General features: G+C 39.8%; 2 protein-coding genes, 1 long non-coding RNA gene and 1 pseudogene across 4 annotated transcripts; 3 read left to right on the forward strand and 1 right to left on the reverse strand.

Annotated features, from left to right (window-relative positions):
• The first annotated feature begins 239 nt into the window (after nucleotides 1-239).
• Nucleotides 240-26,845, forward strand: LOC138445023 (uncharacterized). The gene is made up of 3 exons (XR_011258709.1): nucleotides 240-508; nucleotides 19,892-19,994; nucleotides 26,499-26,845. It is a non-coding gene; the product is annotated as an uncharacterized lncRNA (long non-coding RNA).
• DBT (dihydrolipoamide branched chain transacylase E2) lies at nucleotides 9,525-51,456 on the reverse strand. Of its 2 annotated transcripts, XM_069598776.1 has the most exons (11): nucleotides 51,322-51,456; nucleotides 44,726-44,849; nucleotides 40,522-40,597; nucleotides 38,972-39,153; nucleotides 28,343-28,464; nucleotides 25,931-26,147; nucleotides 21,046-21,212; nucleotides 17,151-17,228; nucleotides 15,467-15,658; nucleotides 15,256-15,327; nucleotides 9,525-11,052 (listed from the first exon to the last, which is right to left on the reverse strand). In XM_069598776.1, the coding sequence occupies exons 1-11, from the start codon at nucleotides 51,370-51,372 to the stop codon at nucleotides 10,885-10,887; spliced, it is 1,449 nt and encodes a 482-aa protein (XP_069454877.1). In that variant the 5' UTR covers nucleotides 51,373-51,456; the 3' UTR covers nucleotides 9,525-10,884. The 2 variants fall into 2 exon arrangements, with proteins under 2 accessions (XP_069454877.1, XP_069454888.1); XM_069598787.1 differs by lacking the exon at nucleotides 38,972-39,153 and having other exon boundaries at nucleotides 51,322-51,389.
• Nucleotides 51,457-56,063: 4,607 nt separating this feature from the next.
• On the forward strand, nucleotides 56,064-86,163 carry RTCA (RNA 3'-terminal phosphate cyclase). The gene is made up of 11 exons (XM_069598806.1): nucleotides 56,064-56,366; nucleotides 56,462-56,562; nucleotides 58,285-58,428; nucleotides 63,030-63,153; nucleotides 66,132-66,190; nucleotides 68,874-69,015; nucleotides 69,372-69,496; nucleotides 70,423-70,481; nucleotides 79,981-80,075; nucleotides 82,332-82,436; nucleotides 85,790-86,163. Exons 1-11 carry the CDS (start codon nucleotides 56,322-56,324, stop codon nucleotides 85,889-85,891), a joined length of 1,101 nt encoding a protein of 366 aa, XP_069454907.1. The 5' UTR covers nucleotides 56,064-56,321; the 3' UTR covers nucleotides 85,892-86,163.
• Nucleotides 86,164-104,407: 18,244 nt separating this feature from the next.
• On the forward strand, nucleotides 104,408-105,088 carry LOC138445035 (high mobility group protein B1 pseudogene; annotated as a pseudogene).
• Nucleotides 105,089-105,655: the final 567 nt, after the last annotated feature.

A 105,655-nucleotide genomic window follows, 5' to 3' on the forward strand; every position in this document is an offset into this window, starting at 1 on the left:
GTCTGAACGCTGGCTGCATTTTTCAAGGAAATTAAATTGCTAGGTTGTTCCAGATAATTACACTTCTGTGCTGGCTTATAACTTTTGTTTTTTACTTTCCATTCTTACCATGGTTTTAGAACTATCTACATATTCTGGGCTTCCTTTGTGGCTCAGCTGGTAAAGAATCCGCCTGCAATGCAATTTGATCCCAGGGTTGGGAGGATCCCCTGGAGAAGGGAAAGGTTACCCACTCCAGTATTCTAGCCTAGAGAATTCTATGGACTGTATGGATTCGCAGAGTCGGACATGACAGAGCAACTGTCTAGCCAATGGGGTCAGAAGGAGTTGTACATGATTGAGCAGCTTCCACTTGGCACCACATATTTAGAAGCTTCTTGCAGCCAACTTCAAGTTACACAGTTAACTGCAAGTTTAACCCTGTCAGATGGCTCCCCGGGAATGTGGGTAGGCAGGAGCCCTGTGCTACCTGTTGGGGGAGGTTGCCCCCTCCTCAGCTGAGATGAAGGTAAGCCTATCTTTAACCGCCCTGACTTTCCCCCTAACTCAAACTTAATTCTTGATCTCCCACCTGTTCTCATTTCTTCTGCCATCTGTTGTTAGGATCCACAGCAGCTGTCCCCCATGCTTTGCCTTGTAACATTCCACATGGTACTCAGTAAAAGCCTGATATAGATGGCCTCTTTCTAATAGGACTGCAATTATTCTTGTCATGCTTTGGCTGTTTCTGAGGCTCTCCTCTGGACTGTCTCCAAATTCTTCTGCTCAGTTTTAGCAAGCTGTCAGAGAGTTCTCTCACAGGACTCTGACTTGAATACAAATTAGCTCGTGGTTAGAGCCCTTCTGCTCAGTACTGGGACTGCCTCCTAATGAATTTATTTTTCTTTAATTCTGAGTTTGAGCACAAAGATTCATGTTACCTTCAATATTTGCCTACATAGGAATGCCTTCTGTCACATGAAAAAGCCTGTGGTTATTTTGATGGGACAACAATGGTAACATGACTGATCTCAGGTTCGGCATAAATAGTTCAGAGGTGACCTGGTCTGTCTGGTGAGATGTTGCTGAAACGTGTGGTGACCTTGAGTTGCTAAAGAGTGAAAACGAGCTTAGGAGAAAGGTGGATCCAGAGAGAACTATTTAGTAGACACTGGGGAGAGAGATGTGGCTGGACCTCTTGCCAAGCACACCATGATTACAGGCAAGTAGTGGGGAAGAAAGTCAGACTGCAAGGAGTTCAAGTTCACTGGTTCATCCTAATTAATTGAACTCAAGTGAGGCAAAGGCAGGAAGGAGCAGGACGGGAAGCTTGTCCCTGCAATGGCAGGTAGAGGTAACCATGCAAGAAAGAAGTGTTTCAAGTCTACTTTTTCTGGGATTTTAGTTCCCCAACCAGGGATTAAACCCAGACCCTTGGCAATAAGAGTCACAGCCCTAACCATAGGGATCACTAGGGAATTCCCTGAGTCTTCTTTTAGACAGAGGGAAAATTAGCTATTCAAGAGGTAGAGAGGTTTTCTGTTTGTTTTTGTTTTGGTTGGGAGGGGAGTTTATTTTAAAATAAAGTTTTCTCGATAAGTTTGCTTTATTAATTACAGCAGCCCTACCCAACAGAATTTTCTGTGATGATGGACATATTCTGTACCTACAATGTCCAATATGGTAGCCACTAGCCACAGGTGGCTCTTTAAATTTATTAAAAGTCAAATAAAATTAAAATCAGCTTCTCAGTTATACTCAGTTCAGTTCAGTTCAGTAGACACTGGGGAGAGCCCAGTCATGTCCGACTCTTTGTGACCCCATGAATCGCAGCACGCCAGGCCTCCCTGTCCATCACCAACTCCCGGAGTTCATTCAGACTCACGTCCATCGAGTCAGTGATGCCATCCAGCCATCTCATCCTCTGTCATCCCCTTCTCCTCCTGCCCCCAATTCCTCCCAGCATCAAAGTTTTTTCCAATGAGTCAACTCTTCACATGAGGTGGCCAAAGTACTGGAGATTCAGCTTTAGCATCATTCCTTCCAAAGAAGTCCCAGGGCTGATCTCCTTCAAAATGGACTGGTTGGATCTCCTTGCAGTCCAAGGGACTCTCAAGAGTCTTCTCCAACACCACAGTTCAAAAGCATCAATTCTTCACCACTCAGCTTTCTTCACAGTCCAACTCTCACATCCATACATGACTACTGGAAAAACCATAGCCTTGACTAGATGGACCTTAATTGGCAAAGTAACGTCTCTGCTTTTGAATATGCTATCTAGGTTGGTCATAACTTTTCTTCCAAGGAGTAAGCATCTTTTAATTTCATGGCTGCAGTCACCATCTGCGGTGAATTTGGAGCCCCCAAAATGAAGTCCGATACTAGTTACATCTCAATTGCACAATAGCCATAATAATTAAAACTTAAATTTAAATAGTCATATTTGGCTGGTGGGTATTGCACTGGACAGCTTAGAGTATTGTTTTGAGATTAGTCTCAAAATAAGGGTCTTCAAACAATACGAGTTTATTTTCAACCAGTCCATCCTAAAGGAAATCAGTCTAGAATATTCATTGGAAGGACTAATGTTGGGGCTGAAGCTCCAATACTTTGGCCACCTGACGTGAAGAGCTGATTCATTTGAAAAGACCCTGAGGCAGGCAAAGATTGAAGGCAGGAGAAAAAGGGGACAACAGAGGACAAGATGGTTGGATGGCATCAAGGGCCCAATGGACTTGAGTTTGAGCAAGCTCCGGGAATTGGTAATGGACAGGGAAAACTGGTGTGCTGCAGTCCATGGGGTCACAAAGAGTCAGACACAACTGAGCAACTGAACTGAACATGTAAACCAAAAGCCAGCCTATGGGGTGATGGGGGTTTCTCCACCTGTTCTGTGCTTAGTCATGTTACCCTGTGAACTGTAGGCTATCAGACTCCTCTGTCCATGGGGATTCTCCAGGCAAGAATCCTGAAGTGGGTTGTCATGCCCTCCTCCAGGGGATCTTCCCAACCCCAGGATCGAACCCAGGTCTCCTACATTACAGGCAGATATTTTACCATCTTGAGCCACCAGGGAAGCTCAAGAATACTAAGTGGGTGGCCTATCCTTTCTCCAGGGGATCTTCCTGACCCAGGAATTGAGCTGGGATCTCCTGCATTGCAGGCAGATTCTTTACCAGCTGAGCTACAAGGGAAGCCCTTGCTCCACCTAGTCATTTGGAAATATTGGTGCTTCCCACCTTGTATGTCTGTCATTTCCAACATGCAGGCTTCAGGGCTGTAGAGAGGAAGGAAAGAGAGTATGGAGGAGCTCTTGGGAGGTTTAATGGGCCACATTTGGAAATGGTCTACATCATCTCTACCCATATTCTAATGGCTAGAAATAATCACATGGCCCTATCTGTCTGCACGCTAAGCTGTAAATATATAACTGTGTGCCCAGAAGGAAAAGGAAATGGTTCTATGGACATTCAACACTGAACTTCCACATTCATCAACAATACAATTTTTTTAAATTTAGAGAGTTCTGAGTCTCCAATAATTTCACCACGAAGAACTGGAAATTAATCTTAACTAGTGTGCCAAAGGATGGTAAAGCGTCTGCCTGTGATGCAGGAGACCCGGGTTCAATCCCTGGGTTGGGAAGATCCCCTGGAGAAGGAAATGGCAACCCACTCCAGTACTGTTGCCTGGAAAATCCCATGGATGAAGGAGCCTGGTAGACTAGAGTCCATGGGGTCGCAAAGAGTCAGACATGACAACAACTTCACTTCAGTGTGCCAAGGGAATGTTAACTAGTTCTGGATACAAGGGAGACACTGATTGATCAAAATGGAATTAAGTGTGGAGCAAAGGTCAGGAGAAAGAGCATTTCATCTGATAATGTTTCAACCCACCTGTTAATCTCTGTTGTTGATTAACCTAAGCCACAGCACTTGTGCTGTTTAAGAGAATACAAAGCAGCAGCAAACAGACTTACCTGGGTTGAGCACCAGCTTGCACTTTAGTGGCTATATGACATCACTTTAAGATTTGTAGTTTTCTCTAACCTGAAATGAAGAAAATATCTATGACACAATCTGGCAACTGTCCCCTAATATCCATTTTCTTCACCTGTAGTAACATAGTACTTAGCTAAGCATAAAGCCACTTATTTCCCAGCCTCCCTTGCAGCTAGGTGTGGCCCTATGACTAAAGTTGATAGTCAGTGGGATGTAAGGGTGGTGTCCAGAGCTGTTTCTAGGAATCTTCCCTAAGAGATAACTTTTCTTTTTCCTCCGTCCTGCTGTGTGGAATGTAGATGTGATGGCCGGAGGACTGTTCTGGATAGTTGAAGACCAGTATGACAAAGGAATGGCAGGCCAGAAAACTGGAAGAAGTCTGCATCTGTAAGGACTTAATAGTGAAGAGACACCATTCCAGCTAAGGGCCTTAGAGAGAGAGAATAATTTTCCTGTTGCTTAAGCCATCATTTCTGGGGTCCCTCTTAAGTACAGCCAAACCAACTTCTGATATACTTTCTGTGAAGTGCTATTATGAAGACTGAGACACAGACAGAGTTGAGCATGGCTCCTGGTGCATAGGAAACATTACGTGGGTCTCCTCCCTCCCCTTTTTCTATCTGAAGAGGAAACATGGCTGAGTGACTAACATACACTCTGGAGACCGAAACCTATTCTGGTGTCAGATTTGCTCTATACCATCAATGTTAAAGTAAAATTACAGGAAATATTTTTTTTTCTAGGATAATTGAGACCCGTAGATTTTCTTCCATTTTCCCTTGTCCTGGGCAGCTCAGAAAACAGCCAGTTTAATGGAATGACTTTGCTTAAATACAAATTTAGGGAACTGGGAGAGTATACTCCATAGCATTAATCATACTGGGTTGGGCAGAAGTATGATGAAGTACTTAAGAGACTGACTTTGCTTTATGAAATGGTGGATGCTCACTAAACTTACTGTGGTAATCATTTCATGGTGTATGTAAGTCCAATCATAAAATAAAACTGGAAAAAAAAAAAGAGGTTGATTTTGAAGACAGGTTTGCTTGTGTTCCCCCTCTCCGCCACTTAGTATTGGGACATGGGCAAGTTATCCTTTCTGAGACTTTGCTTCCTTATCATTAAAGTGAAAGGATGACATTATGTAAGGTTGTTGTTAGGAATAAATAAAATAATGTATTAAGATGCTTAATTTAAAATGTTTCATAAAGGTAGCTATAAATGACAATACCACAATGACAATCATAGTATTCTCAAATGTGGTGATTATGACTATGGACACAGTTATTTTCTTCAATTTTTTTCTGAAAGTGGCAGGGCATAAATCAGTAAATCAGTAATTCCCATATAAATAATATTGGGAAACTTGGCTATATTATTTCCTGCTTGACATTAGATAAATCATTGCTTTGTGATTTATCTAATGTCAAGCAGGAAATAACACAGCCAAGTTTCCCAACATTATTTATATGGGAAAATATTACCTACACTATAGATGCATTTACTATGTCAAAAAGGAGAAACTGCCTAGTTTATTGACTTACTGATTTACTGATTTAATCACATAGTATAGTGACATACAGGCTTCCTTTTGTAGCTCAGCTGGTAAAGAATCTGCCTCCAATGTGGGAGACCTGGGTTAATTCCCTGGGTTGGGAAGATCCCCTGGAGAAGGGAAAGGCTACACACTCCAGTATTCTAACTTGGAGAATTCCAAGGACTGTATAGTCCATAGGATTGCAAAGAGTTGGACATGACTGAGCAACTTTCACTTCACTTCATAGTGGCATACATGAATTACTTGTAAAAAGGCATTTTAAATAGCAAAATGCTGATCCGAGTTTTATAAAATTTAAAATGAGCTTGAAATCACTAAACTTCCTGATTAAATGAGGAATTGCAATGAACTATGAAATAAACATACAACACAAAAATTTTAAACAAATGCCTCCGTACCAATTATAAGATTGGAACAGATTCATTTTCCTCTAGATACTTCTCCTTGTAGCAAGACATTCAGAGCCATTCCATAGATACAAGAGTCACTTTGTAGCCATGGTTGCTTCACATTATACTTTTCTGGGTCATTGGTGATCTTTATGCTACATTAGGACTTCATAAAGAAACAAAATCTCATCCAGGACACAGATTTCTTTTTAAGTCAACCAGCATATACTGAGCCATTGAGAGGGTTCACAGTTCAGCAGTGAAGACAGACAAACTCATCCAGCCATGTCACTGAATGAGTCCTGCTGGAGTTGTGAGGAGAGAGAGAAGAAAAGAGATATCGATTCAGACCTAGGGAGGCACAATCAAAGGAGGTCTAAAAGAGGAAGTCACTTTTGTTCTGGATTTTCTTTTTGTGGAGAAATAAGCTGAGCCAAGGCATGGAAAATAAACTGTATGTTGTTTTCAGGGAACAGGACTTATTCATTGTGATGGGAGCTTAAGACCATAAAAGGCCAAAGTGTGTGTGCTCAGTTGCTCAGTCATATCCGGCTCTTTGCAACCCCATGGGCTGTAGCCCTGCCAGGCCCCTCTAATAAACTACTGCTACAGAGAATTCCTAATGCCCCAAACCCCTTCCTTTCAGTACCAGAAGCACATAAGGCCTTTGGGCAGCATTTCAAACTACTAAGACCCCTAAGACAAACTTTCTTCCTTTTAGCCCAATAATACCAATTGCTCAGTGAAGTGAAGTTGCTCAGTTGTGTCCAACTCTTTGCGACCCCATGGACTGTAGCCCAACAGGCTTCTCTGTCCATGGGATTTTCCAGGCAAGAGTACTGGAGGCAGCTGCCATTTCCTTCTCCAGGGGATCTTCCCGACCCAGGGATCAAACTGGGGTCTCCCGCATTGCAGGCAGACGCTTTACTCTCTCAGCCACCAGGGAAGCCTACAAGTGCTCAAACAGCATAAAAGCATGGACCGTCCTGGCATTTGGAACATGAAGTGGCATATACTCATTAGCTTGTTACACTTTTAGAGTATGTTAATCCACGCACATCTAAGTACTAAAACTCTGTTTCCTCATCTTTCAAACAGGGGAAATTATTGTACTTACCTGATGCTTCCCTAGTGGCTCAGTGGTAAAGAATCTGCCTGCAGTGCAGGGGCCACAGGAAACTTGGGTTTAATCCTTAGATCAGGAAGATCCCCTGGAGGAGGGCATGGCAACACACTCCAGTATTCTCTCCTGGAGAATCCTATGGACAGAGAAGCCTGGGGCTAAGGTCTGTAGGGTCACAAAGAGTCAGACATGACTGAAGTGACTTAGCACGCACATAGTATTGCTGGAGGGATGAAATTAATTAATATATACAAAGCATTGATGATGTCTGACACTATCATAATTATTGTCTTGAATTTTACTCAATTTTCCCCTCTCTATCAATATGAGGTGAGTACAGAGGCTAGATGACTCACTAATGGTACTTTAATGAGAAGCTATTTTATGTGTTCTGAAAATACAATGCTCAGATGGTACAACTCACATACTGCTCCTAAATGAATGTCTAGGGTCATGTAGTTGTCCCCTATGCTGCTTGCCTCATGAAAAGCAACCTTTGAAAAAAAAATTATTTATTTGGCTGCACTGGGTCTTAGTGGCAGCACACAGGATCCTTAGTTGTGGAATGAAAATTATTCATTGTGGCCTGTGAGCTCTAGTTCCTGGACCAGGGATTGAACCCTGTCCCCTGCATCAGGGAGATTGGAGTCTTAGCCACTGGACCACCAGGGAAGTCCCCCAAACTATAACTTTCTGAAGAGCATGAATGGCCTGTGTGGCCTAAGGATAGAGTCACTACCTTACAGTTATGTTGTATGGTTTGTGAGGCAGAACTGATGAGGCATGGCTACTGTGTTAAGGAGACACAATGATCCAATCTTGGTGAGAAAAGTTTATAGGGAAGGAACAGAACCACCACTAAGAACTGACCAAAAATACAACTCAACTCTGGAAACACTGCTCTTCTCCGTGTTACTGGCACAGACCCGCTTCTGGTGGACATTAATCGCCAGCCAGAGCTCTCGCTGTGAGGGGAGAAACATCATCTATCTTCTCCATCTTTATCCATGTCTATCCCAGGGCCTGGAACTGAATACATATTCAGTAATCAATGTGTGCAAAGTAGTTAATCAATTACAGGATGAATGTTAAAGAATTCTGAAGACTTCAAGGGAAGGTTTTATACGTTTAGTGCTGCAGGATAGCGCTAAGCGAGGTGCCATCATATTTCTTAGACTGTAGTCTACTTAGAAATCAGCAAAGAAACCCATCAAGTGATCTTTGGGACCCGCTTTGACTGGAAGCCACAAGAAATGCCGAAAAAGGCCTTTGGGCTCTCCTCTTCTTACATAACCACTTCTTGGAATGTTTCAGGATTTGGTACATTTTGATCTCTAAAATGAAAATTAATACCACTTGAGCTTCTGTCCTGCAAACTTCCTTCCTTATTGTGCTTCTTTTTCAGAATCAGTGCAACGCGCTACATAATGAATGGAACCTTGATTTTCTTGTTGGGCACTCCCAACAATAATTTGGGGCCAATAACTTTGGCTTCTCCCCCATGGACATCTTGTACCTCCCAACCACCCAACATGCTAGTAAAGAACTTGAATCTCCTGAATTCTCCCCTTACATTTCAACCTTTAGGAAAACGGTCAAGGCCCTGTTCTACCTAACTCCCACCCTATGATGGGTGGGGCCCTGTGGATCAGCACTGCTGCTAGGACTGTGCCCCTGGCCCCTCCTCCCTTCCCGGGGATCCTCTTATCTTAAAGGTCACACACACAATGGGAAGCCAATCCTTGACCGAATTCTCAGAGGATGAGACAAGAGAGAAGGTGGTAATGGCAGGGATTTATGATACAATAGGTAGCTCAAATATTTATTCTGAGCCAATGATGCTGGACTGTTAGGGGAACATATTACATACTCAGGCTTCCCTGATGGCTCAGTGGTAAAGAATCCACTTGCAGTGTAGGAGACATAGGTTTGATCTCTAGGTTGAGAAGGTCCCATCAAGAAGGGAATGGCTACCCACTCCAGCATTCTTGCCCAGAGAATCCCATGGACTGAGGAGCCTGGCAGGCTACAGTCCATGGGTCACAAAGAGTCGGACACCGCTGAAGTGACTGAGCACGCGTTACATATTCACTTCAAGACTCCTGTTCTCCTAGTTTCCACATTTCCTAAGTGAAGAAGAAATTTTTACTGATCATGCCTTTCTTCACTTAGTTCTGTAAATGCCATCAATACAAAACTGGTTAACTTATGGTACACCCCCTCCTGAGTTTCCCAGATGAGATCAATAACCTCTACCAGATGCTCTCACAGCACTCTGTTTTCTCTTCCTTAGAGGTTAATTATATCCTGATTTTTATGATTTTTAAGTATCTGTCTCCCCCCTAGACTGTAAGCCCAGTGAAGGCAAGAACCATGAGGATAGGCATTGTATAACCACTGCTTAGCACCACACTTAGTATACAGCTAACATTTAGATGTATAGCAAATGTAAATAATAGAATACTATGCAGCCATTTAAAAGGATTATAATATGGAATCATTTATTGACTGATAATATAATGTTAAATTAAAAATCAAATTATAAAATAATAGATCCAGCACAATCTCATTTTCACAAAAAGAACAGCTATGTATACAGATACCTTGATCTAACTGTTAATAGTAGTAGGATTATGGATGATTTTATTTTCTTTGCAACTCTTCATATTATCTGAATTTTAAAAAGAATAACATTCATTAGATCCATCATTTTCTAACTTACACATGATTTCCATTTTGAAAAAAATCAAAAAGACATTAAAACAACTTTTCTGTCACAAAACTTCACTTGAACAACAGGATTCACTTAGACAATATCAGAAACAACCTGACTCTCTGAGTCAAGTGGGCTTCTAAAAAAATGATCATGAGGGTACCTTTATTTCTGTGCAAAATTTATTGTTTCATTTTAATGTCCATAATTACCCATTAATCTTCTCTCTCCCCTGATTCAAATTCCTTCTCAGGATATGGAGAACAGAACAGACTGTAATTTCTTAGTCTATCCTTTTTAGCTGAAGACCAAGAAAGTATAAAAATAAAATTAAAAGGCAATGGATTTCTGAATGTAAGACAATGTCAGTGACTGGTACATTTCAAGTACCTTCCTCACATTGAAGCAAGGTTGTAAGAGTGACATTTCTCCCAATAAAACACTAAAACATTACCAAAATTCTAAAAGTTTATCCACTTTAAACAAAAACTTTCAATGGCCTTATAGGTTACAAAACTATAATTGGACATTTTAAGATTAGCTTATAATTTTCACTTTTAAAAGACGTTACTTTATACAAATAAGACATTTACAGATGATAATAGCTACAGAACAACAGACTCCTGGATATCTTAAAAGGTAAATATAATTGCACTTACTTTATAAAATAATTTGCTTTATTGTGGGGAAATAGAAAATATATTTGCACATAAATTCCTTTCCCAAGTATAATGACACTCTCTAGTTTCATTAAGAGTCAGTTTAAAATAAAATTTTAAAAAAGAGAGAGAAAAAACAGGGCAAATACTGTATATGGCTGTCTCAGTAATATTCACTGTGTGGTTCCTGCCAGTTTCCATCCATGGACACAAAGGCCTCAGCACCATATTAAGAAGTCATACTGTGACCTATAAAATGTGACAGTCCTGGGAGAACTAGTATGCCATTGCTCCTTTTCAGTAAAAGCCTAACAGAATAGTTGATCCCCTTTGTGCCTCGGAACCATAATCATACGTTACAAGTCATTTACAATACAAACTGCAGTGAGGAGCGTGCGCTGCACAGCTGGGCTCTACGCGTTCTTCGGAAGCTCAGAAAGTTCAAGGATGTCTGACCAATCTTCATTTCAGATCTAGCACCATAAAAGCTGGGTTTTCTAAGTAGGATTTCCACAAATTAGAGAAGCGTGACACTGTAGCACCATCGATAATTCTGTGATCAGCTGACCAGCTCACGTTCATTATCTGGGCCTTACAGACTTCCCCTTTCTCGTTAAATCGGGGAAGGGCCTATAAATAAGGAAAATAACAAAGAGTCAGCCTTCACTTGCACAAAGTAAGCTCTAGCAATTGCAATGCTGAAAGATTAGGCAAATCTCCCTCCCTATAACAGAGAAGAAGTGGGCATCCCAAGTAACTTTTGAAAATGCTGACTCCTACCTTTCCCATCTTTGTGAGTGTGTGCTTCAAGCTTTCAGTTTCTCCAAGGTATTTCCTGTCCCCCGTATAATTTCTACATGTACAGTAAATTTCATTTCAGATTTCTCAATTATTTAACAGCTAGTTACCGAGTACCTACTATGTACCAGGTACTTTCTAGACTCTGGGGGAACAGCAATGAATAAAACAAATAACAATCCTCACCCTCCTGGAGCGAACATTTTATTATATAGTGTTAAACAGCGAAAAGTGCAAAGGAAAGAAGTAAAGCACTTTGGAACAGAGACAGAGATTGTAGGCAGGAGGTGGGAATAGGGCAGAAGGTGCATGGTTTGTTTGTTTTTTTTGACAGGCAGGCAGGGAAAGCTTCACTAGGAAGGTGTCCTCACTGTAGGCAGGGGGGAGCTAGCCATCTCGACACCTGGAAAGACAGAAGGGAAGCTTGGCTGGAGCACTGGAGGACCAGCAGAATCAGCAAGGCAGCTGCAGTGGAAGGGCTGGGTGAGAGAAGGGAGGTGAGGTCACAGAGGGAACAGGCTGAAAGTGGGGCATGTTGTAACGACAAGAGTGATGGTTCCCAGTCTGTCTTTGATTTTTTAAAAAACAGATTAAAAAAAACCCTAATTCATTGTAAGTATTTTGAAATATATATATACTAAAATGAATTACTAAACTAAATATAAAGGTATACAAAATACAAGACCCACTTTTTATTGATAGGTTCATTAGACATAAAACCACTCTGTCGAAAGGCAGTGATTTTTTTTTAAATGCTAGGCTATCTACCAGCTAATACAGACTCCTGTGATGGCTGCATACCTCACGGAATATTTAAAATTAAATATTAAAGCTGGAATGTTTAAAAGCTTTCCATCTTTGTCCCATTTTAACATTACCTAATGAGCAGACAACTTTCTGAAAAAACTGGAGATCATTATTTCCTGGTCAGTTATTCTTGGCTGTAGTGATGATTAATCCCTTGAAATCTCACCCATTCCCAAATCACAATTAAAGAAGTGATCTGTTTTTGTAAGTAGCTTGTTATTCTCGATAATGTAAGTCTCCACACCTTATTGTTGAAACTGGCATGCTCCATAGAAATAAACCTAAAAAGATGCCTCTGTCACATTTGATGGACCTGAGTATTTAAGACCCACACTGGTGACTTCCTTGGTGGTCCAGCGGTTAAGACTCTGAGCTTCCAATGCAGGGAGTGCAGGTTTGATCTGGTCAGGGAACTAAGATCTCATATGCTGCATACCACAGCCAAAAAAAGAAAGACCCACATTGGAAGAATTCTCCAAAAATAAGCCTATCTTTCCATTGTGATTTGTCAGTGTAACTCTAACATTCCTGAGAAAAATATATAAGAATCTCATGGGCAGAAATACTGTCCATTTATATATTCATGCCTATCATCTGAATTTACTAAAAATGAATCCAATTAATTTATAACCATTCTGCCTTTTCTACCTAAGCTAATAAACTTCTTACTGTGTTTTATTCGGGAAGAAAGGGGAGAGCTGGCAATGAAAATTTCTAAGCCCTACCCTCTTTCTGTAATTAGTGGTGGTTTAGTCGCCAAGTCATACCTGACTCTTGCCACCCCATGGACTGCAGCCTGCCAGGCTCCTCTGTCCATGGGATTCTCCAGGCAGGAACACTGGAGTGGGTTGCCATTCCTTTCTCCAGGGCATTTTCCTGACCCAGGAATTGAACCCGGGTCTCCTGCATTGCATGCAGATTCTTTGCCTACCATCTTTCTGTAATTATCTCTTCATAGCCTGGATATGACAGTCACGGCCTGACATGGGTCCCCCTCACACGGAGTGGCACCAGCCTAGGGCCATGCAGGCCACTGCAGCTACTTTCCCTTCACTTTGGAGTGAGGCGAGAAGCCTTTGGAAGTTTCTGAGCACAAGGGCCAGTCACTGAAAGGGGACGACTTCAGGAGGAGCATGTGTGAGGATGGGTGGTAAGGGAAGAAGCAGGAAACTGGAGATGCTTTACTAGACTTCGAAGCAGGAAAGATGAGTTTGGCATTCAAAGGGGAGATCTGGTCTGGAGACCTAAACTTGGAAGCCATCAGCATCTAAATGGTATTTAAAGCCACTGAGACTGGATCAGACAAAGAAAAGGGCCGGAACTGAGCCCAGGGGTACTCCAGTGTTTAGAAATTGGGAGATGAGGAGGTATGGGCAAAGGAGACTCAGAGAGAACAGGCACTAGACAGGGAGAAAACAGACCGGCAAGGTTTTCCTCATGTCACAATGAAAAAGGTTTTCCAAGGAGGTGGCATTGATCAACTTAAGTGTAGCTAATAGGTCAAGAAAGATAAGGACTGGGAACTGAGAAATGTGGAGGGTTTCACATTTTAAGACTATTTAGTGACAGTTTAAAACTTACAATGAAAACAGAAAATAGCAAAGGAGAGATGACACAAAGGGAGAAAAAAATGAAATATTATTTGTCCCTACCTAACAAAGATTAGCAGCTCTATTAAGTCGCTATGAAGATTTATCCTCTAGGAGATAGATAAACTTCATAGCCTGAGAAAACCTTGGGTAAGATGATTCTGAAAAAAATACATCTCACACAGATCACTGTACACCAATGTTCATAGCTGCATTATTCACAATTGCTGAAAAAATGGAAACAGCCCAAATATTCACCAGAGATGAACAGATTAACAAAATGTAGTATATGCATACAGAATTTCAGCTTGGGATGATAAAACTTAGCTTATGTGAATGTGAATGTAACTACTGCTGCGACCATATACTTAAAAATGATTAAAATGGTAAACTTTGTTATGTATAGCTTACCACAAGAATATATCTATGTGTATAGTTCAGAAGAAAACAAATCACTTTCAGAGGAGATAGGAAAACAAAACTTTGTCAAATAGGTATGATGGCTTGTTTATAAACTGAAAAAGGTTAGAAATTAGTGAGAAACAAATGCTGAATTCTTGCTGGAGGAAGAATGAGTGACTGAAGTTATCCCTTAGAGAAACTCCTGATTTGGATGGAACAGCGTCATGCGTGTGTTCTTATTTTTTTCTCCCCATCTCCTCTGTGTGCCAGAGGGGAGAACAGAGCTAGAAGAGGGAGCAACTTAGCAGCCAAAGTACCACCTGCTAGAAAACAAATCAAAGGCTGAGCGCAAGTTTCTGCAAATGTTTTGGATGCCGACATGAAAGTAATAAACTCATGAAAAACAAGTCTAAGAGATGCTCCATGTGGAAGCATTACAAATACAGAGAAGAAAGGTTCCTCTAAAAACATGGAGATCAAAATCAAGGTTAATGTAGTGACAATGTCATGTAATAATGGAGGTATTGAAATGGTATCTATGAGCTTCTTTCTTTAACTCTGGTGGTTCTCAACCCTGAGTTAATGGGGATGCCCAAGCCCGAGGCCCCCAAATTCTGGTGCAGTTGGTACAGGGTAAGCTTGGGCATTTTTTTCACGCCCTCCAGATGATTCTAATGTGCAACCAGGGTTAAGAATCACTGCAATTCTTACTCTAAGTCAGTCTCCTATAACAGGGCCATAGTTCACTCATGCTGGAACCACCTCTGTTCTTGTTTAATATGTAAGTTTTGGAGGCTCTGTCCCCAAGGCCAAGAAATCTGCATTCTTAACTAGCATGCCCAGTGATTCTTGAACAGAGCAAAGTTTGAGAAAATTGTTCTCAGTGGTGTCTCACCATTATAAATAATAATTTGGATTGGCTTACTGTTATTCTTTGGCATTCTGAAATTAAGATATTTTGATAGACTCAGACTGGCTACATTTGTGATTACTCATAAACACACACATCTGTGCCTGGCATAATCCACAATGGTTGATCCATACAGAAATGATCCAGATCACGAGTACTCTACAGAGTAGTGTAGGCCTAGTTCTTCTGAAGAAATAACTGGCTTATTAAGCCCAATGCCATACTTGAACCTACAAAGTGAGGGGGGAAAGCCTCAGAAATAGTTACTCTTTGTTTTCACTCTCTCAATTTGCTTAAACTCTTTTGTCAACTATTTAATAAACATACCTTAATTGTTCCCAGGGCCCCAATTGCCACTTCAGGTGGAAGTATCACTGGTTTGGCATAGGTACCACCAATCTAAAAAAAGAGAAAAAGTAAGATAGAGAAATTAAGCTTTTGAGGAACAAACGGCAAATGAAAGTTTCTATTTTTAACTGAGCATATGATCAAAATTCTTAAGTTATGGTTTATGTACTGGAACACTGCTGTTACTCACTGATCCAATGTTGGAAAGAGTGAATGTTCCTCCAATAAGGTCATTGGTGCTGAGCTGACCCGCAGAGCCCAATTTCTGGAGGCGGTTCAATTCAGTGGCGATCTCAAATATGGAGCGGATCTGAACATTTTTCACATTAGGTACAATCAAGCCCTGCTCTGTATCCATTGCTATTCCAATGTTATGAGAAGCCTAAAAACAAGCAAACAATTATATAGTAGCCCTTTCACAGGCGCACAGAAAAGAAAGGCTCAACCCTCACTGCCTTATGGCCTTAACTATCAAAACCTATTTTCACTAGATTGATGGTAATTTTTTAAAACTTTTCATTTATTTTTATTTATTCATTTTTGGCTCTGTTAGGTCTTCACTGGTACACGCAGGCTTTCTCTAGTTGCAGTGAGCATGGGAGCTACTCTCTAGTAGTGGTAAATGGGTTTCTCATTGTGGTGGCTTCTCTTGTTGAGCCCACAGGCTCTACAGCACGTGGGCTTCAGCAGTTGTTGCTAGTAGGCTCTGGAACGTGAGCTCGAGAGTTGTGATGCACGGGCTTGAATTGCCCCGTGGCATGTGGAATCAGGGATCGAACCCATGTCCCCTGCATTGGTTCATTGATTTTCAAAACTAAATGAAAAGCTTTTAAAAATTACCATCAATCTAGTTTTTAGGTGGATTCTTATCCATTGGACCACCAGGGAAGTCCAGTAACAGCTTAAAAGGAATGATTTTAAAAGGTTTTTTTGAAAAAGATAACCTAGGGCAACAGATTATTTTCATACATTGTTAGTGGAAGTGTAAGCTGGCATAGACTTCCGGGAGAACATTTAACATTAGGTACCAACATTTACAAAACTGTGTGCTAAGGGGATAAATGCAGAAGTATGTAGAGATGCACAGAGATGTTGAGTCAGATTATTTCTAAGACGGAGAAACTGCACATGATCAAAATGTTTGTCAGTAAGTCACTGGCTAAACAGATGATAAAGCTGTATTTACTGACATACAATGATGTCTAAAACACATTATATGGAAAAGAAAATAGTTAAAATTTTAGCTAAAAAACTATAATATTACATATATATTATATATAGAATTCCATATATTTTTTAACTGTATAAAAATAAAATCCTAGACAGACATACATCTCAGCATAAACAGTTATCTTAGGGTCACGAGACTGAAGGTGAATATCAATATTTTCTGGTTTGAATTATTTGCAACAAGTATATACTTAATGAGAAAACTGTATTAATCATATGGAAAGATTTTAGATTCAACCCCCCTCCTCCAGAATATAAACCTCACTTCTTGGTTGTATATTTCTAACAAGAATAATAAGTAAGAGCCAGCATCCTCAAAACAGTTCTCAGTCTTCATAAACTTTGACTCCAAACAGAAGAGTTCACTCAATGGAATTTAAACTTTCATTAATTTGCTCATTTAAATTGGTCTTGCTTTTTAAAACTGCAGGAATTCCACTTCAAGCTCTCTTCTGTTTGAGGGGAGTGTGTGTAGTGTGAAAAATGTAACCCACTGCCTCACAGCTGTGTATTTCCAATATTCTAACCAGAAAACCAAAAGGGGTTAAGGAAATCTGTATATCTGAAGAGTGTTGTTAATTATTAACCTACAAGCACATTTGCACTTTTATTTAAACAAAATATTTTCACAACACATAGCCAACCTTGTATGTTATGTTCTGGCAGTTTTCATCCACAGAAGCATTAAGAATAGGAAACTGTAGTAATCCCAAAGAAGCAGCCTGTTTAAGAGGGAGAAAATGCAACATTAACACTTTTAACTCTGAAAGGATAGGTAGGAGATTTGAAGTGTTAAGAGGTGAAGGATGGAGGGAGAGAACTCTTCTGTAAATTGAGTTTAATCTCAAGTCTACAGGTACCAGGCATATTACTCCTAACTTATCGTCCAGAAATGTGGAATTAGGTTACCCTTATCAATTAAGAATAAAAGATAAAGTAGTCAAGGTAGCTTGTACACGCTAAGGAGATTTTCAAAATAACTATGAAGATTGACCAAAACACTAAAAGAAAAGTCTAAGTTCTCGTGTTTTCCTCATTTACATGTAGAGTGTTAAGATTTCCATGAGAAGAAAACCTCCAGTTCAAAGAAACATTTTGAATTAAAACCCGAAAAAGCAATTAATTATTTCCCTGTGTAGAAAGAACAAGTGACAAGGATTTGAGAAGCTAGTATTGTAGCTGGTGTCCCTGGCCAAGAGAAGGGCTGATGCAAACACTGACTTTAGAGCTCATCTCCCCAAACTGATGGCATTTCTGTCTTCCCACTCTGTCTTCCCCTGCTTTAATCTCTCTCCTTTTTTCTCTTCTGTCCATATTCAGATTTCCCTGTCTCCAAAATGTTCTCTATAGCTGTTTCTCTGCCCATTCGGGATATAATCAAAGTCAGACATCGCATTTGGTTGTCATGCCTTGCAATCAGTTTAAAAACTAAAAAAATAAAAATGCTTAAAATTGACGGTAGAAAGAATTCTTTCCCCCACTACCTTCATCTTGTCCAATTAACGGTCTGTTATATGCATTGTGTTGTGTTATTTTTGTGGGTGGGTGGTCTTGACCGAAAAAAAGAAATCATATCCCTGAACTGGAAAGTTAAGGAGTTTTATAAAGCATTTGATTTGATAACTATAACTTTAATCTTCTTTATCTAAAACAATCCATTCAGTTCAGTCACTCAGTCATGTCCAACTCTTTGTGACCCCATGGACTGCAACATGCTAGGCTTCCCTGTCCATCACCAACTCCCGGAGCTTGCTCAAACTCATGTCCATCGCCTTGGTGATGCCATCTAACCATCTTATCCTCTGTTGTCCCCTTCTCTTCCTGCCTTCAATCTTTGCCAGCATCAGGGTCTTTTCCAATGAGTTGGTTCTTTGCATCAGGTGGCCAAAGTACTGGAGTTTCAGCTTCAGCATCAGTCTTTTCAATGAATATTCCGGACTGATTTCCTTTAGGATGGACTGGTTGGATCTCTTTCCAGTCCAAGGGACTCTCAAGAGTCTTTTCCAACATCACAGTTCAAAATAGTCCAACTCTCACAATCATACATGACCACTGGAAAAACCGTAGCTTTGACTAGACAGACCTTTGTTGGTAATGTCTCTGATTTTTAATATGTTGTCTAGGTTGGTCATAACTTTTCTTCCAAGGAGCAAATGTCTTTTAATTTCATGGCTGCAGTCACCATCTGCAGTGATTTTGGAGCCCCCCAAAATAGAATCTGTCAGTTTTCTTTGTTTCCTCATCTACTTGCCATGAAGTGATGGAACCAGATGCCATGATCTTAGTTTTCTTAATGTTGAGTTTTAAACTAACTTTTCACTCTCCTCTTTCACTTTCATCAAGAGGCTCTTTAGTTCTTCTTCACTTATACATTACAAACAGTATTTTGAGTACAATCCAAATTTTGTAAAAGGAAAAACAAGGTATGTGTCCACAGATATGAGGTCATTTTCCCCCTGAACAATACTTTAATCGTCATTTGTATCCATGCCCTGTCTGCCTTAACATATTTTTTCAGGTTCTCCTCTTCCTCAATTTCTTTCATTCCCCAAACCCAACTAACAGCAACCAAACTTCAACCTCAGCAATACTTTATTTAGTAAGTTCTGGTTGACCTTTTCTTCTCTCTTGGTGTGGGAGGCTGAATCAAAAGCCCCAATCTTGTGCGCCTCCGTATACAAATCCTTTGGCCGTGCTCTTGCAAGCTGATTCTGAGCTAAGTTATATGACTCGCTTTGGTCAGTGAATTAAAAACAAACTAGGCGCAGTGCAGCTTGTGGAAAGTGCTTACATTTTGCTTCCTCTCTTCATCTGTCAGTACTGAGCCCATGTGTAGGCTGATATACTGGGCAGATAGGAGAGACATGGGAAGAAAAATGAGTGAAGCTCCCTGAGGTCATCCTACAGCAGCTGGCCCCTTAGGCAACCTACTAGCGTCTGTAGACATATCAGTGGGCTCTGCCAAGATCAGCAGACTGGCTGTGCTCATGAGAAATAATAAGTGAAGATTGTAGACTACAGAGAAATAGACTATAGATCCATGAGAAATAATAAATGGCTAACTGTTTCAAACCATCAAATCTGGGGGTGGCTTGTCATTCAGCAATAGACACACTTGGCTTTTAAGTGACTTCTCGGTTCTGCTATCATCAAACCACTGACCCCACTCACCATCTGCCACTGCCTAGGCAACTCAACTTCTATCTACCCCTTAAACACTGATGGAAAACCCTGAGCCTTCTTTTCTTCTCCTTTGCACATAATTTGAGGATCTCATCCACGAGTTTCAACGGCTGTGCCTCCTCAGAGCTGTAATACAGCCTAGATCCCTCATTATTGGCACCTACTACATCTCATGTTTATAGAGCATCTCTTTCCTCATTAGGGTGGTCGTTAAAAAGATGGAGATACAGGAGAACAGCTTATGTCTTACAAGACTCAGCGTCAGTGAAGAGACAGCGGAGGATAAATACTTTCAATACACTGAGGTAAGCTGCAATGAGAAACAAAAGGCTTGTTTAACTCAGACTACGGTAACCACCAGCTTTTGTAGGAGGCTACACTGCAACAAAATTTGGTGTTTAGGATGTATGCACATTTGATTAAGGGAGGAGGCAGTACTTCAGGTAGAGTTGTATATTCCAGGAGCTACACATAGCTTAATCTGACTATAGCGGGTGGGGGGTGACTGAGAGAGAAGACATGAAAAGTGGGCAGCAAAGGCTCATAGAAATATTCTATTATGCCATAATAAGGCATTTACAAACCATCCTGAAAGGGAACCACTGAAAAGAACCAGGGGCTAATACAGTAATTTGATTTATAGGGGAACAGTCTTGGTGCAGTGCGCAAAGCGCTTGTGGGAAGCTGCACTGGAGTTAGAGACAACAGTACACACTCTTTTTAGAAAAATGGACCAGAATGAAAACTTAGCTTCTCCACTTGTTAGAAATCAGTCCTTGACAAGTTTGTCAACTTCTCTGAGTGACAATTTCCTTAAATGGAAAGAGGGAATAGCAATTATTTACACATTAGCATTATTCTGATGGTTAAAAGAGATCATATATACAGCATGCTTCGTACAGAATTGGGCAGAAGGCAGCTGCTTCCTAAATAGTGGTTAGTGAGCTGTGCAAGCTCAGCTGATGGTCTTTTTCTTTTTATACTGGTCCCAAGTACCTAGAAATGATTCCTAAAAGCCTCATATGTTCATTGAAAAGTAAAAAATCAATCCTGAATCTCACTTTTCTTCAAATCAGGATTTTGCTGGCATGATCCTTTTTGAATTAAAGGCTTTACCTACCTGGCAGGACAATCCCGACCTAGTTCAAAGAGATAAGTAGATAAAAATCTGACACAAAAAATTTCAATTTTATAAACTTCTGTGAAACAAAGAGAGTATATCTGTACATTTTTATAACTATGTTATATCATGAGAATATTACTTTTATTCAAACCCATAGTTAACACACTGCATTATTTGCAAAACAAAACTTATATATCTAACTCAAGCCTTGTTAGAAATGAATGAAATCTTACTTTTAAGAAGAAGGGCATAAAGGAAAGTTTAATTCCACGAGCAAAAGCAATGGGTTTTAATTCTTCTCGTAGCTTCACCAGTTCAGTAAGGTCAACCTCATCACAATACCCAAGATGAGGTATCTTCAGGGCTGCAGACATGGTCTTGACCATTGCTTTGTGAAAGCCTAGAAAACACACATAGTTGTTTTTGTTTTTAAAACCTTTGATCCCTTCAACAACTATAATAGAAGGTTCTCAAATGTCACTTCAGTTCAGTCAGTTCAGTTCAGTCACTCAATCGTGTCCAACTCTTTGCGACCCCATGAATTCCAGCATGCCAGGCCTCCCTGTCCATCACCATCTCCCGGAGTTCACTCAAACTCACATCCATCGAGTCAGTGATGCCATCCAGCCATCTCATCCTCTGTCGTCCCCTTCTCTCCTGCCCCAATCCCTCCCAGCATCAGGGTCTTTTCCAATGAGTCATCTCTTCCCATGAGGTGGCCAAAGTACTGGAGTTTCAGCTTTAGCATCAGTCCTTCCAAAGAACACCCAGGGCTGATCTCCTTTAGAATGGACTGGTTGGATCTCCTTGCAGTCCAAGGGACTCTCAAGAGTCTTCTCCAACACCACAGTTCAAAAGCATCAATTCTTTGATGCTCAGCCTTCTTCACAGTCCAACTCTCACATCCATACGTGACCACTGGAAAAACCATAGCCTTGACTAGACGGACCTTTGTTGACAAAGCAATGTCTCTGCTTTTGAATATGCTGTCTAGGTTGGTCACAGAGAAGGCAATGGGACCCCACTCCAGCACTCTTGACTGGAAAATCCCATGGATGGAGGAGCCTGGAAGGCTACAGTCCATGGGGTGGCTGAGGGTCGGACATGACTGAGAGACTTCACTTTCACTTTTCACTTTCCTGCACTGGAGAAGGAAATGGTAACCCACTCCAGTGTTCTTGCCTGGAGAATCCCAGGGATGGAGGAGCCTGGTGGGCTGCCATCTATGGGGTCGCACAGAGTCAGACACAACTGAAGCAACTTAGCAGCAGCAGCAACAGCAGGCTGGTCATAACTTTCCTGCCAAGGAGTAAGCATCTTTTAATTTCATGGCTGCAGTCACCATCTGCAGTGATTTTAGAGCCCCCCCAAAATAGTCTGACACTATTTCCCCATCTATTTCCCATGAAGTGATGGGACCAGATGCCATGATCTTCGTTTTCTGAATGTTGACCTTTAAGCCAACTTTTTCACTCTCCTTTTCCACTTTCATCAAGAGGCTTTTTAGTTCCTCTTCACTTTCTGTAGTAAGGGTGGTGTCATCTGCATATCTGAGGTTATTGATATTTCTCCTGGCAATCTTGATTCCAGCTTGTGCTTCTTCCAGCCCAGCGTTTCTCATGATGTACTCTGTATATAACTTAAATAAGCAGAATGACAATATACAGCCTTGATGTACTTCTTTTCCTATTTGGAACCAGTTTGTTGTTCCAGGTCCAGTTCTAACTGTTGCTTCCTGACCTGCATACAGATTTCTCAAGAGGCAGGTCAGGTGGTCTGGTATTCCCATCTCTCTCAGAATTTTCCACAGTTTATTGTGATCCACACAGTCAAAGGCTTTGGCATAGTCAATAAAGCAGAAATAGATGTTTTTCTGGAACTCTCTTGCTTTTTCCATGATCCAGCGGATGTTGGCAATTTGATCTCTGGTTCCTCTGCCTTTTCTGAAACCAGCTTGAACATCTGGAAGTTCACAGTTCACGTATTGGTAAAGCCTGACTTGCAGAATTTTGAGCATTACTTTACTAGCATGTGAGATGAGTGCAATTGTGCAGTAGTTTGAGCATTCTTTGGCATTGCCTTTCTTAGGAATTGGAATGAAAACGGACCTTTTCCAGTCCTGTGACCACTGCTGAGTTTTCCGTTTGCTGGCATACTGAGTGCAGCACTTTCACAGCATCATCTTTCAGGATTTGAAATAGCTCCACTGGAATTCCATCACCTCCACTAGCTTTGTTCACAGTGATGCTTTCTAAGGCCCACTTGACTCACATTCCAGGGTGTCTGGCTCTACGTGAGTGATCACACCATCGTGATTATCCGGGTCATGAAGATCTTTTTTGTACAGTTCTTCTATGTATTCTGCCACCTCTTCTTAATATCTTCTGCTTCTGTTAGGTCCATACCATTTTTGTCCTTTATCAAGCCCATCTTTGCATGAAATGTTCCCTTGGTATCTCTAATTTTCTTGAAGAGATCTCTAGTCTTTCCCATTCTGTTCTTTTCCTCTATTTCTTTGCACTGATCACTGAGGAAGGCTTTCTTATCTCTTCTTGCTATTCTTTGGAGTTCTGCATCCAGATACTTATATCTTTCCTTTCTCCTTTGCTTTTCACTTCTCTTCTTTTCACAGCTATTTGTAAGGCCTCCCCAAACAGCCATTTTGCTTTTTTGCATTTCTTTTCCATGGGGATGGACTTAATCCCTGTCTCCTGTACAATGTCACAAACCTCCATCCATAGTTCATCAGGCACTCTGTCTATCAGATCTAGTCCCTTAAATCTATTTCTCACTTTCACTGTATAATCATAAGGGATTTGATTTAAGTCATACCTGAATGGTCCAGTGGTTTTCTGTACTTTCTTCAATTTAAGTCTGAATTTGGCAATAAGGAATTCATGATCTGAGCCACAGTCAGCTCCCAGTCTTGTTTTTGCTGACTGTATAGAGCTTCTCCATCTTTGGCTGCAAAGAATATAATCAATCTGATTTCGGTGTTGACCATCTGGTGATGTCCATGTATAGAGTCTTCTCTTGTGTTGTTGGAAGAGGGTGTTTGCTATGACTAGTGTGTTCTCTTGCCCAAACTCTATTAGTCTTTGCCCTGCTTCATTCTGTATTCCAAGGCCAAATTTGCCTGTTACTGCAGGTGTTTCTTGACTTCCTACTTTTGCATTCCAGTCTCCTATAATCTTTTTTGGGTGTTAGTTCTAAAAGGTCTTGTAGGTCTTCATAAAACCATTCAACTTCAGCTTCTTCAGCATTATGATTGGGGCATAGGTTAGGATTACCGTGATATGGAATGGTTTGCCTTGGAGACGAACAGAGATCATTCTGTCGTTTTTGAGATTGCATCCAAGCACTGCATTTTGGACTCTTTTGTTGACCATGATGGCTACTCCATTTCTTCTCAGGGATTCCTGCCCACAGTAGTAGATGTAATGGTCATCTGAGTTAAATTCCCCCATTCCAGTCCATTTCAGTTTGCTGATTCCTAGAATGTTGATGTTCACTCTTGCCATCTCCTGTTTGACCACTTCCAATTTGCCTTGATTCATGGACCTGACATTCCAGGTTCCTATGCAATACTGCTCTTTACAGCATCAGACCTTGCTTCTATCACCAGTCACATCCACAATTGGGTATTGTTTTTGCTTTGGCTCCATCCTTTCATTCTTTCTGGAGTTATTTCTCCACTGATCTCCAGTAGCATATTGGGCACTTACCGACCTGGGGAGTTCCTCTTTCAGTATCCTATCATTTTGCTTTTTCATACCATTCATGGGATACTCTCAATTAAACTCTTTCTCTTGGGCCTACCATCTTTATTACATATATTACATAGCTTGAAAGCCACTAATTTCAATGCTGAAGCATCGACTGTAGCACAGCACCAGTGTCAAGTGTAATATGTAACAGGTGAGTGTTGCTAAGTCACTTCAGTCACGTCTGACTCTTTGCAACTCTATGGACTGTAGACTGCCAGGATCCTCTGTTCATGGGATTCTCCAGGTAAGAATGCTGGAGTGTGTTGCCATTCCCTCCTCCAGGGGATCTTCTCTACCCAGGGATTCAACCTGTGTCTCTTATGTCTCCTGCACTGGCAGATTCTTTGCCAATAGCACCACCCGGAAAGCCCAATAGCATAGGTAACTGCTTTCCCAGCTGTAGTGTATAAAAAATTCAAAAGGATGCAAGCCACGTATTTACACAACGGCTTTCTTGCAAAGTCACTTCTGGAAGGTAATCATCCTAAGAATTTGTACATAAATCAGAAGTACTTGTTTTGAAATCTAACAAAAAATAATAAATATTTAAAATATCCTGAACAAGTCTTCAAACAGAAAAATTATCTCCAAAATCATTGCAGATGGTGACTGCAGCCATGAAATTAAAAGAAGCTTGCTCCTTGAAAGAAAAGCTATGACCAACCTAGACAGCATATTAAAAAGCAGAGACATTACTTTGCCAACAAAGGTCTGCGTCGTCAAAGCTATGGTGTTTCCAGTGGTCATGTATGGATGTGACAGTTGGACTATAAAGAAAGCTGAGCGCCGAAGAACTGATGCTTTTGAACTGTGGTGTTGGAGAAGACTCTTGAGAGTCCTTTGGACTGCAAGGAGATCCAACCAATCATTCCTAAAGGAAATCAGTCCTGAATATTCATTGGAAGGACTGATACTGAAGCTCAACACATGGGTCACCTGATGTGAAGAACTGACTCATTGGAAAAGACCCTGATGCTGGGAAAGATTAAAGGCAGGAGGAGAAGAGGAGGACAGAGGATGAGATGGTTGGATGGCACCACCAATTCCAAGGACATGAGTTTGAGCAAGCTCCAGGAGTTGGTAATGGATCGGGAAGCCTGGCACATGCTGCAGTCCATGGGGTCGCAAAGAGTCGGACACAACTGTGCGACTGAACTGAACTGAGCAAGTCTTAAAACAGAGAAATTATCTGTAGGCAAGTTTATATGCTAAGAAACCTGCCAACATATTACTCCTCAAAAATTATCAGTATATATTAAAGCTTTTCCTAGAAAAATTATAATTTCATAATGCTGAAGCAACTTCCCCCCAAATAAATGGCACTATTCCTTTACATTACTGTTATTATTACCTTTCATGGGTTCGGTTCTGTCTTTGCCTGTGAACACTGGAGGCTTTGATATTGGAATAGGAATAGTTCTGTCTTTTGGTTTTGGTGGAGGTGGCATAATTTCAGCTTTTGGTGAAGGAGGTAGTATAGCTCCTGTTTGCTTTTCCAGATAGTTGAGAATATCTTCTTTAAGTATTCTGCCATCTTTTCCTGAGCCAATAACTTCACTCAGCTTAATCTAAAAAAAGGGACACCTTTTTAATGCTAAAAATAAAACTACCTAAAAATAAATAAATCCATCATATGGTCTCTAAGTGGAATTAAATGAGCTGAAGGTAAAGTATCTCTGACCAATAAATTAGTATAAGGAAATAACATTTTCTTTATTCTAACAGAACAGTATAAACTATAACATTTTCATCATCTCAATAGAATACTATAAAGTACAGTTACATACTGTTCATTTACCCATGTAGTAACAATGTAATATCTACATTGTATATAGCTACTTTTGAAAATATATTTTTAAACAACTATTTCTAAATGTCTTGCATAATTCTTATTGGATTTTTTTTGCCTTTTCCTGAAGACTACAAAGGAAGAACTGAGCATTTAAAGAAGAGTTAAACACTGTAACAAATGCAGACCAATGTTTCTGACCCTGGCTACCAGTATACACACAATGACTAAAATAATCAACAAAAGCTCTCTGTAACAGCTACACTCTGCTACATTTAAAATGGACAATCAACAAAGACCTAATACACAGCTCAGAGAACTCTGCTCAATGATATGTGGAAGCCTGGATGGGAAGGGTTTGGGGGAGAATGAATACAGGTATATGTGCGGCTGACTCCCTTTGCTGTCCACCTGTATCTACCACAACATCGTTAATTGGCCATACTCCAATATAAAATAAAACGTTTAAAACAAAAACTCTGTCAATTAGTTTTTTCCTGATGGTTGTTTTAGAAAGATCAGTACAAAACACTGAAATGACACAGGAAAGCTACATCATACATTTCTGTGGGTAGTCCTTCTATATGATTTTTTTTAAATGGTAAAATGTTTACAGCTTTCAAAGCAATATAAAAGATCATTATTTCATCTAATACCTTAACAATCAAGTATTCCATAATACCATTTCTATTTCTCTATTTCAACAAATCATCTTCATATCTGAACACATTTAATGGCTAACAAATCTTCATTAAAGGTACAGAACATAATTTTCCTAAGCATTTCCCTGATTTTGACCACATATGTGCCTTCTAGTTTCTGACTACATAAAACGCTGGGAAGAATATATCCTAGATGACCTTCCCCAGTGGTAGGATAACTAGCTGAAGAGATATGAACATTTTAATGACTCTTACTATATATTCCCAAAATGTAAACATTTTTTCCCACTGTAACTAAACTACTTCTCTCAAAAAGAGACAAACAAAAACCCTGCACTGTGGGGCATAGTGGAAAGAACTCAGGCTTTGGAACCAGAAAGATCTGTGCTCACATCCCCAGTTGAGCTACTTATTTGATTGTAGGCAACCCAATCAATTTCTCTTTCCTTTCTCATCTCATCAGAAAGCGGATAATCCAAACCAGCTTGCAGGGTTACCGTGAGGATTAGCTGTAATGTTATGTATGGCATCTGGCTCAGAAGTGCTCAAACGATGGAGGCAACAATTGTTGAGGCAGTATTAATCATTGAGAGCACTGGTTTTAGAGTCATGGAGATTCACTTTGGAATCCCAGTTCTATTATTGTGTTAGCTATGTGACCTTGCACCAGTTATTTGACTTCTCCAAGTCTTACAAAAGTCTGTTATTTCACAGAGTTGTGAAGATTAAAAATAAGATGACATATAAATTATTAGCACAATGCCCAGGACCCATCTTGCTTTGAAGATTAAGCATCCATGACGGGCAAGTAAGAGGGAACACAAAAGACCAGCCTCTATGACTGAAGTCAATACTATGGTGTTTTCCATCTCCCTGGGATCCAGCAGATCCTTGAGACCATATCCATGCCTGGACCATTTCCCATCCCTTCCCTGCACTGCTTCCATTCTTCCTAGTAAAGATGATCACTCTTTCAATTAATTAATCACATGTTCCCAAACACCTGTCTCAAGCTATGCTTCTAGGGTACCTGATCTAAGACTCTAGAATTTACAAGTATTCAATAATCAGTAGCCCTGACTTTCATTAGGCTCTCAGAAAAAAAAAAACAACAACCCACACTTTTCATTAATATGAATAAGTTCACAATTTTCTTCTCATTTCTCATAAGGACTAACCTTTTAGTAACTTGAGCTGTGTTTCCTTTAATCCCAACTTGAGCCAACTCATTATGGAATATCTGGGCAATTCTTCATAGATACACATGGAGACCTTCTATGTGATCTCACACTTAAATATTAAGAAAACTTACATTGTTTTCCATTGCAAGGCGACGAACTGCAGGAGTTGCCAGTGTTTTCTGGCCCTTTATCTCTTGGTGTGTGTGTTCATCATGGGACACAGCAGGGGTTTCAACAACATCTTCTTCTGAATCTGGAAACAGGATATTATTACTGTTTAGTAGAAAATATCAAAACAAGCTTGTTGTTCAGTCCTTAAGTTGTGTCCGACCCTTTGCAGCCCCATGGACTGCAGCACGCCAGCCTGTCCTTCACTGTCTCCCTGAGTTTGCTCAAACTCATGTCTATCAAATCAGTGATGCCATTCAACATCTCATCCTCTGTTGCCCCCTTTTCCTCTTGTCCTCAATCTTTCCCAGCATCTGGGTCTTTTCCAATGAATCAGTTCTTCACATCAGGTAGCCAAAGTATTAGAGCTTCAGCTTCAGCATCAGTCCTTCCAATGAATATTCAGGATTGATTTCCTTTAGGATTGACTGGTTGGATCTCCCTGCAGTCCAACGGACCCTCAAGAGTCTTCTCCAACACCACAGTTTAAAGCGTCAATTCTTGAGCAATCAATCAGCCTTATGGTCCATCTCTCACATCCATACATGACTACTGGAAAAACCATGGCTTTGACTAGACAGACCTTTGTTGGCAAAGCGACATCTCTGCTTTTTAATACACTGTCTAGGTTTGTCATTTTAGTTGCTCAGTCGTGCCTGACTCTTTGTGACCCCGTGGACTGCAGCCTACCAGGCTCCTCTGTCCATGAGATTTTCCAGGCAAGGATACTGGTGTGGGTTGCCATTTCCTTCTCCAGGGGATCTTCCCAACCCAGAGATCGAACCCAGGTCTCCTGCACTGCAGGCAGATTCTTTACCAACTGAGCTACAAGGGAAGCCCAGGTTTGTCATACCTTTTCTTATAAAGAGCAAGTGTCTTTTAATTTCATGGTTGCAGTTACCACCTGCAGTGATTTTGGAGCATAGTGCCTCACAACATATAAATAAATTCCATTTAAAGTATATAGGCAAAACCCATGATAGATGAGCTACTTCAGAATGGAAAAACACAACTTTAAAATAGAAAAACAAACAAGGGAACTGGAGTAAGTGAGAGGGGTGTACTAGTACAGGTACTGTTTAATGACTATGATTATCTTCTATTCACATCACTTCTGTTAAAATTATGTAGCAGCTACAAGTTTAAAAATGAGTTTCTTTCATAAATTTTAAAACACATGTAAACATTTTCTTAATAAATTTCTCATATTCGTATATAGGTACACTATATATACATTTGTATACACACATACATATGTATATATGGCATGAATTAATAATCAAATGTGAGGTAAATTACATGAATCATGTAAAGTCTGAGAATCTTAAATGCTTTTCTAAGATAATTTAGCATTTAAATTTTTTTCTCTGCTTTGAATGTAACGAAGAATGCTGTGGAAGTTTTCATGGCTAGTACTAATTTGGTAGTTTTGTTCTCTGCTAATACTAATTTGGTAGTTTGGAAAACTCAGCAGCGGCCACAGGACTGGAAAAAGTCAGTTTTCATTCCAATCCCAAAGAAAGGCAATGCAAAAGAATGCTCAAACTACCGCACAATTGCACTCATCTCACATGCTAGTAAAGTAATGCTCAAAATTCTCCAAGCCAGGCTTCAGCAGTATGTGAGCCATGAACTCCCTGATGTTCAAGCTGGTTATAGAAAAGGCGGAGGAACCAGAGATCAAATTGCCAACATCTGCTGGATCATGGAAAAAGCAAGAGAGTTCCAGAAAAACATCTATTTCTGCTTTATTGACTATGCCAAAGCCTTTGACTGTGTGGATCACAATAAACTGTGGAAAATTCTGAAAAAGATGGGAATACCAGACCACCTAACCTGCCTCTTGAGAAATCTGTATGCAGGTCAGGAAGCAACAGTTAGAACTGGACATGGAACAACAGACTGGTTCCAAATAGGAAAAGGAGTACGTCAAGGCTGTATATTATCACCCTGCTTATTTAACTTATATGCAGAGTATATCATGAGAAACGCTGGACTGGAAGAAACACAAGCTGGAATGAAGATTGCCGGGAGAAATATCAATAACCTCAGATATGCAGATGACACCATCCTTATGGCAGAAAGTGAAGAGGAGCTAAAAAGCCTCTTGATGAAAGTGAAAGAGGAGAGTGAAAAAGCTGGCTTAAAGCTCAACATTCAGAAAACGAAGATCATGACATCTGGTCCCATCACTTCATGGGAAATAGATGGGGAAACAGTAGAAACAGTGTCAGACTTTGTTTTCTGGGGCTCCAAAATCACTGCAGATGGTGATTGCAGCCATGAAATTAAAAGATGCTTACTCCTTGGAAGAAAAGTTATGACCAACCTAGATAGCATATTCAAAAGCAGAGACATTACTTTGCCGACTAAGGTCCGTCTAGTCAAGGCTATGGTTTTTCCTGTGGTCATGTATGGATGTGAGAGTTGGACTGTGAAGAAGGCTGAGCACCAAGTAATTGATGCTTTTGAACTGTGGTGTTGGAGAAGACTCTTGAGAGTCCCTTGGACTGCAAGGAGATCTAACCAGTCCATTCTGAAGGAGATCAACCCTGGGATTTCTTTGGAAGGAATGATGCTAAAGCTGAAACTCCAGTACTTTGGCCACCTCATGCGAAGAGTTGACTCACTGGAAAAGACTCTGATGCTGAGAGGGATTGGGGGCAGGAGGAGAAGGGGACGACTGAGGATGAGATGGCTGGATGGCATCACAGACTCGATGGATGTGAGTCTGAGTGAACTCCGGGAGATGGTGATGGACAGGGAGGCCTGGCGTGCTGCGATTCGTGGGGTCGCAAAGAGTCGGACTCGACTGAGTGACTGAGCGACTTAACTGAACTGAACTGATTCTCTAACTCTAGAGTAGTGATATAAGAGAAATAATCTTGGGCTATTAGCATGCAGTTTTGCAATCAAAAAAGGTTTTGAGAACATTTAATTGTCAAGGTTGGATGCTAGAAAGTCAATACTGAGTACAGCAGAATCTCTGTGGGAATAAGGAAATTAGAGACAGCCTCTGAACACCAGCAGGCAACTGAGTTATCTTTGACATTCAATTCTAAGCAAATAAATTTCCACTGCTGCAACTGTGGAAAGACATTCTATTTATTCACCCCCCTCACTAATCTATGAACTGGCCCACTGGAGCTCTCAGAGTTCCCCATACGGGAAAGGAAGAGAAAAAAGAAACAAACAAAAGCTTTGTACTGAACATGAAGGGTAGTAGAAAATGTGACTGCTGGAATTCAGGACATACTGCCCCAAAATATGCCACTCTGGTTGGTTTGAGCTGCATGCAACTGGAAAACATCAAATGCAAGGAGAGGTAAACTCTGAGCTCTCATTTACCTGAAGACGTCCAAAAGGAACTCAGCTGTCATAAGCTCCCTCCCCAGAGGAGAGTCTGACTGCTAGAGAAGATTGACTCTTATCACAGAAGAGACTAGAAATTCGTAACACAGACAGACAAACTTTTGTCACAAACTATCTTCAGTCAGTCAGTTCAATCGCTCAGTTGTGTCCTACTCTTTGCAATCCCATGGACTGCAGCACGCCGGGCTTCCCTGTCCATCACCAACTCCCGGAGTTTACTCAAACTCATGTCCATCGAGTCAGTGATGCCATCCAACCATGATCAAACTATCATGTGAGTGAAAGTGAAGTCACTCAGTCGTGCCCGACTCTTTGCGACCCCATGGACAGTGGCCTGCACCAAGCTCTGCCATCCACGGGATTTTCCAGGCAAGAGTACTGGAGTGGGTTGCCATTTCCTTCTCCAGGGAATCTTCCCGATCCAGGGATCGAACCCAGGTCTCCCGCATTGTAGACAGACGCTTTACTGTCTGAGCCACCATACCTCCTACGTATTCCACGAAGAGCCTGTTTATCTTTCCTAAAAATGGTTTACTCTCCCTTAAAAGGCTTCCTTCCCTCCTACTCTTTTACTTTAACTCTAAAACACTGTATTGTCCTGGCAAACATCTTTAATACTATAAACTCTAAATGACACCTAACTTGTGTTGTTACCTCACAATGTACGAACAGACATGTTAGAATGTAGTGCCAGTATCCCAGGTGCAGAATGGAACTGATATTCCATCTCTGAAAACAATTTTCAGTGTAATAAAGTGGTTTGGAACATGGGTTTTAGAATTAAACAGAGCTGGGGTCAAATCATAGCTCTACCAATTACCAGCCATGGGGCCATGGGCAACTTAAACCTCCATGTGTCTCAATGTTGCATGCATCTGTATGATTTAATGAGTATATATATATATAGCACATAAGCACAGAAAAAGCATTCAATCAATGATAGATGTTCATGTTAAAAGGTGAATGCAGTATAATGGCAGAAGTGAAGAAGTGAACTGAAGTTGCTCAGTTGTGTCCAACTCTTTGTGACCCCATGGACTGTAGCCTACCAGGCTCCTCGGTCCATGGAATTTTCTGGGTAAGAGTACTGGAGTCGGTTGCCATTTCCATCTCCAAATGGCAGAACAGTACCAGTTTAACATAGTATTCTGCTACTTCTTCTGTCCCCCTCTCTCTTCTGCATGGTGGCAAGAAGCCTCAATTAAAGCTTATTAGGTACAGAAACTTGCCAATTGTTTGACGGTCAAGCATTTTGGCAACTTAATCTTGTATATAGAGCTGCAGGAACAGAACACCTGAAATAGCTGCCAAGTAGCCTCAACATAAAACCCATGCACCTGCTTCAGAGAAAAGGCATTTAAACTCTCGGTTGGAGCCTATTTTCTTTTCTTGACATACATGTCTTAACAAATTTGGTTACCTGTGTTCCCAGAAAGTTAGGAAGGATTATAATGGCCTGTCACAATGACAATGCCAAGAGATATGCTGAAAATCAAAAATCAGATGAAGAATTGTGTTTTTGTTTTTCCCAGAACAATGAATGTTTATTGACATATAGCTTTGCATAATAAAAAAAAATGATTTTAGGTTATACTCAATATACTCACTCTGCTGCTGCTGTTAAGTCGCGTCAGTTGTGTCTGACTCTGTGTGATCCCATAGACGGCAGCCCACCAGGCTCCCTGTCCTTGGGATTCTCCAGGCAAGAACACTGGAGTGGGTTGCCATTTCCTTCTCCAATGCAGGAAAGTGAAAAGTGAAAGTGAAGTCGCTCAGTCATGTCCAACTCTTAGCAAACCCATGGACTGCAGCCTACCAGGCTCCTTTGTCCGTGGGATTTTCTAGGCAAGAGTACTGGAGTGGGTTGCCAGTGCTTTAATAAAGAGCAAAATACGTAGGATTTTAAAAACTAAAACTAATGAGTCCCATTAAATGAATTGTTTTGAAAAGTTTGTGTTCAAAAAGTTTTAGTTGTTTAGAGAAATGAGGAGTAATCTTACCTTTTAAAATAGAGGTTAGAGAAAGCCAAGTTAGCTATAAGGAGAACTCACAGCAATAGTCTAAAAATTGAGTTTAAAGTAGATGGCACACTGAGGCATGAATCAGCTTTGATATAATCTTGATAATATTAAGCAACTAAATCATCAATTTGTAATTGTAAAGAGTATATGCTTTTTAAATATCACAGATACAAGTTGGCATAAGTGAGTCTAGTGAGGTCTCTTTAAGTAGACATCTGTCTACAGCCAAAGAACTCATAAATAGGACTTGGAGGTCACAGATATATTTTTCCTGATCAAAATTATCATGATACCCCAATCTTAAAAAGCAGGTTGAAACACCATGTTACAAATGACAGTACCATAGAATATTATTTAAACAAGCATTATGACAGGATTTTGTGTCCAATATTACTACTAAGATTTCTACTCTTGATCCGTTGCACTCTAGATGTAATTATTTTCTACTTGTAAAATGTACAAAATATATCTTATACTCCTAAAAAACTTCTCATTAGGTAATTTTCTTACTCATAGTATAACTGGTTTTCTCGGCACTAAAACAGGGAATAATACAAACAAATTCAGTATTACTATAATTGTTTTTTTGACTGTGCTGGGTTCTAGCTGTGGCATGTGGGATCTAGTTCCCCAAACAGGGAGTAGACTGGACCACCAGGGAATATCTTACTATAAATTCTTGTTTAAGACAAGGTACACGGAATATTTAGAAACCTTTTCCATTTCCAGAATTTAAAAAGAGGCATATATAAATTTATTAAAAAACAATCCACTATTCTATAGGCTTGCTTATTTGATATATAGGATTATGCTTCATAGTTATTCTTACAATAAGAGATTTAATACAAATTATAAAAATATAAATATAAAAGCAAAAAGGTACACACACAAAATAAAACTAGCATGCAAGATAATTATTCAGAATGCACTATGAATAGCAAATGAAATAGTTAGCAATGATCATTTTTCTATGAGGAAAATTACCAGATAATTTTTACTCTCGCAATCTATCCAATCCCGTTGTTTTTACAAATAACACACTGCACATACAAAAAATATAAAATTTGTTGAATGTTGAAATACATATATATCCATAACCATCACTGCAATCAAGACAATGGGTGTATCTATCACCCCTCAGAGTTTCCTTATATTCCTTAATAATTATTCCTTCCCAAACCTTCCCCCCTCCCTACTCTATCAGCAGGCAACCACCAATTGGTTTGCTGTCATTATAGATCAGTCTGGATTTTCTAAAATTTTATTAATCTCCAAAATATATAAGCAACTCATGCAGCTCAATATAAAAAAACAACCCAATCAAGAAATGGGCAGAAGACCTAAACAGATATTTCTCCAGAGACATAGATGGCCAACACACACATGTAAAGATGCTCAATATCACTCATTATTAGAGAAAATACAAATCAAAGCTACAGTGAGATTTCACCTCATACTGGTTAGAATGGCCATCATCAAAAAGATCTATAAACAATAAATGCTGGAGAGGATGTGGAGAAAAGAGAACCCTCTTGCGTTGTTGGTGGGAATGTAAATTGATATAATCATTATGGAGAACAATATGGAGGTTTCTTATTAACTAAAACTAAAACTGCCATATGACCCAGAAATCCCACTACTGGGCATATACCATAATTCAAAAAGATACATGTCTCCCAGCATTCATTGCAACACTATTTACAACAGCCTGGACATGGAAGCAGCCTAAATGTCTCTCAACAGATGAATGGATAAACAAGATATGGTACATGTATACAATGAAATAATATTATTCAGTCATAAAAAGGATCAAGCTTGGGTAATTTATAGTGATGTGGATGAACGTAGAGTTTGTCATATGAAGTGAATAAGTCAGAAAGAGAAAAATAAATACCATATGTTAACGCATATATATGGAATGTAGAAAAATGGTACTGATGAACCTATTTGCAGGGCAGGAATCTAGGTGCAGATGCAGAGAACAGACTTGTGGACACAGAGGAGGAAGGCGAAGGATGGAAGAATTGAGAAGCTATCATTGATATATGTATACACCATCTTGTGTAACACAGCTAGCCAGTGCAAAGCTACTATATAGCACAAGGAACTCAGCTTGGTAATCTCTGATGATGACCTAAAGGGGAAGGATGGGGGTGGAGGGATGGGAGGGAGGGGTATATGTCCACATATAGCTAATTTACTTCATGGTACAGCAGAAACTAACACAACATTGTAAAGCAATTATACTCCAATTGAAAACTAAATTAATGTACATAGAATCCACGTCATACTGGAAATTAATTTCTGTAAAAAAGTTATTTAGAAAAAACATACCCCTTGCCTGAAAAAGTTTTTGATTTTATAATTTGCTATATCAAGACTTACTAAGTTGGATTTCACTGGGGATACCAAAAGAAACTTTAAAAATAAAAGCAAACAATAAAACTCCCCCCTCAAATCCCAACTGCTCACTTGTTCATACACAGTCAGCCCTGGGAATCCACAGGCTCTGGATTCATGGATTCAACCAAATGTTGATTGAAAATACATAGAAAAAAAATTCCAGACAGTTCCAAAGAGCAAATCTGAATTTGCTGAATGCCAGCAACTATTTACATAGTATTTACACTGTATTAGGTATTACAAGTAATCTAGAGATGATTTAAAATATAGGCTATATGCAAATACTACATCATTTCATATAAGGGAGATAGGCATCTGCAGATTTTGGTATCTGTTTGTGTGTGTATGTGTCCTGAACCAATCCTTTGCAAATACCAAGAGACTACTATAATCTGCTTTTGTGGATGGCATAGATAGATACCTAACCTGGTCTACAGCACCTGATTGGTTATTCTAACTTACTGACATCCACAGTAACGTTTAGCATCTTTGCTTGTTTCCGTTTATGTCAAGAATATAATTCTTTACTTTCAAGGTCTTAACTGAATGATTAAAAAAAAAAAACTATATTATCCTGTTGATGCATCAAAATAATTCTGTACTTATTTCAGGTAATTAAAAAAAATTATTTGCTTATTTCTGGCTGTGTTGGGTCTTCGCTGCTATGCAGTTTTCTCTAGTTGCAGCAATCGGGAGCCACTCTCTAGCTGCGGTGTGCAGGTTTCTCAGTGTAGTGGCTTCTCTTGTTGCTGAGCACAGGCTCAACAGTTGTGGTGTATGAGGCTAGTTGCTCCGCAGCATGTGGCATCTTTCCAGATCAGGGATTGAACCCGTGCCTCCTGCATTGGCAGGTGGATTCTTTACCGCTGAGACAACAGGGAAGCCCCTATTTCAGGTAATTTTTAAAGATAAAGTCTTTCTCGTTTTTAATATTCCTAAATCATGCCTTTCAATAGAAATCTGAAATCAAGACAATAGGAAACACCCCTAGTACCCAGATGATGGTCTCTTATTCATTGCACATTAAAAGAACAAGAGCTCCTGAAGGAAGAGATGATTCCGAGTCTAGGCAGGAAAAGTACAAGATGATGCCAAAAGCAAGGAAGTTTTTGAAAATTAACAGGGTCGTGTTAAAAGAACACACAGCAACCACCTTGAAATGGTCATCACTATTAATAATTAGAAATCAAATAAATAATAAGAAAGCTTCAAGAAGTTTTGAAGGTAACATGTTATAGTGGAAAACATTCTGGACAAAAACTCAGGACATCTGAGGTCTAAGTTTGGCTTTATGATTTCCATGGGCAAATCACCCAACGATGAATAAGAATAAATAAAATATTAAGCATGAAACATAAACTGTGAGTGTGCCTGTGACATTAGTTACATTATTATACAGACTGAAGGACTAAGAGTCAGCCAACCACTGTGGTTCAGACTCCTTCTAAACTTTCCAACTTCACTATACTGAAAGGTCTTCATCTCAGCACTTCCAGAGAGATTGCTGGCTTAGGTTTGCCTCACAGAATTATGGTTCCCCCAACCCTCCTCCACGTCAAAGCTTCCTAGATGACATAACCTTGGTATATCACACCAATGCCAAATGGAACTTCTGATGTAAAGGGTCAGCTATTTGCTACCATAGGGACAGCACACGGCTTTAATTTTCCTATAACGTTCTCATAATGAATTCCCTCTTATCAGAACACCTAATGATTATAAGTTCCATGCTGCTGCTGCTTCTGAATGCTAGTTTCTTTGCTTCCCACTCTGGTTTTCCCTCTTTTCTACTTCTCTTTAAAAATTTGGCTTTCATAACCACCACTAATGAGAATGTGTTTTGGTTTTCTTATCAGTGGCAAACAGAGCAATCCCATCATGTGAGATTTAATCTTTGCACATTCCAATTTTTATTAGCGATGAGTGTTCAAAGCTTGAATCTTTCATTCCCAAGACAGTTTGTTGCTTCTTTGAACATAAGGTTTCCAGAAGGCAGGCCTCCAGATAAATAAAGTATTACTATACATGTTTTTATATATAGTAATACTGATGCTTGCTCCTTAAAAGGAAAACTATGACAAATCTAGACAGTGTTTTGAAAAGCAGAGACATTACTTTGCCAACAAAGGTCTGAATAGTCAAAGCTATGGTTTTTCCAGTAGTCATGTATGGATGTGAGTTGGACCATAAAGAAGGCTGAGTGCCAAAGAATTTATGCTTTTGAACTGTGGTGCTGGAGAAGACTCTTGAGAGTCCCCTGCACTGCAAGGAGATCAAACCAGTCAATCCTAAAGGAAATCAACTCTGAATATTCATTGGAAGGACTGATGCTGAAGCTGAAACTCCGAATACTTTGGCCACCTGATGCCAAGAACCAACTCATTTGAAAAGACCCTGATGCTGGGAAAGATTGAAGGCAAAAGGAGAAGGAGGTGGCAGAGGATAAGATGGTTAGATAGCATCACTGACTCAATGGACATGAATCTGAGCAAACTCCAGGAGATGGTGAAAGACAAGGAAGCCAGGCGTGCTGCAGTCCATGGGGCTGCAAAGAGTTGACACAAGTTAGCTACTGAACAACAACAACAAATACATGTTTTTAACATGGTAACTGGTCAAAAGATAATCATGTATCACAGAATACCTTTCTATTTTCCTCATCTCAGTTCTAAACCCGCAAATCAAATCCTGTAAGTTATTCAAAGGAAACATCACTTTCAACTGGTACCCAACGACAAAAGGACACCATTAATCAATTTGGCAAGATAGATGAACATATACATATATATACAGTACCTTTTAAAGCTTCCGTTTCTATGTCTACTAATGGCTTTCCCACATAGGCAGTATCATCTAGATTATAATACAGTTTTTTAATGACTCCATCATAACGACTAGTGATAGTAACAGAAGCTTTATCACTTTGAACTTCACAGATGCTATCAAACTGAGACACTGTATCTCCTTCTTTTACATACCTAAAAGAAAAAGTCATAAGACACTTTTACATGAACCATAGTACAGATCATCTGAAACAATAAAAATGCTACACTGAATTAGATGAGTATCCATGGAGCCCAGTATTGAGGCCCAATATGTTTCAGATGTTTCAGAAGAGACTACAATGGCTTTCAGAGGTTCTTTGATGCTTCTTCAAGGAGTATAAATTTTTAAAAAACAATGAAATATTCATAATTTATAATCCAAAAATTTAATTAATGTATCAAGTTTTTCTGCCTCACCCATTTCTTAGATGAAATATGTAAAATGTATTTTAAAAGTGTTATTTTCTTTTATTGTGTCAGCCTTCATCACATTTTAAGGGATACCTATTATTTCTAGAATTAAATTTTAAAAACTGATGTCTTCAATATACATCTGCTATACTTTTATAAATTGTAGTTTGAGTTCTTTGTCTTTATCTCTAACATGACTAATGAATTTCAGAGTCAGCCTCTTCTGACCTGAGATCCATCACTCTTTCCTTGATCCCACAAAGCCACAGAGACACAATTGCAAGGTACATTTCTGTGATTATGGTTCTCTCCTAACCTACAGAGCAATTATAATGAAAACTACAAGGAAAGAATGTTTAGGTGTCTAAACGAGATTCTTAAAAGGATCTTTAACAGTATAAAATTGTGGGAGAGAATCTATTGACTCACCTTAACTGCTAGTTCTCAAAACCTTTGAAAATTAGTTCAGTACTCGGAGGTGTTTTTGTTTTTCCAGCAAAGGAAAGAAAGAAAAGGGGTAGAAGGATGCCTAAGTAGAGGTCTTTTTAATTTTTGTTTCAAGCCTCTTTCTTTTTCACTTTTTTTTTAAACCTTTGAAACAGTATTATTTGATTCATGTCTTTTGTTTTAATATTTTAACCTGTTCTAAAAATATAGGCAAACTCTCAGGTAATGGTGAGTCAAATGTACTTGCATTCTTGCTGAAATCATTTTTAATAAACACAGCTTAGACTACATAATGATTTTAAAACAGTTTGGAAAGAAGCTCTAAGTTCATTCATTAAAAACTTTTCAAAACACATGGTCATATCAACTTAGCATCTTTTAGAGACTAATTTATCTTTTTTTAGCTGAAGTGAAGACTGGGCAGTGAAAAAAAAATTTAAAAAGAGGAAAAAACAAACCTTAATAAATTACACTGAATAAAATGCCCTGATGTATAATGAACTGTGCCACCAGTATATTGTCAACATAAACTAGATTTACCTTAAAGCTTAAAAAATATATATTTTATGTTATAAAGAAAGGTGCTTCAATTTAAATAGATTCCTATTTATTTGTACTCAAATTACTTTTATACTTACTTAAAAACATTTCAGAATAACTTACCATTCTTTAACAGTTACTTCTCTAATCCCTTCTCCAATGTCTGAGAGTTTGAACTGAACAATCTGTCCCTGGAGAGCTTCAAAAACAAGAAACGATGATCATTAAATACACAATGTATTGCTAATAGATAGATGCTTTAACATCTAAAATTAGAAAATATTCTCAAGCAGAGGCAGAAACTATTCTATTTCATAGATTCAAAACAGCATTTTATAATGTTTAAAAGTATACCCATCAAAGATTTGTATAAATTACTCAGTGACAAAGACCTGTTGATACTGCCACAGAACTATCATTTTCTGATTTCCAAAATAATGTTGTTTTACAAGAGTAGAGAAGGCCCTTCCAACCAATGAGATTTTGCACTAATAGAAATGAATAAAAAATAGAACTGGATGTTGTACAAAGGGAGATTCAGCTGGATCTCCTTGCTTTATGTTACGAAACTATAATAAACATTAATGACCTGCTCTTAAAATCTCTTGTCTTCATATAACTCTTTCACTCCCAGTGCCTAAAGATCAGGCATATCCATATTAGAAGACTTGGAAAATTCTTAATCTGCCCAAATAATGTTCTGCCAGCTTATTAAATTTTAGTTTTCTATGTCATCTTTCCATTTTTTTTAAACTCCTTTTTGAAGTTCTACATCCTTTTTATAACACATAGATGCCAATGATACTTTATGGTAACTATTTCCCAAGACAGACATTATTTCTGGTCAACAGAAAGTATGTATGGATCCTCTCGCTTTTCTAAATTAACGAATAGCTCTGAAGTGAAGAATGCTCCTCTCTCTTTTTCTTTGTTCAGCCGCTCAATCATATCCAACTCTTTGGGACCCCACGGACTGCAGCATGCCAGGTTTCCTTATCCTTCACTATCTTCTGGAATTCACTCAAACTCATGTCTATTGAGTTGGTGATGCCATCCAACCATCTCGTCCTCTTCTCCTCCTGCCCTCAATCTTTCGCAGCATCAGGGTCCTTTCCAATGATTAGAATACAATTAAACAAAATTGCTTATAAAACACATGTTAAGGTAGGAAACTTTTCTGTAAGAAATATGAGATTAGTACTTAAGAAACACAAAATATATTTTGATAAGAATGGCCTTTTGTTTCCACTTCAGTAAGTTGTGTTCTCATAGTCTGCTGCTCATAGTATAAATGCAAACCCTTTTGAAAAACAATTTTGGCACTAAGTATCAAAAACCTTAAGAAAAACCCCCAAAACTCTGTATCTTTGATTCTATAAGTAATTTTACTTTTAAGATTCTTTTCCCCTGAAGAAATACAGAGGTACACAAAGATTTCTGTTCAGGAATAGTTACCATGGAGTTACAATAAAGAACTGGAAACTAACTGAAGTAACCAAAAAATGACAAGTAACTGTACCATGGCACCTCTACAAAAAGCAATATTATGTAAGGAACAGTGTGAGCAAGGGCATGGAAATACGATAATGTACAGCATGGTCAGGGAATGACAAACACTTATGTACAGCTGATGATAGGATATGTGGCAAGAAATCAACCCAGGCTTAAGACTTTGTGTGCCATGAGGAGGTGAGGTGTTTGGAATTTATCCTACAGGTAATCAGGAAAGTGAAAACCCAAGTTACTCAGGCGTGTCCGACTCTTTGCGACTATATAGTGGACTATATAGTCCATGGAATTCTCCAGGCCACAATACTGGAGTAGGTAGCCTTTCCCTTCTTCAGGGGGTCTTTCTAACCCAGGGATTGAACCCAGGTCTCCCGAATTGCAGGCGGATTCTTTACCAGCTGAGCCACAAGCGAAGCCCAAGTAGACTGGAGTGGGTAGCCTACCCCTTCTCCAAAGGATCTTCCCAACCCAGGAATCGAACCAGGGTCTCCTGCGCTGCAGGCAGATTTTTTACCAACTGAGCTATCAGGAAAGCCCAGGTAATCAGGAATCAGTGGTAAATAAATATGGTCTTTAATTCTTTTGAAGCTGTTCCCCAAAATGGTAAAGTTTACTTTATAGTGACTATAGTGAAGTCACTCAGTAGTGTCCGACTCTTTGTGACCCTATGGACTGTAGCCTACCAGGCTCCTTTGTCCATGGGATTTTCCAGGCAATAGTCCTGGAGAGGATTGCCATTTCCTTCTCCAGGGGATCTTCCCAACCCAGGGATCGAACCTGGGTCTCCCGCATTGTAGATAGACGCTTTACCATCTGAGCCACCAGGGAAGAAGTGGTAAAGTAAACTTTAAATCCATGGTGGCCCATGACTTGTTCTGACCAATAGAATATAGCAGAAGTAAAGTGTGAGTTCTGAAATTACAAGCCTCCCTATGACCTCTCAGACTCCCCCTTCTTCCTCCTGGAATTTGTCTTGAAATCCCCATATAAGGAAGCTGTTCTAGGTTACTGGAGGATGAGAGATGCTAAGTGGAGAAGAGAAAAGAGATGCCCCAGCCAAAACACAGCACCAACTGTCAGACATATGAATAAGACCACCTTGGACCTTCTAACCCAGAAGACCTTGTAGCTGAATCTAGTCCCACTAGTGAGCCCAGGTGAAACCAGCAGAGGAACTGCGCACCCAACCAACCCCCAAAGTGCTAAGGAACAATAAATCACTGTTCCTGTAAGCCACTAAGTTGTGGGGAAGGTTATTATTTAGCAATAATTAGCTGACAGGGAGTCCCATCTACAATTTCACATCTGTAACTTTATAATTTCAGAGAAAAATATCTCTGGCAGGGCTGTGATAGAAAAGGTTGGGAAGGAGTGCAGAGAAAACAGGAGGTTATTGTAGATAAGAAATTGAAGTATAGAACTTAACATATTTCTATATTTTCAAAGCTGTCTGAAAAGGAGAAGACAGGTTTGAAAAATATATAAGCTAGAATATTACTAGATCTTGGTAGTCAACTCGATGTGAGACAAGAATCAGGATGACTCCAGGTTTCCAGCTTAACTGTTTACTGAGTTAGGGAATAATAGGAAGAGGATATATCCTAAGTATGTACAGCAATGCCCTTGGCACATAGTAGATGATCAAACAGTTATCTGTGTTGAATGGCTGTACTCTTACAATACAAAGTTGTATAATACTATGATTACTCTGTTTCCAGATGATTAAACAGACAAATTAAGTAACTTGCTTATGGTCACACAGCTAGCACCTGGCAGACCAAAGAATCCAAAGCCTCGGTCCCTTCACTGTTCACCCAAAACTATCACAACATTGTTAATTGGCTATATTCCCCAATACAAAATGTTTTTGGTGTTAAAAATAAATCAAATTAAAAATAAATAAATAAATAAACCCAAAGCTTGTAAGTGTTTAGAGACTAGAGCAAGAAGCTGGAGTTTCTGTTTGAATTGCCTTTATTTTCTCTGACAAGAGAAAAGATCAACTTTTAAAAATAAAAATCTTTTTCTTAATGGTGAAGATATGGTTTACATATTTTCGGGTGTTGTGGATGATGACATACACAAGGAATAGGAGGACTAATTTATCTCAGGGGTCAGGTTCAGCTGAAATCCCCCTTTTTCCCCCCATCACCAGCACAGACTAAGGCACCAAGTTTCTGTCAAAGGCTTAATGATGGAACAAAGGTCTAGGCTCACCAGGGTTCTAAATAGAACCCTGAATAGAATAGCAGGAAAAAAATGTTGGGTTTTTTTCCCCTTTTGCCATATCTAATACTTAAAGTCTCAAGTTCTTTGCAAGAGTAGAAAAAGTTGAGGAAAGGTAATTAAGTGGTGGAAGCCAGAGAACTTTCTCTTGACGAGCACCTCGCATTGCTTTCATCACGCTATCTTAACATGACAGACTGAGTGCCTCATAGAACAAAAGTAATAATACAGCGAGTAGGACACAGTCCACTAAATCAACAACTTAAGTCGTATCAGTGCTGACTACTGCATTTAGGTTAAGTCATATGATAAAGAACAGAGGACCCAAGAGAACACTTGGATGTTAAACACAGAGAACGCATTCACAGCATTATAGAGGCCCAGTATTAAGGGAAAGTATGTGAAAGGGGAACGGGAGGTGGGGGTGCCAAAAAACAATGAGAAAAGAAAATGAGAATTGGATAGATGTGTGGAGAGCAAGGAGGGCCAGGCTAAAAGTAAAAGGTCAACTCTTTTACTGTGGTAAGTCTTCAATCACTCAATAAATATACAAAACATTATTTTGTATAGGCTACTTTGAGATCATACTTACCAGCAGTTGTTTTTAGCCACTGATGTGGATGACTGTACTTGAATGGAGGATAACCAAAGAAACACACATACTTTGGCTTCAAAACACGAACATTACCACATGTTTGAAAGTAGCGGACACAAATCTAGAGATGAGAAAACAAAAAATTAAGAACTTAAAAAAAAAAAAGAGCTTTGAGAAATTATCTTAATGGCTTGTCTCTAAATATAAACTGAATTTCAAGTTTATTCTAAAAGTAGAACAATCATTATCACAGTGCAAACAATATGAAATACTCTAGGCCCAAATCAGAATACTTGGCATCAGTGATGAGTTTAGAAGTATTTCTGGTCAAGAAACCAAAGGAATTCAAACCCTAGCACACAGAATATGTTGTTGCTTGTTTATTTACTAAAATTATATCCTTAGAGTCTGATTTGCCCATATGCTTATTATCCTTGACTAAAATTCCCTATGAAAGTAAAAAAAATTTAAGTGTATTCTATATAAACACATCAGTGTAAGTATACTTGAGTCATTAAAGACTTCCTGAAAGAAAAAGTGACTGCTACTATTTACAACAGCCAAGACATGGAAGCAACCTAAATGTCCATCAACACATCAATGGATAAAGATGTGGTACATATATGTAATGGAATATTACTCAGCCATTAAAAAGAAGGAAATAATGCCACCTGCAGCAACAAGGGTGGGCCTACAGGCTGTCATAATGAGTGAAGTCCGTCAGGCAGAGAACGACAAATATTGTATGATACCACTTATCTGCAGAATCTCAAAAAAAAAAAAAAGATACAAATGTACCTATTTACAGACAGAAACAGATTTCCAGACTTAGAAAATGAACTTATGGTTAACAGGGGGAGGGGTCAGTGGGGATAGGGACAGATGGGTTCTAGGATTGACATGTACACACTGTGAAACTTAAAATTAATAACCAACAAGGACCTACGGTATAGCACAGAAGACTCTGCTCAATATTAATGTAACAACCTAAATGGGAAAAGAATTTGAAAAATATATAACTGATTCACTTCGCCATACACCTAAAACTAATACAACATTGTTAATCAACTATACTCCAACATAAAATAAAAAAGTTAAAAGTGACTGCTAGCATTTAAATACACTGAAAAACATATGTGGTATTGTACCCAAAGGTTTTCTTATTGTAATTCATAGATTAATTATTTTATATAAAATCTTAGTATAATACAATGTTACAGAAAAAAAATTAAAGTAGGGCTGAATGTATTTCATTTGTAAATCATATATATATTTGATATATATACTCTAAGTGTGTAAAAGGTACAATTTTTTTTTCATAGTTAACATTTCAATGATATGAAATGTTATGGCAACATATTACTCCAAGAATATTCCAGTATTCTTGCCCAGGAAATCCCTGATTAACTACATCACACTTTTTATTTATTTATTTATTTATTATATATTTTTTTAATTTTTATTTTTACTTTATTTTACAATACTGTATTGTATACATTGTGTATACAATAAAAAGTGTGTATACATCACACTTTTTAAAATTTTATACAATTTAAAAATATTACGGTCTGTTTAAAATTATTACAAAGTTTTGGCTATATTCCCCATTTTGTACAATACATCCTTGAGCCCATCTTATATCTTCCATACCCCTACCCTACCTTGCCCTCCCTCCCACTGGAAACCACTAGCTTGCTCTCTGTATCTTCAAGTCTGCTTCTTTTTTTGTACTATTCACTAGTTCATTGTATTTCTTAGATTCTACACATCAGTTCAGTTCAGTCACTCAGTCGTGTCTGATTCCTTGCAACCCCATGAATTGCAGCACGCCAGGCCTCCCTGTCCATCACCAACTCCCAGAGTTCAAACTCATGTCCATTGAGTCGGTCATGCCATCCAGCCATCTCATCCTCTGTTGTCCCCTTCTCCTCCTGCCCCTAATCCCTCCCAGCATCAGAGTCTTTTCCAATAAGTCAACTCTTCGCATGAGGTGGCCAAAGTACTGGAGTTTCAGCTTCAGCATCATTCCTTCCAAAGAACACCCAGGATTGATTTCCTTTAGAATGGACTGGTTGGATCTCCTGCATCCAAGGGACTCTCAAGAGTCTTCTCCAACACCACAGTTCAAAAGCATCAATTCTTCATCACTCAGCTTTCTTCACAGTCCAACTCTCACATCCATATATGACCACAGGAAAAACCATAGCCTTGACTAGATGGACCTTTGTTGGCAAAGTAATGTCTCTGCTTTTTAATATGCTGTCTAGGTTGGTTATAACTTTCCTTCCAAGGAGTAAGCGTCTTTTAATTTCATGGCTGCAATCACCATCTGCAGTGATTTTGGAGCCCAAAAAACATACATAAAACCTACACGTAAGAAATATCATATAGACCTTTTTTTCTCTGACTTATTTCACTTAGCATAATGCTTTTCAAGTCCATCCACGTTGTTGCAAATGGCAAAATTTTCCTTCTTTTCTATAGTTGAGTTGTATCTCGTGTCGAACTATTCATCTGTGGACAGACACTTAGGTTGCTTCCATATCTTAGAAATTATAAACAATGTTGCTATGAACATTACAGTATATGTACCTTTTCAAATTAGTGTTTTGTTTTTTCAGATATGTACCCAGGAGTGGCACTGCTGGGTAATATGGTAGTTCTATTGTTAGTTTTTTGCCAAACCTCCCTACACAGTGGCTGCACCAATTTACATTCGCACCAACAGTGTATGAGGGTTCCCTTTTCTCCACATCCTTGCCAACATTTGTTTTTTGTGTTCTTTTTGATGACAGCCATTTTGACAGGTGTGAGGTGATATGATATCCCAATGTGGTTTTACTTTGCATCTCCCTGATGATTAGCAATGTTGAGCGTCTTTTCATGTGCCTGTTGACCATCTGCATTTCTTCTTTGGAAATATGTCTATTCAATTTTGCCCATTTTTTAATGCTGAGTAATATGATATGGCTTGATCAAATTTATCAAAGGCAGCAATGGAAGGATCTCAAGGACCAAATTGTTGATGACTGGAAACGTCGGGTCAAGGAGTTTGAACTCATAAATTATGGGTTATTGTAAGTATGTATGTGTATATGTGTTTGTTAGATTATAACAGTAAAGCCTGGAGGGGCTTCTCCTTTGGCTCAGTGGTACAGAATCCACCTGCCGATGCAGGAAATGTGGGTTTGATCCCTGGGCTGGAAAGATCCTCTGGAGAAGGAAATGGCAACCCACTCCAGTATTCTTGTCTGGGAAATCCCATGGACAGAGGAGCCTTAGCTATAGTCCATGGGGTTGTAAAAGAGTCTTAGTGACTAAACAATACTAACAACAATGCCTGAAGAGAAAGGACAAAGTTAAGAAACTATTATTGTATTTGAGTCATGAAATCACAGGCTCTTGGCTGAGATGATGACTGGAAAAAGAAAGCAAGCAACATAAATGCAAAATGATTACTAGCAATTGGATGTCTATATGCACAGTAGTGAAGCTGCTGACTAAAAGGATAAAAAGGAAGGGAGAAGGAGAAAAAAAATTTTCAAGTAGGAAAGACTTTTTTCTACAAACAACACAGCAAAAAATAAAAAGTAATGAAAAGAGGATTTTTAGCAGACTTTCATAATAAGGAAATAAATTAGTAATAATTTGTCAGGCAGTCATTGAGCACATTGTAAAGACAGGATTATTCTGCACTCATGAATTCAAAGCTAAATAAGAAATAGAATAGTCTCTGAATTCAAATTGTTTACACTTTACTGCAGGAAGACAGACAAAATAGATAAATTCAGGATGATAGGGTAAGTGATCAAGAGTCAAATGCATGATGCCACAGGAAAGTACAAACATAATATAATAAGGCTTTCTTAATAACTTACTGTAGGTGATAAGATCTCTTGCTGTTTATGATTTTTTTAAACAACACATGGAAAAAAACAAGACTTTTTTACTAAGCAGTTCAACAAAGGTTCATTGAGTACATACTATGTGCCAAGCACTTAGGATCAGAGAACAAAATTGCTGTGATTCCTTCCCTTATGGAATGTGTAGCCCATACTGTGAAAGATAATAACAGGACTACTGGTGATTACAATAGTGTCATAATGGGAGAAGGGAAGAAGTAGTGTTAAGAAAACACAAAGGAGAAAACTTACTTGGAGAAAGTGAAGTAAGACCTAAGGGATGAGTAGGAGTCAGCCAAGGGGTAAAATGTGTTGCAGAGAAGGCTATAGGGAAGTAAGGCAAGAGTCTTTGAAACAGAGGAAATACATGTGCAAAGGTCTAGAGGATAGAGAAGAAGGGAGAACAGTGTGCTTAATTAACTGAAATTGTTCAATATTCTTCTAGCATAGCTTAGTGTGAGCTAAGGGTGACGTTTCAAGAGTGGGTTTAGGTGGGTTTTAGTAAGGAATGAAGCCTGGAGAGATTGGAAAGATTCAGATCATAAATAGCTTCACAGTCATTTGAATTCTGAATATTTTGCTGAGAGCACTTTTAAGCAAAGAAATGACACTCTCAAATTTATGTCCTACTTTATAAAATGACTCTGGCCACGCTATGGAGAACAGGTTGGAGAAGTACAACATTAGAGGCAGAAAGTCCAACTGAGGAAGGTCCAGGATACCTGCAGCTGGTGACAGGGTGTAGAACAATGACTAGATATTTGAGAGACTTCTAGGCTAGAAGAAACAGGTTTGAGGGTTTAGTTCTAGAGCCTAGAGTCTGATGTATCTTGGAGGCATTATAGCAATCATTGTGAAACAGCTACAGGTTAGCCCTTCCAAACTCTCTTGGGCTAGCAGTGGCCAAGTTACATCACTAACCAATGAATCTGGCTGGACCACCCCTCCCTCCTTCCTGCCCTGAATACAAAGTTGTAGAGCCCTGATAATGATGAGCCACTTACTCAATCCCAGCTGCCATCTAACTTTCATATGCTTTGTATACACAGATAATTTCCCATTTACTGGTTGGGTTTATTACCTACAGATGAAAAATACCTAAAATATACGAAATTTGGAGATTTTCAGGGCGGTAAGATATATGGGTCTGCAGTAGAGCTGGCTGGAAGACTGGGGAATCATCAGCATATAAATGGCAACTAAAATTCAAAGTGGATGAGGTAACCCAGAAAGTGCAAGAAGTACACAGATGGCCAAAGTCACAATCCTGAGAAACACCAGTGATTAAAAGTTGATCAGGGAAAGCGGAGAAGATTGGGATGAAGTGTTCAGAGATGTAGGAAGAATACTGGGAAGCTGGGGTTACAGAAGCCAAGGATGAAGAACTTTCAAAAGAATATCTAGTGAGGTGCTGCAGAGAACTGATTTCTCCTGGTTACCTCCTTTTTGTGTCTGTGCTCAATCACATCCAGCCCTTTGCAACGACATGGACTGTAGCCCGTCAGGCTCCTCTGTCCCTGGGATTCTCCAGGCAAGAGTACTGGAGTGGGTTGCCATCTCCTCTTCCAGGGGATCTTCACCACCCAGGGATGGAACCTTCAAAGTCTCTTGCATTGGCAGGAGGATTTTTTTTAAACACGGTGCCACCTGGGAAGCCTTATCTCCTAATTAGTTGTCACAAATCTCAAATTATATACTATCCATTGGGAAACTAGTTGACCACCCCCCCAAGACTCCTTCCATGTGTTCCTGTAGTTCTATGTACTTGCGCCATCTTTTCACGTAGCGCTGTAATTGTTTGTCTAATGTCTCTCTCTCTATGCCCCAAAACAAATCTGTAATTAAACTCCGAGAGGGCAGAGATCAGTGTCTTTCTTGTACAGATTTCCATCCCCAAGTCCTGGTACCTGGTATAGAGCAGGCTTTTGAAAGGTTTTTGTAAGATCAGGGATCAAACGCTGTAGGAAAATCCGGAACAGGGGACCCAGGAAGAAAAACAAAAAACAAAAACTCTATGCAAATAGGATGAAACACTAGGATCACTGGGATGTTAACTGTTTGGTGCTAAAAGGGGAGAAATGAAGGGGAAATGTTGGTGGGTCGTAGCTCTGGTGAGTTAAAGTGGATGAGGTAACCCAGGAAGCGCAAGAAGTACACTTGGAAAGATACTGGTGCAAATGTGGGAGACAAGTCTAAGTCCAAAGAAGGAAACGAGCCTCCCAGATGCTCGGAGGCAACGGCCTATGGTGTTACGCTTTTCTTGCCCAGTCTCTCCCTCTAGATTGTAAATTCCTCGAGAGGGGTCAGTTCGGAAACAAAGTGGTGCTCAATAATTGTTTGACGAATACAGTATATTTCAATATCCCCAGTGCCAAACACAATGCCCGGTACCCAGATGGTGCTCAATGAAAGGCTATTGGGCGAAAGACCAGCTGGGCTTTGGGGTACAGATGAAGCGGGAGGGAGAATGAGTCACGATAGATGGGCGCCTTGGTATACAGATCGAGAGAGTGGGTTTCCAGACGGGCTGGTTCGCCACCGTCGCTGCCCTTCGTTTTGCATATATCCCTCCACCTCTCCATCACGCAAGCCCTGCACGCGAGGCACTCGGAGGAAAAACCAAATCATCTCTCCCGGGCAACTCCAAATAAACCGCTCCGTCCCGACCCCAGACGGGCCCAACCTGCTCACCAGCTGCCCCGCAGTCCGGCTCCCGGTCCTCAGCACACGCGCTGCAGCCATCTTACTCCGGAAATGACAACTGCTCCGAGGTTGGAGGAGTTGCCTCCGCCGGGCACAGACTGGAGGCGGGGAGGCGCGCCCCCACCTGACAGCCAACCAGGGAGCGGGGCGAGGCTGAGATAACCCCTAGGGGTGGGTGGAGGGCCCTGCTGAGGGGGAGGGGAGCGAAGTGGGGAGCGGGCCATCCCAGATTTAATTTCAGGGACAAAGTTGGGTGGGGCACTGCTGTGCAAGTACTTATGCGCCAACAACGATCATCTTTTCAGCCCAAGTAATGGGGGAGATAGAGTGTGTTAAGGAAACATAAAGGAGAGGCACTACCTGGAGAAATTTAGGTTGAACTAAGATCGGAAGAGTTAAGTAGGAAACAAACAAACCTTCCTTCAACTCGCATTGAAACCGCTTGATTACACAAAACCGGACATTTCTATACATGCAAGACTGTGGAAGAAAGTGTCAGTCGCTCAGTCGTGCCCGACTCTGCGATCCCATGGACTGCAGCCCACCAGGCTCCTCCATCTATGGGATTTTCCAGGCAAGGACGCTGGAGTGGTTTGCCATTTCCTTTTCCAGGGGATCTTCCCGACCCAGGATAGAATACAGGTCTCCTGCACTGCAGGCAGGCTCTTTACCGACTGAGCTACCGGGGAAGCTAGTTGAATCAAGTCTACACTAGAATACTTCCTAATAACTGGCATTTTTCTTACTGGCCTTGAGCTCTTGGTTACCGAAAGTGGCTTTTTTTTTTTTTTTAATGGAAAATGAACAAGGTTATTATATCGAAGATAAACGTCATCAACATTATCTTTCCTTCTTAGGGAATTTGTCAGATATAGCTGCCCAGCATACGCAATATATGTCACAGGCATACTACCTTGAATTATTTGCCTCTGGTAGAAATGTCAAATTGAACTCAGTGGAAACAGTAAAGACGAGATCAGAGCTTTAATGGTCAATCCTCTTCATAGCAACTAGGAAATCAGTTTCTAGAAATGTCCAGGATGATATTTGTCTTTTCTCCCTCTTACATGGAAAGAAAATCTGCACAGATGTTTACAGCATTACAGAGAAAAAAGCAGCAGAGGAAAAACCACAACAAAGACAAAATCATAAATCTCAACACTGAAGATTAGTGGCTGTAAAACACAATCTCAGGTACTTCACAAATTCCCTGTCTATATTACTCAAACTCACACTTTCAATTTTGCCTTATGTGCCTTTCAGTATAGTTCTTACACACACACAACTGTAAGCAATAAATCTAAATCAAAATCTGGGACAGTCAAAGAACTTTGATTTTTTGTTTTAGCTTTTCCCCTAATAAAACTAAAGAGCCTCTTGATGAAAATGAAAGAGGAGAGCGAAAAAGTTGGCTTAAAACTCAATATTCAGAAAACTAAGATCATGGCATCTGGTCCCATCACTTCATGGCAAATAGATGGGAAAACAATGGAAACAGTGAGAGACTTTATTCTTCAGTTCAGTTCAGTCGCTCAGTCGTGTCCAACTCTTTGGGACCCCAAGGACTGCAGTACCCCAGGGTTCCCTGTCCATCACCAACTCCTGGAGCTTACTCAAACTCATGTCCATCGAGTCAGTGATGCCATCCAACCATACTTCCTATAAGGTGGCCAAAGTACTGGAGTTTCAGCTTTATCATCAGTTCTTCCAATGAATATTCAGGACTTATTTCCTTTAGGATTGACTGGTTGGACCTCCTTGCAGTCCAAGGGACTCTCAAGAGTCTTCTCCAACACCACAGTTCAAAAGCATCAATTCTTCAGTGCTCAGCTTTCTTTATGGTCTAACTCTCACATCCATACATGACCACTGGAAAAACCATACCTTTGACTAGACGGATCTTTGTTGGCAAAATAATGTCTCTGCTTTTAAAAATGCTGTCTAGGTTGGTCATAGCTTTTCTTCCAAGGACCAAGTGACTTTATTGGGGGGGGGGTCCAAAATACTGTCGACTTCACTTTCACTTTTCACTTTCATGCACTGGAGAAGGAAATGGCAACCCACCCCAGTGTTCTTGCCTGGAGAATCCCAGGGATGGGGGAAGCCTGGTGGGCTGCCATCTATGGGGTCACACAGAGTTGGACACGACTGAAGCGACTTAGCAGCAGCAGCAGCAAAATAACTGCAGATGGTGACTGCAGCCATGAAATTAAAAGAGACTTGCTCCTTGGAAGAAAAGTTATGATCAACCTAGACAGCATATTAAAAAGCAGAGACGTTCCTTTGCCAGCAAAGGTCTGTCTAGTCAAAGCTATGACTTTTCCAGTAGTCATGCATGGCTGTGAGAGTTGGACCATAAAGAAAGCTGAGTGCCAAAGAATTGATGCTTTTGAACTGTGATGTTGGAGAAGACTCTTGAGAGTCCCTTGGACTGTAAGGAAGTACAACCAGTCCATCCTAAAGGAAATCAGTCCTGAATATTCATTGGAAGGACTGATGCTGAAGCTGAAGCTCCAATACTCTGGCTATATGATGTGAAGAACTGACTCATTGGAAAAGACCCTGATGATGGGAAAGATTGAAGGCAGGAGAAGGGGATGACAGAGGATGAGATGGTTGGACGTCATCACCAACTCGATGGACGTAAGTTTGAGCAAGCTTCAGGAGTTGGTGATGGACAGAGAAGCCCGGCGTGCTGCAGTCCATGGGATTGCAAAGAGTTAGACATGACTGAGCGACTGCACTGGACTGTCTAACAAAACATTTTATAGACATTAATAATATGTTTCATAATACTCCATGCATGTGTTTGTATAAAAAGATTAAGTAGCTGTGTCTTTGAACTGAATTTTTTTCTTTCTAGAGTCCTTATAGTACCTTTTCCCTCTAACTTTCCCCTTATAGAAACCCTGGGTTTTGAGAGGACAAGTACCCTTCACCTCAGTCTTTTTAAGTTATTCTTGCCCTTTTGTACTTCCATAGAAACTTTAGAATTGGCTTGTCAGGCTCTTTTAAAAAGTCCTGGTGGGCATTTGATGGAATTTTATTGAAACTATATTTTCAGTAGTATAGCTAAAGATTCTTCAGGGTTTTATTTGTAGATAATCGTATCATCTGAGAATAATGATGGTGCTGTTTTTGTCTGTTCAGTCTTGTGTCTTTCATTTCTTTCTTGTAGAATCTGGCTAGACTCCCATCATCTGTTGAAATTATGGTTTAACAAGCCATAATTGTGGACATTCTTATCTTGTTTTAACTTGAATAGGTGTCTTATGTTTTACTGTTATTTACTGTTATTAAGAAAGAAATTTTCTGTAGGGTTTTCCAGATGTCCTTAATCAGGTTAAGGGAGTTTACATTCATTCCTAGTTTTGTTTGATTTTGTTTTATCATAAATAGGTCTTGATTTTTTTCAAATGCTTTTTCTTCGTTTATTAATGTGATCTTAGGTTTTTGATATATTATCATAACATTTTTCTAATGGTAGAATGATAATCTCAATTTGGTCATAATATACAGTATTTTACAAACATCGTTGGATTTGTTAATATTTTGATCAGAATGCATCTAAATTTATAAATGAAATTGACATACTTTTTCTTCTTGCTGTCATCTTTGTCTGGTTTTGGTACCAGAGATTGGGTAAAGCATATGCATTCCCAGAGCTTTCTCTGTTACAACAATGATAGAACATTGGGATTAGGAGACAATGATGTTCACATCAAACCACAGAGGTTCATATCCCAGTATTCCTTAACAATTGTGTAGCCAGCCTTGCAGCAATTTAACACATGCAGCTGTAAATCAGAGTAAAAACAGTAAATATTTTAGCAAGTTGTGCATGCATGCAGTGGCCAAGTGCTCAATTAATGTTGGCTGTTATCTGTATGATTTAGCATATTCTAATTGCTGCTCCCTCTTAACTGTAAGATAGGTACAGTATATTTTTATCATTAAGAAGATTGACATCATAATTGCTTACTTCTCAGTCTGTCCTATATACTTCCAATATCTTCAGACAGAGAATACCTTACTCTCCTTTGCTTACATAGAAAGGCTTGCACATGATTTGGTACTCAATTAATGTAGGAATTGAACCACAAGCGGAATCAAGAAGCTGGTTATCCTTTCTTCCTGGCCTGAGGTGAATTACGTTAGTTGCACTGTTCATTGCCGCGATGAGCTTGTACTTTCTCCGACAAAGAAACTTTGGCTTTTTGAGAATTATACTGCCGATTCTGATTCTGTCCTTTTCCACTCATCCCCAAAGAACTGATGTCTCATAGGAGAAAAAAAAGGATATTTTACACACGCGCGCGCACACAGAAACAGACACCGGTGAAGAAAGGCTCATGGGTATCATCAATGCGCCAGGGAAACACATTTCAAGGGCCAGGCTGCAGAGAAGGCAAACCCAACCAGAGAGAAGGTAGTCAGCGCATCGCAGGGACCTTTCCTACTCTTAGGTTTTAAGAGTTTCCAGTTTGGGTACGGCAGGATCCCCGAGAAAACAGTGATAAACACAGGTATTTGCACAAGCCGGGGAGACAACTGGAAGATACGGCTAGAGATGAAAGGGCAGCTTTCCGCCATCTGCCCGTCTTGCTGTGTTCAGGGTGCAAGTCTACCAGGGACAGATTTCCTAAGATGCTCCAGGGCACCTCCTCGGCCACCACCCCTTCTGCCGGAGAGCTTCCGATTTGTCGGAATTTTCTGGGCTCCGCCTCTTTAAGCGGCGCGGCGCGCGCACGCGCACTGGTTGTGGGCCGGAAGAACCCGGCTTCTGGGGGCTTTGCGTCCGGGTTCGTGTCTGCGGAGTTGGGCGCTCCCCGAGCTGGCGAGTGCCCTGCTTTTCCCCGGAGCCCGGCTCTCCTGAGCGGGGAGCGAGGACTCAGGCTCCGGAGCTGCGGGGCAGGAGTCCGCGTATCCTCTTTCTCCAGTTCCGGCCGAGGCTACGTCGCGGGGGGCCGGGCCCCAGCACGCTCCCCATGGCGGGGCCGCGGGTGGAGGTGGACGGCGGCATCATGGAAGGGGTGAGTGCCGAGCAGGAGGCCTGGCGGGGTGCGGCTGCCGCATGGGCTGCGGCGGAGAGCTTGCGGGTCTAATCTCTCTCTTCTCTCGGCACCAGGGCGGGCAGATCCTGAGGGTGTCTACGGCCCTGAGCTGTCTGCTGGGCCTCCCTTTGCGGGTGCAGAAGATCCGAGCCGGCCGCAGCACGCCGGGCCTCAGGTAAGTCGGGGCGCCGGGGAGTCTGGTCTTGGGACTAGGGGTGGGTGGGTCCCCCGGGCTGGGGACGGGGGGAGAAGAGGGGACAGGCCGTGGGACTGGAGGGTGGAAGGCTGGCGCCTGGCTAGGGACTGAGGGAGAGGAGGGGATAGGCCGAGGGACTGGAGGGTTGAGGGGGTGGTGCGCAGGGCCGCGGACTGGGGGAGAAGAAGGGACAGGCCTTGGGACTGGAGGGTGGCGGGGCGGGGAACAGGCCATTGGTGGGGAACAGGCGGGCAGGACGTGGAGCTCATGGTGAGGCTAAGATCCCCGCCCTAGGATTGAGGGCTCCGCGGCCTGGGGATGGTGCTGTGGCCTCGGTAACCGGGCTTGGGTGCTTTTGAAAGCCTCAAGGAGCCAGTTCAGGAAATAGGTCCATGTTTTCTCTGTTTAGCTAAAGTTGTCTCGTTTCCTGATGAGTTATATTTAAAATGTTTCCCACCTCATCGGTCATTACAAGGACTCGGAAAGCTCGTACCAGCGGGCAAGGTAGATCAGAGCAGAACAGCCTCTGGGGCCAAACAAAAATTCACTGTTTTAAACCGGGCCTTTTTCTGCGTTCACACGTTTTAGTCTCATAAAGAGCCTGAGATGCCGTCATTCCGGCTTTCATTCAGACCTCTAGGAAGCTGTGGATAGGACCAGGATTATCCGTTGTGAAGAGGGGAAAATGTTGACAGTTGACTGTGTTTCATCTGTCATCTGGAAGCTAGGCATACCACTAGTTTAAGTCATGGTGAAGCCAAACTAATTCCTTTGTACTTGTACTTTGTATAGATTTCATTCTAATGGATCAGCTGTCTCTTAGTTTTTTATTCAGACTCCATGTTGAAATTATTAAAAGGCGGTTACTGATATGTGTGAACAGTAGTTCTCTTTGTCATGGCAGTAGTTTGCAGTAACCCATTTCATCAATAGGGAAATTAATTCATTAAGGCTGTGTTAGGTACTTAATTAGTTTCCTAGGGCTGCAATAACAAAATTCCACAGACTGTGTGGCCTGAACAACCAAAAATTGATTTTTGCAGTTTTGGAGGCTGGAAGTCCAAGATGAAGGTGCTGGTAGGGTTGGTTTTCTCTGAGGGGCTTAAGGGAAGATTCTGTTCCAGGCCTCTCTCCTTGACTTGAACATAATCAGCCTCTTGCGGCCTCTTCCCTGTACTCCTGCCTCTGTACATATTCCCTGCTGGTGTGTCTTAATCTTCTCTTTTTGTAAGGACACCAGTGAGAATGGGCTGGGGCTCACTCTGACTGCCTCTTTTAATTCAATCGCCTCTTTAAAGGCCCTATTTCCAAATACAGTCACATTGTGAGGTACTTCAGCATATGAAATTTAGAGGAACACAGTTCAGCCCATAACAGGTACGTAGATTACTCAGTGAAGTGCAAGTGAGACTGATGGCACTTGGGCTGTTTTATTAGTTTTACTCTTTCGCATGCTTCTAATTTGCAACAATATTATCAGCATATGTGTTTATAGTTAAAGTAACATGTGGAAGGAACCCTTTATAAAGATACCTACCGGCAGGCAGTCCAGGTGCCTAAAACACCAGAAGGACACTCTGGCACTTCCTGTGGTTAGACCTTGCTATTCTCTTGCCATTGCAGTTTTATAAATGTGTCATAAAGTGTGGGGATATAGGCAGTCTGAATGCACACGTTTTGATGCAGTATTATGACCTGAAGGCCTCAACATTTATCTGGACTGGAAATGATTCGAGATTTGTGTGATGGGCAACTGGAGGGGGCAGAAATCGGCTCAACAGAAATAACGTTTACACCAGAGAAGATCAAAGGTGGAGTCCACACAGCAGATACCAAGACAGCGGGGTATGTGTCACCTACGTTCCATTTGACTATGTGTTTTTGAATTAGACCTGGATGCAGATATAGGTACTACCACTTCCTGGACAAGTTGCTTAACCTCTTTGAAGCTTGGTTTTCTCACTTTTAAAATGGACATAAAACATTTCAGAGTTACAGATCCTCTGTAAAGTTTTAAATACCTAATGGCTTATTAATTGTAGCTGTTACTATAGTTATTACTGTACCTATCTAGAATTTTCTTTCATGTATCAGTTCAGTCGCTCAGTCGTGTCTGATGCTTTGCAACCCCATGGACTGCAGCACCCCAGGCTTCCCTGTTCATCACCAGTTCCTGGAGTTTACTGAAGCAAATGTCCATCAGGTTGGTGATGCCATCCAACCGTCTCATCCTCTGTCAGCCCCTCCTCCTGCCTTCAGTCTTTTCCAGCATCAGGGCTTTTCCAGTGAGTCAGTTCTTCACATCAAGTGGCCAAAATATTGGAGCTTCAACTTTAGCATTAGTCCTTCCAATGAATATTCAGGACTGATCTCCTTTAGTATTGACTGGTTTGATCTCCTTGCTGTCCAAAGGGATTCTAAAGAGTCTTCTCCAACACCACAGTTCAAAAGTATCAATTCTTCGGCGCCCAGCTTTCCTTGTAGTCCAACTCTCACATCCATACGTGACTACTGGAAAAACCATAGCTTTGACTATACAGACCTTTGTTGGGAAAGTGATGTCTCTGCTTTTTAATATGCTGTCTAGGTTGGTCATAGCTTTTCTTCCAAGGAGCAAGTGACTTTCAGTTTTATGGCTGCAGTCACCATCCACAGTGATTTTAGAGCCCAAGAAAATAAAGTCTGTCACTGACTCCCCATCTATACATCTTCTCTCATGTATAGTATAGCATATTTGCTTCTTTAGTTTTTATTATTTAGAAAATGAATATCTGAAAGCAACTGTAGTTTTGTGCTTTGTAATGATAAGTAGTCTTTGTGGTGTAGTCTGTTTAGTTCTTGGCTTGCAGCTAACTATTAACCATATTTTACTTTTAGTCTAGGTATTTTTGTCCTCTTTTAATAGAGACTTATGCAACTATATGTAGAAATTTTTGTATATGATCTTTTTATCCTCATTGAAAAATGGATATTTAACAATTAAGTTGAGCCTTTATTACTTTCCAAAAATATCTCCTTTTATTGATAAAACATGGAGAGCAGTTTTTGTGTTTTCTATGTTATTGGCTGATGGCTATTGTAAACAGCATCTTTTTACCAAAATCTTATACATTTACTAGGAAATTTGATAAAATAAGTAATAGTGTTGTAAACGTGATGCCAGTTTGTTTCAGAAATGACTGTTTCAATAGATTATGATTTTTTTAGCTTAAGGAAATATTCAGTGACAGTTGAGATTTCAGTTATGATGTGAATAGATTTATGTTGAAAAAGGCCTCTTGTAGGCCTCAGGTGAAGTTTGCCAAATGATAACTTTCTTATGGGGATTGAATCATTTTGAAGTATCTTTATTTTGGGGGAGCTCCAAAATCACTGCAGATGGTGACTGCAGCCATGAAAATTAAAAGACACTTACTCCTTGGCAGGAAAGTTACGACCAAACTAGACAGCATATTAAAAAGCAGAGACATTACTTTGCTAACAAAGGTCCATCTAGTCGAAGCTATGGTTTTTCCGGTGGTCATGTATGGATGTGAGAGTTGGACTATAAAGAAAGCTGAGTACTGAAGAATTGATGCTTTTGAACTGTGGTGTTGGAGAAGACTTGAGAGTCCCTTGGACTGCAAGGAGGTCCAACCAGTCCATCCAAAAGGAAATCAGTCCTGAGTGTTCATTGGAAGGACTGATGTTGAAGCTGAAACTCCAATAGTTTGGCCACCTGATGTGAAGAGCTGACTTATTTGAAAAGACCCTGATGCTGGGAAATATTGAAGGCAAGAAGAGAAGGGGATGACAGAGAATGAAATGGTTAGATGGCATCACCGACTTAATGGACATGAGTTTGGGTAAACTCCGGGAGTTGGTGATGGACAGGGAGGCCTGGCGTGCTGCAGTCCGTGGCGTCACAACCAGTTGGACATGACTGAGTAACTGAACTGAACTGAACTGAAGTATCTTTCTTATTTCAGGCATTCTCTTGTACAAAAAGAGGGGAAAGTTATAGTTAGCGAACTATCTAAAAATTATCGAACACATAATCATAGAATTTTGAATCTGTAGGAAAGAAGATAGAAACCATGTATTCCAACCCTGCCTTTACTTTGTGAATGAGAAAGTGAAGACCCAGAGGTCATAGAGTCAGGGTCAGAACTAGAATTAGAATCTAAATTTTCTGGCTTCTAATCCACTAGAATGTATGAGAAATGAGTTTAAAGTTGAAAATCCAGTTCCATTCAATAGACTAAAACAAGTTTATTCCTAGCAACAAAACACATCTTACTTAAGTGAATTATAGCCTTTTCACCCCTAATTGTGATTATAGTACTCTGTTTTTTCAAATGTCTACCTTTGTCTTTGCAGTTCCTGTGTGTATGTGCTTAGTCACTCAATTGTGTCCAACTCTTTGGGAACCTGTGGACTATATACCACCAGACTCCTCTGTCCATGGGATGCTCCAGGCAAGAGTACTAGAGTGGGTTGCCATTTCCTCCTCCAGGGGATCTTCCCTACTTAGAGATTAAACCTGTGTCTTCTGCATTGGCAGGCGGATTCCTTACCACTGAGCTACCTGGGAATCCCTTGCAATTCCATACTTTTTTAAAATTAAGGTTTTCTTTACTCTTCTTAGACTCTGATTTTATTGGGTGGAAGAGAAACACTTTAACTGTATTGGGTTTCTCAGAGGGTATAAACAGAAGTTCAGCAGTTGTAAACCTATGGTTTATGGTAAACTGAACATTTCCAAGTCTTTTTCACTTGCCCCTAAGCTTAACTGCTAAAAAGAGGGATTATAGTGTATGCAGTTTCTCTTAACAGTGCCTAACATTACACAGTGTTAAGTATTTACTTAATAAAATAGAATGTCAGTGATAGAGACTGTATAATTCAGTACCCATGTATCATTCCCATAGGACAGTTAAATAAAGGCTATCTTTTGGTATGTAGAGGCTGTGTTGGCATTCCCTTTCAAACACAGTCTGTGTATTAATATTATTGTTTTCTCCTGACTTTGAAAAAGGGAGATGACAGCTCTTTTAGGAAATATGACCATTTTATTTCATAAAATGCTACATATTCTGTAATTATTTCTTATGATTTCTCACGTTATTTGACTCTAAGGACCAAACAGTAGCTACCCTGGTGGCTCAGTCGTTAAAGAGTCTGCCTACTATGTGGGAGACTCGGGTTTGATCCTTGGGTTGGGAAGATCCCTTGGAGGAGGAAGTGGCAAACCACTCCAGTATTCTTGCCTGGAGAATTTCAGAAGTGTCTGATGGGCTACAGTCCAAAGAGTTGGACATGATGGAGTGATTTTCACTTCACTTTCTAGAACCAGAGTTGAGTTGTAGCAAGGATAATCTCCTGAGAAGTTTTTTCAGTGTGAAATATTTGGCTATCAGTTCTTGTAAAATACTACTCTGTCTTACCACAAATGCCATGATGGTAGAAACTCTATCTTAGTATATGGAATGATGCCTTGTGCATGGTGGAGACTCAGGTACAGTCATTAGAATATTTGCAGACCTTGACAGTTTTGAATGCAATTTCATAAAGTGTTACTTTTAAGAATCCGTTTATAAAAACATTGTAAAGATGCTGTTATTTTTAATTCTTTTTAATTTCTTTGTAATATAAACAAAAGTATAAGAACTTAACTTATAATCACACAATGGGCTTCCCTGGTGGCTCAGTGGTAAAGAATCCACCTGCAATGCAGGAGCTGCAGATCAGTCCCTGGGAGGGAAAGATCCCTGGGAGAAGGAACTGGCAACCCGCTCCAGTATTCTTGCCTGGGAAATCTCATGGACAGAAGAAGCTGGTGGGCTAACAGTCCATGGAGTTGCAAAAGAGTTGGACATGACTTAGCGACTAAACAACAACAAAGGTCGTATAGCTAATGTATTTAGTATTGGATTCAAACCCAGATTTGCTTATTATTTAAGGCCAGTTCCTTCTATTGTGAAATACCAAGCTTTCTTTAAAATTTAGGATGTTATCATTCAGTCAGTGGGAGTGTTTTTAACTTTAAAGTTGAGGGCATGTCAGTTGTTAAGAAGGCAATGGCACCCCACTCCAGTACTCTTGCCTGGAAAATCCCATGGACGGAGGAGCCTGGTAGGCTGCAGTCCATGGGGTCGGACGGGAAGAGTCGGACATGACTGAGTGACTTCAGTGACTGAGTGACTTCACTTTTCACTTTCGTGCATTGGAGAAGGCAGTGGCAACCCACTCCAGTGTTCTTGCCTGGAGAATCCCAGGGACGGCGGAGCCTGGTGGGCTGCCGTCTATGGGGTCGCACAGAGTCGGACACGACTGAAGCGACTGAGCAGCAGCAGCAGCAGCAGCATGTCAGTTGTCTGTGCTTCAGCTTATGGTGATATAGTAATGTCTCTTTCTTGAGACTTCAAAATGAAAACGCAGCTAAGCCTGTTCTACCTTCTCCTTAGGAGTGTATGCCTCTTGATGCAGGTCTCAATGCCCTGTGTTCTCTTTGCTGCTTGTCCATCAGAACTCCGTTTGAAAGGTGGGACTAATGCTGAAATGGCACCGCAGATTGATTACACAGCCATGGTAAGAGCTTTTGTTGCTACTGACCAACTAAGAGGATCTCATGTAGTCTTCTCAAACTCCATTTTCTGTTTAAATACATCCTGAGTGTTTTTGTATACATACCTTTTTATTTCTTAATGGAGTCTGGTTCTATTGTGGGAGAAGATAATTATTTTAGTTGTGTTTTATATCTTAGAACAGTGCTCATAGTGAATTCTTTAAAAACCTCATGTACATTAGATTATTTATAATGCATATACCATATATTACTTATCATATAAGTTATTTTCTGAATACAGGGATTATGATTTGGAAGAAAAACTCAAAATAAGAATAAAGGCCATGTTTGACAGGATTGGTGAGGATATGAAGAAATTGGAACCTTTGCACACAGTTGATGGGAATACAAAATGGTGCAGCCATCAGGAAAACAGCATGGAGGTTCCTCAAAATGTTAAAAAGGAAACTACCGTATAATCCAGCAGTCCCACTAGGTATTATACAAAAGAGTTGAAATCAGGATCTCCAAGAGATATTAGCATTCCCATGTTTATTGCAACACTATTCATAAAAGCCAAGATGTGGAAACAACCTAAATGTCCATCAACAGATGAAAGAATATATAAAATGAGGCATACGGAAAACATAATATTAGAAAAATTTATTTAAAGAAGTAGTGTATGCACACTGTAAGATAGTGTCTGAAGGTCATAGCCACTGGTAATAGTTTATTTCTTTGAATTTTCTTCAACAAATGTTCTATCTATACATTTACTATTTTTATATATCCATGTATATAGCTTTATCCCTGTCTGTCTGTCTGTCTGGCCCACTACTTGTCCTTTAAATAAAGTATTATTAGAAATTAAAAAAAATGTGTTATATATGTACAATGGATGACTAGCATTAAAAAAGAAATTCTAGATTATGTGACAGCACAGTGGAACCTTGATGATGTTGTGCTATGTGAAATGAGCCAGTCAGATAAAGACAGTTCCTGACATGATTCCACTTATATAAGATATCACAAGAAGTTAAGTTATAGACTCAGAGAATAGAATGGTTACTAGTGGAAGAGGGAGTTAATAATCAATGTGGATAAATTTTCAGTTAAGTACGATGAATACACTTTAGAGATCTATTGTACACATTGTAAGTTTTGTCAACAGTATTATGTTGTACTCTTAAAAATGTGTTGAGAGAGTAGGATCTCAGGTTAAATGTTCTTACCACAATAAATTTCTTAAAAAATAACTACCATATTTTGATTATGAATTTTTAGAAAGTAAAATTCAATATTGGCATGCTTATATAACTTGTGGGAGGGAAAGGTGGTATCATCATTTTCCCGTAGGTTTATTAAGGTGTAGTTATTTATACTAGAACTCACCCTTAGTGTGAGTTTCTTTGATTTCTGATGTATGGTTGTGAACCTGCCACCACAATGATGATAGAGAATTACTGTAAAAAATTCCCGTATCCCTCTTTCTAGTCAGTCCCACCCCCTCTGGCCCTGGCAATCAGTGGTCTGTTGTCTCATAGTTCTGCCTTTTTTCAGAGTGTCTTATAAAGGAATATTACTGTATTTATAGTCTTTTGAGTCTTTTTTCTTCAGTTATAATAGCATCTGTTTAGGGGGAGGGGAGTGGAGGAGGGATGGATTAGGAGCTTGGGATTAGCAGATACTAATTGTATGTAGAGTTGATAAACAACAAAGTTTTACTGTATAGCGCAGGGAACTGTATCCAATATCCTGTGATACACCATAGTGGAAAAGAATATGAAAAAGAATGCATATATATATCCATATAATTGAATCACTGCTGTATAATAGGAATTAACACAGCATTGTAAATCAGCTCTACTTCAATAAAATAAATTAAAAAATATATCTGAGAGTTACCCATGTTGCTTGTATCGGCAGTAAAAGCTAGTCTTCTATTATATGGATGTTTGTTTATTCATCAGTTGAAGGACGTTTGGACTACTTTCAGTTTTTTGCAGTTACGAATAAAGTCACTGTGAACACATACAGACTTCTTGTCTAGACATCAGTTTTTGTTTCTCTTGGGTAAATAGCTAGAGAGGATTTGCTCTGTTGTAACAGTGAGTTTATGTCTGACTTTATGAGAAACTGCCAAATTGTTTTGGCATCCAAGGTGGCTGCATTGTTTTGCCTGTTCAACACTGTAGGGGAGTTTTAGCTCTTCTTCATCCTTTCCAGCACTTGATATTCTCAGCTTTTAGTTAATTTTTTTTTCCACTTTAATAGATGTTATAGTCTTAAAATTCAGTTTGATGGGATATATAGTGAAAATTAATCTATATTCACCTTTCCACGTCAAGGAAATGACCCTAATTAAACATTATAAAATGCAGCAAAAGATAATGTTAAAGATATTAGAGCAGGGTGCTATATAATTATTGTTACATAATATATATAGTTATACAGTAATGGAAACTTGGAGAATGGTTAGATAAATTATTCTGGATTGCCATGTAATCATTCAAATCCTTTTTAGGAGGAATATTTTATGATGTTGGGAGATGCTTTTATTTATAATGTTAAATGAGGGAATAAAGGATAAAACATTGTATATGCAGTGAAATTTCAACTGTATAAAAAATATTGAGAAAACAGGATGGAATGCTTTTCAGCACCCCAGATTTCTTGTGGTATGTTATATTAAGATTAGGAAATGGCTTCTGGAGTAAAACTGCAAGGATCAACAATCCTGAGTTGTAGGGTGTTTTTTTTGTGTTTTTTTTTCTCATTAGATAGGCTTGCACAGCCCTTATTAGTTAAATGTTAAACTTTTAATTTTAGCTGCATCTCAGTTATTTTATTTAAAAAATAGAATTAGCCTTCGCATTTTTATATCACTGTTTATCTACTGTGCCTCATTATCACCTCAGTACAGAGCACATTTGTTTACTAAATATACTTGTTGAATAAGCAAATACTGATACTTAAGGTAACAAATAAATTGATTTTTCAGGTTTTCAAGCCAATTGTTGAAAAATTTGGTTTCACATTTAATTGTGACATTAAAATGAGGTAAGGTGCTTATTTCTTAGCCCTTTGACCTGCTACTTGTGTTGAAAATAGTGGAAAAGTTAGATCCTGGAGAACTATCTTTTCTGTAATCCTCTTAATACATTTTTTGTAGGAAATAATAATTTATGGCTTAAAACAATAAACAGCAGGGGTGTGGATACTTGAAAGCAGATGCATACTATGTTTGATGTTTGTTTTGGCAGAATATTTTTTGAGGGAATGGCTGCACTGAGTGTGGAGTTATCTGTGTCCGGCACAGACTGAATGCTCACTGTGTGCAGACTACTGGAGTGGGGTGCTGCAGGATCCTAAAAGGAATTCTCTTCCACAGTGCAACCAGAGTTCTTTTCCTAGGAGACACATTGGGCATTCAGGTTATTTCTCTAATAAGGCTTATTTCTCTTATAAGGCTTGCCTTCTGCTGCAGAATAACAAGGCCACATTTCTTGGTGTGGCATTTAAGTGTTTTGCAGTCTTATTCCAATTTACCTTTCTAGCTATATTCTCCCTCCCCTCCTTTCAGCATACCATGTATTCTAACTACACGATTGCTGCCATTCCCTAAATGCACTCTGTACCTTCAGACTCCCCTACCTTTGTTCATGTTTTTCTTCCCCTTCTAAAACATGGAAATTCTGTATCTCTTAAAATGAAACTTGTAGTTTCTTGTGTGAATTGTCAGTGATTGTGCCTCAGTTGGAATTCATGATTGCACCTCTGTTTTAGTCCTCTTCACAGCCTGACGTGTGTTCTAGTTACACGTGAAGCCCCCATCTTACCAGATGGGGAGTTCTTTGTGGATAGAAGTATTGTCATTCTTATCTGTGTGTTCTTAGCATCTTCTAGACAAAGATAGTAAATAACGTGAGTCAAAATTTTATTCGGAGAAGGCAATGGCACCCCACTCCAGTCCTCTTGCCTGGAAAATCCCATGGATGGAGGAGCCTGGTAGGCTGCAGTCCATGGGGTCGCTAAGAGTCGGACACGACTGAGTGACTTCACATTGGAGAAGGAAATGGGAGCCCACTTCAGTGTTCTTGCCTGGAGAATCCCAGGGATAGGGGAGCCTGGTGGGCTGCCGTCTATGGAGTTTCACACAGTCAGACATGACTGAAGCGACTTAGCAGCAGTAGCAGCAGCAACAGCAAAATTTTATTAATGGTTCAGCTACTAAATATTCATCATATATTTATTGAGCACCTATAATGTGCCAGACATTGTTTTAGGGCTCTGGAATATAGCAAGAAGAAAATAGACCGAGCTGCTATCATTAAGTAGCTTTTATTCTAAAACAGCACTGGTTGAATAGAACCTTCATTTAGCTGTCCCGGGTCCTAGTTGTGGGATGTGAGATCTTTTAGGTGTGGATGTGGGATCTAGTTCCCCGTCCAAGGACTGGACCCCAGTCCCCTGCATTGAGGGCATGGAGTCTTAGCCACTGGGCCACCAGAGAAGTCCCCAGATAGAATTTCCTGCACTAAGGGGATTGTCCCTGTCTGTCCAGGATGATAATCATTTGCTACATATGACTGTTGAGCACCTGAAAGGTGGCTAGTTGGACTGGGGAGCTGAGTTTTAAATTTTATTAAATTTAAATAAGAAATTTTCCGGCAGTCCGGTGGTTAGGACTTTGCACTTTAACTGCTGAGGGCACAGGTTCAGTCCTGGATGAGGAACTAAGATCTCCTCAAGCCTTGATGTGTGGCAAAGAAAATAAATAAATAATTTTAGCTCATTATTGACCAGGGGGTATTTGTAGAAACCTAACACCTGTGGCTGGCAATTTTTATGTTGGCTGGATAAAAATTAATTTTGTTATTTTACTAACATTTCGTGGGCTATTACATTCAGTAGTTACACCTGACACACCTGTTAAGTCTTCCAGTTTTTGTGAAATGTTGTCTGCAATCCACTCTTCTGCAGAAGCAAAGGAGCATTCTCTAGCACCATGAGTTTCATTTTCATTTTCTGTATCAGAATGAATCACTAAGATTATTTATTGGCTTTTATCTGGTATTTACATTGTCTGAATCAGAACTATATTCTGAGGAACTATCCTTTTCTGAGACACTAGTGTATATGTCACGTGGACAATCAGAGAAAGTATCTGCATAAAATTTACCAAAAAAATTTTTCACTCATAATTTTGTGAAATGTCATTTTCAAAATTTTATATTTATAATATTCATAGGGTAGAAACAAAAACTTAATGGAGCAAAATGTGGATGATAACAACCATCATAAGTTGTATAATGAACCCTTCATCAATTTTAAGCTCTAACAGCTTCACACAGTGATGTTAATTGTATTACTCTCTAAAATGAATTGATATGCTTCTGGTCAGTACTGTTCTGGTAACAAAAGATGGATTAACATATCTCTGGTCAATAATGGGTTAAATAGTTACAGGAACTTGAGTCTTTCTTGCCTGGGAAATCCCATGGACTAAGGAGCCTGGAGGGCTGCAGTCCATGGGGTCACAAAGAATTGGACATGACTTAGCAACTAAACAACAACAAGCCCTGAGTCTACCATATGGTAAAGCACAAATCTAAAACATTACTTAGAAATGTAAAACATGAATTATATAGTTGGTATTACTCACATGTTATTTTATTGTAAATATTGAGTTTTATTTTTTTGTCATGCAGTCAATTTATGTATTTTATCATACCTTTCACAGGGGCTACTACCCAAAGGGAGGTGGTGAAGTGATTGTCCGAATGTCGCCAGTTAAACAGTTAAGCCCAATAAATTTAACTGACCGTGGCTGTGTGACTAAGATATATGGAAGAGCTTTTGTTGCTGGTGTTTTGCCATTTAAAGTAAGTTGTCTGATTCACTTTACTGTATAAAGTTACACAACATTGCAAATCAACTATACTCCAAAAAAATTTTTTTAATACAATAAGGTATCAAAAAATAAAGTTGTCTAGATGATCTTAGAAGTATGCGTTTGTCTTGATAAGTGTTATATAATCTAAAGTTTGAAATTATTGAAAGAATTTTTAAATAAATCTTTTCATTAAAAGTTTTTCTTAAAATTCTGTGCTTACTTTACTCTTTAAAATTGAGTTTTGTATGATGCACAGAAAAATTATTAATTCTGTGTCTTTGAAGGCTTGAAAGCAACTGTTAAAATAATTATTAATTTATTCTATTTTTTGTCTTACCAAAATAGGTAGCAAAAGATATGGCGGCGGCAGCCGTAAGATGCATCAGGAAGGAGATTAGGGATCTGTATGTTAACATCCAGCCTGTTCAGGAACCTAAAGACCAAGCTTTTGGCAATGGAAATGGAATAATGTGAGACAATATACTTTTTCCTGGATGTTGGTTGAGGGCACCCTGAAATAACTTATCCTATTTTAATTAAATGTTTGTCATTTTTAGATTTGTAGTTTTAAGGCATATTTTTTAAGGGCATTCCTATCTAAAACAACAGTATGATGAATTATGATAATTTTATTCTGAATTTTTTTCTGAGGATGGTTTACTTTTTACTACACTATAAGAGCCTTTCTGTTTATATAGTGAGCTTAAGTGTTTAAGCTAATCAGAAGTTAGCCTTTGAAGATTATCAGATTATCCTATGAGAAATATTACCAGTTGCTTTTCTGTATCTCAAGTGTGAATTCAGTTTACAAGTAAGTATTAGATGTAGCAAAGGTCTGCTTAACAAAAGAAATAGTGTATATTTTCCCATTAGGAGTTATTGATTTAAGTGCTATAAAAATGCTTTTAATATTTTTGAAGAACAAAACTATCTTTTGTGAATATTTAAATTTTAAACTCTTTTTCATAGCTTCTATTAAGGAGTTTAAAGTAAATGCATTTTCTTCATATAAGACTGTTCTGAAAACTATTGATATAAAAGAAAACCAAACATCTCTGTAGAAAGACGTTTACATTTAAGATTATCTGTATAGTATGCCTCTGAAATGGTCTCACTTAGTGCTGATGACATGATTTCTGGGAAGACGATTCCTTACCTGTGTGTGAATCAGAATCTGGTGTGACTTCTTGTCAGAAGTGCTGAAAGATACTAATACCTTGATGAAGATGGAGAATGCTAATCATGTTGCTCTCTGTATGAAGAATTTCGCTATTGCAATATCCTAGCCAGATCTGAATCTGTGTAATTAACAGTCACTGTTCTCCTGTGTTGTATTTGCATGTAATATTGGAATATTTATAGTATAGATAGTAATACTGTTTTTTCCCTTATACAGCATTATTGCCGAGACATCTACTGGCTGTCTATTTGCTGGATCATCGCTTGGTAAACGAGGTACAGATAAATGAAGGGTACACTGTTCCCAGTTCTAGTGTACAATTCTTTAATCATTCTTTAATTATCTGTCAGGATTAGAATATTATAGAATGATGAATGACAAGTTTAAAAGGATATGGTTCAATTCAGTGTAGTTCAGTCGCTTAGTTGTGTCTGACTCTTTGTGACCGCATGGACTGCAGCATGCCAGGCCTCCCTGTCCATCACCAACTCCCTGAGTTTACTCAAACTCATGAATATTGATGGTGATGCCATCCAACCATCTCATCCTCTGTCATCCCCTTCTCCTCCTGCCTTCAATCTTTCCCAGCGTCAGGATCTTTTCAAATGAGTCAATTCTTCACAGCAGGTGGCTAAACTATTAGAGTTTCAGCTTCAGCATCAGTCCTTCCAATGAACACTGAGGACTGATTTCTTTTAGGATGGACTAGTTAGATCTCCTTGCAGTCCAAGGGACTCTCAAGAGTCTTCTCAAACACCAAGTTCAAAAGCATCGATTCTTTGGTGCTCAGCTTTATAGTCCAACTCTCACATCCATACATGACTATTGGAAAAACAATAACCTTGACTAGATGGACCTTTGTTGGCAAAGTAATGTCTCTGCTTTTTAATATGCTGTCTGCTGCTGCTGCTACTAAGTCACTTCAGTCGTGTCCGACTCTGTGCGATCCCATAGACGGCCTCCTACCAGGCTTCTCTGTCCCTGGGATTCTCCAGGCAAGAACACTGGAGTGGGTTGCCATTTCCTTCTCAAGTGCATGAAAGTGAAAAGTGAAAGTGCAGTCGCTCAGTCGTGTCCGACTCTTAGCGACCTCATGGACTGCAGCCTACCAGGCTCCTCCGTCCATGGGATTCTCCAGGCAAGAATACTGGAGTGGGGTGCCATAATATGCTGTCTAGGTTGGTCATAACTTTTCTTCCAAGGAGCAAGCGTCTTTTAATTTCATGGCTGCAATCACCATCTGCAGTGATTTTGGAGCCCAAAAAAATAAAGTCTGACACTGTTTCCATTGTTTCCTCATCTATTTGCCATGAAGTGATGGGAGCAGATGCCATGTTCTTAGTTTTCTGAATGTTAAGTTTTAAGCCAACTTTTTTACTCTCCTCTTTCACTTTCATCAAGAGGCTCTTTAGTTCTTCTTCACTTTCTGCCATAAGGGTGGTATCATCTGCATATCTGAGGTTATTGATATTTCTCCCGGCAATCTTGATTCCAGCTTGTGCTTCTTCCAGCCCAGCGTTTCTCGTGGTGTACTCTGCACATAAGTTAAATAAGCAGGGTGACGATATATAGCCTTGATGGACTCCTTTCCCACTTTTGAACCATCTGTTGTTGCATGTCCAGTTTTAACTGTTGCTTCCTGACCTGCATACAGGTTTCTCAGGAGGCGGGTCAGGTGGTGTGGTATTCCCATCTCTTGAAGAATTTTCCACAGTTTGTTGTGGTCCACACAATCAAAGGCTTTGGCGTAGTCAATAAAGGCAAAGTAAATATTTTTCTGGAACTCTTGCTTTTTTGATGATCCAGCGGATGTTGGCAATTTGCTCTCTGGTTCCTCTGCCTTTTCTAAATCCAGCTTGAGCATCTGAAAGTTCACGGTTCATGTATTGCTGAAACCTGGCTTAGAGAATTTTGAGCATTACTTTACTAGCATGTGAGGTGACTGTAGCTGTGCGGTAGTTTGAACATTCCTTGGCATTGCCTTTCTTTGAGATTAGAATGAAAACTGACCTTTTCCAGTCCTGTGGGCACTGCTGAGTTTTCCCAATTTGCTGGCATATTGAGTGTAGCCCTTTCACAGCATCATCTTTCAGGATTTGAAAGAGCTCAACTGGAATTGCATCACCTGCACAAGCTTTGTTCGTAGTGATGCTTTCTAAGGCCCAGTTGACCTCGCATTCCAGGATATCTGGCTCTAGGTTGGTGATCACACCATTGTGATTGTCTGGGTCATGAGGATCTTTTTTGTATAGTTCTTCTGTGTATTCTTGCCACCTCTTCTTCTTATCTTCTGCTTCTGTTAGGTCCATACCATTTCTGTCCTTTATTGAGCCCATCTTTGCATGAAATGTCCCCATGGTATCTCTAATTTTCTTGAAGATATCTCTAGTCTTTCCCATTCTATTGTTTTCTTCTATTTCTTTGCTTTGATTGCTGTGAAAGGCTTTCTTATCTCTCCTTGCTATTGTTTGGAACTCTGCATTCAAGTGGGTATATCTTTCCTTTTCTCCTTTGCTTTTCACTTCTCTTCTTTTCACAGCTATTTGTAAGGCCTCCTCGGACAACCATTTTGCCTTTTTGCATTTCTTTTCTTTGTGGATGGTCTTGATCCCTGCCTCCTGTACGATGTCTTGAACCCCTGTCCATAGTTTTTCAGGCACTCTGGATATGGTTAACTGGTTCTGTTTTAGAGTCAGTTAAATTTTAAGTCTTTCCTCCAACTTTATACTTGGAAAATTTTCAGTCTTGCTGAGAAAAGTTGAATGATTAGTGAATGTCCATATACTGCTTTCCTAGATACACTGGTTATGAACATTTAGCTACATGTTGTGTATTTCTGAGCCAAGTCTGTGAAAGGTTGCAGGTACCCAGTATCCCCACTAAATACTGCAGTGTGTTCAGCCAAAGAATAATACTTGCATCAACACATACCCCCTTTTTTTAATTGTTTGACTGTGCTGTGCTGCGTGTGGGAATCTGAGTTTCCTGAGCCAGGGGTTCAGCCTGCACCCCTTGCTTTGGAAGTGCAAAGTCTTAACCACTGGACCTCCAGGGAAATCCCACATTATCATTTTTATACCTAAAGAATCTGTCTGTTATATTTGGATGAAACCAGTTGCCTCCAAAATATTTAGAGCAATTTGAGATGTTTTGTTTTGCTTATTTTTGAGCACACACAGTATTGGTTATCATGTCTGTTTAGTGTCTTTTTTAACTGCAGAATAGTTTCTTTGCCTTTTTTTCCCCCTTTCATGATATTTATATTTTGAAAACTAATTTCTTATAGGATTTTCCATTATGTGAATTTATCTGATTATCCCATGGTTAGATTTATTCAGGGTAAACATTTTTAGTAAGACTCTTGCACAGGTGAATTTTGTGTATATTCTGTTCTATCACATCAGTGAATAAGTGAGTGCTCAGTCATGTCAGACTCTTTGTGACCCCATGGACTCCTCTGTCCATGGAATTTTCCAGGCAAGAATACTAGAGTGGGTTGCTATTTCTTCCTCCTGGGGATCTTCCCAACCCAGGGATCAAACTCATGTCTCCTGGGTCTCCTGCCTTGTAGGCAGTTTCTTTACAGCTGAGTCATTAAATCACATCAAGGTGCGCATAATGTCAGTCTGTCCTTTATCAGTAAAGCGGACTGTGGTCACTTGTTATGGTGGTGTCCTCCAGGTCTGTCTGCTACAAAGGTTTCTCCCTTTCCTCCTCCCATCCTCCTTTTCATTGTTTCGCCACTACAGTGAAATCGTGGAGTCTTAACCCCCTGGATCACCAGGGAATTTCCCCCTTTCTCTTTGTATTATAATTCATAAATACTCTGGGATAATACTTTGAGACTATCTAATTATTCTGTATCAATACAACCTTCCTCCAGTGGCTTTAAGATCTAATGGTTCTTCCCTGCCTCTGTTATTACAGTGTTGATTTCAAAATACTGAATGTTTTAGTGAAAGGGAAATTTCTGTAGTGTTTGGCATATTTGGGAGAGGAGATGCATGTATGCATCTGTTAGTATTTAAAGTTACTTTTGCCTGTGTGTGTGTGTGTGTCTGTGTGTGTGTGTCTGTGTGTGTGTCTGTGTTCTGTCGCTCAGTCGTTGTGTGTGTGTGTGTCTGTGTGTCTGTGTGTCTGTGTGTGTGTGTTCTGTCGCTCAGTCGTGTCTGACTCTGCGACCTCATGGACTGTAGCCCACCAGGCTCCTCTGTCCATCAGATTTCCCAGGCAGGAATACCGGGGTGGGTTGCCATTTCCTTCTGTTAATAGTTGAACTCCTCCCTATTTGTGTGGTAGTTGATTGCTTTCTTCCTACTTGATAACATCTTTAAAAGATGCTTACACTCATGCCATTTAAGTGCATTATTACTGCTGAATACACAAATTCAGGTGATTTTAATCTGCTCAGTTGGTAGATCTAGACAGTAGTTGGGTGTCACATTTAACCAGTGTAAGAGGATAGGTAAAATCAACGTATTCGGTTGATCAGACATAAAACGAATTGTTTAAAACTGTGCTCTTCAGTGTGTGGTTGGCGGACAGGTAGCATATGAGCATCATCTGGGAGTTTGCTGGAAATACTAGTTCTGGGGCCCACCTCATCTGTATGAAACCAGAATCTCAGAATCTTTGGGGCCCAAAAATCTGTTTGAATAAGCTCTCTAAGGTACAATAAAATTTGAGAAATAGTGATCAAAACTGTATATGTAGTGTATATTCATTACTTGTTAGGTGCAGTGCGGAATCAGCATGGGTGGTGAGGTATTATATGCCGTATCTTTAACAGTCTTAAGAGGGCAAAGATAATGCAAAATATAAAACGGAGACTAAGAGCCCATATGTCAGAAATTGTAACATGCTTGGCAGGCACTGAGTGAAATGTGAGTTCAGTTTGTATTATCCTTGAGTATCAAGACCTGCTGCTGCTGCTGCTGCTGCTGCTAAGTCACTTCAGTCGTGTCTGACTCTGTGCGACCCCATAGACAGCAGCCCACCAGGCTCCCCCGTCCCTGGGATTCTCCAGGCAAGAACACTGGAGTGGGTTGCCATTTCCTTCTCCAATGCATGAAAGTGAAAAGTGAAAGTGAAGTCGCTCAGTCGTATCCGACTTGTAGCGACCCCATGGACTGCAGCCTACCAGGCTTCTCCATCCATGGGATTTTCCAGGCAAGAGTACTGGAGTGGGGTGCCATTGCCTTCTCCGTCAAGATCTGCTAGGTACTATAAATGAAGGATTCAAAGTGAGAACCACCAATTCTGCTGCCTGGCTTAGTTTGGCAGAGGAGACAGACCAGTGCTGTGATTGTTCTATCTCCAGGGCACCTAGGAACACAGGAGAACAGCTAATTCTTTGGGGACTGATTGATCCCAGATCTATCTTGTGCTATTCAGTGATCCTCCAGTGGGTTCTATGGAAAAGTAGAAGTTAGCCGGATAGAAAAGTGAGAGCTGGGACTTCCCTGGTGGTCCAGTGGATAAGACTCAGTGCTTCCACTGTGGGGGGCATGAGTTCAATTATGAGTTTGATCCCTGGTCGGGAACGAAGATCGCTCATGCTATGTGGAGTGGCCAAAACAAAAGGCTGCGGAGAGCTAAAGAAGAGGACAAAGGAAAGGGCTCGTGTTGTTTGGGCAACTACAGACATAAGTGGTGAGTGGAGGATCTGGGACAGGGAGGAACAGAGATGAGATTAGAGAGGTCAAGATTTTGAAGAGTTTTATAGGCCTTAAGGAGTTTGGGTTTCATCCTGAAAACATAATTTAAGGAGGGATATAAGACCAGGTCTTTGGAAAGTAAGGAGCTGTGTATCGGATGAGAGGAAAAACATAGTAGAGGCAGGAAGACAAGTCTGTTATATTGGTTCACATCAGAAATGATGAGGGCCTACACCCAGGAATGCAATGACTGAGGCTAGAAAGATGAGTACTGATATAAGGGTATTTAGGAGGGTGATCAGCTGGATATGGAAGGTGAGGGAGGCAGTGAAATGACCTTGATTTCTAGCTTGTGTTCCTGGAAACATTTACAGCTTTGTGAATATGGGAGGTAGAGTTAGTCTGCCAGTGTAGATGATAGTTTTAGATATGTTGCATTGATATCATAAAGGGATCGTTGCTCTGTTATCAGCAATACTTGGAATTAACTCTTCTGCCAGCCCAGAAAAATTTTCTTTCCTAATATTTCATCAACATTTTTAAACTTTGTCATATGAGGTAGTTTTGGACAACACGCATATAGAACGCACAGTTCTTGTTTTTAGACTTACAGTGGTGGGAGGGATTAGAAGATAGAGTTGCTTACTTGCTAAAGTTGCCTAACTCCTCCAGGTGCCTGCCCTTGTTTCCAATCAGGCACTCAAGTCAAAGGGGATGTAACTAGCAAATGCAGAGGTACCTTGGGGTCTTCTCTCTTAGTGTGTCTGCTCAGTAGCTTCAGTCACGTCCACTCTTTGTGACCCTGTGGACTGTAACCCACTAGGCTCCTATGTCTCTGGGATTCTCTAGGCAAGAATACTGGAGAGGGTTTCCATACCCCCTCCAGAGGGTATTCCCAACCCAGGGATCAAACCTGCATATCCTGTACTGCAGAAGGATTCCTTACCCACTGAGCTACCTGGTGGTGGTGGTTTAGTTGCTGAGTCGTGTCTGACTCTTGCATTCCCATGGACTGTAGACTGCCAGGCTCCTCTGTCCATGGATTCTCTAGGTGAGAATACTGGAGTGGGTTGCCATTTCCTTCTCCAGAGCCACCTGGTAGGTAGTCGATATATTAAGGGTCTCAAGGGGATGTCATGGCTCCCAGTATCCAGATCTCTTTTTATTTCTGATTTAAATTAACTAGAAAATTACTAGACTCTTGATGTTTAAGCATTATAATCAGAAGCAACACTGTCTGGTTGTCCACATCACCATATGTATTACAAACAATAAGTTGTAACGAATCATATTTTTGTCCTTGTCTCAGTTACTAAAACTATTTTGATCTTAGTATATCTATTGAGTGAGAGAATTAGTCTGAAGAATCTCTGAAATCCTTCCAGCTATAACATTCTTTAATCCTGTTGCAAAGGTGAGATTTGAGAGTTTTGGTTTTTTTTAAAATCTTAGCAGTTTTAGATAGAGGCAGTGTATTATAACAGAGCACGAAATTGAGAGCAAGAAAACCTAAGTTGTTCCTACGTCTGCAGTTATATTACCTGGTGACTGCTTTCCTTAACTGAAAAATGAGATCAGACCATTATCTACATACAAGAATTGTTCCCACATTTATTTAATTGTAATATGGACAGAATATATGTTTTCACATTGTTGAATATCTGTGTGATTTGTTGACCACTCATCTTTCAGTTCTGTACTTTACTATGGGGAAAGCAATCTGCTACGATGAATTATACCTCTGGCTTATCAATCTTGTTTCTTGTGTATGGACACTGCTGGCTTATAGTAAGCGCTTTCTTTTCCTCCTTCAGTATATGTAGTAATTCAGAGCATGTCTCTGACGCTGTAATCAGTCCTTTGGCTTTCTCTGTTCAGTTTTGTTCTTTTAATAAGCTAGAAGAAACCTCAAATCATTGACTATCTTTTTAATTTGTTATAAGCTGTCAAAATTGAGGCCATTTTAAGAAGCCTCTAAAATGCCAGAAGAGTATTTGTCAGAAAAACCTTAGGTTTTCCAAAGAAATTAGGATTTTGCTCTTTTATTTAGAACACGGTACTAATAAAAAAAATTATCATACTTACTTCATTTTGTTCAGTTAACATAGACTGCTGCTAATAGCTGGTAATGTTGTAGGTCCATTCATACCGTTATTCACTGTCAAGGCAGCTGGGTAGGAAGGAATGTGAATGGCTCTGAGAAATAGTTTGTCACTTGGCAGGGAAACCTTGAGAAACCTTAGTGCAACTACTGTTCTCTAATCCTACAAAGCCAGGAAGTGCTTCCTTGTTTTCGTTCTCCATGGAAATTTTAGCTGTTCTTTAAGGACTCAAGTCCTTTAAGTCCTTTCATGCTTCACGAAACATTCTCAAATTATTCTGGAACCTATAATTTATTTTTCTAAATTCTCATTGGATATATAGTTTGTACCATAAGCTTAGCACTTACCTCTATTTTTTTGGTACCTCCTTAGCTAAGGAACCAGTTTGTGTCACTTAGTATGGTACATACATGGTATCATGTGTGTTATCAGTAGTAACTATTCTTACTAACAGCTTATTATGAACTAGTCTTGAAATTAGAAGCTTTATAAATATTATCTCTGGTTTTAACTTTGCAACTAAGGTATTATCATCTCTATTTACATCTAGAAGAAGATATGAAAGAGGCAGAGTCGTTTACCAGAAAGTTAAGATTCATACATGTTCCCAACCATTTCATTCAGTCATGTAAATGATTGATTAATGTTATAAAGGTAGTTTAATGTATTACATTGTTATAATGACTTCTGTAAGGGAAAAAATGGTTAAAATTTGATTTCTATTTTCTGGGACTTTTTATCAAAACATGTATATAGTTAGGTTAATTTCCAAATATAAAATAAAAATGAACCACATTCTCATTTTTCAAAAGCCATTTTCATTTGCAGCCAAGGGTTAATTTTATTCTTGTTGCTTAGTTGCTAAGTTGTGTCAAGACTCTTTTGTGACCCCATGGACTGTAGCCCACCAAACTCCTCTGTTCATGAGATTTCCCAAGAAAAAATACTGGAGTGGGTTGCCATTTCCTTCTCCAAGGGATCTGCCCAGCCCAGGGTTCGAATCCACGTCTGCTGCACTGGCAGGTGGATTCTTTACCACTGAGCCACCAGGGAAGCCCATAGGGTTCTTTTAGTTTAAAGTAAATAAAAGGAATCATCTGACATTCCACTACATTTGATGGATTTATTTTGTATTTAGCATTGTACCAAATATTTGTGGTCTGTGTAGAGAAGCAGGAAGTAGAACAATGGAACAAATATTCTTATTTTTAAAATAAGGTAATACCAGGGAATTCCCTGGCAGTCCAGTGGTTAGAACTTCCAGGGCCTGGGTTCCATCCCTGGTCAAGGAACTAGGGTCCTACAAGCTGTCAGTGCTGCTAAGAAACAAATAAGGTAATACTTGTTCAAATCTTAAAAGAATAAAACTTTGTTTATTTAACCTGAGAATCTTTATCTATTCTTCCTTAGGTGAAAATTATCTGAACTTTTAAAAAATCCTTTAATTCTAATAGAATTGTCTGCAGACTAATTGTAATATATATGAATTGTGAATTTAAAATTTGGAATCGGGGACTTCCCTGGTGGTCCAGTGGCTAAGACTCCATGCTCCTAATGCAGGGGACCTGGGTTCGATCCTTGGTCAGGGAACTAGATCCACATGCTGCAACTAGAGATTCCAACAAAGATCAAAGATCCCATCTGCCACAACTAAGACCTAGCACAACCAAATAAGTAAATATTAAAAAAATAAATAAAATAAATAAAATTTTGAAATCAAGGCATAGTATTATAGAGTATTATAGTATTACAGTGTCATATAAATTGATTTTATAATTAGTACTTCTTAACAGGGCCAAAGCCTGTCCTCCTCCCCTACCCCCCTCACTGGTCCATCTAATAAAGTATTTGCATATGCTTAGCTCTCAGAAGATTCAGTACATGAAGATCTTACCCTAAAAGTTGCAATGGGTGAGTTCAGAGGCCTAAAAGATGTTATGCCAGTGCCAATTGGGATATGTTAAACTTTTTGCCTCTTAGTAATTAATTTTTTTTTTATATTGTGCCTATTGTAGGTGTTAATGCAGACAAGGTTGGAATTGAAGCTGCTGAAATGCTGCTAGCAAATCTTAGACATGGTGGTGCTGTGGATGAGTATCTGCAAGACCAGGTAGTGCCACTTCTGGATAAAAACTCGTAGCCTGTTAGATTTGAATATTGGGCAGTTAGATTGAATATAGATTTTAGTCATTGACTTTCAGTCCATTTTTAAAGTATTATTCTGGAATTTATATACCACAAATTTGAGTTTTCATCTTACTCAACCTGGCTATAGCATTAGGCACACCGAGCACTCCTTTGTTCTTGAAATACTTTCTTCATGTGATTTCTGAAATACTGTTACCTTTCTGTATCGCTAGCCATTCATTCTAGCCCCTTTGCTAGTTTACTATTATTGCTGTTTGCCTCTTCTCGACTTCTAAATTTTGGAGAGCCCTTGTGCTTAAGCTCACACCTCTTTTGTTGATCTGTACTTAGTCTCTCGGTTGTTTTTCCCAGTCTCACGGCCCGAGTACCGTCCGTATGCTGATGACAGCTTCTAAATTTATATCATTGGCCCAGACCTTTCTCCTCACCTCCATGTCCATTATACCCCTTACGCCCGTCAGCGTCTCCACTTGGATATGTCACACCTCTCAAACTCAACACACCTACTCACATTAAGAAATGCTAATGAGTATTTCCAAGTGCAGTCTTTTTATGGTCCACTGTCTTGATAGATTTTCCTTTCGACCAATTTTTCCCCTTAATCACAATCAGATGTCTCTGCTTAGAAAAGTATTCTTCAAGGTTTTTTGACCAGTTTTCTTAAGACAGTTTTCCTATTTCTAGTCTCTTCCTTCTTACTATTCTACAGTCTAGTAATTCTGTATTAGTGTATTTGTTTACCTGTTAAAATGTTGTAATTTTAGAACTTTTAAAGAAACTTGTCAGTTTATATATACTAGCTTGCAGGGACAAGTGGTCTGATAAAATATTAATTTTCAACTCTGTATTCTTAAACATTAAGTTTATAAACTTACTAAGCATTTTTGTGCTATTCCACAGACTTTTGGTGACACAGGTTTTCTATCATCTTAGGATATTTGTAAACCTAAAGAAATGGAAATTCTTTCTTAAACTAGGAATAAAGAGTTATAGCATGAAGTGGTAATGTGCATGTGTGCTAAGTCACTTCACTCATGTCCAACTCTGTGTGACCCTATGGACTGTAGACCCCTCCAGCTCCTCTGTCTATGGGATTCTCCAGGCAAAGATACTGGAATGGGTTGCTGTGTCCTCCTCCAAGGGGTCTCCTCGACTCAGGGATCGAACCTAGGCCTCTTATGTCTCCTGCATTATCAGGCAGGTTCTTTATCACTTAGAGCCATGTATGACCCAGCAATCCCACTACTGGGCATATACCCTGAAAGAAAGTGAAAGTGAAATCGCTCAGTCGTGTCCGACTCTTTGCGACCCCATGGACTGTAGCCTATCAGGCTCCTCAGTCCATGGAATTTTCCAGGCAAGAGTACTGGAGTGGGTTGCCATTTCCTTCTCCACGGGATCTTACCGCCCCGGGATTGAACTTGGGTCTCCCACTTTGCGGGCAGATGCTTTACCATCTGAGAAAACCATAGTTGAAAAAGACGCATATACCTCAGTGTTCATGGCAGCACTATTTACAGTAGCTAGGACATGGAAGCAACATAGATATTCATCGAGAGATGAATGGATAAACAAAGTGTGGTGTGTGTACATACACACACACACATACACACACACCACACACACTGAACTATTACTCAGCCAGGAAAAGGAATGCATTTGAGTCTGTTCTAATGAGGATGAACCTGGAGCCTGTTATAGGGTGAAGTAAGTCAGAAAGAGAAAAACAAATATTGTATATTAATGCATATATATGGAATCTAGAAGGCTGGTACTGATGAACCTATTTAAATGCAGGGCAGCAGTGGAGACACAGAGAACAGATTTACAGACACAGTTGGGAAGGAGATGGTGGGATGAATTGGGAGAGTAGCATTGAAACATACTTTGCCATTTGTAAAATGAATAGCCGGGGGAGTTTGCTGTGTGACTCAGGGAGCTCAAACCTCATGCTGTGTGACAACCTAGAGGGGTGGGATTGGGTGGGAGGTGGGAGGGAGGTTCAAGAAAGAGGATGTGTGTATATGTATGGCCGATTCATGTTGATGCATGGCAGAAACGAACACTATTGTAAAGCAGTTATCCTCTAATTAAAAAATAAACTTTTTTAGCTATTTTGATATCTAGTATTTTTTTCGTACAGAAAGCAGTAGATTTTAACTCTAAGTATAAGTAAATGTGTGAGAGTTTCCTTCTTTGTGTTTTTCTTTTTTAATAGCTAATCATTTTTATGGCGTTAGCCAGTGGAATTTCCAGAATAAAAACAGGACCAGTTACACTCCACACCCAAACAGCTATACATTTTGCTGAGCAACTAGCAAAGGTGAGTATTCCATCAGAAAGAGTGATTGATCTTTATTATGGACAATTTGGAGTCAAATTTTAATAAACAGAAAACTTCAGTAGTAATTGTAATTGCAGATACTGAACTCACTCAGCAGTGAAGCTGAATCATCTTACTCTGCATGACCGTTGTGGGTGGCTATTTATTATTAATCTCATTTTATTTATGAGTCATGTGAGGCAGAGGGATTAAATTAATTGCTGAAGACCAGATAGTTTCTTAGGGGCAGGACTGAACTTTGAGCAAACCCGGGAGAGCATCCATTAAAGCCCATATGTGGTAGGTACTGCCTTACAGTAAGTGAAGGCATTTTAATGGGAACTATAAGATCAAATCACAAGGGAGAGAAATATCAATCACCTCAGATATGCAGATGACACCACCCTGATGGCAGAAAGTGAAGAGGAGCTAAAAAGCCTCTTGATGAAAGTGAAAGAGGAGAGTGAAAAAGTTGGCTTAAAGCTCAACATTCAGAAAACGACGATCATGGCATCCAGTCCCATCACTTCATGGGAAATAGATGGGGAAACGGTGCAAACAGTGTCAGACTTTATTTTTGGGGGCTCCAAAATCACTGCAGATGGTGACTGCAGCCATGAAATTAAAAGACACTTGCTCCTTGAAAGAAAAGTTATGACCAACCTAGACAGCATATTCAAAAGCAGAGACATTACTTTGCCAACAAAGGTCCATTTAGTCAAAGCTCTGGTTTGCCAACTAAGGTCTGTCTAGTCAAGGCTATAGTTTTTCCAGTAGTCATGTATGGATGTGAGAGTTGGACTGTGAAGAAGGCTGAGTGCCGAAGAATTGATGCTTTTGAACTGTGGTGTTGGAGAAGACTCTTGAGAGTCCCTTGGACTACAAGGAGATCCAACCAGTCCATTCTGAAGGAGATCAGCCCTGGGATTTTTTTGGAAGGAATGATGCTAAAGCTGAAGCTCCAGTACTCTGGCCACCTCATGCGAAGAGTTGACTCATTGGGAAAGACTTTGATGCTGGGAGGGATTGGGGGCAGGAGGAGAAGGGGACGACAGAGGATGAGATGGCTGGATGGCATCACGGACTCGATGGACGTGAGTCTGAGTGAACTCCCAGAGATGGTGATGGACAGGGAGGCCTGGCATGCTGTGATTCATGGGGTTGCAAAGAGTCGGACATGACTGAGCAACTGAACTGAACTGAAACTTAAATTATTATATAAAAATTTTATATATTTTATTTCCTTGTGATTTTATTTTGGTAGAATAGAATATTTGCTGAAATTCTAACATTTTACCAGTCCTTTCAACTTCGGAAGAGTAGCTGTATATATATGTTAATGTATTTTCAACTTTGGCCATACAGTGTGGTTTGCAGAATCTTAGTTCCCTGACCAGGCATCTAGCCTGGTCTTTTAGCAGTGAAAGCGCCAAGTCCTAACCACTGGACTGCCAGGGAATTCCCTAGATGTATAATTTTTAGTGAAAAAGAACTTAACATGAATAATCTCATATTTATTCCTTGTTTAACAGGATTCTTAAATGACATGTGTATTTCATCTGAAACTAACTTCTTTATAGAAAGTTTAGAAAATAGAGGAAGAATCCTGTCTGTAACTCCCCTTTGCCAGTAAGACCACTGTTGACATTTAGGTATTTTCCTCTTCTTAAAATTGTTTCTCTGTTCTTTTTTTTTAACAGCTAACACATACAGCATCATTTCATTCCTTTTTCAGTGATGTGTGACATATTTCTATTTTGCTACAGTCTTTATAATATAATTTTATAAAGTAATATAAAATTTATAACTCAGAATTTTATGAAGGAACGTGTTGACCTTAAGCATTTTAAAAGGTTACAAAAATAATGTATGTAGTAATAAGAAATGAAACATAACAGAGGTGTACCAAGCACAAAACCACTGTTACCCTACTCTTCACATTTTATTTGTATGATTCTTAATATGTACTTTTTTTGTTATTAGACAGAATAGGTAGATTTTGATTAAATTGTGGGAAAAGGCCCAATAGGAGGCAAAGCAAATTATATTTGATTCAAAAGATAATTAACTGTATTTTTTATTATTCTACTTACGCTTTATTTTGTAACTATTATTAGTCTGTCTCCCCGTGTAGACTGTGATCTCCTTGATATCAGAGACAAGGGTATATTCATTTTTTCTACAGTACTTTGCACATAGTAGACACTCATATGTTATTTGAACTGAATGCACAGTGGAAAGTGCCATGAACTGGATTTTTTTGCTCTGGTTTCTCATTCAGCATTGTTGTGTTGTAACTCAGTGACCTGGGGCAAGCTGCTTCATCATTCTGTGTCTCAGTGCAGGTAATTCATCAGGAACGTCAGAGACTGTGTCCCTTAGGGCTCCTTCCAACTCTAATTTTTTGTAATTTTATATGTAGGCTTTTATATGTACCTTATTTATATAGTGCTTGTAATTTGAAAAAATATGTATACATATAATAGTCTATCTAGCTCATAATTCAGATTCATTGTTTATTCATACAACAATAAATTTCAGTGTCCACACACAGCCATCTAATCCTAAAACTGGAATACTTTTTAAATATTGCAGTTCAACAGGACCTTGGAGTAGTTTTCAAATTGTATTTCAAAGGTTTTATGCATACTTCAAATCCCTCTGTCACAGATTCAGTCAGCCTCCTCCGTTATTTTGATTTTAATTCAATTTTCTTAGAATGAATAGATTTGCTTTAAAAAAAAAATCATGTTTCCACAATATAGTGATACAGATCAGGTGTTTCAAAGCTAAACTTGAATTAGTTAACAAGTAAAAAGTACAGTGTCAAACCCAATAATGATGAGGGAAGATGTTAATTGTCACCTCTCTCCACCTGTCTCCTCTGAACTAGATATTTTAAATACTGTATTTAGGGAATTAAATTGGCAAGAAAATTTGAGAGAAATTAAAGGGTAATTTGATATTTGACAAGATAAAAGAAGTTTAAATGCTTCAGTGCCATGTTTTAGAAAAAATGTAGAAAGTAGGTATTGAGATTTAAAAATTGATATTTACTTAAAGCTGCACTTCTGATGAGTTCTGACTCAGTGGGTAAGAAATGGGAGCCAGGTTACATATATTCTGGCAAAACTCCACATTCGTATACCTCTGAATAAGGACCATGCCTCTGGAATAAAGTATTTCATATGTAGGCTATTGAATTTCTCATGAGTCATTTGATCTTTCTATCTCTAGCTTCTTCAATAAAATGAGTTTGGTATTAACTGCCTACCTGTTTAAGCAGGAGTTATGGGCTCTCCCCTGTGTCTCTCTTCGTATTACTTATATACTAAATGCTCTTCTGGTTTCAGGCTAAATTTACTGTGAAGAAATCAGAAGATGAAGAAGATGCCTCTAAAGACGCTTACATTATTGAATGCCAAGGAATCGGGATGACAAATCCAAATCTATAGGGTATTTGCCTTTTAAATGATACTTCAGTGATGTTATTGCACTAATCATTTCATAAATATTATAGAACAATGGAATAAGATGTAATTTATTAAAGGACCTAACTTTAATTGAAGTATAGAATGTTCTAGATTTGTTGAGAATGCTTCATCCAATTAATCTCACTTTGACTATCTTCTGAGATACATAGGGACAGTGAAAAAGAGTTGGTGGATATGTATAATAGTTGGTTTCGGTATTAAAGTATTGCAATAAAATATTCTTTTCATCTAAAGTGTGGTTTTCTTTTTGATATAATGTAGTAAGTTAGGGATGTAGGTTTGATCTGTAATTTGTATATAATTCTAATCACAGCTAGGGTCTCATAAAATTTAATGAGACAACTTTATACACATATACTTGCTGTGTCAACAGTAACATTTCATAACCATTGTCTCATTATATATATCTTCTCATTATATTTATCTGGGTACTAGGTAAATACTGGCTTTGAATCTGTTGAATATGTTGTGAAAGCTAAACAATGAGAATTGCAAAATTCTACCCCTTGTAAATTTGGTCATATCAATTCCAGGTATTTTTTTTGTTTGGCTTATAGTATTAAAAATAATTGAGTGCCTTTAGAACAGAATGCTTTTCATTACTGTCTGTTATCTTACACCTAACCTGTTCCACATTTAGATTACTTCCTGGTCCCTGTAGGCAATTGAGGTTGTGACTCAAATGAAACTAGTTTTATGTAATAGTTAAATATGCTGTACTGTAATATAGTGATGAATTCATTGAGACTTAATTCTGTCTTGAAATTTATCCACTAAATGATTAAAACAGTCCAAGATATAGATACAGAGGTTTATATTACAAAACATTCAGAAAGTGGAGAATTAGTCTGTATAAAAAAACATAATTTAAAAATTTACTCCATGTACATAATTGTAATTCTTGTCAGTGATTTCTGTGGCTTTAGACAGTTGGGTTCAATTTGTTTTAAAGATGCTGATGATAGTATTGCTTCCTGTTTGTACTTAAGGAAGTAAAGTTTATAAGTTCATTTTCATAACAAGACATAAATGTTTCTTTTTTAATTATTTATTTATTTTTGGCTGTGCTGGGTCTCCGTTGCCATGTGGTGTTTCCTCTGGTTGCAGCAGGTGGTGGCTGCCCTCTAGCTGGAGTGCTCATGCTTCTCACTGCAGTGGCTTCTCTTGCTGCAGAGCACAGACTCTAGGGTGCGTGCAGGCTTCAGCAGTTGCAGCACATGGGCCCACTAGTTGCAACTCCTGGGCTCTAAAGCGCAGGCTCAGTAGTTGTGGTGCATAGATCTTCCCAGATCAGGGATTAAACCTGTGTCTCCTGCTTTGGTAGGCAATTTCTTTACCACTGAGCCACCGGGGAAACCCTGTTTTCCTACTTTAGAGTAAAACTATGCTGATAGTATAGTTGTTGGAGGGACTGTGATAAATTTGGGGTCTTAAAACTAGTGATGATACTTCTGACGTGCTGGGCAGCAGTGTTACAGAGGTAGGTTGGAATGCAAAGACTGGGAATTTTGGAGCAAGAGATTTAAGGCCAACTTTGTACATGATGAATTTATAATTAATCTTAGCTTTGACTGTTAAGTCAAAACTTGGGTACAATAAAGCTGAGACTACTGCAAAGAAATTTTTATTAGAAGAAGCAGATATTTATTTCCCCCCCAAAAAATATATTTCTGTTTCTACCCCTATATCTGAAATTGTATTTCAGTATGCTTCTCATTTTCTTTAATAACCACCTCATACAAGGACTAATGTTGATTGTACTCTATATGTGCAATGGTCTTTAAAAATATTCTTTGACTAGTGGCTTCCAAACAGGGGTATTGTTACCACTTGAGTTTCACAAAGCCTTCCCATGAATTTCAAGTTTGTAGATGTCATTAGTTTTTAGAGGATATGTTTCCAAATTTCTCTAATTATGTTTATAAAATAGAGTTGCCTGTGGTCAAAGTAGTACTTTGCAATTTCTCCTTTTTAGCTTCTCTTTCACAGTCTCCATTTTTCCTCTTTACAAAAAATAAGTTAACTTTTTACCCAACTTAATTTTACTATAGTGCATTCCCTTGGAATAAAAGAAAATTTCAAAGGCACTAAATAAAGGGACAATTTGAAACAGTCTCTGAGAAGTCTACTCAAACTAAGAGATAAACCAATGCCTTATTTTATATATTTGTGTGATTTCAAGTAAGGAGATGAAATGTTTACTTTCCAAAGATAAACATGACATCTTTAAATAAAATCTACTTTTCTGATTATCAGGAGAAATATTTTCAGTATCTTTGCCAAAAGGCTACTAGAAAATTTAAATTTTATGTCCTTTAAACTTTGGGAGATTACTGCTTATTAAGAATTATGTTACGTCTCTTCTCTCTATTCATCCCTACCATTTGAAGTGTGTTGTAGCTTCTACAATCTATATTATTAATAATTTATAAATAATATACATGGTTATTAATATATATATTAAGCCCCACACTTGATAATATTTTTGTTATTGATTTCCATTGAGCTCCATCTCATCCCAATAATTAACATTGTCTGTCCACAGATATGTGATGTTATTTTTTTTAAAGGAACATCAATCTCATTAAAGATATTTCCATAAATTTTACTTTTATATTTAGTAGTACTTGCCTGGAGAATCCCAGGGATGGGGGAGCCTGGTGGCCTGCTGTCTATGGGGTTGCACAGAGTAGGACATGACTGAAATGACTTAGCAGCAGCAGTATATCAAAACATATATTTTTATACTTCATTGTATAGTAATGCTAATTGTAATTAATCAAGCCAGAAGAAATTTTTAAAAATTTGAATTGTGTACACTGAAGATTTTAAAATGGTACAAATTAACATACATATTTTTATTATAGAGAAATGTGACTATGAACTTTTAAGTATAAAATTGTGGGTGAGGTGGAATGTATTTTTTAAATGGAGATGGTAGATATTAAACAGCTATGATTTTTAGAGTCTAGTGGATAAATTTGGAGTGATGGAATAGTTTTATTTTAAACTGACAATATTTATAACATTGATTAAGTTCTTTGCTAGAACTGTTGAAAGTTAGGATGAAAAATCTTGACTCTTACATCTGTTTAAACAGTATTTTTGGTGTGTCTGTGAGAGGGTTTCCAGAAGCAATTAACATTTGAATTGGTGAACTGAGTAAGGCAGATTGCCCTCCCTAATGTAGGCGTGCTTCATATGATCCGTTGGGGGCCTGAAGGGAACCGAAAGGTAGGGGAAGCTTGAGTTTGCCCTTTCCTTGATCCCTGGAGCTGGGACATCACTGTTTCCCTGCCCTTTATGCTCGTGATGCTTAGGCCTTTGGACAGACCGAAACCTATACCACTGGCTCTGGCTCTCAGGCCTTTGAATGACACTTCTGGCCTTCCTGGGTCCCTAGTTTGCAGATATGGGCCCTCTCAGGCTCCATAATCACATGAGCCAATATCTGTTGAGTCTCTCTCTATGTGTATGAGAAGGCAATGGCACGCCACTCCAGTACTTTTGCCTGGAAAATCCCATGGGTGGAGGAGCCTGGTAGGCTGCAGTCCATGGGGTTGCAGAGTTGGACACGACTGAGCGGCTTCACTTTCACTTTCTCTGTATGTGTATGTCTTTCTGTTTATCTTTCTTGTATTGGTTCTGTTTCTTTGGAGACCCCCTAATACTAATACTGATTTGCAAGCCACTCCAGTACTCTTGCTTGGAGAATCCCATGAATGGAGGAGCCTGGTGGGCTCTAGTCCATAGGGTCGCACAGAATTGGACACAACTGAAGCGACTTGGCAGCACAGCTTTGAAGGAGAGGCTCTCTGGGACTGATGATCATTTCTCAAGGAGTACATTTCAGCTGATTTTCAGACCTCAGAAGCATTATGGTTGGTACTCAGACTTTTAAATGAGGGGGATATAACCCAACAGGTGCTTAGATGGTTCAGGTGGCATGGTACAGCTGGCGAGGAAGCACAGTGGATCAAATGTTCTTACTGCCAAGGGAGCACGGCAGGATATGTGGCAGGGCCAGCTGAAAAAGGCTCGAGTCATAGTTGGCAGTGGCAGCAGCTGCTGCTGCTGCTGGAGCAAGCCTGACAGGAACTGAAAGCAGGAAGAGTCCTTCTTCCTCTTTCCAAGCTCCACCGTAGGCTTCCGTTTTGCGGAATCTAACCAGAAACTTGTTGGCAAGACATCGGGAAATTTTAGTACATACACCCAAATATCATGAGCATTCTTGAACGGGGGAGTGCTTGGAGCTGAGAGACAGGGAATAGCTAGCAGAATCTATTTTTTGGGTCATTTAGTGTCTGTTTACATGTTTCTGTCTTACAGCAATGACGTCCTTTGGTTTTGCTTAAAAAGATGGTGCTGTTCTCTTTACAAAGCTATTTCCATCCTCTCCTTCAAAGAAACCTAAAGGGCTTCCCCAGTGGCTCAGTAACAAAGACTCTACCCGCCAATGCAGGAGACATTGGATTTGATCCCTGTTTGGGGAAGATGCCACTTGCCATGGAGCAGCTAAGCCTATGCCTACGAGCTGAGTTGCTTCAGTCACGTCCGACTTTTTGTGGTTCTGTGGGCTGTAACCCACCAGGCTCCTCTGTCCATGGGATTCTCCAGGCAAGAATACTGGAGTGGGTTGCCATGCCTTCCTCCAGGGGATCTTCTCAAGCCAGGGATCGAACCTGTGTCTCCTGCATTGGCAGGTGGGTTCTTTGCCACTTGGGAACCCCAGCTAAGCCTGTGCTGCACAACTATTGAGTCTGTGCCCTACACAACCCGGGAGCTGCAGCTCCAGAAGCTCTAGTGCTCTAGAGCCTGTGCTACGCATCAGGAGAAGCCACACATTGAGAAGCCTGTGCACCTCAACCATATGGTAGTCCCCATTTGCCACAACTAGAGAAAAGCCTGCATAGCAACAAAGATGCAGCGTAGCTAAAAACAACTAAATTTTAAAAGAAAGACACCTAAAGGCCCAGTAGTCACCATAACTATTTCTGGATGATGTTATTATCAGTCCTACTCAGTTCAGTCAGTCAGTTCAGTCGCTCAGTCATGTCCAACTAGGTGACCCCATGGACTGCAGCACGCCAGGCTTTCCTGTCCATCACCAACTCCCGGAGCCTACACAAACTCATGTCCATCATGTCAGTGATGCCATCCAACCATCTCATCCTCTTCCCCGCCTCTCCCGCCTTCAGTCTTTCCCAGCATCAGGGTCTTTGCCAGTGAGTTGGTTCTTCACATCAGGTGGCCAAAGTATTGGAGTTTCAGCTTCAGCATCAGTCCTTTCAATTAATATTCAGGACTGATCTCCTTTAGAATGGACTGGTTGGATCTCCTTGCAGTCCAAGGAACTCTCAAGAGTCTTTTCCAACAGCACAGTTCAGAAGCTACTCTACTCAATCCCAACTAAGTGAATACTCTGTAACATGCAGATTGAATTGTAAAGTTAATCACCAATAAAAGCCCTTACAGAAAATAAAGAGGGACAATAATAGGGAAGGAAAAAATAAGTAAGTATGTATCAGTGTATGCGTAACAAGAAAGGGAGCTCTGCATAGCTGCTGCAGTCCTGTGCAGTCATTATCTACTCTGAATTCTATGTTTCCTTTGTCCTCAACTGGCACCACAGTCAGTCAGGATTCTTTTCATGGTGGAGGCAATCCAAATCTTTACTCCCGAAGGATCTGAATTTTAGTGGTCTGTGTTGTTGTTTTTTTTTAATATGGACAAATAAAATAATGCTTTATTCCTACTATATAAAGAGTATTCTAATAGAACATTATTTCAGGAGGTAGATCCACATGTTTTTCTGTATTTTCATATCATTGCATAGTATAATTTAAAAACATTGGAAAATCTATCAGTACCCTAAATGTGTTCTCAGTGGTCTGTCTTTAATATGTTGTTATAGTTTTGCCTTAATTTGTACAGCCATGTTTGAGAGAACTCAGAGAATGCCTTGGGCTCCAGACAGAGTCTTACAGCAGACACTTGGTTTACCCTTACTGGTTGGGAGCAATTGCCCCAGGAAAAACAATGATCTCTTCTTTGTTATTTCAGTAGCATGAGAAGTTCAACTTAGCCAGTGGAAGTCTTGTCTTCCAGTTCACTGGAGCTAATGTTGTGATCTCTGGTGGGAGCATGCTGCCTTAAATTAAAGCCTCTAAAACCAAGAACAATCAAACTTGCAAAGATGGAAAACAAAATTTTGGGGGGTTGTAATGAACTATTGTAGTGGAGGATGCTGTCCCAGATCTACCCCTTATTTAATGTATTCTCACTATGGAAGGAAAGAGTGCCCTATATTAGTTTCAGATCCCAAGAATAGCCCACATCCTACAGAATAGAGCCCTAACCTTTCATTGCATTGTTCCCCAACAGGTGCTCTGACTGATTATTCACTGGGCTCTTTTATCAGTTCTGCTACTTCTGAGGGTGTCTTAACCTGACAGAATCAGTAAACTCAGTGGGCATGAGCTCATTGGCACACTTTTTTAGCTAAGAAATGAGTTCCTAGTTCAGAAGCAATATTGTGTAGAACAACCCATATACAATCATTATATCTATCTGTTATGACATAGTAGATTGCTTCAAAAAATTGTGGCTTACAACAACAAATATAAATTTTTCACAATTCCTGTTGGTCAGGAGTACAGGACCAGCTTAGCTGGTGATTCTGTGCACACATGCCCAGTCATGTCTGATTCTTTGTGACCCCATGGAGTGTAGCCTGCCAGGCTCCTCTGTCCATGGGATTTTCCAGGCAAGAATACTGGAGTGGGTTGCCATTTCCTCCTCCAGGGGATCTTCCCAACCCAGGAATTGAACTTGCCTCTCCTGAGTCTCCTGCACTGGTAGGCCGATTCTTTACCACTAAGCCACCTGGGAAGCCTGGCTCATAGCATTTCCTGAAGTTACAATCAAGCCAAGCTACTGGGTGGAGCACAGTCATTTTAAGACTTGACTAGAGTTGAAGGATCCACTTCCAACTTCACTCATAGTTGTTAGCATGCTTCATTCCGTTCCTTCTAGGCTGATAAACTGTGGGCCTTTCCATAGGGCTTCTCACAGCAAGACAGCTTGCTTGGTTTCTCTAGTGTGAGTAGAGACAGACAGACATTGGCCTAAAAATGGAAGCCACAGTCTTTTTATAACCTGATCTCACCATGATATCCCAATCACTTCTGCATGTTAATTAGCAAGCCACTAGTCTAGCTCATGGCCTTACCCAGTGGCTCAGGAGTAAAGAATCCATCTGCCAATGCAGGAAATGTAGGAGACCCAGGTTCAATCCCTGGGTAGGGAAGATCCCCTGGAGAAGGGAATGGCAACCCACTCCAGTACTCTTGCCTGGAGAATCCCATGGATAGAAGAACCTGGTGGGCTACAGTCCATGAGGTTGCAAAGAGCTGGACATGACTGAAGCGACTGAGCGTGCGTGCGTGCAGTCTAGCTCATCCCCAAGGGGATGGGATTAAGGTCATAAGTAATAGGAGGTGAGGACCATTGGGAACAGTTTCAGAGACTGGCTACAACAGTCATACTAGCAAAAGCACAGAGCACTAGGGCTTTGAAATAGATAACTGTTCTTTTCAGAAACAGGTCTTGGTTTGCTACTGGATCCTGGTAGAGACTGAGTTTCTGATCTGGGACATCTAAGACACTTTATGACCTGAACTTCCAATGATGAACTAGATGTTTTCTTATCCACCAAGATACAAGGTTGGTTGAAGGCATCAGCAATCCACCGTCAAGTGGAAATGGTATAAATAAGATGAAGTCCTAGCAGCTCCTGAAGACAGAAGCATTTGACTGAAGAAGGAAAAAAAGCTAAGGCCTAGTTTGTAGATAGTTTTCACAATGTGTTGCCATTAACTGGCAGCAGATGGCTGCAGCATTATAACCCTATTCCGAGGTGGCCCTGCAAGACAGTTGTGATGGAAAATCCTCTCAGTGGGTAGAACTTTGAGCAATATGTGTGTGTCTGGGTTGAGAGAGGGTCAAAAGTGCAGATACACCGATTCATGGACAGTGACTGGCAGTTTGTTTACACGGTGTAGACCCAGAAAAAAGTTTTGGCAGATTGCTGACAAAGAGGATGGGGAAAGAGTTATGTAGATGAAACTTTCAGAATGAATACAGAGTGTGAAAAAGTTTTATGTCCCACATTACTCAGCAAATAGCATCCATGTAGCAGAGACTTTAAATAGAAAGGTGGACAAAGTGACCCACTCTGAATGTCAGACTCTTTCTGCGGTTACTTCAGTGATTGCTCACTAGCCACAGTGGTGGGAGCAAAGGTTATGGGTGGGCCCAGCAACGTGGGCTTAACCCCATCAAGGCTGGTCTGGCTGAGTGCATAACCTGCCAACAGTAGAGACTGATGCTGGGCCCTTTACACAGTGCTTTTCTCTAAAGATCAGAAGACAGGTTGATGACAGCTTCCTGACAGGTTGATTATAATGCAGGGGGCAGCAGTTTGTCCTCCCTGGAATGAAGTCAGTCAGGATATAGATTTATCATCCCTGACCACATGGTTCTGAAACGTGTGTCCCAGGGCTCTGAAGAGCTTCAGTATCACAGTTCTTTATGTCTCAGTGCGGAAAAGAATTTAGCAAGAGGTAAAATGATAGATAAGTGATTTATTAGAACAGGACTTTTGTGAGGTTTACAAAGCAGACAGGTGAGAAATGCCACGCCCTGAGAACTTAGTTGGCTACGGTTTTATAATCAAAGAAAAAGTGGGGAGGGGGAGAACTTTTATCTCTCTTGGGCAGACATCATGCTTCCATCATCGGTTCCTCCTCCAGGTTGAGCAGGGGAGTTTTCTACATGGTCAAGCTAGGTCCACAAATTACTGTTTTTATGTGTGCAGAAAGCATGTTCTAGGGATCATTAACTACTGAGCTCACTGGGCGGGGTGTAGGTCTCATGCCACTATTGTTTTAGGGCGTGTCCTGTGCTGCTGTTGTGCGATTTTGTTGCTAAGCAAGCGTGCCTGATTTTGTGGTTAAGCAAACCTGCTTTCTTGAGTAGTTGTTAACTTAAAGGGGTCTCCCATATTTTTCCTACCTACAGGCCCCTAGTGAGATTAACTGTTTAATCACCTGCTTTGTCCCTTTACTCTGACCCTGTCAGTTCTGCCAGTGTGACTATCCTTGTACTAAAGGAGGTTTGACAAAATACTGTTTTTGACTAAAGAGTTCATTTTTAAGTCATCCTCAAAGTTAGAAAAAGGCTGCTTTCTTGAAGAAAAGAAAAAAGATAATATATCAAAATATTAAAAGTAGCTGTCTAGTGGGAATTGCTGATTCTTTCCACTTTTCAGTATTTTCCAGATTATTGTGTATCTGCAGTAATCCATAAAATAGATTCTGAAGGCAATTCAAGATACTTTTTAAACTGCACTCTGAAAAAGTTCAACTTTGTAACTAAGGAAAGATTTTCCCGGAGGCAACTCTATTCTAATCATGATTTCAGTTCTTATTATTTTCAGGCAAACTGTTACAGTCTCAGTCAATGACATTTCTGTATTATCTCAGTGACTCAAATTTCAGTGTACATAAGCCTCCAGGGAGACTTATAAAGATGACAACTCCCAATCCACCCCTCCATCCTAGAAATATGGGGTACTTCTGGGTGGGACGCAGGAATCTGTATATGTTAAAAAGGAGCTCAAGCGCATGACCCTTATTATGGTCCATATAACATCCTTAAAGAAACACTGCTCCCGGAAGCTGCAGGGCTGAGGAATAGCTAGGAAGAATTAAATTTAAGACTGGGGGGGAATAAACAGGTGCAAGTTGTTATTCTGTTTACAATAGGATCAGATTCCAGAAACACAAGTGGACAACCCCAAATCCTTTTTGCCTTTGCTTAGCATTGATTCAAAATGTGGCACGTCATTGCACTCACATTACCAGTCTAGGTATGCAAAATAGTTCTCTATCTGCATGAAAAAGGCTGCACAGCATAATGGGTACTGGTGTCCGATTGCTCTTTCACAACCATATCACAGCTGTCTCCAAAGCCAGTGGAGACATCTGAATTTGAGCATGAGCATCATCATTTGTTAGTTTTTGATTTTAGGTGAATTAACTAAGTCCTTAGAGGCTTAGATTTTTCACGGGAATACTATTTTTGAGCTTTTACAGGGAATGACTTCTATTGAAATATTTAATCATTCTAGACTTGGGTTCTTTTATAAAAATAAAGAGCACTAGAGTCTGATGTTCTTTCCAGTTTTAAAATTCTTTGTATATTTTACTAGGATCCTATTTTTATTATAAACTAAGTGGAAACATTTAGATACTTGAAGAAAACAAAAAATGACAATATAGAGATAAAAGCCATTAAAATATTTCTGCTTTCTTGGGCAGAATTTTATTTCTAAGTAATTAGTATATTATTAAATAAAATAATGAAGAATAAGGCAGTGATTTCTTCAGGTGAAATGAGACTACATGGTGAAGCTATAAGGTCTCCTGAATTACAGGCAATCTTTGGACCTACCACCTAAGTGCTACCTTTTCAGACAAATGCGGTGAATGCCCTCAGTAGACTCTGTCATGAAAGAGTGTCCAGTGAAGAGAACTTGGAGTTCTGTCACACTGAGCCTGACGTTACCACCTCCACAGCGGAGTGTGTGGAGAGTGGATGACGCTGGATTCCTCAGGAGCCTTTGAGCTAAAACAGGGCATGGCGTCTCGTTTCATTCCTGATGTGTCTCAGGTTTCTCCCCACTCTCTGTCACCACTGGACAATGCAAAGAGGAAAGATTTTCCAACCAAAGACCAGGAGCCCAGAATCCTGCCTTTCCCCATTTTCTCTCATTTTCCTGGCACCCACTTGTCCACTCCAATGCGTTGTCTAGGTCCGTGTAGACAACTGACCCCTGCTGTGTAGTGGGGATTCTGAGGCATGAGCACTCTTTAGTTGAGACTTTTCAAGTGCACTTGATAACATTCAGTTGGTTTACATAGTTATTAGATCACCTAGATATGCATGCTTGCCAAACAACTAAACAGATCTTGGCATTCCACCTATCTCTTAGGTCTCTATGGGGACTTCACCACTGGAAGTATTATTACTCTGATGGCTCTTTCTCCCTTTTCCATAATCAGAGTCTTTCTGTTTCCTGGAGGACTTTGCCTCACCCTGGGCGGGGGGGTAGCAGGTGGCATCACTGAATCAAGGGGAAACAAAGTAAACCAGGTTTGAGAAAGCCAATGAAAAGGCCAGAATGAAAGGGTTAGTCTGTCAGTCATGTCCGACTCTGCGACCCCATGGTCTGTAGCCCACCAGGTTTTTCTGTCCATGGAATTCTCCAGGCGGAAATCTGGAGTGGGTAGCCATTCCTTCTCCAGGAGATCTTCCTGACCCAGGGATCAAACCTGGGTCTCTTGCATTGCAGGCGAATTCTTTACCACCAGAGTCACCAGGTTCAAGAAAACCAGTGAAAAGGCCAGAGTGAAGCACAATTTAAAAAGTCCCCAGTGGGAAAAATTTTGTGAGAGTCCAGGGTCATGGAGAAGTTATAGGTCAAACCAGGGGAGTGCTCAGGAAACCAGAAGCAGATATAGAGAACCACAAACAAGACTTTAAAACAGCTCAAGTCTCTGTAGAAAGGAAGCACCATATAGTGTTCTCTTTTGCTGTCTTGCTGAATTCTTGTCATATGAGGGATACAAGTCACTTACTTTTCCAGAGAGGCTGGTTCAGTGCAGGGTTGAAAAACTCAACCTTGCCTCCTGTGAAAGAAGTTGGTTGCATTCTGTATGTGATTTAGATCCATACTCTGGCTTTTGCTAAAAGCTCCACTGACTTTCCTTTGTCCGTTTGGCTGGTGTAGCTTCTCCTTTCCTGCCCTGGAGATGCTGCTCTTTCTGTCACTCCTATATTATCCATAAACATCCTAATATGGTTTTCCCTGTCTCTTCTTTCGTTTGTTTGTTTTCTATCAGTGATGCTCTTTGGCTTCTTCCTCTTGAGTTTCTCTCCTTATTTTCCTCCTTCATAGCTGATCTGCTGTCACATTCACTTTTATACCCTGTGCTTTTTTCTAGCAGGTATTTTGGGTATTCTCCTAGAGTTCCCCCACCCTTCTCTTGCAGGTATTTTTTTAGCTCGTTGTAACTTCAGTCCCTGGTTCTCCTTATTGTCAGTCACCTTACATGAAGTAGAGATTATCCTGGAAGAATTTTCTTGGCTCAGATACATTTTTAGTCTTTTCATTGTGGCTACCAACTTGGCATTGAATCAGTGCATATCAAACTGCATGTTCTACACAATAATTTAAAATTTAAAAAAAAAGAATTTGTTTTCTCACTTCAGTGATTATTTAAAAATTAAGGTAAGCATATTGATGGCCATCTGGGTACCCATTTTATAACTAAATACCGTTGTGAAATTTCAGTATCCACAGTTGCACATATAACTGCATAGAAACCAAGGAAAGCAGGAGTAGACTTAACAAAGTGGACAGTGAATGAGATGAATATTTTTCAGTGGTTGAAATACAGAGAACTGATGGGAGAAGTGAGTCACCACAGCCAAACTAAAGCACACTTATGCTGGAGCAATTAATAACATGTCTTGTTTAAACCAAATCACATCATTAATCACCTTAATGCTACTGATTCTCTTTTGGATTTGATTATAATTGATTTATAAAATTTAAAAACTTTTTAGTTGTATAGGAGTTTTATGTGTGAGGGACTTACAACTTTAAAATTTGAGGATATTTATGTAATATAATAAAAAGAAATTTATCTGGCTTCCACTTGCATCCAGCATGAAGTAAATTTACCGTTCTGCCTGAGATAACATAAAAAGTGAAAAAAAAATATACGGAACGATAATTTTCAAGATATTAAACATCAGACAATGAAGGATAGTGTTCTTTGAGAGAGGAAAAACAAACAGTGAACCCTGTGATTGCCCCAGATGACTGCCAAGAGAAAGTTTTCAGGCCGTGGCAGAGGGAGGGAAGACCCTGGTATAGCCTGGTGAACCCTCTGATTTGAGGATACCTACTGAGAGCTTGAAGTAATCTGGATGACTAGAGTTTTCTGGAGAAGAGACAGAGTGAGCATCACGGAGCAGTCCAGAGACCTGCAGAGGGTTTCCTTCCGATATGCAGAGAGCTGCTGAAGACTGCATGTACAGAAGGAAACTACCTGAGATTTGAAAGAATCGCCCAAGAAAATGACACTTGGTGTTCACGTGGGGCTATGAAAAGTACCTGTCCACTGCCTATTCTCGTCCCCTGCACCTCCTGCCAAATTAGAAATCTTCATAATTCATAGGACATGGTATAGAGAACTCAGAACAGCCGTGGTTCAGAAGTGAGGAATCATTAGTCCTAGAATAAATACTGAATTGGGCCCACCTAACAATACTGGGGGCTTCCCTCGTGGCTCAGACAGTAAAGAATCCACCTGCAATGCAGGAGACCTGGGTTTGATCCCTGGGTCGGGCAGATCCCCTGGAGGAGGGCATGGCAATCCACTCCAGCATTCTTGCCTGGAGAATTCCATGGACAGAGGAGCCTGGCGGATTGCAGTCCATGGGGTCACAGAGTCGGACATGACTGAGTGACTAAGCACACACACACACAACAATCTTGAAAGACAGATATAAAAGGGCCAAACTGTCTGTTACTAACTTAACTATGGCCTAGACCAATCTCCAGGCTAGTTACAAGAATATATAAATATCCAGCTCCTAACAAGGGAAAAAACAATGTTTACCATCCAATCAGAAATCACCAGACAATCAATGTTGCAGGAAAATATGAAATTTAAGTCTAGGAAAAATACATCAGTAGAAACTCACTCAGAACTGATAAATGAAATTATGCATAACAACATTAAAATACTATGACTATTTTCCATATGTTCAAAAGCTAGGGAAAAGATTGAATGCTAATTAGAGACATAGACAGTATCTTAAGCTTCCCTGGTGGCTCAGCTGGTAAAGAATCTGCCTGCAGAGCGGTAGACCTGGGTTCAATCCCTGGGTTGGGAAGATCCCCTGGAGAAGGGAATGGCTACCCACTCCAGTATTCTGGCCAGGAGAGTTCCATGGACTCTATAGTCCATGGGGTCGCAAAGAGTCCGACAGGACTCAGCAGCTTTCACTTTCACTTTCAAGATATCTTAAAAGACAGTGGAACTTTGAGAGATGAAAACAAAGATATCTGACATGTCATAGAGACATACATCCAATGTAATTCCCTTATGAAAACTTCAAAACCATGCGAAACTATTCATTTACTTTATTGAGGTACAATAAATCTCAAGATAATGGGAGAATTCAGTATTCAGAAAAGTAATTACCCTGGGGCAGAGGGAGGGAAAGACAAACAGGCAACAAAAGGCGCAAAGCAGGTTTCCAAAGTGCTGCTGATATTCTATGACTCAAGCTGGTGGTAGGCGTGTGACATGTTCTAAAAAGCACACATACCATCTATGCCATTTGGTATGTATAATATATTTATAGTGTACATATCTGTAATACATAGATTTCATAATATAATAACGACAGTAAAGATTACTCTGGTGGCCATGTGGACGAAGGGAGATTAAGAGAGTCAGGGAGAAAATTAAAGCCACTTTTGCAGTAGTGATAAAATGGGAAAGGGCAACAAATCTCACAAGTCTTTTGAAATAGAATTTAGGAATGTGAATTGAATGCAGTAGTTTAAAGGGAAAAAGTGAGTTTTTTTTCAGTTTCCTGAAACTGAAAAAGCTTCTGAGACTCAAGTTTTTATGAATTAATAGAACATTTCTGGAAGGCTAGCTATAAATGGACAATATTGTTGCTTTCATTGGGCAACTAAAAAGCTCTAGGCCCAGGAGGGAGGGTGTCTTTTTGAATTCTGAACCATGTTTGTATATTAACTAACTACCCAAAAAATGGAAAGCAAAATTAAAGAGCAGAGATTTTTGTTTAGCTCAGAATTGACCATTCTAATTTAATGAGAGAAGATGTTGGGAGAAGCAAGATAATTACGGAAGTGACTTCCCCTGTGTTTAGTTTTCTGCCGCTGAATTAGGCTAAATAGCAAGTCTTTTGTATTTATCATAGGCTAGGGTGGGAGTCAGAGTTGACTGTCTTCTGGTCAGGGCTAGCTCTTCATGAAGTAAAGTGTGGGTCCCAGGGTTGCCCCTTCAGGAGGGCAGTGGGTGGGGCAGTCACTATGATTGATGTGTTTAGCAACAGTACAAAAACTGTAAAGTGTTTCCAGGTGGATCCTTGTGACTGCAGCAGCACCATTTAAAAAATGAGGAAGTGAGGTTGATCCTGTCTTACCTACCCTTTCTATGTTTTTTTCCTGGTGGACCTGCTCCTGTATAAAATCCAGTGCACATATTAGCTAGTTTTCAATAAGCTGCTAACTTACAGATAATGCCTTAAGGCATTTAACCCTCCAAGAGGGTTCTGCATTTCTGCATTTTTATCAGAAATCCTAAAAAAAATAAGAAAAACTCAGTGTTAAAAACAGATGTTGTATGCTGTCTAACATTCTTGCCTTTCATTTATATTTGATAATTACTAAGGCTAACCTTGTCTCATTTTACAGTGTCATTTACATAATATAAAATTTTGACCATTGCTTAATTTTTGTTCATGTTTTGCCTCATTTCACAAAATATTTTTGGAGACTTGTAATAAACACATACCATAAAGTGGTGAGCTATGAATAAATTAAAAATCAGGCTCAGAGAAATAAAAACTTGAATAGAAAGTTGTCCCCAGGTATAAAAGCAGAACACAAATGAACCACTGGAACTGAGTTTCTTTCAAGTACGGTCTAGGATTCCTGGCGAAAGTGATAAAGGAGACATGACATGTTACTAGTTATTCCCTGTCCCCCTCCCCCTCTCATCTCCTCCCCCAAATCCACTGTTTCCGTAAAGGAAGTATATAGCTTTTCCTACATATGACCCTAGAAGAAATTTCTCACCTGGATTATAAGCTTTTATTATCACATCCAAATCCACATACCTTTGAAAAGGAAGGACACAGAACCAACGAAAAAATAAATTTTAGCTGAATTAAAATGGAGCACTGGGCGAGGAAGGGACAGTAGATATATCTGACATGACTTGAGAGAACTGTGTCTTTGTTTACTAGTTTATATCTCAGTAACAAATGACCAGGGATTTAAGAATCCTCACTGTGTACTTCAGAAATACCATGCAATCACCTGATATGGTTGCATCACTTTGGGGGTTCATATGAAAATAGTTGAAGTGATTTCACTTGAAAATTCTGTTTGCTGAACTTTGTGATACATGTTGTTACTCAATAGCATATTTAAGTTGTTCTTTACAGAATTAAACACCTTTATTTAATGGGCCACTGGGGAAATAATAGTTTCTAAGAAAAAGTTTTTTTCAGCATGTTTATTATTGACCTGAAGAGAGAATATATGGATTAAACCTGTACTGGACATGAAGCTGGCAGGGGGACCTGGAACCATGGGCGACAGAATCTGGGCCTCATTTCATTTTCAGACCCTAAGTGACCCTTGATGAAAAGAGCCTCTTTATGAAAGCGAAAGAGGAGAGTGAAAAAGTTGGTTTAAAATTCAACATTCATAAAATGAAGATCATGGCATCTAGTCCCATCACTTCATGGCAAATAGATGGGGAAAAAATAGAAACAGTGACAGACTTTATTTTCTTGGGCTCCAGAGTCACTGCAGATGGGGACTGCAGCCATGAAATTAAAAGACTCTTGCTCCTTGGAATAAAAACTCTGACCAACCTAGACAGCATATTAAAAAGCAAAGACATTTCTTTACCAGCAAAGGTCCATACAGTCAAAGCTATGGTTTTTCCAGTAGTCATGTATGGATGTGAGAGTTGGACTATAAAGAAAGCTGAGCACTGAAGAATTGATGCTTTAACTGTGGTATTGGAGAAGACTCTTGAGAGTTCCTTGGACTGCAAGGAGATCAAAGCAGCCAATCCTAAAGAAAATCAGTCCTAAATATTCATTGGAAGGACTGATGCTGAAGCTGAAGCTCCAATACTTTGGCCACCCAATGCAAAGAACTAACTCATTTGAAAAAACCCTGATGCTGGAAAAGATTGAAGGCAGGAGGAGAAAGCGAAGACAGAGGATGAGATGGTTGGATGGCATCGCTGACTCTATGGACATGAGTTTGAGCAAGCTCTGGGAGTTGGTGAAGGACAGGGAAGCCTGGCATGGTGTAGTCCATGGGGTCGCCAAGAGTTGGACATGACTGACCAACTGAACTGAGCTGAACTGAAGTGACCCTGTCACAAGTTGTCTGAAACATGTTCACATCCAGCCAAATACACTTCCACCTGTCCATGGGATTTCTCTGATAATTATTCTGAGCTTCTGTTCCTTGCTCTGCTCTGTAACTACACTGGTTCAACCCTCTCATCTCAGGACTTGCTGCAAGTCTTTTGCTCACTGACCTCCTTGGACCCTCTTCTCCAGCTTGACCCTTGGTGCTATTTTCTGGAGATGGGCTGATGTTCAGTTTGACTCCATGCCCTGAAGCTCTGTGGCAAGGGTGTTCCTGCCCTCTCCTGCTCCTGCTTACCTGGCTTGGCTCAGCTTATCATGTTTCCTCATGGTATGTGAGTGTTTTCAGGGTGTGCTCAGTGTTTATCTCCTTCGTGTTTTGACTGGAGTCAAGGGTGAGGAAACCTGAGCGCTGCTCTGAGTTGTTTAATAAAACAAAAAAGCACAGGGTATATTCATAATTCATTCATCGTTCATTCATTGTCCATTGTGTGCTGGATACTGAGACCACTGAGGCAAAAATAATAAGACACTGTGTGTCTTCACAGAATTAACAGCAAAGGAGGAAGTCATTTTAAGGCAGCCTTTTATGTATGTGATTTACTTATCATTGAGTTACCTAGCAGACATAGTTGATGAGACATTTAGGCAAGAGTGATAAGACAAAGATGGAGCGTCAGTGCCCTGAATAGCAGCTGTTAATTGCTCTAGCACAGTAGTTGTCAAACTGAGGTGATTTTGCTTCCCTCTCCTGCCCAGAGACACACAGCAATGTCTGGAGACATTGGATGTTACAACTGAGACAGTGCTCCATAGTGGTTAGATGTCAAGGATGCTGCCAAACATCCTGCAATGCTTAGGACAATCCCCCATAACAGAATTATCGAGTCTAAAATGCCAACAGTTCTGAACTTGAGAATCCTTGGCTAGTCTATGTGTCAACTGTATGTTTCTGAGAAAGCAACTATCAAGAAAGCTTCCTGTAGCCGGATGTTTATTACTGTTAGTTGCAGCTGACATTCAATGAGGGCTTACTGTATGCCACGTATTCATTGTAAACAGTTTAAGTGGATTATCTCATTTAATCATCAAAAACTCTATTCTGGATAGAGATAGTACCAGAACAAGTGAGAACTGGACGGGCACTTGGCAACTCTCTGTCTCTCTGAGGAAAGATAATTAAAAATGGGCAAAGGAGATCCTAAGAGGCAAAATGGCATCATATGCATTCTTTGTGCAAACTTACCAGAAGGAGCACAAGAAGAAGCACCCGGATATTTCAGTCAACTTCTCAGAGTTTTCTAAGAAGTGCTCAGAGAGGTGGAAGACCATGTCTGCTACAGAGAAAGGAACATTTGAAGACATGGCAAAGGCAGACAAGGCCCGTTATGAAAGAGAAATTAAAACTTATAGGGGAAACAAAAAAGAAGTTCAAGGATCCCAGTACACCCAAGAGGCATCCTTCAGCCTTTTTCTTGTTTTGTTCTGAGTATTGTCCAAAAGTCAAACATGACCGTCCTGGCCTGCCTCTCCATTGGTGTTATTGCAAAGAAACTGGGAGAGACGTGGAATAACACCGCTGCAGATGACAAGCAGCCCCATGAGAAGAAGGCTGCTAAGCTGAAGGAAAGTATGGAAAGGATATTGCTGCATACCGAACTAAAGGGAGCCTAATGCAGCAAAAAGGGAGTCATCAAAGCTGAAAAAGGCAAGGAAAAGAAGGAAGAGGAGAAAGATGAGGAAGATGAAGAGGATGAAGAGGAAGAAGAAAATGATGATGATGAATAAGTTGGTTCTAGCGCAGTTTTTTTTTTTCTTGTCTATAGCATGTTTAACCACCCTGTGCACAACTCACTCCTTTTAAAGAAAAACATTGAAATATAAGGCTGTGTAAGATTTGTTTCTAAACTGCACAGTTTTTTTTTTTTGGATAGTTAACAGTACCAAATGTGTCTTTAGATAGCCCTGTCCTGATGGTGCTTTCAGTAGCCACTAATCTTGCCTGGTGCAGTATGGGGGTTGTAGATAGGCATGGAAATTTGAACCAGGTTCTTGTTGGTGCACAGCGTAAACTAGGTATATATGGGGATGGTAGTGTTTCATCTTCAGTTGTCTCTGATGCAGCTTAATACGAATAATTGTTGTTCTGTTAAATGAATACCACTCTGTAATTACAGACAAAGAAAAAATTGCAGCTGTTTTGTTGACATTCTGAATTCTTCTAAGTAAACACAATTTTTAAAATTAGTATTGTCTTTTTCATAGGTCTGAAAATTTTTCTTTTTAAGGGGGAGCTAGTCTTTTGCTTTTGCCTATTTTGGATCACGCAAATTACTAGTGTTTATCTTTCATAAAGTTAGCTGATAAATAAAAAGCTTTTGTCTACGCACCCTGTATACCCATGATGAGGGTATAAAAGTTGAACTGAGACAG

Source organism: Ovis canadensis, chromosome 1 (assembly GCF_042477335.2).
Source record: "Ovis canadensis isolate MfBH-ARS-UI-01 breed Bighorn chromosome 1, ARS-UI_OviCan_v2, whole genome shotgun sequence".
NCBI lineage: Eukaryota > Metazoa > Chordata > Mammalia > Artiodactyla > Bovidae > Ovis > Ovis canadensis.

What these genes read in the sequence shown, in the direction of transcription:
- DBT (XM_069598776.1), bottom strand. Translation starts at nt 51,372, where the DNA reads ATGGCTGCAGCGCGTGTGCTGAGGACCGGGAGCCGGACTGCGGGGCAG. An exon ending in GAAGTAACTGTTAAAGAATG is followed by an intron (nt 39,154 to 40,521) that starts GTAAGTTATTCT and finishes TTTTTCTTTTAG; the next exon opens with GTATGTAAAAGAAGGAGATA. An exon ending in GGGCCCTGGGAACAATTAAG is followed by an intron (nt 11,053 to 15,255) that starts GTATGTTTATTA and finishes CCTTATTTATAG; the next exon opens with GCCCTTCCCCGATTTAACGA.
- RTCA (XM_069598806.1), top strand. Translation starts at nt 56,322, where the DNA reads ATGGCGGGGCCGCGGGTGGAGGTGGACGGCGGCATCATGGAAGGG. An exon ending in AGATTGATTACACAGCCATG is followed by an intron (nt 63,154 to 66,131) that starts GTAAGAGCTTTT and finishes TTGATTTTTCAG; the next exon opens with GTTTTCAAGCCAATTGTTGA. An exon ending in CTGGTGTTTTGCCATTTAAA is followed by an intron (nt 69,016 to 69,371) that starts GTAAGTTGTCTG and finishes TTACCAAAATAG; the next exon opens with GTAGCAAAAGATATGGCGGC.